The 112505-nt window shown below is 39.7% G+C and overlaps 1 protein-coding gene across 1 annotated transcript; it reads right to left on the bottom strand.

Annotated features, from left to right (window-relative positions):
* Nucleotides 1-3506: 3506 nt before the first annotated feature.
* On the bottom strand, nt 3507-67821 carry HOMER1 (homer scaffold protein 1; the record flags this gene model as incomplete). Its single annotated transcript, XM_080638280.1, is given in 9 exon segments — nt 3507-3695; nt 8940-9020; nt 10569-10679; nt 24558-24714; nt 48927-49069; nt 56679-56771; nt 61687-61818; nt 67572-67734; nt 67736-67821. Coding segments are annotated over 9 exon segments (1155 nt in total).
* Nucleotides 67822-112505: the final 44684 nt, after the last annotated feature.

The following is a 112505-nucleotide window of genomic DNA, read 5'->3' as shown; positions in this document are numbered from 1 at the left end:
TACATCTGGTTTAGCCCTTTATTTATTTTTATTTTACCTGAAAATGTATTTTCTCAGAGACCTTATAACAGCATTTCTGTATTATCAGTTCATTTTGTCCTCCTCTTTCCTGGATATATTAGCCAGGAAAAGGAATTCCCAGTCTGTAACAGACACATTAATTCACACGTTTTACTTTGTCCACATAGAAAAATGCAATTTCTGGATCATTGAGGCATATGGATCATGAACAAGACACTCCAAAAACTAACTATCCAGATGGGGATATACTTACAAAAATCTGTTATGTCAAAGTCAGGATTTCACAACATAACACACTAATAATGCAAAATCCAGTAGCACCTGAAAGATTAAGGTAGCTGCTGCTATCACTTGCACACACTTGCAGAAGAGTTAAGAAAAAAATAAACAGTAAAAGTACATTCTCCAGAGAACAGCAAGTGTATTTCAAAATAAAAAACTGCATTTTTGAGTTTTCTTTTTTTTATTTTCTTTGTTTGGTTTGTTTTTTTGTTGGGTACGTGTTAGGCTTTTGGTAATTCCGCTTTTTTTTTTTTTTACAACACTGTAGTTGCCATATAAGAAGTTATACACAATGTGACTGCTCTCCCCTACAGTGCAAGTTCATGGTCATGTTTTCAGGCTATAGTACTCAAACGCTGTTTCCTCCTATATATATTCCCACAGATGTATAGTACCTGTCTCTGGGAAAGTAATGTTCCAAGTGGGCAAACTTCCATTGTAAAACAGAAGTGGAGAGTCTACAGTAGGTATAGCCACCTAAGTATGAACTTTAGATTGCAATTTCTAAACACTCACCTACTGTACATGAACATTAAAAATAGTCTTAGTAATAGGACTTTATTTATATGTGCACGTGCGTCCACCTTATCCCACATTTATGTTTGGCAACTATCTGGGAATTCAAAGGTGCAGTCCTCCATAACTGTATTATTAAAATAAAATAAAAAAAAAATTAAGCGTTATCTACTCTATGAGTAAAGAAATTCTCAAATATCAATTTCCAATTTTAAATTTAATTTCAATAGGAAAATATTAAAAATGTGCACATCTAAATTTTTCCATGTTCTGTATATACATATGTGTGTGTACGTATACATAGAAATACTCATGTACCACACATAGTCACAAAATTTAAGTGGAAATATTTCTGTCCACTATTTTCCCACATGTAAATGACATAATATCCTTAAAAAGTCAATAATAATATCATTAAAAATAATATTACATTTATTCCATCATTAACGTTTTGTGGTTTTATTCTTTCTTCATCCTTATTATGTCCACTGAGCATCAACAGGCCAGATTCTCCTTGTACTTCCACAGATGTTAGGACAACTGAATATTACTGACATTCAGTTGTCATAACACAAGGACACATCAAGGACACATCCGGTTTACAGCAGCTAAAGTGACAGGAGAATCAGGCCAAAACATCCCCAATAAAATTAAAAAAATGGTAGTATCTGCTCATCTGGACATGATGAAGATAAACACACCACTGTGTAAAATCCACCAAATGCAAAACATGTAGCTCACCACAAAGTAAGTTTTCAACCAGCAGCACGCTGAACCAAGCTCCCCCCACCCTTTTAATAAATAAAATACATGAGAAAATACCCCCAAAATATGGAGAAAACTTAAACATTGTCTACATTACATACTGTATAATACACAATGGTTTAGCATTGACCTAAACCATTTTCCTGACTAGTCAGGGGAGACCTGATAAATCACTGGTAAAGAAAATAACCCCAGTATTTTAGAAATAAAGCATGTATTTCTAACAAAAATGAGAACCTGTGTGTATTACATGGTGTATATACACACAGTACACACATGAAAACAAACTTATATTTTCTAGTTTTGAATAGTAGTCTCTAAATGGAGAAAATTGTGTTGTACAAATTTAATAAGCAGCTAGATTTCATGTTTAACATTCAAATTAATCTGGGGAGCAAACAAAGGTCCATGCATCTTTTGACTCTGAAGTCTGACATTCATTCATACATTTGTAAAAAGCCTTCTTCAGCATTACAAGCAGTTTATGGCAAGAATGTACTTTGATGCAAGATGCATGACACTTGGCTTACCTTTCAAAGAGGTTTTTGTTTTTTAAATAAATCTATTATATAAAGACATGTGTGTTTGCCAAAAGTCTGTCAAAATTACATCAAAACAACTTTAAAACCTGCTCACTGAGGATAACTGAATTCAATTTCCTGTTTTTAAACATTTAGTTAACAGTTCAGAATATTGCCTGGTGTGTTTTCAATTAAGATGTGATATGAAGACCATAAAAGAGTAAACATGTCTCCATTTCAATTCGCTATGACAACAAAACTTCTACAAGCAGCCTTCTTGGTTGGACAAGTTCAGTGTACGAGTAATTCCTTGCAATAGCTCTATGCCTTTAAAGCAATCTGTAATAAAACAGTACTCTCCATAAGCCGTTATTCACAAAACCTGAAATCCGTGAGACATTCCGAAAAAGTCTCCTGCAGAACAGGGTAACAGTTAATTTGAACATACATATTCGATATTTGTATCAAGGCCAGAAAACAAATAACTAGCTATTCCTTGTCATCTGCGCATGTCGAATTTTACATTTAAAATTCTCAGGGTTTTTTTGCCTTTTTTCCTTTTTCTTTTCCCTTTCTTCTGGGGACTCACCTTCCATCACTGGTTGGCTTCAAAATACAGTTAAGTGGAAGATAGCATCTCACTGTAATTACATGGAATTCATATGAGAAAGTAAACCTTACATTGGACAATATTGCAGAACACCAGAGTAAGCTCCATAAAGAAATACCATATCTTTCAGTATATATATATATGTGTGTGTGTGTGTACATATATATATATGTAAAAAAAAAAATTCCAGACCGACCAACCAACCAAAAAACCCCCAACGAAGAACTTTATACAAGCAGTTATAGTAACTTTTTTTCAATTAAAGATGCAACTCTCTCTCACTCCTGGCAAGAATAAATTGGTAATGGCACTGCTTCTTCACAGTGCAAAGTATCCTGAGAAATTATTAAGAACAACAAAATAAAGGGCTGTCATCACTAAGTTCTTGCACAAAACACAGCAATTAAATATCTTAAATAAATAAAACAGCAGACAACCTATATTGTTTCTATCACAAAAAGGGGAAGTGACCTGGAACACTGCTAATTCTTCCACAACTTGTAATTAGAAAAGGATTGCATTCAATTACTGTTAGTATCTTTCAAAGTATCTGTGGCCAATAATGTACAAGGAGGTAATCTGTAATTCAAGTTTTTTTGTTGTATTTTTTCTAAATTGAGATACAGCTAAGTAAGTTCTAAATTTTATGTTCAAATATGACTCAAATTTAAAACACGCCCTCTCAGAGGAGCAATTTCTAATTTTGTGCAACTTTGATGCAGAGCCCAACACAGTCTTATGAAGAGAGACAGTGCATCTTTAAACTGATTGGCACTGAAAACCCATTTTCTTTAGCTGCATTCTATTAGCTTGGCCAAGTTATCTCGTAACTCTGATAGTTCAAATATTTTTCCATCAAGAATTTCTAAAAGTGTCTTCAAGTTATTGCGAAATGCTTCTTGCTCATTCTGACTTTTCTCCAGACGTTGCTCTAGATCAGACAGCTGGCCTTCCAGGTCTTTGTTTCGAATTTCTACTTCCTTCAGAGAAAATACATAACATGTTAATTGTGTTGTCTGCAAAGAGAAAGCAGTCTCACCTCCTGCTGGTATTCGTGTGCTGGTTTTGTCAACGGTTTTCTAAAACAATTTGCAACCCTTTACAGTTTCCCTAAGCCAAAACCAGAACCCAAATAGTTATTATGATCTCATACATACTGCCAATTCTTCCATTTTTTCAGTAATTCATCTGAAGGTCAGAAACTTTTGGAGAAGGATAAAATTTAGTCAGTAAACAACAGATGGTAATATACTTACTCTGGTAAGTTATTGCTTCTATCATTCAGAAATGTACCACCTACTGAAAACAGCTTCTCAAAGGTTTACTTAAGTTCAAGTATTCTCTGACTTACATTACGTGAATTACTCAAGGAGACAGTTCCCATTAAACCATCTCATACAGAAACCCATCTAGTATACTGCTTTATGGATGGAGGAGTACTGCTTTATTCCTGTCCCACATTACATGCTTTTCATCCTGAAAATTAAGACAGAAACATCAACTAGCAAGACTGATGTCAAGGTGACATCGATTGTGACAAATTTAAACCAGCAAGTGTAAGCTGAACATCTTGTCTTGCTGCATGGTGCCCCACAGCAACCCCTGCAAGCGCTGTCCCCAAAGCAGGGCACCTGTGGGAGCAGGAAAGCATGAGAGCCAAGCTGCTCCCATACAGTAGGTAGGGAGACAAGGTGGTGCTGTGTTACACACAGGTGAGAAGATCTGACTCTGAATAGGCCCAGCTCTAGCTCAGAGCCTGACTAGGGATGGAGGTCCTGGCCACCCAGCTCTGTGCAAACTAGGTGCTCTCTCTTCTATCAGATGACTAATTTGGCTGTCGTGTGGGTCTAGAACAACATATTGTCATTTGTCCCATACACTGCACATCTCATAAATTCATGCTAAACTTTCTAATTTCTGTTATGAGAAACACTTTCACAGGCAGCAGAGGGAGAGTGTTTTCAGTAACCACACGCCCTGTGGAGCCATTCTTTGGAGAAGTGCAGAGTGAATTCATCCACTTACATACGTTACATGTATTAGCATTTTTTCAATACCACTTCTCTCAACAATGGCTTTGTATCACAAAGCTTTAATGGACCTGCTCTGAGTTTTTACAACAACTAGTTTCACACAGCCATAGGAAGGGTAATTTGGCACCAGCCACTAAGCCAAGTGCAAGGGACTCCTTTTTCTGCCCTCCCATTCTCCCACTGGTTTGTTTTGTTATGATTCTTCTGTCTCCTTTCAAAGCTAACAAATATATTCATGCTTACACTGGAAAGATCTCAGCTAACCATAAGAAACATCTTGACCGATACAGTCAAGAGTAGCAAGTATAAAACAGCAGCTTTGTGTCAATGTCCATGGCCCAAGACGTGTTTCCACCCATGAAGAGTCTGATGGCAGCATTAACTGGCTGCTGCACCCCTAGCCAGTGGAGGGATGGGGTGATGTGGCCAGTGCTCAGTTTTGGCTCCCAGCCTCTGGAGTGGTGGAGAGCTCTGGGACCCCTGCAGATCTTTGAGAACCTGATCTCCCTGTATCTCTGGCTGCTTGTGCAGCCAAGGGTTATGTCCAAGCTGAACTGCAATACCTTCCTTACTTCTTGTTTGTAAATGGGCAAGTCAAAAATTACAGAGTTTTGGGCACTGGTCTTGGACAGCACAGATGGGAGAAGGAATTACCACTTGCTCCCAGGACCAAGAGAAGAATTAAACTGTTTAACACTGGCAATATAGTTACCAAAGCACTAAAGGAAGCTAACTGAAAAGAGTGTTTGTAAGAGCAATTAAAACACATGTATGCTTATATAGTGATTTGCTACCCCACTCCTGCTACAAACAAGCTGATTATAACCCATCCATTCCCTCTGTTTTTTTTTTCACTGAGCCTACTCCTGCCCTCCAGACTGGGTACTGACAAGTACTACCTGGTATAGTGCCTGCACAGGTTCAAGACCCTCTGAGACCAAGTGACTGCAGTACAGGACTAAAAGGGAAATTTAAAGTCCTCTCAGCTCTGCAGGAATAACAGTCCCCTCTTTAGCTCACACAAAAACGACTACTGTTTGTCAATGTTTACTCAGATGTCCTGCATCTCCTGTCACTGCTCCTCTTTTACTCATCAAATGCGTGTGCTCTAGAAACTCTCCTTGTAACTACTCTCACCCCAGACATAATTAATTTCTATAAGCAGACAAGCCAGTGATGAAAGGGAACAAATGGATGGATACATATATGGCTCTGTTTTGTGATATTTGGGCCTGAAGAGTATCCCACTGGCCTGTACCTAATGCTGAAGATCATCTTTCAGGTCCTCCTCAGACACTTTTAAACTGAGGTATTGTTCTGCTGTGACCTGTTAGGGTGGTAGCACTCAGGTAAAACCAAATGCTTTGTGTTAGGCATAGGCGCTTCCATCCATATTCAGCCACAGACTAACTCTCCATTGCTAGTCCTTGCCCTGCATGTCCTCAGAGATCCATTCTTTTGTTCAAACTTCCAGCTTGCATATTTTATTTACATTCCATTCTTGACATCTCTTTCCTAATCCATATACACTTAGCTTCCCAAACATTCCCTCAGACAGACTTTCTCCCACACTTTCTTCTGTTTTATTTTCCTTAACTGATGCTTAACATATTTAATGATGTAGGGGAAACAGAATCAACTGAAATACACCAGGAACTGTTGCTTTTAACTTCTGGAAACTGTTTCTTCCCAAATTTTACATTTGATCCTTACACTTATTTACTCTAGACTAATATTAATGATATTTTTTTTTCAATAGTACTGCATTACAAGTTCATGTCCAGCTCATGTGCAGTTTCCTATTACAAACAAGTCTATGTCTGGAAGAAGTGGAGAGGTGTCCATATAATGTAATCTGTTCCGTAGTTGGGTCATTTCACTTTATTTGCAGTTAATCTCATCTAAAAATAAACTGACTCTTTTGATACATTCAGACCCTTTGCAGAGTGTATTTTGCCCTGTTTTTAAAAGCTCTTCTTACAGTGGATGCAGTAATTTCTTAAACATTGTCTTCTTCTATAAAAGAAATAAGCTATTAACAAGTTATTGTTCTTTGTTTGCACTGTAATCATCTTTTGTGGAATTCAGTGCAAGGATCTGAATAAAATATTCAAACCATACACAACAGCTATATTTGGGAATCAGCCATAGTAATAAAGATATCCTGACTTACTGTTAGAGTCACACTGATCATGATTCATTGAATGCTCTCTCTACATTGCTAATGGAATTACTAAGTAACAAGGGCCCCAATACGTACCTTTCACAGTGTTAACATACTGCTTGTCACTGGAATTTGCCAATTGGATTTTTAATTCATTCCCTGGTATGAGTGTGTTAGAAATGCAATTCACCTTGAAATCATAATTTCTTGGTATAGCATTTTTCATACAGACTATATTCCAAATTATTTTAGTGTTACATAATCCATTTGCAGGCACAAGAGGGAAAAAATACAGCACAATAAAAAAAAAGCACAGACCCTGGAGACAATTACCCTGAAAACAGATGACGAGTCAACTAAGTGAACAGATGTGAGGTGGTTTGTCTGGAGGTACAGAAGAAAACACCATCTCACTGATGTCACAGTGGTAAGGTGGCTCAGAGTAGGCTGGTGTAGTCGAAGCATGACAATTACAGCAAAGCAAACACTCCAGATATCTTAGATAGGTTGCATCAGGTCAGTAATAAACTTTAAGCTTAAGAAAGGCTTTTAACTGAGATCATAAGTGAGCTTTAAATTTACTTGAATTTAACCATGCAGACCTATTTTCAGAAACTCATCACCTACAACATGACATATGGACATATATGGACATATATAGACAATATATTCATACTAAAGATGTACCAAAGGAAGCTACTGACTATATAAAATACAATTTTAATAAAAAATTTTCATTTTCTAATCTTCAATCTTTTACTAGTCTTTCATAAATCTGTTTGCTCAGGATAGCTCATTCCTGGCTCAGTATTATTTTTCATATGATCTTACATTGAAATTATTGCATATGCTGCTGCTAGAACAATTTCCAACTTTCATTAAAATTTCCCTTTTGAGTCTCTCAGGTAAGTACATTTTCAGCTGAAAATTCCCATTTTTAGCCTAAAGCCAGCAACAATTTTTTGAATAGTGAAACAGGCAAGCTCAGGTGTATTCAAAGCAATCCTTAAACATTGTTTAAAGTAATAGCATACTTTTTCCTAGTAATCTGACTTATGAACAGGGAAAAATGAATAAAATAATTTTCTTCTTATGTGGTTTACTCTGTAGGCTAAAATGAGATTGAAGGAAGTTCCTATTCATGTTAACACATTTCAAAGAATAACTACTTAGTAATTTTTCAGCTGTGGCTAGTCTGATGGGGCATGATTTAGCTTGTGCCACAGAACAGCAAGGGTCACATTTCAGCACTCTGGATTTGGAGCTATTTAATACCTGAGTTTGCACTCCTATTAAAATTCTGAAGTCTGACTTCAGAATTTAACCCATCTAAGCTTTGGTTCACCACTATTACAACTGCAGATTTCACAGGGGAGGTGCATATGTGCTGACTGGTCAGCCCAGCAACAGACAGAGGTAGCACAGGAGAATGTACAAAGAGCACATTGATTCTGGTAAAGCTGAGGTATCTAGCTTTACACACAGTAAAGAAACAATCCACAAAACCCAATAAAACCACAGTGATTCTAAGTAATTCCAAGAAAATGTCAAAGTGTGTTTTTAAAGACTATGCTACACATGAAGCCTTCAACCTTTACTTTCTCAGGGCATGTTTAAAAGCTGAATAAACTCATCCCATATATATCATCACTCAAGCTGATGATATACAGCCTGATGGTTTCAGTGGCACACAAGACCTACGGGAAGACACTCCAACGAAAATGAGACCAGAACTGCCCAGGACATGTATTGTTGAAAGACATCTGCTAGCCTGAGAGTACTCTGTGGACTTGTAAATAAAATTTGAGTCTGTTCCTTCAGGTACAAATAACAACTTCATACAGAAGGCAGAAATTTTGATACAAATTCCTACGGATCATCCCAGCCTACCGCTTTGCAATGCAGTCTAACTTACATATTTATCTGGCACCTTCAGTGAATATACCACAAAGTTGCTGATGTGAACTGCTCACTTAATGATCACTTTTTTCCTTCTCTCTAAATTAAGATGATACAGTATAGCTCACCTGTAACTTCTGGGTCAGAGAATCCCTCTGTGCCTGGAGCTCTCTGGCATTGTCGATTTCTTGTTTCAAACCTTCTATTTCCTAAGGGAGAAGAAACAACCTTGCTAGCGATACCTTACCTGTCTTGGCTGCAGGTAAGCTGGCTACTGCTTCTTCTCCTGAGCAAGCCATTGCAATGGTAACAAAACTGGCAGTTGGCTACAGCCCATCACAGCACATGTTTAAGCCCTGCTCTCAATACTCATGAATCAGTGTTCCAAATCAGTGATTCCGTTGTGAATAAACAACATTTTCTTTTGTAAAAGTCGAAGTTTTTTTTTCTAACACGAAAGATCTGAAATATTTTTCTCCTGGAAAATTAAGGGTCCTTGAAATTAAGAGAAACAATATTACACTTAAAATTCTATTAGAATCTATCCTACTTTTTTTTTTTTTCCAAGAGAAAGATCCAATTTTCACCTGTGACCCGCACATTATGTCACTAGCAGCAGCACTGAGCATCAAAAAAAATGACCATTGATGTCGCAAAAAGAGTCTAAAAGAAATGGTGTCTTTAATTTGGCAAGAAGAAAGTAATAAGACATAAAAATAACAAATACAGGTAAAATAATGAGTGGAAGAGAAGCCTTTTCTTAACTTGGAAGACAAGAATAGAAACAGTTAATGAAACTAGAATGTATAACTTAAAACTATTAAGTACTTCTCCCTGGAAGGACATATTCACCTTCCAGAACTCCCTATAGTAAATTCTCTTTGTAGCCAACAGCTCAGCATAATTCAAAAGTGAATGGGCACCATAATGGGAAACATTACCAACTTGAGGCTAATCTCTTTAAGTATCAGGTAGTTTGGAAAAGGTTTTGTTCCATTTTGGGAGGATATTCTGTAGCTACTGTGCCTCAAGGCACCCCCTGAGGGCTCACGGGATCTTGTCTTACTGGGACAAATAATCTTTCATACACAGGTTCTTCCACCTCCTTTTTACCAACCATACAGAAGCAATTCTTTACCACTCTGCCACAAATCTCCTTTCCTCTAGGACTCATGCCAGTGCAGGTACTCCAATCCCTTTTATTTTCTTGCTGCTGGTCCAGCCAAAGGCAGATGCCACAGGAAGTATCATCAAGTTTCAGGCTAGGGGTTTGGCATGCGTTTAAGGGCTCATCTTGGGGAACATAAAAGTCAGCTATATTAACATAGCCTGAAAAAAACAGATTGGCCCGAAAAAGGTATTGATCTGTTACTTGTTCCAAACTTTACTCTCCAGAAAAAAGAAAGCATTCTTATGACAGCTTCCTTTCTTAGTGAATTTGGACTCCATCAGAGTGATGAATGCTCTGTGGAAACCACTTAAGACCTACCCCTCCAAACAAATATGCTTGGTAAAAGTGAACTGGAAAACATCATAGGATTTTTTTGTTGTTGTTCAGATACCTAGCTCTGTACATGAAAAAATATTAACCATTTCAAAATTATTAACAGCTGCAAAAAATTTTACTTGATCAACTGAAAAAAATTCACTTTGTAACATCTAAATAAATATAGTATTTACCAGCCATAACAAGCTTAATATTGAAAGCCTTTAGAAATGACATAACAGAAAAGCCACAAATAAATGTTAGAAAATACCTCTTCTTTTTTCTTCAGTGTAGATTCTAGCTCCTGTATTGTCTGGTTTAATTCTGTTTTATGTGTGTGGACTGCATTGGCTTGACTGCTCACACACTCTAGCTCAGTCACCTGTTGAAATAAGTAGAAGTAACACATACAGAATAATTTCAACAAATTCAAGGTACTATTACTCTTTGCACCAATTGATACAAGGGGGCTTGATATAAGAAACGCTAGCGCCTGGAAGGCTGTGGAATTTAGGGGCCCCACTAAACATAAATTGCCTTCTACATACCATTCTTCTGCCCATCCTCCTTATCAGTCGACCCATCCTCCTTACCATTCTTCTCCTCCTCACCACATCTACATATCAGTTGGCCCATTCTACTATTCCTTCTCATTCTTCTCTACTTATCAGTTAATCCAAAGACAGACAGATATGGCTGGTTTCAGCTACTTGTGTAATCACTGGGGCATCCAGATGTGACAAAGGTGAAAAGTTTAAGAAGAGGAAGACTCGTTTACTTCATCTTGAAGACCCCTGCCCACAAGAGGAAGACTCATTTACTTCATCCTGAGACCCTCACCTATGACCACGGGGAGGCACTGCGCATGTGCAAAGGACTTTTTAGCTCATTATAATACGAAGCGGGGATAGATCATGAATATGTATAGGTGTGTAACTTTGGAGGATAAATGTAGCGGGAAAATGACACTGAGGTGTGCATACTTTGAAGGAGCGATCCCGATGCACCTCAGTGCTGAATAAAAGCATACCTACTTTACAACTTTAACGAGTTGTGGAGTCTCTCCGCGTATCACAATAGCTGCATGTGAAACATACCCTGCATTTTGGGTGACTTATGTTGATTAAAATGGTGAAGGTATTCTAGGAAGTTAGCATAAAATTCCTTAACAAATTCTTTAGTACAAAATGGTTGACATGACTTCTTGGAAACTAAATTTATTATGCTGCAGGCTGAAAATAACATTAATTAAAATTATACTTCCTAATTATTGTAAATTTTATGACAGAAACTGTATTACCGTTTCAGAAATAGTAGTGGCTAGGCAATTAAACACAGATCTGTCTAACTAACCTCTCTGACACTTTTTAATGCCGCACCACCTGAATCAACTAAGCCACAATGCTCACGCGCTTCCTAGCAAGCCAATTAACTTTTCACAGCCTCAATTTCTGACTCAGCATCAACAGCGTAACAGCAAATACTCAACCACCAACGTACAGCAGCCAGCTTCTTACTTTGTCTAGTCTCAGACCTCATCTCTCACTCTCAAAGTCAACAACTAATGGCACAATTTGGATTTCACATTTCCTCTTTATCATCAGACAGCAAACACTCTCCATTTGCCTTTGGATAAGTCAAGATGCTACTTAAACAGGGGACCCCATGGCAGGGGGGTTGGAACTAGATGATCTTAAGGTCCTTTTCAACCCTAACTGTTCCATGATTCTATGATTCTAAGATACCTAACAGTGGTATTGCCCTCTTTATTTTACTTTTAATTGAAGTGATGTTAATATCCTGCCATTCACAGATAAACAGTTGTCAAAAAATAGCTTCTGCACCAAAGAAATAAAAGCCATGCAGCTAGACTCCACAGAGAAAAGTCTGAGTACTTCTCAAATTACAAATCAAAATATGATAGAACTCTCACATTGCACGTCTGCATGGATGTAAGCACTAAAACTTTTTTGTTTAAGAACAAACTGTTAAAATATTAAAAATACTATTTAAAACAATAACCTTTTTCACCCCAGAAGACATGAGCCTGTCATTCTTAGTACAACATTTTTCAACAAAACTGCACCATCTGCCTATGGTAACTTCTTTATACAAAGTGCTAACCAATTCTGCAATGAAAACCTATGGGTCTCCATTTAACTTTCTTGGAGAACTAGCCGTTAGACAGAGGACAGGCATTCTCATGATAATGTTATTTCTTAGATAAAAGAATGTCTTGAGGAATCAAGGTTTGTGCCCTTCAGCACCACTGTACTTTAACTAGTGAAACCACTGTGATGCCAGTAATTTCAGACTCTGAACTATTTGTAGGCTCAAAAGGTAGATTGCTGAGTGAAGTCAAAGGAAGCCAAGATGAAACACAAGAAAATTGAAACAAAATCCCTATCAACTTCTTTCTGAGTCACAGGGCATGAACTTCCCCTCTGTAACAGCCATGACGATGCTAGTTTCTTCTACTGGAAAACTGCAGACATTTTGCACAATTTCTATAAATGGAGAGAACTGAGATTACAGCAAATTCTTGTGAGGGGTTAAGGGGAATGTGGGATGAGAATATAGCTTGATAACATGACACCCAACAACTCACCCCAAAGAATTACGTTCTGGAATTGTCCCGAAAGAAGTATCACTGCAAGCAGCAGCAGTTTGCTCAGCTTTATATCCCACTGAGCATTACAACTGAAGTCATTAGATAATTTTCTCAATTTGCTTCCACACAAGGAAGTATCTATTTGGATTCCTGTGACTGTTACTGATTCTGACTGTTAAAGTATTCACCACTACAATTACACAAACACAAGCAGAATTGGAACACAGGGATAAACTTATGACTACATGGTGGCTGAATCTAGATACAGCAAGAATTAGAGAAGCAGAGAGTAATTTAGGCTTGAAGGGGACCCTGGTGGTCATTTCACTGAGAGCTCCTCTAAATAGGGCCAATTTTGAAGTCAAATTTGGTTGCTTAGGGTCTTGCTCAGTCGAGAACCCTTGACTATCTAGCAGAGCTGCCACAGTTTTACCCAGATTCCTGTATTTCTGACACTGTGGGTTTATGTAGAGCTCTAGCCCATTCCTAAGTTTTGCTGGAACTGTCAAACACACCCTGCCCACATTCACCCCTTCTGATGTTTAACTCCTTAGACATTTCCAAGCTTTTCTGCAGAGTCTTGAATTGGAGGTGGAAGCCCCTGTAAACCCAGACTCTGGAGGGATTAGGAGGTCAGGCCATCTCCCACCCATTATGAAAGACTGCAACATTGTATGGGAACCTCCAAGAAGGTTAATCTCTCTTTTAAAGCTGTTTGATTCAGCAACAGCCACTGGCTTTTACAAAGCACTCACACAGCAAATACTCATTTACAAAGGTTAAGAGCCTCAACTGGAGAGACAGAAGAAAACCTAGTTCCCAAACCACCTCTGTCCTAGCACCTAGTGCCATGGAAGCAAGTGTGAAGAGATGTCTCATCCTGTTACTAAGGAAGTGCTTGGACCCTGCTGTTCTCCACACGGCTTCCTAGCTGAGGAAACACACAGAGAGGATGCATGTGTTGGTCCAAGCTTGGAATCCAAGGAGGCTGGTGGACTGAACTCCAGTGGATGGAATGTTACTGCTCTTGGCTGCATGTACTGTCACTGGCTGAAAATGCCTTCCGCAACAGCCCCACCAACTACATGGCTCATGTCAATGCTTCCCAGTATGCTCTGGTCCATACTAACTCAAGACACCTATTAGAATTGCTCTGACAAACCACCAGTTTTCTTGAGCAGAGCAGGGGGTGTGCTCACCCTTCTGTTGTCTTCTTGCCAAAAGAGCCAGCTAGTGTCAGAAGGGCAATTAATTACCAACACCAAAAGGGTTGTGATGTCTTACTCTGGTCCTGCTTTACTAACATCTACCTCTGACTGCTTCTGCAAGAAAACAATGCATTGCTCAACTGTCTTGCTTCCTGATTGTTGAAGAATCAGTGAGTTGAAAAAAAAGAGGAAATTAAATTAAAAAAATGGGGTTACTTTAACTGAAACTTTATTTAAATGTCCATTCCTACAGAGATCTGAAAAGATGGCAGATTATCTTCATGATCTTCTTGAGTGTACCTATAAAAAAAAATCATACTGTGACCCTTTCAAAAAAATCTGTAGAGCAAGATGGGTTAGAAAATGATGCAATACAAGGAGTACGTGATTGAAAACAGAAGTAACACAAGACAAAGCTCTAGCCAAAAATGTGGGTAGTATTTACTTGCTCTCTTTTCTCTTTTCAAATTGATTTTATTTTTCTTGTGACCAGTGGTCCAAGTAACATTAAAAATAACTCTTTATGCATTATGCACAGAAGGGAGCATAAAAGGAAGCTCCTTGACCCTCCCTCCTGCTGTTTGCCGGGACATCTCTTCATGTTTCATGTTTAAGAGCAAGACTCAATCAGTCATTTAAGCCTTCGCACATTAACACTGAGCAATGTACCTGTGATGAAGCCTTGTTTTCAGTACAAAATTCAGACTGAAAGAACAGTCTTTGAACAATAACTGATTAAAAAAGATTCTTCTATTTTGCTATCCTAAGACTACACTGACTTGTATACATGAAAAAAGGCAATACTGTGGTTTCGTATTTGAGACTAAAAATTAAAAAAACCCCAATGTTCTTAGCCACTGCTTCTTTATTTTGCATTTACCATGCAGGTAAGGATTGCATGTAGGGAAAAAAATTCTGAAAGGGCTTTTCAGTGACTATTTAATGAGCTAACTCTTCTAGTGTATGGCTGGCATTATATTTAACTACACACTTCAATGAGAAATGCATTAGCTGAAATAAGATAGCAAGGCAACTTGTTCTTGCAGAGCTTCCCCAGCAGAGGCCATTCTGGTGTTTTCTGGAAACTTTAATGTTGGGTAAACAACCTATAAATACAGGAGGAAGCCAGGCAGAAGTTTTCATTGGAGCAGACTGTTAGCACACACTGGGCTGCTGTGAAGACTGGAGGAATTAAACTTTGGGCCACTTAACACAAGGAGTGACTGCCTTGATGTGAGCTTAAAACACTGGCTGTCCAAAGCTCCGAAGGACTGAAGAATCTCTCAAAAAAATAAACCAAATCAAATCACAGAGAAACCAAGAGAGATGCATCAAATCCCAATACAGACAACTACTTCACAAGCAAAGACTTCAGTTAGTCAGAGACAAAGAAGTGAGAATGACAGTAATATTTTGAGCGATCACCTTCCCCAAGCAATTACTGAATGAATGAATCTGCAGTTTGCAGCAGGTTGATTTTTTTTCCAAATCACTTTCTTGAGACAAATTTGTACACTTCTGTTCTCAAGCAACAATAGTATTTACTCAGCATCTTAAATTCAGTACCAACAGATCATGAAATTCCTTCTAAACTTCATACAGGAATCACCTCAACTTCTACAGAAATGCAAAGAAAGATCAGAACACAATCACAGAATCATTTAGGCTGGAAAAGACCCTTGAGATCATCAGATCCAACTCATGCTGGTACTGACAAGTCCACCACTAAACCATACCACTGAGGGCTTCATCTACATCTTTTATTTAAACCCCTTCCCTGGGCAGCCTGTTCCACTGCTTGACAACCACTTCAGCAAAGAAACTTTTCCTAAGATCCAGTCAAAACCTTCCCATGCACAACTAGAGGCCATTTCCTCTTCTCCTATTGTTTGTTACTTGGGAAAAGAGACCAGCCACCTCCTCGCTCCATCCTCCTTTCAGGTAGTTGTAGAGAGTGACAAGGTCCCTCTTGAGCCTTCTCTTCTCCAGACTAAACAACCCCAGTTCCCTCAGCCGCTCCTCATCACACTTGTGCTCCAGATCCTTCACCAGCTTTATTGCCCTTCTCTGGACTCGCTCCAGCACCTCAATGTCTCTCTTGTAGTGAGGAGCCCAGAACTGAACACAGGATTCAAGGTGCAGCCCCGCCAGCGCCCAGTATAGAGGGATGATCACTGCCCTGGCCCTGCTGGCGACGCTGTTGCTGATACAGGCCAGGATGCTGTTGACCTTCTTGGCTGCCTGGGCACAAGCTGGATCATGTTCAGCTCCGTCAATCAGCACCCCTAGGTCCTTTTCCATGAGCAGCTTTCCAGTCACTCTTCCCCAAGCCTGGAACATTGCATGGGGTTGTTGTGGCCAAGTGCAGGACCCAGCACTTTGCCTTGTTGAACCTCATACAATTGGCCAGAGTCCATCAATGCAGCCTGTCCAGATCCCTCTGTAGAGTCTTCCTATCGTCAGATCAACACTCCCACCCAGCTTGGTGTCATCTGCAAATTTACTGAGCATGCTCTTGATCCCCTCATCCAGGTCATTGATAAAGACATTAAACAGAACTGGCCCCAATACTGAGGCCTAGGGAACACCACTTGTGACCAGCTGCCAACTGGATTTAACTCCATTCACCACCACTCTTTGGACCCAGCCATCCAGCCACATTTTTAACCACATTACCAACATATTTTCAGTGTAACTGTACACTTTGCACACCTGACACTATTAACTTCCTGTTTCCTAAAGGTATTTTACCCCTTCTATTTAGTGTGGAATTTAATATCCAAGGCCTATGAGCCCAGGCTATGGTGCAGACATGAAGACTGCTCACTTGCAAGACTGAATTGAAGTATTAATTATGTATTTTTAGCTGATTGAATTACATACTGAATGGATCATAACTATGACTGTGATAATATTGTTCCATCAATAATTCAAAATGAACCTCTTACAATGAAAAAAGAGCCCTTTGCTTTCCACATGGAGAAGAGAAGTGATGTTGCACGGCTCAGCAAAACCAGAATAACTGCATAAAGCTTCACATAACATATGCAGAAGAAGAGTCTCAATTCTTCATGGTGGACCGTAAAATACAAGAGAGCATGCAACAAGCCAAGCATAAAAGTAATCCCAGCACTGCTTTCAAGAATAAAAAAACTTTGGAAGGATTTTTGGGGCTAAGAAATGTGAAAACACAGAAAACAAGGAAAATCACTTTTCAAGGTTGCTGCTGAAAGAACAAGAAGTAACACCACCATATTATTCATACACACTACTTCTGACAGCAAATTAATTATTGTAGTTTTCCAAGATTTACCCATAGATAAAATAATAGCCTGGGGGCAGGGAGAGTTTTGTGCATTACCAACAATATATTACTTTTTTCAACAGGAAAACAATTAAAGATTTTGCTGAAAGGGACACATTTTTCTCTGTGGGCACTGATGCCTCAAGCCATGGAAATATCAAAATGTTTTCCACAGTTATTCATTTCTACAGAGATGAAACAGGAATAATCCATCATCTGCTTGCTTACTGTGAAGAAGTAATAAAACTGCAGCACGAATAGTTGAAAATATAGGAAATTTACGAAATTGATGCTTTGAACTTCAACCATTATTCGCAACTGATACTGCTAATACTAACTTCAGGAGACATGCCTTTCTCTGCAATCTAATTAGCAAATACTTTTTCCAGCTATCTGGCCAGATCATGAAATACATGCAATAGCACAGATAAGTCATCCTTTAATCCTGAGGATTTAAATCCAGTAATTTCCTCATTATTCAGTGGAGTTTTGGAATTACAGAACATGCTCCATTCTACAAAGCCGTCACTACATAAAGATTTTGCAGCATGCCTCTACGAAGTTTGTTTTTTATAACTTGCAGTTAAGTGGATCTTAAAATTTTCTTAGATGGGGACAAAAGACCCTTCTGTGAAAACTTTATTTGACTTTCCCAGAGTGACAGTAGTTTGGTTGGTAGCTTGTTTTGGGTTTGGTTTTGGTTTTGGGTTTTTTTTTCAAATTATAATCTTGTGATTTTCAGTGAAAGTGAATTCCCAGAAAAAAACCCCAATGAAATAGTTTTGGGTCCTAAACGCAGATCTGCTCTAAAACCAAATCAAGACAAATGGAAGAAGACAGAAAAGACTTGACTTCAGTTCACCATATATTAAAAAAAGCCGAAATCACATTTTGATTTCAGGAACATGACCTGATTCACCAGCCATGTCTGAAAAAATACCATCTTTCTTAGTAAATTGTAATTATTAATCAAGGGTTGAATGTTGATAAAGGCCAGATGTGGATTAGGAAAGGTAGCTGAGAAATTCCAAAGTCCTGTCCTAGGAAAATGCTCTAATAATCTCACAACTGACAACGTACACCATTACAAAAATAATAACTGAACTTTTGATAGCTGAAATTGATATTGAAGGAGCAAGAATGTACACCTGAGAAAAAACTACATATTCCCTGAAATAACATGCTTGTATTTTTCTTTTGGTATCCCTTAATACAAAGGTGCAAAAAAGGTGGTCAGACTCTGCAATCATTTCTCAAGCATTTTAGAATGTTGCTTTGGATTTCTATCTTTATTATAAACTAGTTCCACTGTGAGAAGCATACCTAACCTTACCCAGATAATTACAGCCTGTTCAGAAACACAAACTCTGTCTTAAGGCAATATCACAATTTGAAAAATAAAACCAGTCACTAATTCCCCCATGTCTTCTAAAAACTTAATTATCAAAGTTAGAACATATTAGCCTTTCCAAATCTTACTGTGTCATATAAAACCCTAATACTCCCTAGACATCTCTTTTGAACATGTGGTCAGTATTCAACATTGTGACCTCCACTTGGGCAGGAGCTGCCCCTTTTTTGCCTTTTCAGGAGTTTCTAGTGCAACAAGAGTTTGCTTGTAATTCCAGATGAAAGGATTGTATATGTAAATATATGTACTTACTTGTCCCTTGGCATACGCATTTCTTTCAAATAAATCCACAGACAAATACTAACAAAATTATAATCCTGCCGGATTGATCATATTGCCAAGCTACCCATTTCTACCCTGCAAAATGCTCCTCTATTTTCATTACAAATGAATGGTACCAAACTTTTACCTAGCCACATACTAATTGCAACATTTTAAGAAGGAAGTTATACTTGGATAGCTTCAATCGAACCAAATTTAAATATAAGTTTGCATTGTTCATTGGGGGTAGGAGGAACACAGTTTTAAAGGGAGGATAACAAGAGAAAAAGCATCACATAAAAAAGCGACACTGCCAATACAGTTTTGGATCAAAACTCCATTCTTAAGTTTCTTCCCACCACACTTTGCATTACCTTCTTTCGTATTTCCACTTTTAGATAATGTCCTTCTTCATGATACCAAACAGTTATTCTTGGGAGTCTTACAGTGGTACTAGTAAGACTTCTCAGCAAGCATGAAGCCCACAACATGGGCTCTGATTTAGCAAGCAACTTCATCACATCTACATGTTCAAAATATAGTTTTGGTTATTCAGTTATTAATGCAGCTTGTCAAAACATGGAGGTGACTGCTAAAAGTTCTGCAAAGATTTTCTACAGATAATCTGAGAAAATATCTTATACAGTATTCCATACTTCCTCTGGACTTTAATAACTGCTTTTATAGATTACTGTTTTCTTCAAGAAGCACAGAAATAGCCCAATAAAATGACCACGGTTTTAACTCCGTATGCTCATGCATTTTCTTTATATCCAGTTTAAAATTTCTTCTAACAGCAGTGAAAGGTGTCAGGTGGTTTTGATAACTACATAATATATCCACATACTTATTTAATTCATTGTATAAAAGAAGCAGATTATAATAGATTATAATAATTTATCTTGTTTCTTAGGAAATCCTGGTAAAATAACAAGCTAGAACTCAAGAGTTTACCTCTCTGTTCTTTCAGGAATACCCAAGAGCTTGATCATTTCCCTTCATCTCTTTTTATCTTAGGTTTCTCTTTCAGCAGATGCATGATCTTCAAGGACTGCTGCTCTTATTATTATGCACTAGTGTTATTAGTCTGTGCTATTACCCAGTGTCATAGGATGATTTACTTTAGCAGTTAGCATGCAAGAAAATAAATCATTTTCATTTTTAACATACCAAAGACTTTAGGTTACTTTCCATAATTCACATCACCATTCAATCCTTTCTTTTTTGTGGCATCAGGATTAACATTATTACCAATGCTATTCTATTTGTCTGAAGGAGACAATATCTGGGTTTCTCCTTCTGATACTGAGCTGTTCTAAACTCATGAATCCCTTTTAACTTCCAAAAGCTATGCAAGGTGTGTAGGAGTGCTCCCCAACCTCATTTACAGGAAATCCTTGTCAAGTTGCTGCTGAGCAGATTAAAGGAGAGAAGGCTGAGAGCTCCAAGTTAAGCTCTTGACTGGGCATCACATCTTCCAAAATCATTATCTCTTTGCATTTGAGAGGGAAAAATCCATAAACTCATTTAGCAAACTTCTGAAAAATATGTCTGACAAAGTATCAAAGTACAGTACTTTGACAAGCTCACAATGTATCAAAAGAGAGCACAAAACTTTAATTTATTGAGAACTTTGCACTCAGCCACACTGAATCTGTGTTCTGTTTTGTCTCAGCTCTAGGGATTACTAATGCAGAGAAAAAATGGAAAAAGGAAGACATAATCCTCAGAGAAAGCAACCAAACATAGGTTGGTATGAAAAAAAAGGACTGATAGATGAGTAAATCTTATACTTACTCAGAAATAACAAATATTAAATGAAATTAATTTCAAAAAATGCAATCAAAATGAAAGAAAGGGGCATTTTAGCTTTGCTTCTGTCTTTTTAAAAGTGTAAATAATGTGATACACAGAAAAACTATTTCAAACAAATTCAAAAACAATTACAGAAAAAAATGTTGGGCTTAAAAGAGTTTAGAACAATTTAAAAAACAAAGTTTACAACAAACACTGCATGAGATGAAGGATCCAGTTTACCACAGTGAATGAAAAAAACGGGAGATTAAAAACCAAGATATAATGTAAAATCAAAGGATGTTTATAAATAAAACATGACAAAGTTCAAACTGTGGAAAACGGTACCATAAAAAGTCAACAAGTAAGACAGTTTTCACAATATTTTTTTTAATGTTAAAAGGAAACTATTTATGTAAATAAGGCTATTTATAAGGCTATTTATATAAAGAATAAACTAAAGATGGAAACAGCAATGCAAAGTTTACTAATCAATATGCATCACTTCCCCATAAACACCATACTTGACAGAGCATATGCACCTGCTATAGCTTGCAAACAGATGACTCAGGCACCAAAACTTGAATCCAAATCTGAAGCATGTAAGGAGCGAATACCACAATTACATTATAACCACTTAATGTATTATTAAATAGAACTAAACTTAGCAGTTAATGTCAGCAGTACCATTCTTGATTCTGGTCTATTTTATACAAGACTCTGATCCTCTAAGTGAGCATATCCCTCCAATGCATACACATCTAAACACATTCTTCTTCTCCAGTGGGTAACATGCTGTCACAGCCAAATTTTCCATATGAAACAACAACTACATTGCCATTGTTTGTATCATATGACTAGAAGTATGGCTACAGGACTATCTATATGCTATTTTATGGAGAAAGACAAGCACTTACCTCTGCAAATTCAACTCAACACCTTAGTTTTCTTAAGACTGAGACACTTATTTCACATGCTTTTGTGTCTCCAAGAATTACAAGAAAAAAAGATGACCATCTTAGACTTATAACTTCTACATAGTCTGATATGAGACGAATCTGGTCTGATGAACATTTTATTTTTTTGGATCAACTGCAGCTACATCTTTGTATTGATCTTAACAGATAAACTGCACAGAAAGATAGCACAACACAGTGATTTAACACTGCGTGTTACCACATGTACCATAACCAACAGCCTCCAGATCTGCCATTTCAACATCCCATTTTCAATCTGTGTCAAAAAGCATCATCTATCTTGCACCTTCTTTTTGAAATGGGGAACTATTTCAATTCGGAAGATCAGTTTCGAGCATGGAGGTTACAAAAGCTCTTGTATTGCACCATATGATAACAGATTGAAATTGATGACATTTTTTACAAGACCTCCATACTTTTGCCTAAAGAGTTCTATTTATTGGGTTAGCCATGTCTTAATTTTTCTAAAAGCAATTCCAACAAAGGGCAGTACTCTTGATGCACCAACTTGTAATCTACAGGTATGTCTAGATAGACAAAGGCACTGAGTGTTCCTGTATTCTATGTGAGATGTCAACAACTCCATAGGTCACAGATTACAGAGACACTTAATAAAGGCATGCAAATGGCAATCAAAAGAGCATAGGATAGATGACCCCATATTAAAAGATTTTGCATACCCTCAGAAATACAAAATAATTGCAGGAAATTTGCTGCGTAAAGGTTATGAAAAAATCATCAGCTATTAATGAATGTAGCTACAAAAACTGGGTTACCACTTCTGCTAACTGTAGTATCATAGAAAAGCAAAGTGACATGCTAAAAATTTTTGTATTCATTAACTGTTTTCCAATAACAAATTCTAAACGAGAGTTGACTAAGAGTGAGAGTAGCATCAAGAAAAAGGGATCTTTGCTCGTCTTGGCCAGTTGGGACTCCTCATGGTAAATGCAGCTGCTGTTGCTGCTTGTTGCTTTTCTTTCTTAGGTAAGGACTGTATTGTCTCAGCTTTTTTCTTTTTTTTGTTCACTTTGCAACAAAAGCTGTTAATAAGTTATATTAGGAATAATTCTACCTTATCATGTCTGCTTTTTAGCAATGAGTTCTTCACTGTAAAGCCTATCTGGTGGCCAAATCTACCTGAACACCTGTGTGCTAGTAATTTTAATACCAGGATGTAATTTCAATAGTTTTATCATTAATGACTTACCATCTATTCACAGATTAGAACTCCCACTCTTCCAAAGGAGAAGCTTAAATGACATGACAAAGTGAAAAGTCTCCCTCTGTACAAACACACATGACAAGCTTGAGCCTGACTGGAAAATTTCTGAAGCAAAGCAGTTTTGTCAGCAACTGCCAATTTCTTGAACTAAAAGCGCTTTGCAAAAAAGCACCAGATTTAATTCTACTTCATGCATTTCATCTAGCCAGCTATGGCACACACAGTTACAGTCCTTCGGAAATTGTTGTTCTTCCCTATCAGATCATTTGGCTGGGACTTCAGGATCTGAAGCCTGCAAGTCAGTCTATGCATAGGACAGCCTCAACAACCTGCCATTATCCCAGGTTTCTCAAAGCTCAAGAGAATTCTTGTTACTCTTCCACATCTCAAGTTAGATGAAGTCTGCTGAATTTTTCCCCTCTCAGATGTTCTTGGGACTACTAACTGCCCAAGATATGATTTGGCTAACTGTAATTGCCATACCTCATTTCATATAGCTGAGTACAGCATAAAAAAACAAAATTACAAGGTCTGCCATGTTTGCTACTTGACCTTTCCCTTCCTCTCAGCATATTCATGAAACCTGTTTTCATGCAAAAAAGCAATGGGTTTTCTTGGTTTTGGTTTTATTTTCTTAATGGAGTACATCTCCTTGATATTTTCCTAAGTCAATTAATATTAACAAAAGTAATCCAGCTTCATCAAAGACATCTTCATTCCATACATGTGCTAATCTTGCCATCACTTTGCACAAAAATATATCCTATGTTATGGTTACAAATTCATATGAATAAAAGTGAATAGATTATACAACATATAAAGAGTTACATGTGAAAAAAGAAATTAAAATATTGTATACTTGCTTTCATAATGCAGCCTTCAACCCTGTATACTTTATTCCTCCTTCAAACACTGTCTTTCCTGCCCACACGGTGCACTAATATCTGGTTTGCTAAAACACAGAACAGGACAGTCCCTCCTGTATGAAAGCGAGAGCAGAACTCTAACTGTGTTTAATGATCCTGAACCTTCGGTTTCTTTAGGTGTAAGGATGAGAGAAGACTGCCTTTCTTGCATATGGAAACTACAGATCGGTATTTTTAACTTACAGATTTGACGTCAAATTTATGTGGCTTAAATGCAAGAGGGACTGAAGTGTAATTCTATGGAGAAGGTCCTGAAACAGATGTGATGGCATCAAATGCAGAGTGAAAACTGGCAAACATGGGGTAAGATTAGACAACTCTTCCTGCCTGCAACAATACCCTTTGCAGAAAAATAACTGCTACAAAGGAAAGAATTTCCCAGTGAAAGAACCCTGTGTGCTTTAAAGTAACCATTAATTTCTGTCTCAAAGATTAACCTGAAACCACAACAATAAAATTTATTTGTTTTAGTTGAAAATGAGTGAATACAGTCACCAGCACTTCCACCTCAAGGATCCTGGCCATTTGCCTTGAGTTACTTACCCGCTTATGGAGACGTTCTGCTTCCTCCTGATATGCAGCAAGTTGTTGTTTCCATTGTTTTACATTGGCAGTGGACTCCAGCAGGGCTGCTGTGAGCTTAGCGTTATTACCCTTGAGTGTGGCCAGTTCTGCCTCCCAATGCTTGCTGATTGTCGAACTGCACAGACAGAATGAGAATGGTCAGAGCCCCCAAATCTCTTTCATTTTTTTTTTTATTAAAAATGTCTTATTTTTTTTCAAAGTATCTAGAAAAATAGAATTACGCAAAAATCCTACGACTGAATGTGCAAATGAGAATCCAAATGCTCAAATCATCAAAACTGTTTAATTCCTGAAATATAGGTTCATCCTTATTGGAAAACAACCTCTACCCTCCCAGCCCAACTGGATAATTTTTTTAGCAAAATGTTAAGGATGATAGAATTCACATCAGCTTCCCAAAAGCAACAGTGTGCAATTCGAGAATATGTATATGATTAATCACTGTTTTAATATATACATATTGAGTGAAAGTGCTCTTTTAATGCACTACTTTATGAAATGTATTGTAGAAAAAGATTTGTCGCCAACTTGATTAAAGAGAGCTAATGTAGTTCTTTGGAACTACAGCTTAGTTGTCTTAATGCAAGCCTTCTACTTCTTTATTAAATACCATATTTAATTTGTACTTGCAAACTCAAAGATCTTGAATTTCAATACCAAAATACTATTAATATGCCTCTCCTCAGTTATATCAGCAAAGAGACTAAAGATCAAGGAGCATAAAGATATTACTGCTTTATTGTAAAGAAGATGATGTTGGGGTTTACTGAAATAGCCTATGGAGGAACAATCCTTGCCTACAATTTAGTTATTCTCTGAATAAACACAGAGCTTTAATTTTCACAGGTAATTAGTTTGCCATTATCCACAGACACCATCCTTGCACTCAGTATTCAAGAGAAAAACATCTAAGACACATCAGATCAATGTATTAGTATGCAAATGTCTCATTAATGCTTACTTGTCTAAGCTAACAGCATGTGAGGTGCACACCTATATGGAAAATACACACAGGAAATAATTTTGTCTCATTAGATTGCTGTTAAAGGCACAATTGAAAACCAAAAATCTGTAACTCTGGTCAAAATCCTTTTGTATATAGCTTTGTGATGAATTATAACAAATTATTATAATTGTTATAATAAATACAATTTAATAGGCTTAATCAGAAATACTAGCATTTATAGGCTTATTTTAACTTCGTACATATGAACAAAGAAACATTTTGCACCATTTTGTCCACTGAGTTTCTTTTTTCCACTTCACACATATGCACAGCCCATCCCACCGCAGCATATTCAAAAACATTATGACTCCTATAAATGTTCCTTAAGTATTCAAAATCAATCAGCTACCAAGAAACATTCATTATCAATTCAGATCACATCTACTGCTTCACTAATACACGATGTCTGATTCTTCCAGCATGTTCTGGGGATGCTGCTTCATCCCCTTCAACAAGAATACAAGTTCTTTTGGAAAAAGAATATGGGTACCTTTCAAATTGCTATAGCATTTAATGATCTATTCAACTAACTAGAAGTTCACCAACAGAAATTTTAAGTTACTAAACTAAAATAATAATAATCCTTCTTCATTTGGAATACTCATGCACAAATTAAAGAAGATAAGAAGAAAATTCTGTAACGATGTCTGCTCTTACATTTCTATAATCAGATTTATATTTCACTTCGTAGTAGTGCAGCAGATCAGCAAACTCTGTAAAAACCATGCCAAGTAAAACCTAGTTCATTATCATATATAACTACTCCTTGATGTTCTGATCTGCCAAGCATCCATTCCAGCCATTTTGGCAAGTAAGTAGCTCCACTTAGTAGTTCTGCTATGGCAGGAGGACTAGTCGCAAATTTTGTTTGTGTGACACCTTACACATGTTTACAAAATGTGGGTTCCCACTCATCTTTCTCCACAGAAGAAATATACACACAAGATTTTATACTGATGTAACACAGCAGATTTAAATCTTCATATCTGTTTGATCACTTAATATCCTAATTTAATATGCAAACAGGGAAGCAAATGAATTTTTTTTTCAACGTAATAATGTGCATACCCTCAATGATACAAGTAAACTTTTAAAACACTAAGATCCCAGGGGGCAGACTCTCAAGTAGTGTTGAGTAATAATGAAAAGGGTATTCATGGCATGTTTCATATTCATCTTTGGCCAGCCCCCTTACTACCCTCCCAAGAAAACAGTCAGGAACTCTTAAGTTACCGCTTGTATACTGCAATGTCAGCATTAAATATGAAGCACGCACTTTCTATTACTGCTATGGCTATCTTGGTTCAAATGCTAGAAGGTTTCTTTGGAGATGGTTATTTTTCAATTGGTTATTTTCAGTAGGAATGCACCAGTATTATTTCTCAATTGTACTTTTTACCCTTAAGAGATCTACATAGTGGGCATGAACATGTCCATTGTAATGCCAATGTTATTTGTTTGTAGTATATAGTTTTTTTCTACAAATGGAAAGAGATTCTATTATGGCTCCATGTTACTTATGTTAGTCCAGTTTTTTATCTGATAATACACAATGACTTACCAACTATTTAGACTTACCCCCTTTCTTCTTACAAAACTCCACATTCTCTGAAATAAACGTAACCATGTGATGTATATCATACCACAAAACACAACTAGAACCAAAGATGTAAATATTTTGTTTCATAAATTGTAATTTGATTAAAATAGCCCATAACCAATCCTGGTAGTTCTGACCTACTTTTCTTGAGTACTTTAGTGAAAAACTAAAAATAAAATAAATATAACCAAAATTACACTTTGTGGATTATTCTGGTTAAAACTGGATTTATTTGGATTTAGAGTAATTATTTTAGGAGCAGACAAAAACACACCTATAGCAGGCTGTTTTTAAGCCAGACTAAAAGTATCTGCATTGAAGTCTGCATTGGTTCAAATTTATCAGTGCTTCAAGAAGAAATGCTGAGAAACACATGGTTCAGGCACAGTGAGAATACTCTCTCAGAAAAAAAGATGCTGAGGCTAATACCTGGGAGAGGGAACACACATGGAAGCTGAAGGACACATATGGAAAATTCAAAAGGCTCACAACAACTGCAAGAGCCAATGGCCAGAATTTTGATGGTGCAACAGCTGCACTACAGTCCCTCAGGATAGGTATGGGAGGGCTGCACACACTCTTTCTCTCCAAAATCTTTTACTTAATTCCTGTCTGAAAGGCTTTTTGCCAAAAGGAATTGATTTTGCCCTTGATGCATTAGTTTCTGTCATAGGAAATTACACACACAGCTCTGTCAGGTTGTCTTAACAGCTGTAAACATATAAACAAAACTCAAATCATTCCTCAAGTGTTCTGAAATTATTTGCTCTAGGAAGCACATGACATACAAACACTTGGTGATCACAGTGATCCAAACTACAATGTTAACTTCTAGCAGAACACCTTTCAGTTTTGTCCTGCAGTGCAAAGAGCAATCTATGTATGCACTGGGGGACACAGGCAGTTCTGTGGTGCAATATATGCTTTGTTTTCTTCTGAAAGCCATTCATTCCTTTGCTGGCAGTGCCGCAATTCTAACACTTACTTCTTGAGACCTCTAAAAATTAACATCACTTGACTCAAAGTTTCAAGATGGCCTTTCAGAAAAAGTCATCCTTAACACTCCTGCTTGTTGCCCATTTCTCAGTGTGAAAAGCTGCACCAAACCTTTAAAAATTCTCTAACAGAGAACAAAGCCTGGCCATTTCCCTTGTGACACTTGTGAACATCTGAGAATAAGAGAACAAGCTGTTTTGCATACATCACTACATTAGTGCCAAGTACAAGAGGGAGAATGGGCCTTTAATGGATAATAGCAAAATACGGGTTTTTTTGGCTCAGCTGATCGTGCTATACAAAGAAATGCTGTTGTAACAAAGGTTTAGGTCTGATTGCACAGAAAATTATCTTTACAACGGCAGCTGCTGACAGGATCATAAGCACTTGCTACTGAGCAAAAGGTCAAAACTCTCTTGAACATCTGATTATTAGTGCCAGCCACAGTATCTGGTGCGTGTGTTAACTTCAGACATGTCCACAGTCAGAACACACATGGTGATCCACCATCAAATGCAAAGGATTCAGAGTCACATATTTAACATCTACAGCATCCAGTAATTCAGTCACTACCACTGAACACTCCTAGAACAACTACTGGCTGGTATCATACAGCCTAACTTTGACACCTCCTGAAAACTAAAGTAGGAGTCAATGATAACCCATACTTCAAGGTGTGTTGACCAGTCAACATCAGGCCAATCTCCTTTCTCACTGGGGATTAACTACAACCCCAGTAAGTCACTGAGGAATAGCTTTGCTATCTGTCCATCTGTGACCTGAATAGAGTGCCAGAGGCTATAAATGCATGATTATCTTTCTCTGCAAAGTAGGTCACTTCAGGAAAATTAATCCGAAAAGCTCCAGTCACCATGTGTAGCCAGTTAGAGAAAGCTTGCAAAGGCAGGGGGCGGGGAGGACACATTAATGAGCTGCATTCAGAATGAAGTTATTTTGAGAGATGCCTTCATGAAACAAAGAAACAAAAGCTGTTCAAATCAAAAGATGTTTTCTGCTTTTTGAAACAGTATTGCTTATACATTGTTTGCCGGGTTGTATGCAGCACCAACACTGTAAAACATGGTTTAAGCTTTATTTCAGATTTATAGAAATACATGCAGAATTCTGCTTTATTAATATTTTACGGGGTTTAATATTGGATTCATTGCGTAAAGTGAATTAATTCTAGGGGTTTTTTTCTTACTACAGCATAGTCATGGTCTCAGAGAAATACAGTTACTCAAGAGCACATACTTTTTCTTCTTCAGGTGTCACTGTGATCTGCATTCCAGATGTATGGTGAGCAGTGCTGTCTTGTGATAGAAAAAATGAGGAGGAATTCAGCTGAGTAGAGAATGGAGTACTTTCACTACAAAATTTGGCATCTGGTATAGTAGATCCATAAGACTTGACAAACATGAGCACAGTCCTTGTAGCTGCTGCCTAATTTATAAATAGTGGCATGTGCTGGAAGCAGCCCAAGAGTCTGGTGGAGTGAGCATTACCAATCAGCGGGAGAAGCAAGTCAACCAGGTGGTAACCACACATTAGCTGTGCTGGCAGCAAGGGGTGATCCTTTCTGACAACCTTGCAAGAGAGCCTTATGGAGCAGCTCTTCACGCTTAAGGAAGCAAAGAAGGATTGTGCACGATCTGGTTTTGTTACAGTAGTATCCCAGAGCTCTAGTGGACTCAAGTATTGTAGCTTCTTCTCTTTGTTTGGGTTTATGTATTTGGGACAGAATTCTGCGCAAGGTCCTTAAGAAATCCTCCATATGAAATACGCTTCGGATAATGCTGAAGTCCCAGCCTGGAAGGGATAGATCTCTGCAATGGGCTGGCTACACTTGCTAATGCCTACATTAGAATGATGTGACTGTCCTTATTAGATGAAAAGGCTGACTCTGCTGACACAGAGAATGAGAGCAGTATCCCTCTAGGTATTCCTAAAAAGTCACAAGATTCCTGCTATCATTTATACTGAGAATGAGAGTTAAGCTCCTCACTTCATGTCCTGGTTTAGAAGACATTTTAAACCAGAATTTGGGGAGTTTCACCCCTTTTCAGAGACTTCAAAAGACATCTTCTGTGGCCATCTATTAAATGTGTAAAATTACTTCACGACAGAAAGGATTTAAACATGATGGGTTTAGAGTTTGTCCTGCTGCTAGTCTGAAGTATGTCCTTAGTAATGTTTCTCCCTCTTTTTTGAACATTCAAAGCAAAATTGAAATCAGAAACATTTAATTATACTAATTAAATAAATTTAATTATACTAATGATATACTAGAATGAGTGGGAACTGAAGAAAAAGCAGTGGAGTGGATCAAGTCCTATCTCACCATTCCAGAAAGAGGCAAAAAAAGACGTTTTGAGTCGTTCTGCCATTTTAGTATTCATACAAAGCTGTTTGTCTGTACAGGCGCAGTAGATTCAGCCATTCAGAAGACTTTGAACTTATGGGACACAGTCATCTACAGCATAGTTACATAATTAAAGACCAGCAAAAGAGGGGGAACTACAGCAAGAATGACAGCTTTTGCTAGAAGAAAACTTTGGAAACTACAACAAAAAATGCCTCCTTACAGCTATCTGATTGTCTGATCTGTAGTTGTGAATAACTGGACACATACAAAGGGAAGTCTTACCTGATAAACTGGAATTTATTAAAAAAGAGTAAATCCTCTCAAAATTAGAATCAAGAGATAATTACCAGGAAATTGCTTTGAGTTAAATATTTTGAGGGAGGCCAACGAAAAACTAATTAATATTCAAAGAGATCCTTATCTTTAATTAGAGTATTCAAAAGAATTTTTAGTAAAGGAGGATAGGTCCCCTGGGGAGAGAAGTAGGCACATTAACAGAGCATGAAAGATCTGTTCTTTCCTTTGGGATAAGGAATATCTACATGATCTCACTGGAGTTACATCAGCACAAAACCAGGGAAACATAGCTGTGAATCAGCTCTTTAGACTTGATTAAATGACAAATTTGATCATAGCAAAAAAGGCGAAGGAGGCCCATGAAGTATATCATACTTTAAGAAAGGTGACTAATGACAAAGCCACACAGACCTACTGGGAAGTGAGAAAGGCTGAAATCGGCAGGTGAGAGCATGACTCTTCTGAGAGCCTATCATTCTCTACAAATGTTGAAGGTTTCTCCCACTCCAGGATATTTTATTGTATTTTGCACACCACTTTCCTCAACCCAGAGCTACAATTTCCTTGAACTCCCAATTTCTATGTCAGTGTAGCAGACAGAAATGAAGAAACTTTTTCTGCAAATTTGGGCTTAGAGGTGCTTGCTATGGAGCTATTGCAGATTGCTCTTCCAAGGTGTTTCATATATGGTATTTCACTTGTGTTCAGCCTTTCAGTTTGACCATGCTCTTAGATTCTGAATCACCTGAAGTACCCAAAAGTACAAAAGTTGTCTTTCCAGTTCTGTTACAGGCAGTCCTGTTCCTAGGCATCTCTTGAGCTATGCTTTATCTCAGCTCACTGAGGAAGGGTCAGTATCTTTGCAGATTAGAAAGATGAAGATGACCAAAGAGGTAGACTAATGGTACAGACTCTTTCCACTACATAGCAGACAACTATACAACACAAATTGGTGGCTATATCCTATTTACACACACAGCCTTCATTCATCACAGGGCCACTATAAACCACAACACAGACCACCTTTCAAGCTTATCACTGAGGGATAGACTGGATAGTAAATCCTTCCTAAGGAAGGCAAATTTCACATACTTATTTTCTATGGTAACCCAGCATGGTATTCCTGCAGGAAATAAAGCCAGGGAAAAAAATGCCCAAGTATGGTGGTATTCACTGCTTAGGGAAACACTAAGCCAACAGCAACAGCAGAGCTCCTGAAAGGCACTCCATGGATGCAGAAGACTGTGTATGAACACAAAATCAATGCTTCAGCTATGATCCTTATCAACTGGGGCTTAGATCTCAGTCCTGAACCAAGTTGAAGTGGGGAACAAAGAGGAAAGCCACTCTTCTCCACAAGAAACAATGAAGTTTCCAAGCTTCTTGTATTGTCTGCTAGCTTATGCTTTATGTATTTACATAGGTGTCATTTAGACTCTGTTTCTTACTAAACTTACACTGTTAAGAACAGTTTTATGCATGTCTTTTTACATTGTAACACAATGCAAAAGACTTGCATTTAACTTGAATCATCACAGTAGCACCAAGAAAAACCTTATTTTCATTGAAGAGGCTCAATTTCTATTTTAATTTTATTCTTCTAAAAAGATCACAATTTTTGATCTTACTCATTTAATTTTCTATCGTAAAGAGACACTAGGTTATCTCTTCATGAAGGCCATAGATCATAAACCAAAATCAGTAACTCTGCCTTGTAACTTTCAGCCCTTTGCAAGAGCAAGTATAGCAAACCTTGCAGACCTAACATTAATCAGATCCTCTGAAAAATTAAAAAAAAATTGCCCTTGCTCCCTTATTGAAATTGCTTATTGGTATCACTGGAAGTAGTTAATTCTTGCACCTATAATGTATCTCATATTTTTCACAACTGATACCTGGTAAGTTTTTTCAGTGCATTAAACACTAGACATAATTCCTTGCTGTGCTGTGGTGCTGAAAACTTCAGATGTTCCACAAACTACATTTTCAAAACTAACCTAAAGTTATTTAGGCACTTAGGTCCCATTTTCTAAAATTACTAGGCATTTGGTTCCAAAAAAAGTCAAACTGACTTGAGCTCCTTACAGCACTTAGTCACTTTATGAAAGCAGTTCGATGATGTGGTTATTGGCAAGTCATACCAGGACACAGTGACCCTGACACTAAAATTATCTAAATCAGGACCACTTTCATTCTGAAACTCATTTGTTCACCAAAGAATTTAAAACAGTTTAACTGTAAACTCACACTTCGTATTTGTAAGGATTAATTTTGCTGAGGCCCCTGGCGAGATGAAACCCTCTCTTTCTTTCAAAAATTCTACCTATAATTGTTGTGTGCATTGAACCAACCTACAATCTGTCAGCAATGTAACAGAAAAGAGTATTCAGTCACCATACACTTCTCTCAGCTGGTCTCTCCTTTATTGATTGCTATTCTGATTTTAAGTGTTTCATTGAACTGTGCTCTCAACCACTTCTCAGAGATTTTGAGGAACTTCCCTAGCTTCACCATAGATCACTGTAGTAGTAAGGACAGGGAAAAACTCTTTTACCAGTGACCACAACTCCGCCAGTAAGCCCCGAGCTTCTGAAGGCCATAGGGGCTTGGGGGTTCACACTCTTTGAAAACTGCCCTGGTCCATTTCAGCTGGCCAGATCCCCAGCACAGTTTGCACACAGTCAAATTTAGCACCCTTCCATCTCTACAGCCTTCCAAGGCTCAATGTGATCTGCAACCCTCCCATGCCCATCTACAACACTTCTGGGCATACAATGCCCGTCTATGCTTCTGTCGAAGGAGAACAATTCTGCAGGGTGGCAATGCAGCCCTCAATCATTGTAGGTATGTGAAACTCGAAAAGGACTCCATACACAACAGTAACCATATCTTACAGCTGCAAGGACACTGTACGGACACAGGAGAGATCCAATGTCATTGCTGTAACAAGTGGAAATGGTTCAGCCCACAGCTCGCATCGGCAAGACCTATTTTGTTAGCTGTATAGATTTGCCCCATGAGGCTGCTGCTGTTACAGGTTGATTATATGGAGCTCAACTGAGATTCTCAGCTTTGCAACAACAAAGTGAGGACAGTAAGAGTTATGCTCTGAGCAACTGCAGACACATATAAGCAGTGAGGTGGCTGAAGGGACCTCTCCCAACCCTGTAAATCTGACATACACCACATGCACGGGGTGGAGGTCCTCAGCACAAGCCCCTGTCTGCATTTGTAAGTACTGTCAGCTTTACCTAGAGTGTACTGTGCCTCTGCTGAAGACAGAGCAGCTGTTACGAGCGGCTGAATGTGCAATATTTGCAAGTCCCTATTTTAGGTCTGATTTGAACCTTCTCTTACTGATATCACACGATAGCTCTGCTTCTAAGACACCTTAATGCTGGTTTCTGTGCTACTTTTCCATAGCAAAAAGTGAACTCAGCAGAGCAATCATTAAGGCTGCAGGGCCTCACAACTCTACTGCCAGCAGCAGAAACACATTCTATAGAATGACCTACAGAAATACTTATATGTGATTAGGCAGCTGCATAAAGATGCTGAATTATGATTATTTAGCCTCTACCCAGCTAGTGCATTAGGTTATCTTATAAAATCCACTACTAGTGTAATTAATTTTTGCGTTACCATTGCCAGTTTGCTTATCCCAGATGAATGCAATGACATGCATTAATCACACAGCACAGGAGATGAACTGTCAGTTTACATGCTGACAACAAAATAATTTTAATCCATTAAGAAGCTATGTGAGAGCATGGCAAATTTAATTAAGTTTAATTTATCTCCTGTGATAACCATACAATTATATGAGTCAATAGTCTGTATATAAAGCCCAAACTAAACCATCCATGGAGCTGTCAGAAGTACTCTGAAAAACAAGCAGTAAGTCACATGAACTATATGATCACATTAAAACATTTATTGACTGTGTAGGTGTGAAGAAAACAAGTTCTAAGTGAGCTGCAACACTTACAAGTGGATACTGCAGCTCATGTTTCTTTTCCATCCCAACTTTTTAAGTGAATGGAAGCACTAAATTTGCCTTGTTTAAACCAAATTTGAACCCAAGAAAAGATTAATTTTCTTGCACTATGTTGATCTTAGAATCAAATTTACTAAAAAGAGATTAAATGAATGGAAAAAAGATTAAATTTAATATGTGAGAAGTCTCTGATACTGGCATTTTTGCTATGAACTACAGGTTACCGCTCAGAGGAAGCAGTCCCTATATACGTTTCTCGGTCTCCCTTATTATAAAAAAATACTAGTTTTTAAGGAAAAAAAAACTAACATGATACCTTCCTTTATTCATTGATAGTTGCTAGTTCTTATTTGTTCAGTCTAGACTAAGTGATCTTAGTTTTCCCTCAGCTTCTCTTCATCATACATCAGATGATTTGGCTCAAAAACTCAGCTGGAAGTTAAAAATATAATTTATAATTTATAGACCCATTATTCCCAATTCAACACTTAAATGATGCAACAGTTTCAGAGAAGCACACAAAGCTTGGCTTCTCACTATTCTCCCCACCCCATCTTACTTAACTTGTCCAAACCCTAAAGGGATGCCAGAGTATGAAAAGGCACATGAATTTTGCTAGCTGTGCATTTACAGACAGCAGAACAGGTGTTGAGCTCCAATCCTGTCACAAGGCTATGCCTAGCTGCTACAACGCTGTTTCAGTGTATTTGCTTTCTAATATTGTGAGCTCTATTTCACTTTCCCTGATGAGACACCTAGACGAGAAAAAGAGTAGACAAACAGCATGACGTGAAGATGTTTGTAAGTCAGCTCTCCTGAGCCTCCCGCTACGCTGAACATAAGCCCAGCACCAATTTCTGGGGTGCTAAAGCAGAATTAAACAATCAGTGTTGTCCTGTAATTACATTAGTTTAAAATTTCAGAGTATTTCCTAGATAAAGTGAACAGTTATGTCACAGTCAAACACAGTCATCAGTTAGATCACACTTTTGGCATGTAGGAAACTATTTTAGCTATCCTCTTAAAATTCAAGGCAACCGAAGATATTGCCTACATGAAAAAGCATTTGGCTTCAGACAACAAACCTGTATCTTATTTCTATCCTATTTTCACTGTAGTGAGGGGAAAAAAAACCTTTAATTCTTTATCCTTTGGCAAACTACAGATTTGAGTAACTCACTCTAATTCAGTCAATTTAGGTTTTGGTTTAGGTTGCGGTTTTTTTTGTTTGAGCCATGTTGCTTAAATAAAATTACTTCTTAATTTCCTATATGGTTGCAGTCTCCCAGAAAAATGGTTTTCATATTCTAACTTTAATTTGGAAATCAAATACTTTGCGTTTCATGATAGGACAACAGAACATCATTACACCATACTGCCACAGAATAAAATCTGCAATGGCAACAATCCCTACAGTGGAAATCCATCATGACAGATGGAACATACGCAATGTTTTATTATTGTGTACTTGAGACAACTGAGTCCTAGACAACCTGGATATTTTACTTCAGCACCTTCATCCAGCTTCAGCTTCCTTCATTTGCCAAATGGCTTAAGAGCTGATTAAAAAAAACCCTCTTACAATCTAGTTCATTGCTGATTTGTGCCAACCTAATTCATTACAGACAAAACTTGATGGCTGTTTGGTGTCACTGTGAAATACTTTTATGATGCTTATGAATTGCCATTTTTTCACATCTCACCAAAGTGCTATTCAGCAACAAATGTTTTGTTTGTTCAAAACTCTGATCGAAACAAACCACTTTCTGCCTGTACGACAACCCTTCAAGCTCTTACCTCAAGAACAGCATATACCAACAAGATATTCTACTTCTATGTTTACATGTGCCTGCCCCTAACGTCTACCCATATAGGAAGTAGATTGATGCTATCAAAGTTCCACTGCAAGGGTTTCGCCTGCTACAATGCAACGGAAAATAATCAACAGCCCATAGTTATGTTCGGTGACACAACTTGTTCAGGTGGAGCCTGAATACTGTTTGCGCATTCAGACACATTCTGAAATGGCTTACAATAGAGCAACTTTGGACTTCTACTTGATCAATGAGCTTTCACTCTGGTCTTCCAGGGGCTTACACTATCTGGACAAGGAACCATGACCTGGAGACTAGGGATTGCTAATGAAACAGCTCACCACGCAAAATTTAAGGCTGGACCTGGTGAAGAGGGCTTAATGGATGAAACCCATCTTCCCCAAGTTTAGATGTTTAAAAGCTCAGAGAGGTTAAATATCCTGGTTCATCTGACCAGTGTTAGGTGCCTGTCTAGGAGGAAATGCATCAGACACTTTGGAACCTCTTCAGGCAGAATTTTTCCGACCTCAGTGTCACATGGATGTGGCAGAACTTTCTGGTTCTCTCCATGAGGACGCAGGCCACAGCTGTCTCCAAAGGAATTCCTACCTTAACTAGGTTTACTTGTAAAGTCTGCTTTTAAACAAGGGAGTAATCTTAGGAATGTTAATTCATCTGGAAAAAACGACACACTATGAAGAGTACCCTACTAGTAAAACAGCATGGATCTTTTGGATCAGACTTAAAACCAAGCTTTTCACTTCACGTGAGAATTAAAGAGGTCCTTGTCCTTGGCCCTGCATCTGTTACAGGGATACAGAATGATCCCTCATAGAATACACAGCTACATAGCTTATGAATTTCAGTCAGCTCTATAACAGACAAATTCTAGAAAAAGTAACTTTGATGAAAGCTATTTTTTGTCTAAGAAACTCATTTACAAATGAAATAATTCTCTAAAAAATATACTAAGTCAGTAATCATGCTATTTATTTTTAATATAGATTTCTAAACTGCTTTGCCAAACTTTAGGTTTTAAATACGCATGCTTTCAAAGAGTAGGCAGAGATAATCCATTTGGCTGAATCCTATCAATAAATACATAATACCAGCAAGTGGCTTAATCAAGTTCCCCATGGTTTCTCTGCAACATGCAAACAACTGCATGTTGGTTCTGAACTGGAGAATTAACAGAGCACAGTTAATTCCTAAGCTACATGTGCCTTAGAGTGAGCGTACTATCCTCCATTCTGTGTGACCACTGGAGAAGCCTGTACCAGTTGCTCAAGGTACAGTTGTTAATTGCAGTTAATAATTCTGAAGTGTCAGAGGGGTAAGAAAAAAATAAGATCTGCAGTCACCTCCTGAACTGTGCTTCTTTTCAATCAAAACAGTATTTGGGATAGCAGAACATCTATCTCATATCTTCAACAGGAAAAGAATCCATAACTTCAGAATTTGTTGTCAGCTATCATTGACTTTAATGGACAATTGCCCAGGAGAAAGTTATCTAATTGATTAAAAACCAGATAACTTTTAAGTCCATATGGGCTTCCTTAATGCTATCTACTTACTTAATAAATGGCAAAACTCATGGATCCAAGGATCCATGTAGCCCATTTTAGGTCCATCCACGACTAATAATTCAGCCAGTCTTAAAATGGAAACACTCCATGACTTAAAATGCTTGGCATCTTGTAACTCAGGTCAGATGTAACATAAATTCCCCTACCCTGTATCTAAGAGTATCCTAGTAAATGTCGGTAGGAACAGAATGAGTAAAAGGCACTTCAGCTTAAACACCTGCAGAAGGTGGTTCTAGACAGACTGATAGTGGTTTTATCCCCATTGTGAGTTGTTAAAGGATGAAGGTATGGTCATTTATATCCTGATTGGAAGTCTGGGAAAAATGAGTTCTACCTTGCTTTAGAAAATAGTAATCATTCAGTCATTAATGTTGTCATCATAGATGCATGTGTATCATCAGGCCTTCCAGACAGTAGTGAAACCATAAACATACAGCATATGTAGGATTTCATAGAATCATAGAATAGTTAGGGTTGGAAAGGACCTTAAGATCATCTAGTTCCAACCCCCCTGCCATGGGCAGGGACACCCCACACTAAACCATGTCACCCAAGGCCTCATCCAACCTGGCCTTTGAACACCGCCAAGGATGGAGCATTCACAGCCTCCCTGGGCAACCCATTCCAGTGCCTCACCACCCTCTCAGTAAAGAATTTCTTCCTTATATCTAATCTAAACTTCCCCTGTTTAAGTTTGAAAGATTTCAGAAGTGAATATCCCTATACATATATGTGCAGCTTCTCACATGAGCAGTACACGTATCTCATGATCCACTACTACAACCAAGAGAACACAGAAGGCACAGTAACTTGTTAGTATGAGGAAGAGAAGGACTAAATTGGTATCAATCAGATGTATTCAGAGGATTCACCTTCATTAAAATGTACTCAATTACAGTCTTCTCCCCCCTCCTTTCTTTTAAAAAATACTTCCTTCAATTATTCCACTGGGTTTGGACCTGCTGCTTAAAAACTTCTCATATGTCCTTTCTTTTAGAATAAAGCAGACAGATGAGATGCAGCAACACATAGATCTTTCAAAAGAGCGAGGAGCAGGCCAAACAGACACTATACCAGGCACAGATCGCCTAGTGCAACCTCCCTGCCACGGATGTCCTTCACTAGAAGAGGCTGCACAAAGCCCCATCCAACTTGGTCTTAAACACTTCCAGGGAGGGGGCATCCACAACTTCTCTGGGCAACAAGTTCTGGTGTCTCATCACCCTCACTGTAAAAAATCTAGGTGAAGACATTCAAGTACTTGAGCAATTTAACAACTGGAGGTATTTCTTCATTATAAACAGACTTTACAAATGTAAAGTGAAGGCGGCAGGTTTATGTGGACTTTAAAAAAGAGTAAGGCTGTATTTTGAAAATACGTTGCTATGAGTTAAAACATTCTGGTACATTAAAATGTTTTAATTAAATGTCACAATTTAATCAAATAAAAAAATAAAATAAAAAAATAAAAAAAATAATAAAAAATAAAAAAAATTTAATTAAATGTCACAAGTTTTCTCTTGCTGAGTTTTCTAAAGCTGGTTTTTAGCTTGTGGACTTTCAACTCAGAACTCTTTAGCAATACTTCAATTTCCTTTCTTTCTAACGAATGTAACAGAGGCTTTCTTCCATTACTGGAATGTCTGGAAGTTACAGAAGTTCATCCATGTTTTGTATATTGATTTTAGAAACTAATCTGAAGTTGACAACAAGTAAATCTTGAAACGAGTAAAATACACAAGAATCAAAATAAAGATAGTGATGCAGATTCTTCTGCAGAACACTTAAAAGTCACCTGAAGGCCACAAATCTTCAGTTCTCTTTAACATACTTTCTCTAAAACTGTGTAACCTTTTCAATAATTTCTGTGTGGATGGGAACATGTACCCTGAAACCCAAGTGTGGACTATTCTCCATTTTCATAGAACCAGATTATAACTACGAAGTCTATTTAGAGGAAGAAAGCAGTAAATGAACAAATCTGGGAAAGTTTTTTATCATTTGTCTCCCCATATAGATGGTTGCATAAGCATTGTATTTCGCATTGGTAAAGATAAGTGGATTAAGTCTTGCACTTTAAATGAAGCAGCTACACACAAGGTACTGTATGATACTCTTACCTGGAGAACACACTGCCATGGCCAAGTCTTGATACAAATAGTTAAAATTTCAGGCTCTGAAAAAGCCCCCAACCTCCTCATCAAGAACTAATCTCAGGCTGAATCACAGAATAAACTAGGTTGGAAAAGACTTTTAACATCATCAAATCCAACTATTACTCCAGGACTGCCAAAACCACCACTAAACCATGTCACTAAGGGCCTTATCTACATGTTTTCTGAACACTTCCAGGGATGGTGATTCAACCACTTCCCTGGGAAGCCTGCTCTAATGCCTGACTACCCTTTTGGCAAAGTAAGTTTTCCTAATATCCAGTCTAAGCCTCCCTTGGCACAGCTAGAGGCCATCTCTTCTTGTCCTATCGTTTGTTACTTGGGAAAAGAGACCAGCCACCTCCTCACTCCATCCTCTTTTCAGGTAGCTGTAGAGAGCGACAAGGTCCCTCTTGAGCCTTCTCTTCTCCAGACTAAACAACCCCAGTTCCCTCAGCCGCTCCTCATCACACTTGTGCTCCAGATCCTTCACCAGCTTTATTGCCCTTCTCTGGACTTGCTCCAGCACCTCAATGTCTCTCTTGTAGTGAGGAGCCCAGAGCTGAACACAGGATTTGAGGTGCAGCCTCACCAGTGCCCAGTATAGAGGAATGATCACTGCCCTGGCCCTGCTGGCTACACTATTGCTGATACAGGCCAGGATGCTGTTGACCTTCTTGGCTGCCTGGGCACAAGCTGGATCATGTTCAGCTCCGTCAATCAGTGCCCCCAGGTCCTCTTCAATGAGCAGCTTTCCAGCCACTCTTCCCCAAGCCTGGAACATTGCATGGGGTTGTTGTGGCCAAGTGCAGGACCTGTCACTTTGCCTTGTTGAACCTCATACAATTGGCCAGAGTCCATTGACCCAGCCTGTCCAGATCCCTCTATAAAGTCTTCCTATCCTCCAGCAGATCAACACTCCCACCCAGCTTGGTGTCATCTGCAAATTTACTGAGCATGCACTTGATCCCCTCATCCAGATCATCAATGAAGATAATAAACAACACTGGCACTAACACTGAGCCCTGAAGGACACCACTAGTGACTGGTCACCAACGAGATGTGACACTATTTACCACCACTCTTTGGGCTCTGCCATCTTTTTGACTCAGGGAAGAATACACCTGTCCAGGCCATAAGCAGACAGATTGCCCAGGAGAATGCTATGGGAAATGGTGTCAAAAACTTTACTGAAGTCCAAATAGACAATGTCCACGGCCTTTCCCTCATCAACCAGGTGGGTCACCTTGTTAAAGGAGGTTGGGTTCTTCAAGCAGAACCGGAAGGTATGGGCATGAATGGGTCACACTACCTTGGTTGTGAAATACTTCCATGTGTCAAATTTCTTAACCAATGGGAAAGAGACAGTAAAGTCTGAGTGATCAGACTTTGTGAAAAATACATTTGTCCTACAAACATCCCCTCTGCCTTCCCCCCCTCTCCCTAAAGGCTTTAGTTGTCAAAGGTCATGACTGTGAGAAAACTCTTTTGAGTCTCAGGGGATCAATAGCTACGTGGGTTTATTTTTTCCCTGGTAACTTCAGGTGTTACTGGCTTTCTGCTTCTTGTTTCTTTAGTAGGTGGCTGAAAAATGGTAAATATGCACTGAGGCTTCCAATCCCAACAATGCATGACATTTGCAGTTTTATCTAGCCGCAGATGATTTTAGAACAAAAAGTAGTGATACAAAGGGGCTATTTCCTCTCAAAATTTTTCATTGTTTTTTTCTGAAGAGTAGTGCATTGTAACCTGCAGCATCTTTTTCGTGTCTGTTTGATACTAATAGCACCTTTCAGTTTTGGGGGGGGGAAGTTTGAAAATATGAAAAGACACTGTAGCTGGAAATGCCGACCTAACTTCAGCAAAATTTACCCAGAGAGATCTCTGGTATATTAAAGGCAACACTATGGAGACCTTCTCGGTGGCTGGCGTTCAGTTTCCAGCTTATCCCTACTTACTGTTTGAAAGGTTTGCTATGATGACACTCACTGACGGAAGCAGGAGTAAAGAAAACATGAGGCATCAACTGCCTACATAAGATAGTCTATAACTATAATTCTTCTTCTTGAAAGGATTATTGCATGTTTGATCTTACAACTCACAAACCAGCAGATTCTAAATCATATATGTACCAATCATACCATAAAACAAACCTCACAGACACCGCCCACAATTTTAAACAAGCATACACACTGGTATCAGAATGCACCATAGAATAAAGAGAATAGCTCCTCCATGGATGACTAAAAATGACCAAAGCCACTGCATGCTAACAGTAGACTCCTAAAATGAGTAACATGTTTCAGAGAACTGTATTCTTGAAAATGCCTAAAAAAATTAATGATTGTGAATTAATGGATGCAACCAAAAAACCTCGAAAACATTCATCCTGACAAATCTGATTCAGTATTAAGTATCATATATCCTGGTTCACAGACCCAATGCTTACAATTGCTTAAGTATTAACAATCTTTAAATTTTATCCGTATTTTGGACAGCCTGAACATTACAAACGTATTTTACAACACAGAAGTTCATTCCTTAAGCAAGATAGTTCCTTCCCTTCCCCCCATTTTTACTGGGCTTTTTTTTTAATTATGTATGTGATTAAAGGGGGGAAAATTACATAGGACAAATAGTACGATTTTTGTTTGGTTTTAATAAAGTTGCATTTAATAATGATTGCATTCCTTTTCTAAGAAGATACTTAAGAGTTATGTTTCAAGAACGCTCACTTTTTCTGAGGATGGTATTTATATAATATAATTTGAAACAGCCAGGTCACATTGCCTGAATTGCCCCTTGGAGCTCTGACTAAATAAATGGCAGGAAGAAGATAATTGACATGCTCCAAACTAAAATGTGCTGAGATGCACAAGGGAGATGGTGAAATTACTCTCTTAAGTGTTTTGGCTCTCATCCATTCCCACAGCCATTAAAATTATCTCAATTAGTTTGAGAGTTTCTTCATTTTGAAGACCTAAGCAACACAAACACCAAGACCATTCTTTCAATAGCAGACACAATTAATCTCCACCTCTCCTCCCATTACTAGAGATGTCTTATGAAAATATTACAGGGTGAGCTGTACTGTGCTGTGTTTGACATGCTACTGGTTTAAAACTATGTAATGATTCACCATGTATTCCAAACATACTTTAAAGAATTTTCAGAAATTGTGAGTCCAGAAAGTCATGAACACAAGGTAAGATTTTCCTTTCAAATTAATAATTTCCTACCAAGAACTTTTATTTTGAAGGACAGCCTATTTGAACTAGATCCTGGCAGCTTAGGCAGAAGTACAGGAGTGTGGAGAAGCAGCAGTAACTTCGTGAGGGAGGGGTGAGCAATCCCTGCCTGTGTGTTAGTTCCAGAGACTACCAGACTCTAGCTGGTGGAGCACAACAGGCTGAGGAACAGCATAGCTACGCCTTTCACAACATCAAAGAGATGTTGGTTAAAGTGAAGTCAAGACCTACACCTAAGCTGCTGTTTCAACCAGTCCTTTGCTTACACTGACAGCAGGAACATATTACCTTTGAGTTTCTTTTCTGAGTGCTCCTCAAGAAATAACAATCTTTTCACAACAGAGTAATTGAATTTACCAGAGCTTCTTCAGTGTGCCTAAAATTGTCACAGGTCATTACAGTACTGTGCAACGTGAGGACAGTTACTGCCTTTGATGTTATAGAGAAACCTTTTTAAAAGCCTGGCTTTATCAGTCCCCATTCTAGAAGGTTTTCAAAATCCAACTGGATAAAGCTTAGCGCAGCCTGGTGTGATCTCATAGCTGATCTCTGAGCAGGAACTTGGTTTGAAGGGCTTCTGAGCTTCCTCAGAAGAAGAAATTATCCTATAATCAGGTTAGAAAACATTCCAAAACAAAGCCAAACAAAGTAATACACACCCCTAGGACTATTTGGTGAGGAAGCTAAGCATAACCCTACCAAAAAACCCCACCCAAATACAAGGATTTGAGTATAAATTCAAATTACAAAGCACCACAAAAACAACTCAAAACTTTTCCTTAAAGCCAACTGAACAGTTCAGCATGATCCCCAATGTACCTTTACTGTAATATAACTAACGTATTTAAGGTTGTAGAAGTAAGTAGTTTTAATACACAAAGTGAAAAATCTACTAAACAGATTTCTGCATACAACTTTTAATAGAAACTCGATGAAGGAACATGAGCTAGCAGCAAGATTTTTGTTTTTTCTTTGTTGTACAGTATTGGATTTACATGCAGCATCATTAAATGGTAAGATATTTAGACAATAACATACTAAGATATTAACATCATTTGAAGTAAATCCATTTTCACTAATGCAATGAGACAAAATTCCCTATTAAAAATTTGCTTGAATACAAAAATAGGAATTTTAACGAATGAGCAACAAACACACATATACATATTGTCTGATCAAAACATTATGTAATTGAAAATCCAAGTTTATGTATTACAAGGAAAAAATGAGGTAACAGGATTAAGTAATGGTTGACAGAAAATTGAAGACTTCCAAGATTTGTCCCAGAAGAATCCTCTTACATTTTTTTTCTGAAAGTGTATTTTATCAACTTCGTTAACGTGCCAAATACGGAATGAAGCTTGTTATAAACAAATACATTCTCTCTTCAACGGTGAAAGAGCAGGTTCACCAAACAGTTACCAAAAGCTCCAAGCAGCAGCTGCAGAGTTCGCCAAATACATTATTCCGTTTTAACATTGGAATTATATTCTAAGGCTGAATAAGTTTAGTATATTGTTTCTCTGGGTTCATTCAGATGGCCAGAAATCGTATATTATGCACCATCAGGATTAAAAATTTTATTTGAAAACCAGTCACATCAGAAGTAGTAAAAAAAATTTTCACAGCTTCTCTCCAGACCCCATTTTATGATCAACAGTTTTCAGTTTGGAAAAAGAAATAATAATCACAACTTGAAGAATGTGGAAAATGTTTTTTTAAGAAAGGAAGATGTCTTAAGAATAAAAAGACGTACTTCTTTTAGTCACAGTTATTTTAAATATTAGATTTGATTAACTAGCTTCTATCAGAGCAACAAGCCTTCCTGGACTTGCTGTCATTCAGAAAAGGATTGATCAGCATGTCAGGTAAGATTTTTTAAAATTCTAATGCCAGGCTTAGGCTACATTTTTCTTCCATTTGTTCTGGCAGCATTATTCATGAGAGCAGTGCTCAGGCTATATTATATTTTAGGATGTGGGAGTTCCCAAGTAATATTACTTCATAATTCAAGATTAACCATCATAGATGGTTAAAAAAAAAAAAAAAAAAGAAAAAAAGAAGGCAAGATGTTTAATTACAGGAGTTTATCTTCTGTGCAAGGTTTGTAACTGTGAAATATCCTTATCTCTCAAGTAGCTGACCAGAGTAACACTGCTTGTAAACAGACTTCTGCTCTATTATGCTAATGGGATATGAATAGTATTTTGGACATATACTGGAGAATATGCATTTCAATACTTACAATTATTTACTGGAATAATGAGAAATTTGTGTTCTAACAACAAAACTCTGGTGACTTAAGTAATACTGGCTTTCAGCTTCCAAGTATAAGTGGTCAGAAAATAACTATAAATACCAACGTAGTCTACACTTAACTCTGCGGAAGTAACAAGCCACATCAACTTACACTGAGACATAAACAGCACAGAGAACACTTGCAGAAGAGCACATATCTGGCCAGTGAGGATGTATTAGAACAAAAATCAAACTGAACATTTTTCAGGCGTGCAGATTAAAAATGACAACTAGCAAGATGCAGTCTTAAGTATGACCTCCACATCAGTGATGTCTGGCCTTGTAACCCTTCCAGTTCATACAAAGACATGAAAACCCTGTACCTGTATCACTGTTCTGACAGACGCTCCTTCAAACCTTTAACTCTGTCCTCTGCCACAGACACTTGCACTCAGTTGAGCCTGGCAATCCCCTCGGCAGCAACTCACTTCCCAGCTCAACAACCACCCTCACCATGCAGTGCCATGGCACCTCATCCTATCCATGGAGCTCCAACACTTGCCCCATAGCTGCCTGGGCCCCTGCCATGCAGTCCCTCACGTCTTCACTAAGGACCACTCTTTTTGGTTCTTTACAGGGTAAGTATGTACTGACAGTGCCAGAGCATAATATAACTCTCCTATTCATGGAAGAAATTAACTCCTTTGGTAGTGCTATTTCAGTGAAGCATAGGCAGCTTCAGTGACTCTGAGAGTATAAATGTATAACGCATTGCCACAAACAAGACAACACTCGAATGCCCTTCCAGCGTTGCCCTCCTTACCCAGAAGCATCAGCTGAAGTTCACCTTTGCTGAAAAGCAGGGTGCAGGAGGAAGAGGCTCAGCGATGGGCAGGAGTTATCAGGGTGCACAAGGAAAGGGCTCAGTTCAGCAACTCCTCTCCATCATACATGGAGTGCCACCAACACACAGCATCATCAGAAGGGCAGGGAAGGAGAAGCACAGTCCCTTTCTGTTCCCAACACATGAAAAGCCCAGGGATTCTCCATATATAGGGGTGTAAGGTTTTAAATTTAATTCTTTTTTTTTTTTTCCCTTTAAATAAGGCAAGCCTGCACAGAGCATGCTTTCAGCCAGCACAAGCAGCTATGTGCATCTACAAAGTTGCCAATTCAGTATCATGAAATACCTCTACAAAATGTGCCCATTAAACCCGGACTAACACAATCCTGAAAGCTTCACTTTCCATCTCTTTCATGCATGTGTTTCATGCATCCTTATTTCTTTATAATAAATAAATAATCTTTATTTATTTATAATAAAAAAACATATCTAGTCAAAAATCTAATTTATTTCAAAGCTTTTTAAAAATTTGCATTTTCTTCAGCAATAGCTCACTAACAAACCTGAAGCTACCATTAGCAACACAAAACTCTGGTCTTTTCAGAATCATGAGAAATGACCCTCAAAACGCAGAATTATTGTAGGAAAACCAATTCTAGCTAGTGGTATTTAACAGGATAAGAAACTAAAACCAGGCACTCACAGTGCATACAAGAAGTAGACAGAAAAATGCAAAACACATGAAGGTTTCATAACCTCTATTCTACACCACCAAACATTACAACTGGGTTGTTTCAAAGCAAATCTTCAGTCATGCTCAATGCAGAGCAAAGCTTAGTTATTACACTGACATATGAGAAGACATTTACAGATGCAGAATGACAGGGGAGATCTTGCAGCTATTATTTAAAAAAAGGAAAAAAAAAAACAAAACAAAACAAACAACACTATTCATGTGGACTTTATCACAACTCCTTTCCTCAAAAACACTGATAAAGAATTTCAACACACAAATAGTTCAAATGAACTCACTACAGAACACTGACAGAAGTGCAACACTTGCAATACTCCTTCAACATGCACACAGCACTCATACAAAGTACCATTTCTTCTAGGACATTGAATAGATGTACTAGTGACAGTTGAAGTATAAAAATAAACAAAATCACTCTGTTAAAAAAATTAGTGCAAAATTGTAACTTTTTCTCATTTGAAAATGTATATTATTTCCAGATACATTTACTATTATCCTCTTACAAAAACCAAGAAGTCCTGCACAACTGCATCTCTGCTCATTCTGAATTGCATGACATACCTGAAGTCCTAGTAATCCCCAGTCTTTGATCAAGAGCTCTTAAAACTCTATTTAAAGTGAATTAGACAATGTTTAAAAAAATATATCTAGCATTTCTAGCTCTGTTCTAAGTTTATCAAATATTTCAGTTACTTTCCACAGTCTCAATACATTGTGTTTCACTGAGAATGACTCATTTACGACAATTTCTGATAGGTGAGATGCACCTTAACTCATTATTTGTATAGTTAAATAGAAAGTCCTACATAATTAAATAGAGAGTCTTTGCTTTCTTAAAGAACAGACCACAGCACTCCTAATGCAACAAAATGTAATTCAGTCTGAAGCAGAACTACACTTCTCTTGTATTTCAAAAGAAGTTGAAATGTGTTTTCAACTGTCAAGAGAACTGTTCAGTTAGAGGCTGCTTTAAACTTCATAATTCAGAAGTGCTGTAAGAGACTCTTTTCTTCCAACAGCTCATCAATGAAAGGCTAACATCCAGTCCTATCAGTCATTTAAGGAGTGTGTGTAAAAATGATTTAATTGGAATATTCTATAAAGCAGTTAATTTTACTAAGATCTGAGACACAGAAATAACGCTTCCTGTTAAAGGGACACCTACACTACCCAGTGTTCAAGGGCTCACATTAAGATGATTAAACTCTGAATTAATATTCCCCCAAATCTTATTCCAAGATACTTTCTCATACCTGCTTTTTTCTTAAAACAAAAAAAAATATTGTGCAAATGTAAAAGCTAGTCCATTTTTTGGGGGGAGGTTTGGTTTGGTGGTTTGGGAGTTTTTTCATGCAAAATGGGAGAAGGTCCCTTTAACAAGGAAGGAGACAGGTATCACTTAATCAGGATGTGGGAATGGATTCTGTACCTATGGGTAAATGGCAATGCGTTCTGGGTTGGTTCAGCCCTTGGTTCTGAGTTCTGTGTCACTTCTGGCATCACTCGCTCATCATCTGTCCCGTTAATACTTTCCGGCGTTAAAGGAGACTGAATATCCCCTCCAGCTGATTCCTTAAGTAAAACAAAAAACACATTAAAATTACAAACAGCCCTGCTCAGGAGAGCTATGTGCATATAAGTGTTAACATGAATTCTCAAATGATACACAAATTTAGGTAGCATTGCTGAAAGGTTCAGCCTTCCAGCATCTCTCATGGCAGTATTTCATCACGTGAATTTAATTTTAGAAGTAGTTTATTAACATACCATTCACATTATCTTGTACAAAACACAACTGACTTATGAGTTATTTGCAAGTATTCTTGTATTGCTTATTACAGCTCTCTCTTTCTTACCAGGTATTACATTCTGCCTTCATCCTGCTACACAGTGCATGGCTACTGACACCCAGGATACTTGTCTCTTATTTCATATTCTAACATGGTGAAACAAAACAATTCTAATATTTGTTTCAAAATCTTTCGTATTGTTTATTAACCAAAGTGAACATGAGAAGGGCTGTTGGCGATGCATCCACTGTTTCACAAATGAGCCATTTGTGAAGAACACTTGTTCAGCGAAGCCCGCGAGAAAGTTTCGAAGGCACATTAGCCTGGCGTAGCTCTTGCCAGCTGTGGTATTATCTGTGAAGGAGAACACCACAGCTACACCCAGACAGCTTCCACTATTGCTATGTAACTGCACACCTGGAAAACTTAATGGTTGCCTCCCAGCAAAACGCACTCCTGGGGATTTAATCACGCTTCACCACTCCTAATATGTACATTTGTGTTTTGGCCAACAAACACCATTTGCTAATTTCAGTCACTGAAAAGTACTTATTTTTTATTCAAACAAAGTACAGGCTTTTAGCCCACATCCTAGGTTAGAACATTATAAGCCTTTCAGTCCCTGCATGTGGTTTAATTTTAGTGTTTTATTTCCTATTCTATTCTTTTTTAAGTAATGGGTTTTGCAGGAGATCAGAGAGTCACATAAGCTAAGCAGCTCATCTCAATTTTCAAATGTCTTAGCAGGCTTTTAGTAACCAAGTGACAACATTCAACTCTGAAATAGAAGAACTTCATGAATAGAGTTCAATGAATGTCACAGAGGGGTGTCTATACAGCAGAAGACTTGTTGAATTACAGAATTCCTGTAAGTTAAACATCTTCACACAGCCTTCTACCACCTGCATGGGGACTAGATAAACTGCTATTTAATGTTATTAAGCTTAAGCACAAGCAGTCCCTGAAGTCGAGAGCTCCTCTCCCCAGCTCTTTGACACTCTGCATAGGAAACTGAAGAAGAGCCATCTCAGATGGAATTGCAAAGTATCTGAAGGTTGTCATGATCATACAAGATCAGGGTTTAATTTTGAACCTCCACTTGTAGCCTTTAGTTAGTTTAAAAGGATAAAGCTTTCTGAAAGCCAATACTGAAGCTAATCCTCCATCTGTAGGATATGTTGTCCTTGACTTTTGAGACTTAATTAGGTGGAAAAACTCAGTTCTTTTAGAGAAAATACGATCATCACTTTCCACACCTTTCTGGAGTCCCTGAACCAAAAAACGTTGTTGTTCAATGTTTTCATTGCACTTTAAATTACATTAAGCCTCTGCAACACAACAATTGTCAAAATTTTGCATTTATTCTGCCATATGTTTCACACAGTGAGAGATACGTATCTGACTCTACAATCAATATATATATAATAATATAACAATCAAGTTATATTATATTTAGCATTCGTGCACATGCATCAGTGTCTCCATTCTACACCTTATTAAATTCTTACTGATTAAAAAGCAGAAATAATTAGCTTACAGATTTAATTCCACAGATAAAAACCATTATTTTAATATAAATGTAGGGGTTTTATGACATGAATGAAAATTGTTACCTACTTTCAGAAAGCTTGTTATTTTACACTCAAAACTATTATCTTAAGTGTTAATACTTTAAAAGTCAACATATTTAGAGAACAATTTTACTGAACTGAAACTGAATTGAAATTAAATGTGAAAAGAGAGCAGTAAGCAAGATAACCCAGCAAATAAATTATTCTACACAAATTATATGGTTTTGCCTATTATTATCCTTCACAGGATAGACATTTGACAAACAATTTCCACTGACATTAAATGAAAGGCATTATGGACCCAGGAGTTTCTCTTATTTCCTCCTCTCAAACTACACTAACTATTCTAAAAAATACATACCTCTCTACAAAAAAAACACACTACACAAAATCTAGATGGCTTGTATCTTTAAGTTAAAATTCCTGCACCACCATTATTAGATCCATAAAGCCAGAGCCTACTTATTAAAATGTTTTGAGTATGAATACATAAAAATTATTTCAGTAGGAGAAAAACAAACATGCAAGTTCCAACTAGGCTTATTTTTCTGTATAGCACTCTCATAGACTTCTAACTTGAATGCAATTGAAGTGAAAAACGTTAATGCAGACAATCATAGTCTATGTAATACCTAAGGGTTCACTGCCTGCAAATTCATGAGGGGCTGATTTTGTATGTACAAGAGAAGTATCAGATTCTAGGATGTGTTTCTTCCACCAGTAATACAGGTTAATTAGTGCTCTCACACACTCACAACTATCCTTGCCTGATAAATAATTTATGTGCAATGGAATATAATGAAGCTGACTATGAATAAAGCACCAAAGACAACAGAAAGCCACTCACACTGGACAATTTTTTTACAAATGTTTAAAAATAATGTGTTCCTGTTTTATATTAATTAGAGGAAAAGTATTTTAGAAACAGTTTTGTGAGATGTTCATATGTAATTAAGTTTTTATTCCATACCATTGTAGTTTTACACATCCACTCCAGACTTCACAGAGCTGGGGAAGAAACTCCGGTCAGCTTAAGAAGAGATTTTCATCCTTCCCTTCTAGCTGGGATAGCAGGCTAATTTAGTTCTAACATTCAACTGTATAGACATGATACTGAAAAACATAGCTCTTAAATTGAAAATGACAAGTCTTCCTATAAATCAGTGATGCATTTTAATGCCTGATAATTCCCAGTCATGACAGTTACAAATAGGTTTTTCATACATTCGAGAAGAAAGGATTAACAGTTCTCCTGTGGTACCACTATTGCATCATATATAGGTTTTCTGAAGGATATCGAAGTTTAAGTCACTCACCAGTCCTGGACTTACACATGCTCTTGAGGATTAGTATTTTCCCACATGATGAGTAGGCAAGACATGAGAGTCTGGCTCAGGTATATTTTGCTATTTAAGAGTTTGTCACAGATCTGCACTGTCTAATGGAGCTCTGACCCTACTAATGGGTATGCAGGACTTCAGTGATGCCAAGCAGTATAAAAATGACAGCGTACACAGTATATAAACTAAACATAACATAGGGGAATTCATCAAAAGATGCCTCAATTTTAAAATCTTACAAACAAAATGCATACACTCACAGAAGTGTCTCTACAGTAAAACAAAGGGCTTCACAGCACAGACCAAGCCACCTTTTAATGGTCACTAAATAGAGAACAGAATAAAAGGAGTAGGTCATTCTAAAATCATGAGCACACCAATTCCAGGTTGCTTTCCTACTACGTATTATAATGCTCTCTCATTAAGTATTCCACACACTTCCCTGGCATTGCTGTTCTTCATGGTGCTTCTCTGTTCAGTACTGACTGGCAATAGTGTAAGTCAGCCAGCTACTGATTCAGATATAATAACAGTTATGAGAATGTTTGTTCCAGCATAGAAATTCACGTAACATCCCAGAAAGTTACTTTTTCGACAAGTTTTCTAGGCAAACTTTGTACTTACGAAGAAAAAGCCAACAGGTTTCTTTGCCATGACCATTTTGCCAAAACCAACCCAATTCTTGCACTAAAAAATTATGTGATTCTACAACTTTTCAGGCAATAGCTATTCCTTATAGTCTGCATAAAAAGGGATCAGAAGTGCAGACAAGACTATTTTGAGTAAATTAGTCACCGCACAATTTCAAGTATTAACAGAAGTCTTAATCTGAAAAGACCAGGGTTAAAAGCAGTATCTGAAGACAGATTCTTGCTTACAGAAAAAGAACTGAGGTTCAAAACTTCATTTTACTGCAAGACTGATAGGGTGAGACTGCAGACCACACAAACTTTCTATTTGGTTCTACACTTTCACCAAGTTAAAGTTAGCTTAAAAAAGAAAAAAAAAAACAAAACAAAACAACAAGGTGGGGGAACGCACACACAGTTTTCAGGCTATTGCTTCCTGTGAGATCAGTGAACTCCAGATCAAAGTGTTGCTTTTAGTGCATAGGCAAGTTTGGAACTGAAAACAGACTATGGGTGGCTTGTCACTGTAACATCCATGAGTTCCTGATCTGAGCAAATTAATTCCTTGTATTATAAGATGGGTCTGGGAAATAGAAGGTGGCACAGCAGGAAAACCAGTATTTTAGTTTTATATAAATAAGGTAAGAGCATTGCAAAGCTTTATTACCTAAGGCTGAGTTGAAGGGACACCAGATGGGGGTACCTATGTGCATAGGTGGTCTCAGAAGTGAAATAGACAGCCTCCAAACATATCAGATAAAGTGTGTACTATTATACAAATTCATCTTAATACAGACAGGCTCAAAGTACAAGTTCTGACACAGAAACAATGCATTTCTCATTTCAAGAAAGCACCATGCACTTGATGGGACTTTACACAGCAATATCTCTCTTTTAATTTGTTGGTCCAGGCCACCGTCTTTCTGTGGACAAGTGAAGTTCTTTTTACATTTAAGGTAAATGGTTATTTTTATACATTATCTAATATTCTGGGAAAATAAAGCAAAGCCTGTTGGTAAATAGGAGGAGAACAGGCAATATTAAAGAAACAGTAAGAATGCAGAGTTTAGAATTAGCAGCAATATAGCTTAGCGGAAAAGGAACTCCTATTACTGAGTAACCACATGCTATGAATTGTTTTCTTTCTACTATGTGTTACACACACACAAAAGCCAAAGAAAACATGTCATCAGATGAAACAGAATATCCAAGAAATACTCAACCCAGAACTACTACTTCTGGGCCACTGAGGCATCTTTCTGGTGGAAATACCTAGAAAAACAGTACCAATATTTTGCTAAAGCTCCTAACACCTTAGAGAAGCAGCCTAACTTCAGTGGACCTCAGGTAAGGTTGTTCTTAAGTTTTAGGATGGCTAACTTGAGCAAGCATTTTAACTACAAATACATATTCTATTTCTGAGATACTTCTATTGTTATGTCTAGTTTTATATTTCTTCTCAATTTCACAACTTTTTGCAGAACATTTAGAATTGAAACTCACACACACCAGTAGTATTTGCAATGAACAGCAAATGCCCTATGCAGGGTTTTGTTATGCTATTATTCGTTGTAGAGATATCTTAATAAAGATCAATCTGCAGGGACATACTGAATGCAGAAAAAAGCACATGTACTTTTTCTCTTTTAAAATTGTGTAGCAGAGAGGGTGGGCAATGTACCATATCTGGTACTTTAATTAACTGATAAATAATAAGAGCATTTATTTTAGAGCAGTACCAACAGAAATAAAACATTTTGTTTGACATGTACATTCTGCCAGTCTCCAGATTAGGAGAGGGACTGACACTTGTAGCTAACTGGGTTACCATTATATAGCTCACTACTCGCACGCTACCTCCCAGTGCCTTTCCTGTCAAAACTTCCTAAAAAAGCCAGGCTCCTGTGAAGTCTTAACTAGCCCCGAAAATGTCTCTCTCCTTCCTCTTCTACTCTCCCGCTCTGTAAAGGATCATTAGGCAAAAGATAAAGAAGAGCTGTAAATGACTGAGAAAGGCAACACCTGAATTATTTGCCTTGCAGCCACTCTTTGGCAGCTGGTCAAAATGACAGCAAGTGGTACTCTGCATGGCTCAAGGATCCTGCTTTCCTTCCTGCTACCAAGCACCCATCTTCCCTCAGTCGTAAACCTCTCTGAATGAGCCCCAGTGCCATGGAAATGCTACAGTTTGCTATGAAGCCATTGTCTTTCATCTGCTCCAAAGTTCCTGATTCAAGTTCCTTCTCTCTGAGGAAGTAATGAGAAGCTTTGAGTATGTGAAGAATACTATGCTGATGTGCCAGCACTTGCACTAACTGTATCTTTCTGAATAATATGCTAGCCTACCAACACAGTGAAAAGTCAAGAGAAGTCCTGAATGTAAAATTATTCCTAAGCGTGCAGTAATTAAATTGCAGCTCTCAATATGCATTACAGAATCACTCAAAGTAACATTTCTGTAACTGTCTACAGTATAAAATGTTAGGTTCCATGTATAAAAGGAAATCTGTCCAGAATACTAATAATACTAATAGCTCATATACTTTAAGAGAAAGCTTTAGCCATGGGCAGCTGCCAGATGAAAGCATCTTGTCTCTGAGTAAGTAGTTCAAGTTTAAGTCCAAACCAAACACTAAGTCACTCCATTCTATAATGTTGGATTTACCTTCTGAGTCTAGAATATTAATAAACATGTCAGAAGAGAAGCAGAGTAATGGTTTTGCCTACAATATTGAGTAACTAGAGGCCTAGCTGAAGCACTTCACTGTTTCTAAAGCCAAGTATACATTAGGTTGTAACACTGAAATACCTGCTTCCATTATCTTTGTGTTTATTTATGGAATTTATCAGAAAGTGAGATACAGCCAATGAAACCAATAAAAAAGGCCTTACTTTTCTCCTATTACAGCAGTGCAAGCAGTTTGTCATTAACAGCAAAGCCAACCTAGTACTTGGGCAAAATGCCTACTGGAAAACAACAGGAGGTTGGTTCATTGGGTGTATTCTTGGTTTCCATTGACTTCTCTTGGAAGGACACCAAATGTAGCTTTCTGGTGGCAATAAAACTATTTGTACAGTATGTTACAAATCGCCTGCCATCTTTGTTCCATCAAAGATCAGGAGCATATTACTGTGTAAAGCACCCAAGAGATGCACTGATTCAATGAATTAAAGACTCCCCAGAAAAAAGACCCAGCTGCTTTAATCCTACTCAACTCAGTAACCCCTGCTGTAGTTTTAAAGCTGCTTCATCCTCCAAAAGAAGGAATTACCTTTGTCATTGCTATTGCTTAAAACAAAGCAAATAGCTACACACAGAGACAGAAACACTGGAGAGGAGGAGAGAGCAGGGGTGGAGGGGCATAAAAGCCCCATGCAATTGCTTTTTTCAAAGCAAATTCAACACACTGCACAATACTACACAGTAGGAAATAAAAATAGTTTGTTGTTTTAACTTTGATTTTTGTTGTAATAATTCTTCTGTAAAAGTCCTTTACAGTGCACTGTTTGAAGTTTTATAGATACCGTACAGAACAAACACAAAAGGTGTTCACTATGGATTTACTTACGTAACTGCTCACCATGCTTACTCATTTTCTGGGTGAAGCTCAAAGAAAGGAATGGGAGTAAACAAAAGGCAAATTTTATTTTAAAACGAGTCCCCCTGACACTTCTGTAGCGTATGTTAAATGTATTCTTAGACTTCTTGACACTTCAGCTGACTGTTGAGAGTATTCACGGTAACTGAGAAGTATCCCATCCAATTTTAATACAACATCCGTGTGTAAGATACAATACAGTAAGTAGCACAGATATGAAGTACAAGGCTTCAATCAGGCAACAAGACTCACTTGAGAGGGTGTACTTGTTAGCTCCATCTTTTCTTGGGATTTTTCCTTTGCTAGTCGTGCAGCTTCTTTGAATTCCTGAAATTTTTCAGCAAACTGAAGGTACATATGTTAAAAAAAAAAAAAAAAAGGAAAAAGAGAAAGAGTAGGCGTGAAGTAGTACTTTGTATGCAGAACAGAATGCTGCACTTAACATTTTACAAAGTCAAATTCTGTCAGTAGAACTTTTTAGTTTTCTCCTTATTATATACTCATTTAAGTGAGTTGCACACTGATGTAACTTTCAGACATAATGCACACTGTTTGTATGTCATGAAAATTATGATGTAATGAAGTTTGATCTGTTGCTCATAATGTTAAAAAAACCTCACCTCAGACATGGCTAATAAGTGATAAGCTGCCTTACACACATGCTTTCAGACTTAGGTTTTACTCCCTTCCTGACAATAAATGATGTGGTTTGAAGCCTACTGTGGTCATTATTAGCCTAGAGTTTTCAAAGGCTTCATTCTTTCATGACTAAAATACTGATTTTTTTCCCAGATTTTAACACATTTATAATTTCAATAGCTGTTTACAGAAGCAGCAACAGGAATATTGAGTCAAATTCATTTCTTGATTGCTTATTCGTATTAATCAAGTTAAAAAACAGATTCACTGAACTAAACACTTGTATATACTGAATACTAAGTTCAAGAATTGCATATTGAACTGCCATATGAAGCTTGATTTCTATGGTGCTGGTACTTCTTCCAATAAATAGCTAAATCAGCCATTTGGAAAAATATTCACCCTTAAACTTGAGAGATTAAATCACTTTATTAAGAATGGGGGTTAATGTCTCTGGCTAGACGAAAGTTTTGCTTCATAGATCTCAGCTTGATACTACACTAATTGCTATAATAGCCAAGCATTAGTTATTGTTTCTTACTGCTTTTATACAGAACATTATAGAATCATAGAATAGTTAGGGTTGGAAAGGACCTTGAGATCATCTAGTTCCAACCCCCCTGCCATGGGCAGTATGATTCTGCAAAAACACTGGAAGCTTCACCAACAGCTTCTAAAACTCCCTAGCAGCAGTACACAAAGAAATTCATTTGCACTCAATATATTTAGAAGGCACAAAGGCTACCCTTTGTGCAACTCAATCTTCCCAGTTTTCTTCAATCAGAACTTCACTTGCCATGCAAGACCTAAAGAACCTTGTTGTCTTTAAAATTCTGGTAGGCTATTAGTATTTGAGGAAATATAATGTCTCTCCATTTGTATGCTACATTTCACCTGTGTCCTGGGTTATTTAAAAAGCATGCATTTTCTCAAAGTCTAATCCAGCATCAAAAAATGTCTCAGAACAGATGATAAAACTGGCCAAGAGATCACCAAAACCAGATGATACTTATGTAGAGACCTGTACACAGACCTCAAAATCTGATGGGTAACCTACTCATTAAATCAGCTTTAAGACCAGAGGATTGATGAATGGAAAACATGATGCTGAGGTTTAGAATAAATGGCTGAACACAGACAAGGCAGTAAATATGATCTTCCGTATCACAATGGTAGAAACCATAAAAAAATATTTAAGACAGACAAATGGATACTGTTCTAAGAGGAGCCAACATGACTAACGTAGTGAAAATTTTCACAAATTTACTGGAACTCCTTGAGACAGCCAGGCAATGTATAATAGCAATCTCTTGATAAAATTCCTGAATAATGAAGATAAGATCTCACAGTATGAAAGGAAAAATTTTCTGGAGAATCAGTATTTTAAGGAAAAGATAACAAATTGTACAGGGAGATTACAGGAGGCCATTACAACTATTTATAATGGCATTTTTCCCTTTAGCATATTCTTAAATTATAAAGAATAAATCAGATCAACTAATTCAAAGGAGACAGACAGCAAACCTGAAAAGAGTATTTCTTATTACACATCAATATACTATCAAAACCAGAGACTTATATTCTCAATGACAAAGTCAGCTCATTTTTTCTCTGAAAATCATGGGATATTCTGTTCCTCCTACTGCACAGCAAGAAGTACTCTGTTACAAATCCTGTGAAAGGAATATTCTTCAACACAGAAAACATATTTCATCATAGACTGCTGATGGGACAATCTGTACATGAATTTTTGGTCTAACTTGTTGAGAAAAGGTCTAACAAAGATAAGCCAATTTCATATAAACCCAGTATACAATAAAATTAAATATTTGAGTGCCATCATTTTTCTATCAGATAATCTCACTCCACTAATTATCAATCACAATAATTGCACAAAAAGAGGTTACCACTGTTGCACCCTATCCTAGTAATTAGTGTAGGAGGACAAAAGCACATGAACCAGAAGTGAATATCCAGTTTATTCTATCTGCTCTGGTTATCTGCTTCATTAAAATGTTGGAATCAGTCACAGACTAGACTAGTTTGTTTTTTTGTTTTTGTTTCTTTTTTTATTGCAGGCTGTCTTTTGCTCCCTGGAACTTGAAATATTGTATTGGGGCCCAGAGACACTGCTGCAAAACAAATTGCATACAACAGGGTTGTTCACTTAAGGGTTTTTGTAAATCAAATACAGAAAAGAAGTTAAGGCAACTTTCAGAAGCAAGTTGTTTCTGAGCAAATCCATTAATACAGTTTATTTGTTAACCCTGTTATTAATATTCAGTAGTGCCTTCAGCCCTAAATTAGATTTCATGTTCTACAGTGCTATGTATACCAAAGAGTGCTCTGGTAAACCTGACTATGATGCCAGTGCACAGAAGTGAGTTTATAATATGAGCAGAGAGACAAGATAAGAAAAAGAATACATGTAAGAATACAGGTAAGATTTTTCTAAGGCTACACAGCAGATCCAGGGTTTCCAATTCAGCTTTTCTCATTCCAAGACCAACATATCTACCAACTCCAGTGACTGTAATCTAAAGAAAAGTTTCCTTTCTCCATCAAATATGGTTTTTAATTTTAAAACAACATAAAAAGTTTTACCTTCATGAACTTTAGAAGTAACAATCAGCAATTTCAATTCACATGAGTACTGAGATATCATATTGAGATATCATAATATACGAAGGCATCATATTAAGATATAATAGAACAGGAACAGTGTGCTGAAAAGGTCTTGAAGATTCATTACCAAAAGCTCCAGAAAAGGTCTGTGACTTGGCATTTTTCTCAACAGATTTGCATATTCTTTGTAAAACACAGCAATCTGAGTAACTACTAATCAAAAGTGCACTTAGGCTAAAATATTTACTGTAGCTTTTCAGGTATTTTTTTCAAAAGCAATATAGTTTTAAGCCAAAGCCATTCTTAAAACTCTTAGATATCCATTTGAAGGCAGTATAGAATAGGACTGTAATTAAGAAGGCAGGCAGAACCATATGGGGAGAGCAAGACAAGAGTCAAGAAAAGGACAGATAAAAAACCAAAAATATTTTCACTGGCAAGGATAACCTAGTGTTTAAAGTCAGTCAAACACAGTGTGCATGACTACCTTATGATACTTTGCCTCCAAAGAAGTATTCTGTGATAAAGGATAACAAGCTAGTCAATGGCATAAGGTAAACTAAATAAGACTTTATGCTACATCCATTGAAATATTGAGAAATGTTATTACTATATTGGCAAGAAAGTGCCCCTAGGACATACAAACCAATATAAGTGACAAAGTTTCCAAGTTCACTGATGCAATGACAGGCACACAAAAGCAGACATGGTATTAGTATCATCCAAAATTTCCTGTATTTGTGTTACTTTGTGGAAATTACAGCTGATTATGAAAGGAAAAAATCTTACAAGTGTAATACTTGTCAAAAAAAAACATATGTATTGGTTCTTATTTTAAGGTTTTTCTAACAAGTTTATGTTTCTCCTTGGATAGTGGCAATTTCTCAAAAGGGCAGGTATGAATTTTCATTTGGGTGGGGTTTGGTTTGGGTGGTTTTTTGTTGTTTCGTTGGGGTTTTTTTGTTTTGCTTCACAATGGGTTTTTTGGTTGGATTTTTTTGTTTTGGTTTCTTTTTATATAACAAGCCAATCACTATTTCTTACTTAAATCTGTACTACACATTCCTTTTAATACACTTGGGTTTCCACATCTTTTGTATACTTCAAAGATGAAAATTCTCTGCTAAAAAACCAGAAATGTTCTTAAACTGAACTGAAATTCCCCATTAAGGTCCTTTCCAACCCTAACTATTCTATGATTCTATGATTCTGGAGAAAAATGACACCGGCTTGTACAGGTTTCTATACTCACCTACTGAAGTAGTATTAATAGCAATAGGTATTATGGAAAGGGTGCTCTGGGGAACTATACCATCGATTTGAGAAACAGGGGTTACTCCTTTCCTTGGAATAAGTACCTCCCTCCGCACAAGCAGAGCAGAAAAAAACCCTCACAGATGGCACAGAGTTTCTTTGGTAAACATTCCAACTTTTGCATTCCAATAAGAAAATGTAGTTTTCTTTTACACTGAATATATTTCACATTAACTTTATTTTAAGCCTGCAGATGTTGAAATATCTGTAATTTAATGCACTACATAGTAGGAAAGTGAATGTGGCTTAAAAGACAAAAATGCATCTGAAGACTACCAGCATTTTATTTCCCTAGGAGTTCTAAATACAGAAGAAAAGCTGAACTGTTTAGTCCTTCAAATTCTGTCATGAAAAACTGTAATGGAAAAACAACTTCAGAAAAAAGAGAAACCTAACAAATCAGTAATTAGGAAGAGTTAACAACATATTTGTGTTGGCTTACATCTCTCACCTTCCCTCAATCAATTAAAAGAAATTTTGAAGGTATCACACTTTGTCTTGTCTTTTTACACTATAGGAATCAATACAGAACAATTTTTGTAAATTATTTTTCAATAACAACAACAGTAAAATTATTTTTAAATAACAACAGTAGTGAGCACTGACTCAAGCTAGACGGAGCAGGAATCAAGCATTCTTAAGCTGCCTGACTAGCTGAACAGTTGCCACTGGTCATACTTACTTTTGAAAGATGATGTTCAGATGAAAATCCCAAGCCATAGACCGTATTTGCTCTGCTGTCTGCCCACTGACCAAACTTCTGGGATGTTTTAGTAAATGTCATGTTGGGGGTGATGGTGCTATTTATTATTGCCTGAAAAAATAGTAACGGTTGTAAGAAAAAGGTTTTTTGGTTTTTTTATTCAAAGACTACTTAAAATTGAAAAAGCCAACACTGTAGTCAAGTATCTGTGTATACTGAATGAGACACACACTGTGAACTAAGGGAGCAGTTTTCTAATTCAATGACAGCTAAAATTACAAAAGCATATTTTCACATACATTCTGTAAAAGCAGCAAAAGCTGGGGGGGGGGGGCACCTGTCTGTAACTGCAAGCAGTCATATAACAGCAGGTCTAAAAGAAGAGCTTTAAAGCATCTGCATAAGTTAACAATATCAGAATAGAACCGGCAAAGTTCATTTTTGTCTCACAAATGTATTTCTTTGTCTGCTAAGGAAACGCCTCTCAAGCTGCAGTGTTAGCATCACTTCTGCATTCCCCACCCCTGCTGCATATGCAGTTCTCACTGGAAAATACACAATAAACCAATGAGGACAATTTAAGTTTCTGTACTAAAAGAATCTGGCTTTCCTTTATAAACATACAGGCATGCCTAACAGTGACAGGGTCATACAACAACTACAGAAGAAGAGCTGCTCTTAGAATCATTTTTCTTCTCTAGTTCTTGTTTTACACAGGATGGCAGAAGCACATCCTCCAGCATGCAACTTCTGCTAACATAAACAAAATAGGCAACTACTAGATGATATGCTGGTTCCACTAAAAGCAGCTAAAGTTTTACCACAGATTTTAACAGTATTTCCATTACATTAAAGTTCGTAGAAGTGCTCAAGGCCAGGCTGGATGGGGCTTGGAGCATCCTGGTCTAGTGGAAGGTGTCCGTGCCCATGGCAGGGGGTTGGAACTACATCATCTTCAAGGTTCCTTCCAACCCAAATCATTCTAGGATTCTGTGGTATATTATTCTAAATCTACAACGTAGAACTGTCCAGCTGACTTAAATTATGTCAGTATAAACTCTGGTGGAAGCCCAGAACAGAGCTGTGCAAATTCACTTAACGCTCCACCTGTCTTGCTGTGGCAGCTGTCAGCAGTAAAGTGCTGGAAATCAAATATCCTGTGGACAGTGTATAAAATAGTATTCCTCCCAACTCGAGCTCCAGCTATGTTGTCTAGCTTGCTTAGGCCCTAGATTCCATCTATTGCTAATTAATTTGAATATGCATTACAGATTTCACTGTGTGCATTATGTCATGGATGTAACTTCTTTAATGCAGAAGATGACTTAAGACCTCCAAGCAACAGGCACGTTGCAAGCTTGCAGGACTAGCATTTGCTGCAGTGACAATGGCATATCTGGTTGCAAATTAAAAACCATGGAGTGAGAAACCTTGGTGAACCAACCAGCTTTTAGCTGAGACTGGTCACTGCTTCAGGCTGAACACATGGCTGGCTGCACAAAAGAGAACCCAAAACAAGCTGCCTTGACCAGAATGGGCTATATGTTTTGACAGCAGTCTACATTTAGGCTGGGCTACAATGACAGTCAACTTGCTTCCTTGCAAAGGAGAAAGGCTGGGAAAAAAAAGCTTTTTAAAAATAGTTGTAGTAGTTAATGAGAAAGAGTTGCTGTGATTCTTTCCTTTATTTTCCAGAAGAGAAAAACCAGGAGGCTCCACTCCAGCAGACAATATTAGTCCAAAGACAGCAACTTTCTCACTGGGAAAACTACATTCAGATCCCAGTGATATAAAAAAAGTATTTTTTCATTAGACTTACTAATTCCACAAAGAAATAAGGCTTTCAATCCTCTCTGAATTAAAAGCATTAGTATGCTGGATCTCTTATGTGCTAAACTAATTATGCTTTTAAAAAGTGCAATGCTACAGCATAGTACAGATATAGTCAGTTTCAGCTACTTCTAGAAAATTCTAGGTATGAACCCTTCATATCTGCATCTTAAATATTAAATATTTATTTTTAAAATTAAAATTTATAATTAAGCCTGTCTTGCCTACTCAAATAGGTACTACTTTAACTGTTCTCCTCTATGCCAGATTTCACTGTACAGTTACCAGTATAACAAGTGTCAAATATTTCATCAACTTTGAAGAATGTTATTAGTATAAATGCACAAGAACATCTTTAAACCAGAACAGTGGCAATCTGACAGGCAGACATTTAGCTTTTGAAGAAAACTGATTTTGTTATCTTTAGATTTTGCTGGAATTATTAAACAGTTTTCATGTTTTCCTTTCATATTAGTTTAGCTATGAGAAAATAGGGCATGTGTCTCAGCTGTTCATTTTACTGACTGCAAACTGAACAGCTGCAAGATATACAGCAGCGGTCAAATATGATTTTTATCTTGTGCTAAAAATTGATAGTGTTGATAATTAAGACACAGTATTTTTTTTTTAACTTCTTTAAAGGAAGACCACTGAAGACCTGCGCATACAGGCCTTACTTAAAGCCCGTATTTAGCATTAAACAGGTTATTACTTTAACGAGTGACTGGTTTATTTTACAACAGTCATTAAAATGCAAAGATCATCAACTGCAGTAACACTGATGGGAGATTCGACTCAGAAATCATATAGACAAAGCTCATGGAACCTACAGACTGGAAAACTTCTCTTTTACAGAATTTTCTCTTGCTTTAGATGGGCACACATTATTAGGTTTCTTTTCTTACCTTGCATCTGTGAAAAACTTACCAGAGCATTAACTAATACTGCATGAATCACATTACTTGATCTTCTTTCTTTTCTGAGTGACTGCCTGAGACTGAATGGAAAAGATAGAGGGATTCTGGGAATAATGCTACTGTCTGTCTGCAGCATTACTGGGGAAATAATGGAAGCTTCCTTCCATCACCTAGTAGGAGTACTAAACCACATTTTTCCAAGGAGCTATGAAATGACTATGTAATTAAGGAGAACTGAAAGCCTTAGCAACTGCTTAAAGCTGTCATGTCATATTGTATAAGAAATTTTACTTTTCAGGCTTTCTCTTGATTCCTGGAGTAGTGGGAGAAGGAGGCTGCATGGCCCTGAATTCTATTAGATTTTTTTCTATCAGGAGCTCCCTGCTATGGGCAAAAGGGAATCAAATATTCTGTGTGACTATAAAATTTGGCATGTACATTGAACACATTATGGTTATGGAACATTTTCTGGAGTCAAGTTAGAGGGAGCTGCATGTTTTCTTGTGAAAGGTATTTTAAGAGAAGACTGTAGCATCAAAAAACGTTACAAAGAATGCATTAAAAATAAGTAGAACTTATTTCTATTGGACTTATCTTGTCTGAATCTTGTTCACGAACCCACTGATACGGAGTAAGGAAAAAAAACCCTCTCTCAAAATACACCGAAGACCCCCACAAACAAATTCAAATGGAAATCTGCAATGTACAATAGCATCCCTCAGAGGTAACTGAAGATCATGTCTTAAAAATGTCCTGTTTTCAACAAGAGAGATTTAATAACTTTCAGACAACTAGTAGGGAACTTAAATTTAATCCAGGAATCCTACTGAAACCCACTCACCTAAAGAGAGAGAAGGTTGTGAGAAAGAAATAGGATTATCACTCAAATCTGAAGTATCTCTCTCTCAAACTTTCCTTACTGCAGCGTAACTGAACACTCGTGTGAGTTGCCATCACTTCCTAACTTAATGTGCAGCACCTGCACCGCTGTAACATTGATGCCATTCTCTCCACCACACAGACCAACGGGGTACTGTAAATGCCACTAGCACCAAGGTATACAATAAAACTTGGTTGGACCTATTCCCTCCAAAGGAGGGGCATGACAGCTTCAAAACCCAGTATGGCTTGACAGGAGTTTTTGGCCACTGGTAATGTTTATTTGAGGTATTTTCGATGTCAAATTTGTCTCTCAAAAAGCCCACAAAAGCATCTTTATTAAGTTTCATTTCAAAACTTACAATGGAGAATTAAATTGTATAGCTTATGTCTGCCCAATTAACAATATAAGGCATTGCAAGCTCAGATGCCAACATTGTTACTGGCACCCAGCTGTATGCCTTGTAAAAGAGACACTTGTCTAGATGTACTCCTATCTTAGAAGTGCTTTATCTTTACATTTATAGCCCTTTGTACATACTATATTGTATATGTGTAGACATATTAAAAAAAGATGGGGTTTCAATTAAAAAAAAAAAAAAAAAATTTCACAATTATGCTTAAAACCGCCTTAAAATTCTTCCATGGGTCCCCCTGCTATAAATCCGTGTGTTTCGGAGCAGTGTTGTGTTGTCTAAAACAATGGGTCTTTCTTAATCTTGACTGGGATCGTAGATCTTAGTCAGACATCTAACACTTGGATGAAAACATTATTAGGACTGCAGCAACCACAGAGAGAGTAAATAAAACTGATAGATTGCATTACCAATATACCTCGCCAACAGTACTGTAATTGTAAAGGAAATGCTGCAGTAGACAGAAGAACAAACAAGTAGATGAACAATTGCTTGTCAATTTAACTCAGCAGCAACTTTGCAGGAGTTGCAGCATTGGTCAAAGGTAGAGGAACTGCAGTGGGTACCAGAATCAGAATTTTGTAAACTGCATATCAGTTAAGGTACTACAGATTACCACCGGTAGCTTGATTTGGAGCATTTAGCTCCAATCCCAAAGTCTTTATTTGCAAAAAGTCACACAAAGATATTTTAATTATTTGACAGAACTAAAAGACTCATTTGAAGGAAGACTGGGAAGGGAAGAAACAAACTAAGATTTAAATTTGGAAGAATGATGGCAGGCTGTGATACTAGAGTCTCAGTCATTTAAAGTAGTATCATATAGAGATCTTTGACTATGCAATCTACTTCTATATACTCCTTTACGATAGAAATAATCCTTCCTCGTTTAAAATAGGAATACTCTGGATATTTTTAAAAACAACTTTCAATAAACAGCCAAAAAATCTCTGTGAATATTGCTACACTCTAATGTTTCACTCCAAACATCATGAACTGATGCATCTCCAGATGTTGCAAATGAAAGTCTCCTGAAAGGATTACAACTTTTGATTATATTCTGTATATCTTCAATGCCCTTATTGCAGAGCTTTTCTGATATGCTGTTTCTGAAGTTACTGGTTTTATACCTAGTTGGGATAGAAACCAAGGGATAATCACATATTTTCTCCATGTCAAATTAATTTCCTAGACAAGGTTTCTTAGGTCGACAGCTCAACATATTATCCTTCCTAATAAAAAATAAATAAATAAATAAATACATTAAAAAAAAAAAAAAAAAAAAAAGAAAAACTTTCCCCCCAAAACACAAGCTGAAACCAACTGAGTTTTAGTAAAAGCTTACCATGGGGAGCTTTATTAGCAAGGAATCCTCACATTCTCTACAGCACAAATGGGAAGATTACATAACAAAGGATTTACTAAGTGATTATGGGCACTGAACAGATGTCCTTCATAATGCTGAAGCCAATGATATTGATAGAACATTGAATGTGGGGATGAAAGGAGATGAAAACAGGTTTTTGTAACCCTACTTGTACTTCCATTGCATCTCACAGGGAATGTCTTTTTAGACTGCTCATAATGTTAATTAACTGGTCATCCCTTAAATTCAGCAGATACAAAGTAAATATGAACGCATGGAAAACAGCATTTTCAAATGAACACTCAGAACATGCAATGAAGCAATGTTACGATTTTAACATGTCAGTATCTGTTACTCAGATAATGACAGCGCATTTGAAAAGATACATGAAGAACATCAGTCTAGAAAATAAATTAAAATTGATGAAGCAAACAAGTTTTCAGAAATAAAACTTACCTTTGCGCCATCCAAACTGATTATCCTGTAGACATTCCTTGTGCTGTCATAAAAGTAGGACACAGTAACAGCATGCTTGCTGGTGGGAACCCAGTTCTTCTTAGTGTTTGGGTCAATCTGGAAGACATGAGCTCGGGTGCTGAAGATAGGTTGTTCCCTGAAGGATAAAGTAAAAGTAATGAATATAATTTGTACATAATATCACTGCACACGAGTTATCTGACAGTTGTGCCCACTGGGATGTCCACATTTCATTTTCCACGCTAACTTCTTTCCTAAGAGCATCTGATGTTTATGTACATATGTAAATATGTACATATTTACATTACATATGTAAATATGTAAACTACATTTACATATACAAGCAAACTGAAAGCCTTCTAACACAAAAATCAGCACTCAGCTCTACAGTCAGATAAAGACAGACATCTCTAATACAGATTCAGCCCTTTCCCATCATCTTTCCCAAGCCTTCATCCTCCATATCTACACCTTTAAACTAACTGGCACTAAAGTTACATCATTACAGTGCAAAAGTTGGACGACTTTAAACCTCAATCTTTTCTAAAATCTTGTAATACTCTATTATTCTAATCAATTATAGGGCATAATCTGAAACTAAACTGTCCAATTTAATGCAATTACTCTAAAACTAACATTAATTATGGCCAGGAACGTGTGTTGTGAAACCCTCACTCTTTGGATCTTCACAACCTGAACATTTTCATATCAACACTAAGTATGTGTAACATACATAGTACAAAGTTAACTGCTTAGCAAATTAAAGTACCTACCGTACTTTAGAATTTACAACTTTACAGAAATCTACAAAAACTTTAGTTTAACTGAAATGGTTTTCAGTTTAAATTTTGCTACATTTTAGAGACAAAGGGATTGCTGTAATCTTCAAAGAATGCTGCTATCAAACCCAAAGATATTAAGTACCAGAACTTTGATTTAACTTTTTAGTTTTTTGGCCTCTCTTTATTTTCTCCATTTCCAGGATGCAAAGAAACTGTCCTTGACCTTATTTTCAGTTCTGGTGTCCTCAACATAGAAAGGAAAGAATAGAAAGAAGCCTGGAACAGGCTGCCCAGGGAGGTTGTGGAGTCTCCTTCTCTGGAGACATTCAAAACCCGCCTGGACACATTCCTGTGTGACCTTATCTAGGTGTTCCTGCTCTGGCAGGGGGATTCGACTAGATGATCTTTTGAGGTCCCTTCCAGTCTCTAACATACTGTGATACTGTGATCCTGTGACATGGAACTGTTAAAGCAAGTCCAGAGGAGGGCCATGAGGATGATGGGGGGAGTGGAGCACCTCTCGTATGAAGACAGGCTGAGGAAGTTGAGGCTGTTCAACCTAGAGAAGACAAGGCTGCGTGAAGACCTCATAGCAGCCTTCCAGTATCTGAAGGGGGCCTATAACGATGTTGGAGAGGGACTCTTTTTTAGGCACTGCTGTGACTGGACAAAGGCTAATTGGTTCACACCTAAACAGGGGAAGTTTAGGTTAGATATAAGGAAGTAGTTATTTACTGTGGGGTGGTGAGGCACTGGAACAGGTTGCCCAAAGAAGTGGTAAATGCTCCATCCCTGGCAGAGCTCAAGGCTAGGTTGGACAGAGTCTTGGGTGATATGGTTTAGCATGAGGTGTCCCTGCCCATGGCAGGGGAGTTGGAACTTGATGATCGTAGGTCCTTTCCAACTCTAACTAGCCTATGATTCTACGATACAATTATTTTTTCAGTTAAACTTTAGTTGTTGTCTTCAATATAAATACATTTTTGCATTTACCTCCCAATTAACCATACCCAAATGTGACACTCAATTCTGGCACAGTGCAGTGCATCACACTACTGGGTATAACATACCATAGGTTAGGATTTCGATATGTAAAAGGTAGGCGGAAACTATGCAACTAAAACGAGCGTCAGCAAAAGCTTATTTTTCAGCCCCGAGTTCCTGCTTTCCTGCACTGTCAGGACAAAATTCTCCCATAGCCCCAGCTAAACATCCTCAATGTATTTGATGAGATGGCGTCATATCCCTGTTCATTCTTCAGCAGTGTTGCTCGAAGATAAGCCAGAGCACTCTGCAGAGCATATTTTGGGATCAAGCACAGGCAGTATAGTAAGGTATACTTATATAATAAGGAACAGCAAAAATGAAGCTTACTTACACTTTTTCAATTGTTTCTGATAAGACTAGATTTAGTCTTTTCTTTACATATTTTGACTGAAACTATCGTTTTCATGAATGGCAAGCTGTCTACAATTGGAAAAAGCCACAGTTCTCTTTGTTACACTAGTTGCATAAATTGTGATTTTGCCAGATTACTGGAGTAATTAAGGTTTTTTCCTGTCAAAGATGCTGAACTTCATGCCTGTAGAATTAGACCAATGCTTTGACACTTGATAATGAACATTTGATTATTTCTGTGAACAAATGGAAGTTATGCACCTTATGCCTACAGGACTAAATGTTTTACAGAATCACTCACTGATGTGCCACTCAAGTGCTTGAAGCTACTGTGCAATCAGGCCATCTGTAATTTTCTGTGGCAACATTACTATAGAGCTACTTACATTTTAGATTCGCTGAAACAGTCAGAAACAAACAAAAGGTAATATATAAAACATATACAAGATTTGTAACTTCAGCTAATCAATCTCTACTCAAACATTTTGTTCTTCCATTATCCACACAGGAGATGATGCTCTCCTATTCTGAAAGTTTCAACTAATTCAGTTGAAGTAGTATTAGTCATAGGAGGAGTATTAGTATTAGTTAAATAAGAAAACAGTTCCCTTTTGCCTTGCAAAGTACTCAGACAATATATATATAAATTATATTGTATTTTATAAAATATATACATTAAAAAAAAAAATCTACTTTTGCCTACAGAGTTCAGAGAGAAGCAAGAGAACAGCTTTAAATAAGAAAAAAAAATCCTGTTAAAAAAAAAACCAAACTTTATCAGTTTTGTACCCTTCCCTCTTTACTCCTCCTTTTTCAGCTTTCTTTTGTCATTCTTTCATTACCAGAAACTATTTAGTATTCATTAAAGACACGAATAGGTACTAAGACAAGAACTCTTTGCTAATTACATAGAGAGTAATTAATTTTTTTCAGAAATGTCCTGATGCTGAACAAAACGAACAGAAACTAACAGGAATGCCATAGTAACTTAGTTTGACTATTAGAAATGTCTGCTCAGGCATGGCAGAAACATTAAGGCTAATATACTGCTGCTCGTCATTGGCCTAAACTTCAACATTACAGTGGTCAAACGCAAACTAAAGAGAAGTAAATGCTATGTCCTCCTGGACTTGAGTGGCAATGTGAGGACTAAAGAAGAGTGGTAAGCATCACTTAGGCAGGTAGGGTCACAACAGTTTTTTTCATCACTGATACAGAAATCCATTCATTGATATATGATCAGTCCAAGGATAGGCTTAGGAGAAAAACCTATCCTTTTCATGTCTGGTACTTCTACTTCAACGTTACTGCTGAAGACCTCTTTCCTCTTATTTCTTTCCCCACGCTATTGTTTACCATTACTCCAAGTTATATTCATTGCCATATCTACAACTTCTCAAGGCTTGGATTCTGTTGCTTCAGTTACTGTAAAAACTGTCAGGACACTGCAAAGAAGGTAAGAACTTCAACATCAGTTGATGTTCCTACTTGCCTCCCCTAATGGTGTGTTAATGATGCTAAAAAAGCTTTTAAAAAATTACACACATATCCTGCCATTCCTCTGCATTCTGGGCTAAACTGACATGGTTTTGGTAGGAAGGACGCTGCACTGTGTGGGACCAGGTCAGCTATTTTCCCTAGCCAGCAAGACAAAAGCGGAAAAGCACGTCCAGTGTGATGGGGTCCTCCTACTCAGTTCAGCTTTGATAGCTTAAAGTATCTACTGAGTACAAACACTGAGTCCATGAAAATGAGCATTTATGTCAATCATTTCAGCAATTTCTATTTCCCTGATATGTATCTTAAAAGTTCCAAGGTGCATTATCCAGACTTACTGGTTTTGATGCTCCTGGAGTACAAATACAAGACTCTTTTCAAGTCAAGTTCAACAAAATGTGCCTTGGAGGTGCTTTTTATTGCTTTTGCAAATTGAAAATGGAGCAAGACCCCACCCTTCAGATTTCAGATTCCATTTCAGAGGAAGATGATGTCCTGTGCATTCGAAAACAGGACAATATCCCTGTTCTCAGAAATGGAGCACAACTACACTCCACTCTCCCAATCCACAGTGCAGGCTAGACTTAAGAGTGTGCTGCCCTCAGCCCATTACAAGCCATGAGCACAGTAAACCCTGCCACATGGCAGCCTGCATGCTCAGCACACACACTCTGCCAGTCCTAAGGACTCCAAACATTCTCAGCAGGCATCACATACATGTTTTTAAAGGTGGTAATTCTGCACAGCAAGTTCTGAGCTTCTGTAGTATTTTCCCTTCAATGTAATTTTTCCCCATATCAGCCAGCATGAATCCCCTTCATGATCTCTCGGGCATTTGCTGATTATCCTCAGATTTAGGATAGGACGAAGACCCTCCTGCTTTTTCACAATGACAGCATACTAAGACTAGAGCTTTCTCCCAATGCTCTGCTATACTTTTAAAAAATACTCTCTCTAGGATGTTTCTAGAGCTGTAACAAGCTTTGGTTACTTTAAGCAGCTTGAGGAGGAGAGATGTTTCTGAAAAGAAATACAGTGATTAACAGTGCAGCTGTAGTCAGAACTAATTTGTCAATATGGCATCGAAACACAGCCAATCATTTCTCAGAAGTCTGAACCAAAAAGACCTGCAAATGCAGTTCAAAGCAACAGAAAGCGACAGAATTTTCCTTATTCCTGAAAGTGTTATGAAGTCTGACAAATACTGTATACAGTACCTTGTGGGACAGTATTGCATAACATTGGTTTTATGTTGTATGTGAACTGTTCTGAAGTAAAATCTTTTTCTGGAGAGAAAGTGACTGGTAACTGCCATCTTAAATAAAAATTAAACTTATTAAGTACCTGAACAAAACACACTCAGTACACTTACAAAATGAGTACCTCATGCGATTTTGCTTTCCACATTACACACATTTAATATCTCAAAACAAGCTTTCAGACAGGGGAAAAAAAAAAAAAAAAAAAGGAAGTTACAATCAAACAACCAGATCAAAATCTTTCCCATACCACCAGCAGTTTATCTGTTTTTACACTTATACCCTTAGACCTACTCTTGCTACTGCATTTTGGGTTTAAGTCAGATTTACTCATGGTCCGCAAAAGCTTAGGAAGTCATTCCCAAAAATCTTGCTAAGCTTTCTGTATTCAGTTAGAAGTTAATATATATATTTGCCTACTTGCTTATTAAGTTCAGTGGCTTACTTCTCCGAAGATGTTCTATGGCTATGTAACACTGCACGGAGCACTGCCTTCAAGCTTTCTGCTAAGCTGTTTTGTTCCCATTGAACAATGAGCTTTTAGTATTCAATCTTTAGCCACTTCTAACTCGGCATACCATCACAAATTATGCCATCAATTTTTCAGTATTTGAAGGGAGAAAAGGTTCCTCTGTGACTATTAGGAGCTGAACACTCACTCTTTCAACAAGCACTTATTTCTACCTGACTTTTTATTTTCATAAAACTCTCAGAAATCTATTATCTTTGAAATGTCAGTGTTCCTATAAAGACTAGCTGAAATTTCCGAGCTATGCAGACAGGAGGGGAGACAGTTGCACTGTATCTGCATACCTTAAAGCTCTTGGCTCCAAGAAAAAAAAAATATCTTAACATTTCCCTAGGGGCTAAGAAATATATGCAAAACATGTATACAGCTGGGTGCAAAGAATATAGTTTAATACAAGCTAGGCTAAATTTGATGCTATGAGGAGACAGAACTCTAATGAAGTCAGCAATTATAGACTTCCACTGGTAGAAAAATCATCTACTTATGCTTATTTGTACCAATAAATGGAAGTGCCTGTATGACACAGGAGACAAGTCAGGAAAGTGGGTAACTTCAAAATGTAGGGCAGAAAACATTTCTGAAATCAATTTCTTCTGATAACATTTTGGCATATCCACTGATGTGGATGGCATCTTTATGAGCATGTAATTCTATAAAATAGTCTATTCAGGAAAAAAATGAACCACTCTGTAGGTGCCAATCTCAGCTAAATGCTCAGGAACCCCATACATAAGACCTTCCAGAGGAAGAAGAGAGAGAAGAAAGGCAGGGGAGTATCCCGCAAGCAGGCACTGTAAGACAACAGTAGACCGCACTTAAAATTTATTGTCATCAATATAAAATGACAAAAGCTAGGATTACCATACCTTGGGAAATAAGGTTGTTGCTATTAAAAAAAAAAAAAAAAAAACAAACAAAAAACAAAACCCAAAAATCGTAATCATGAACAGCAATGAGAAAGTTCATTTAAACTCACTGCTCTTCTGCCAGAGTTTCCCATTCGTAAGAGACCAGTGAAAGATATTGTTACCAGTAAACTTCATCACAGTAAAAAGCTTCTTCCACAGCACAGATTTAAAATTAATTGTAGCATTGCACAGAGACTACAGTCTCACAAATTCAGCAGCATCTAGACCATGGAAGCTGGCAGAGTTACAAGCACAGGACCCAGTGACGTGTGGTGTCCCTCAGGGATCGGCGTTGGGACCGGTCTTGTTCAACATCTTTGTCAGTGACATGGACAGTGGGATTGAGTGTGCCCTCAGCAAGTTTGCCGATGACACCAAGCTGTGTGATTCGGTTGATAGCTGGAGGGAAGGAATGCTATCCAGAGGGACCTTGACACGCTTGTGAGGTGGGCTGATGCCAACCTTATGAAGTTCAACAAAGCAAAGTGCAAGGTCCTACACGTGGGTCGGAGCAATCCCAGGCACAGCTACAGGTTGGGCAGAGAAGAGATTCAGAGCAGCCCTGAGGAGGAGGACTCGGGGGTGTTGGTAGACAAGAAACTGAACAGTTGTACAGACGAGGACCACAGAAATTATCAGAGGGACAGAACACCTCTCCTGTGCGGAAATGCTGGGAGAGCTGGGCTTGTTCAGAGAGGAGAAGAGAAAGCTCCACTAGCAGCCTGCTAGTACCTAAAGGGAGCTGGTAGAAAGACTGAGGCAGACTTTTTAATTGGGTGTGTTGTGGCAGGGCAAGGTGGTTTTAAACTAAAAGAGGGTAGATTTACATTTTTACTACAAGGGTGGTGAAATACTAGAACAGAGAGGTGCTAGATGCCCCATTCCTGGAAACACACAAGGACAGGTTGGACAGACCTCTAAGCAACCTGATCTAGTTGAATCTATAATCAGCTAGGCTGGAAAAGATCTGTTCCTGCTCATTGCAAGGGGGCTGGACGAGATTATCTTTAAAGATCCATTCCAAACCAAACTATTTTATGATTCTATGTCCCAGGCAGCAGAGCTGGCAGTGTGCGCTCACAGCCCAGAAAGCCAACCATATCCTGGGCTGCATCAAAAGGAGCGTGACCAGCAGATTGAAGGAGGTGATCCTGCCCTTCTGCTCTTGTTGAGACCTCACCTGGAGTATTGTGTGCAGTTCTGGTGTCCTCAACATAAAAGGACATGGAACTGTTGGAACAAGTCCAGACGAGGGCCACGAGTATGATCAGGGGACTGGAGCACCTCCCGTATGAAGACAGGCTGAGAAAGTTGGGGCTGTTCAGCCTGGAGAAGAGAAGGCTGCATGGAGACCTCATAGCAGCCTACCAATATCTGAAAGGGGCCCACAAGGATGCCAGAGAGGGACTCTTCATCATGGACTGTAGCGACAAGACAAGGGGTAATGGATTAAAACTTAAACAGGGGAAGTTTAGATTGGATATAAGGAGGAAGTTCTTTACTGTGAGGGTGCTGAGGCACTGGAATGGATTGCCCAAAGAAGCTGTAAATGCTCCATCCCTGCTGTGTTCATGGCCAGGCTGGACAGAGCCTAGGGCAATACGGTCTAGTGGAAGGCATCCCCGCCCATTGCAGCGGGGTTGAGAAACTAGATCATAAGGTCCTTTCCAACCAAAACCATTCTATGATTCTATGATTTTGACACGCCTCTGATCAGTGTCCTTACATACACACACATATATATCCACCTCAAAAATATTACAAAGTCTATTAATAATAAAGTTGGTCACCAATACAGTTAGCTTACTTTGAGTACATCAAGAAAACGGATTCTGCTCTCAGTGTCTTTCATTAGGAACAACCCACTGGCAGTCTTCCTTGGCCCTCACCATATCGCAAGGAAAATACAAATGCACTAAGAAGCCAAGAATTGCCCTTTGTCTCATTCCATCTTTAGATGCCTAACATCAAGTGGGTAAGGTTTTAATGCATTAACTTCAAATTAATGAGACTGATGGAATAAATTATTTTGGTAGGTCAGTGTTAACTTCACTGCAGATGTTTTAAATTTTTCTTTTCTTAATTTCCAGAGCAAATTTGAGATACCAGCAGAGAAGACTTAAGTGCATTCTTCAGTTGCATTACTATTTCTCAGAATACAGTGAAAAAATGACAGTGTCCTCTTGTTTTCCTTCAAGCAAGCAACGATCATATTCATCCATGATAGAGTGAAACCAGATGGGTCTTACTAGGTATGGTCAATGTGCAGATCAACAGCAAAACCTCGTGTTTTGCTTTATCACAAACTGAAGGAAGCAAAAACTGAAACATGAAAACTTGTAACATTCTTCAGAGAAAGAGCAGGACACTGCACAGGGTTCTGCACTACAATATGGCTTACTTAGATGTGTCAAAATTACACCTGTAGATCAGGTATTTCATCCTGCTATTTAGGTAGTATCTCATTAGCTGCTTGTCCCTCCCATGCTTGGATGTCTGTTAGAAGTCTGCCGCCTAACTGCACAGAACAGCTTGCAGCTTAGCACTGCTCTTTTCTGGGGCTCCCAAGCATGGTAAAGGCACTCCCACTGAGCTCTAACAAGCAAAGTCAACACCTTCAAAGTTCTGATTAAGAAAGAACACAATGCATCACATTTGCCAGTTAATATGAAAACTCCTGTATTTGGAATAAAATAGATACTACTTAAAATTAAGGCTTATATTCTAGAGCAAGGGACAAAAAGCAACAAAACTCTTCAATTTTTCATGTAATGGCAATGAACATGAAGCTGCTTGCACTAAGGGGTAATGCTAATCTGATTAAAAACTAAAGGAAGAAAAATAGACAAACAATGGATTTGCTTTCACTTCTGTAACTCCGTAGATTTTTAAGAAAAGCCTGTTCCCCAATGCCTTCAGCTATCATATGCTGCTCAAGTTCTGCAGGAAGGCAACCAGCCCAAGTGTTACAGGAAACACCTACGCCAAGAATTTATCACTGACTATAAAAGTTCCTCCAATAGCTGCACGAAGGTCTCTCTAAGGCTTTCCTTTTTTGTCCTTCCACCTAACCTTCAAAAGCTCATTTTCAAACCATGACTCAAGTGAAAGCTTTGGGAGTCAGAGGAGATAACAAAAAGTGTATTACAAGCACTCAGCTTTATCTTTACACTTTTCACTTCGGTTTATTATGTCATTCCAGGGATATAAGCACCTTCAGAATTTTTCTAGGAAAAGAAGCGATAATTCCTCTAAATCATGCAAGTAAGTGGACAAAGGTATCTCTGAACTTTTACCTTAAATTTGTTCTTAAATTAGAAGATTAGAGAAAACTAATATCAGCTTGTAATGACATAAGCACAGACAAACTATGTTAGGCTGAATTTTCAGTTAGATATTTACTTATAGTGAAAATACTGCATAATAATAATAGTAAAAATTAATACAAAGTTATATTAGATTCCTGGATTTTGCTCTGTCCAAAAATTCTTGTCAAGCAAGTCCACAGAGGAGTTCTTCTATCTTTACGTTAAGTTCAAGATCCATGGCTATGCTCCACATCTAGCCACTGAAAGTGTTAACCAGAAGCAAAGAGAAAAACAACTTAATGTCAGGTTCTGTTTTGTGAACAAAGAACCCTGGAATGACAGGCTAACAAGACACTTCTGAAAGTAGTCTACATGTTAACATTTCTGCAACAATCCTCACATACGGTAAACTAAGCTAAGCTGCAGCTGGAATAAGAAAAAGGCAAGCAATGGTCTAAAAATACTAATTTCCCTTCATTCTACAGCACGGAAAAGCAACTTTGCCACACTTGCAACACAAAGAGAAATGAGAGGAATGAAGCCTACACAGCACAATGTAGTAAAGGAAGAAATAATGTCATTCATACCTGTCAGGAAAAAAGTTTAGAAAGGACCAAAAGGTACTGATAACCAGATTTTCTTTTTTCATTTCCCTACTTTCTTGATATTCTCTGTAGAGAGGTAAACTTTTCTTTACAATCTACATCTACAATCAATGGAGTTGATGTGCCAGTCATTTTAAGGGAGAACATAAAGCAGCTTAACTGTTCAGCTTGAACTTCTACTGTTATTTAGCACAGCAATTTAACAGTGCTAAATAACAGTCGTAACAATACGCATCATCAGTTTTCTTGAGTTTAAATAAATAGACATTTTCTAACATGGTCCTCAGGGACACTATCTATAGCTTCAGTATCATCACAAGGTCTACAGTTTTAAAGGAAAAAAAAAAACCAACCAACCAAAACCAAAACCCACCCAACAGAAAAGAAACAAAGAAGACCCTTATAGCAGCAGAACTGTCCAAACTGCATAGCTGTCCAAAGACAGAAGCAGAGAGGGTGAGAGAACAAAGTTGCTCTGGAGTCTAGAGATGCTGCTGGTAAGCAAGAGTCTATTCTCTGCTTTACAAGGAGGTCCAGCAGTACTCTCCTTTCCAGAAGCATGGAAGAGGAGGATGAGGAGGAAGGATCCCAGTGGGACATGACTTGAAATCTATTGCAAACTCCAAAACTGAAGCCTGTTCCCATCCCATCTGTTTTCCTGGCCATGTATCACAGACACCCTCAAATTAGTTCATGGACTCTTTGAGACCTGAACTTCAGTAGTTTCCCTCGCAAAACAATTTTCACTTTGTGAGAAGGGCTGTTAATGCCATTCACAAATAACTAATTAGACTAATTGATGCTGAGTAAACAAGGTGAGAATTAAGCCAAATCGGACGAGGCCACTAAGGTGCTGTTGCTGAGGCACAGATGAATTAAAACAGAAAACTGCAAGAACATGAAGACTCTTTGATGTTAATCATACTGTTTGGTGGGATACAAGGGTCGTAAGACAGCAGTGGTAGAAGTGCCACACAGAGTAACACATTCAAACAATTGACAGACAAACTCCTTGCTTTGTTCCAAAATGAAAGCATGAGACTGTCCAAAAATTAACACCCTCTGTTGTAAATTTTGGTTAGATCAATTTAGTTGCTGTAATGAAATACTTCAGCAGTGTTGATAAGTGTCACTGCACAGCTAGCACAGAAAGAAGGAACCAAGAACAGAGGGTTGGCATGAAGACAAGCAGTCATGAAGAGCACTGAAATAAGTAGTAATCCTACATTAGCTTAAGTTCCCTAAAACACGGCAGAGTTCAATAAACATGTAAATGCAGTATTTTCTATTTTGACATTCAGCGTGATTTTGTGCACTCCATCAAGTCTCATCATTGCCTGTGACAAGAATGTCTGTTTTGATGGCTGTATTTCACAGGTATGAGCCAACAGAGACAAAGCTGGGGCATTTGACAAGAGAGAGAGATGAGAATTCTGGAACCCAAAAAAAAGCAATAGAATGAAGACAAAAATCACAGAATTAATTCATCATGTGTTTCCACTGAGATAATCATCGATTATAGAGTAAACAGTGATGGTATTTAAAAATTAGGTTTTTTATATTATTAAGTTCTATTTTTCCAATTATCTTTGAGAGGCAACACTCAGCTAAACACTAGTCATAATTTTGCGATTTTAAAGACAAGATCTCTCAGCAACTTGCTCACAACAAACAAGGAATATCTATCTTCTTTGTTTATTATGAGACACTTGGAATTCATTTTAAATGATTTTCTGTAGCAAAATAAGGTTTCCTCACTTGGCACCACAGTCTTTAGCAACTCCTCTTTCTAATGCTTCTTACCAGTGTTTCATCACCGTCTTTATTGGCTTCCAAATTCCATTTGCTTCCTTGTAGGTCTTCATACAGAAGTGATCACACCTCCTTAATGCTTCTCACCCCATCAACCAAGTCTACCCCACTTTTTTCTAGATTTCCAAATTAGTAATTTCAACATGCCTTTTATATGCAAAAATGCTTTTAATTTTTGTGGGCCTGGCACTAGTCACTCCTTTCATTAAAGCCCACAAGCCCCTTACTTAACATTAAGAATTTGTCAGATAACAGCCAGTTTTGAGAGCTTTTACACGTAATTCTCAGAAATAAACGCCCTGAAATAAATTATTAGCACAACCTGCATGTTGACTGCAGATATCTCAAAGCTGAAATCACGTTTACACCAGCACCAGTGGAAGTTATCAGAACTTATAAATGGAGCAAGCAGAATGAACCAAGCTGAATAAACATGTATTCCTTCACTATCCCCATCAACTGATCTTCAAACAATTTGTAATCCCATCCAGACTGCTACAGCATGCAAAGTTTCAAAGGAATCATTTGTCCACATCACAAGACGAGAAATGCATTATTTCATTTGTATCAAGGAACTGAATTAGACTCCTAGAAAGGTAAACAAATTAATTTTATCTTAGTAAGTAACAAATCAATTTGAATCATCCCACTAAGCACTGCAGGAACTGTAAAGCCTCTTTAATTCACTCTGAGCATGCCACTACCACGCCAGCAAGACCCTCCTTCTGATAAGTTGCAGCCTAGTAAACACTATTAAACTCTGGAAGCAGTGGCTGCATCTGTATTGAGCTGTAACTGCAAGTGACAGATCTCAGTTTTCCTGTTTACATCACACACGCCAAAAACATTGAGACTCCTCCTAAGGTGGGACACCCAGCTACCATTCCACACAGACCTCTGCTCATCAGATCACCTACAGGCATTCCTAGGCCACCTCCAAATCCTGTTTCCCCCAGTGATGTGCCTTGCACTGTTAGGCAACTTCCCACCTTAATGGTGAGATTCAGAACAGGAATGCAAAGCACAGTCCATTTTCAAACAATCTCAGTATGACCACACACTGTGCATGCAGCAAACAGTGGTGCCCTGTACAGCCTGCTACAGAGGCTGAGGTGTAAATAGGTACACGGGTCTGCACAACAAATGTCAACAAAGGTAATGTGCCAAGTGCTGTGCCTTGGGGATGGGTTCCCATAGCTGGAGAGTAACGGCCATACCTGGTCTAAGATGTCTCACTGATAAGCATCTCATAGGGAAGATGACTGTGCTGGAAACAACGGCTGCATCAGTACTACCCTTGTTTATTTACATTATTTGGATAGCAATGCACATCTCTTCACTGACAGCTCATGCACTTGCTTTGATTGTGATGGTGGAGGCTGGTAAAGACAAATTATGTGTTAGTGTACAGTAATTAGATTATCAACCACTTTGCAAAGCATATTTCAAAATATGGCTTATACTGTAGAAAGGCACCCACAATGACTGGAGTTCTAACCCCAAGATAGCAGGTACCTATCAGGGATTTACCTAGATGGAAGTTACTTTACTTGTTGGAAGTTAATTACAGGGAAAAAAATCAGATCTCAGGAAACCAGTTAGCATTTTGACAAATTGAGCAGCAAAATGAATGCCATTCAGTTTGTGCAGAGGTGCTGGCTCAAATGCCTGTGTGACAGAAAACTGCTATTTTCTTGCCTATTTCAATGGAATTGCCTATATCAGAGGCCTATATTTAATAGTTCAATAAAATATTCAAGCAATAAACGCATGCTACTACTGTTAAGAAGCATCTAATCAAAGACTTGGAACGAGTGCTTGTTAAAAGCTATTTAGTTTTTTCAGTATGACTTTTTTTTATCAAAAGTAACAATTTTCCTTACATGGTACTGGAATGAACTGGCAGGGTTCAATGCATTCAAAACCTATGCATGAACCAAGAACTAAAAAAAACCTCGCTCACCCACTCCTTTGCATAAGTATCAGAATAGGTATTAAATGTAAGAAGTCAAGCCCTAATGTTTCTGTTTCCATGAAACAAACAGTGGCCAGAAACAAGCAGGTTAATTTGCAATGCAAGAATTCTGTAAGTAGCTAAGCCAGTTTTAAAGAAAGCTGTACTTAAAAACATTTCACTGATGCACACTAAACATAGGCATCGTACAGTCTTCCCAGACTGAGGTGCATTTAGGTGCTCACCAGTTTACTTCCAAAAGAGATTAACTGAAGCATCAAATACAAGTCCATGTAGCAGAACCTACCATTTCCCAATGTAACAGGTTTTGTGTTTAGAAACAGAATACATACCAGGATACACAGCTGCTTAACTTAGTAAACAGAATGCCTCAAGGAGGAAGTACTAATACCATACTTAACTGCACAAAAATCTCAGTGTTCACAAGCAAATGAAGAGGAACAGTTCTTCAGGAAGATGAACAGCATACATACAAGACAAAATTATTTAGAACAAAACTCTGTATCTGCCAATTGAACTTTGAAGTATCAGGTTTAATTGTTACTTAACTGGCTCCACGTGAAGTTCGATCATGACCACTAATTTTCCAAACATTTAGTATGTAAGTGTATTAGTTTGTAAGCATAATGGCATCTGAAACCAGAATTCTTGTCATTTTTCTAATGGCCTTCATTAAGGCATCAGGTGACATAAGCAGATCACCATGACTGTCAGGTGTCAACGAAGAAGATTAACTGCTCTTGCGCTACTACGGTTAGTGATATTTCTCATTCAATATAAGCTTCTCATGGAAGTATACTAGGTGCATTTTTCAGATGTGAAAGATGAAATTCCACTTTGTGACCACAACCAGTGATACTAATCATAAACTGTGTGTTGTCATCAAGTTCTTAACAGCAGCACACAGTCATGCACTCTGCTGCAAAACTGGTATTCATACCAGGCAGCATTCAGTGACCTGGTGTCAAAAAATCAGTTCACCTACCCACAATCTGAACTCATTATATCGCTCTTTCCCACTCTTTCTCCTCTACAACGAGGAAGTTAGGAGGACTCATACAGGGTGAAGACAAAAGTCTGTATCTTAGTAACTGGGTAAATTCCACTTATATTCTGAGGGAAAAGTACTTCAGTACTTCAGAAAAGTACTCTTACATGCAAGTTGCAGATCATCAAGCCAGCATTTTTCAGGGTCTAAATATACTAACGAGGATTTGTTCAAAGCCATATAGAACATCAAATCAAATGTTTGTTCCAGGTTCCCACTACAGAAATAGTTCCCAAAGTCGCACAACTGTCTATATGGCTGGATTTTGTAAAACCACTTCGAACTTGAACATGGTGTCGACAGTTACTATTCTTCCTTGACAAAATCCTTCCGCCAGAGTGTTCAACTACTCTTTTCCAAATGGTTTCAGAAACATATGCAACATCCTACACATGTTGCTTTAAGTGACAATAAAGTTCTCTGAATCAGCCAGCAATGTTTTGAGTTTTACAAAAAACAATAGCCAGCTGCAGAAGTAGTAGCATAAGTCAAGCAAGACAGAAGGTAATCTTTACAAGATCTAGACTCGAGTCCTATATGTAAAGGGTGAGTTAGTGCAGGTGATTTGAGGATTGCTATGTCAATCTCTGACTCCTTGACAGCAGTAAAATTCTTCAAATCTAAGATCTGATAAGCAAGATTCTTCAAATCTAAGATTTATGGTTCTTATTAAGGAGGAGAAGAGAAGGATTGTTCAAAAGTATTTTCATGCCAAGTAAAACTCCTTTTTGTAAATACTCTTGGGGAAAGAGCAAATTGTCTTCCTTTGTCCAAGAACTTCACTCCAGAATAATATTCTCAAATCCTGCTAATGATAAAAGTTACAGATGTTATAGAAAAGGCCCTACAATGCCCTTCAATCCATCCCAGTAATAGAACTATCCTAGCTTTTGTTCCAACTCGATTTTAAAAACTCGTAACTCAGGTGGATAAAAAAGGAGGATTTTTTTTTTTTTTTTTTTACATATCTCACATTTAAGGACACCAAATGTATAATGATCATTAAAAATTATGTCAGATCTTGAGTGGCTTGTCAAGATTTGTTGTGACAGAACAGGTAGCATTCACATTCAGATGTGAGCTAAATTAGGGAATCCAGAGTTTAGTGGCCATGTTTCACAGAAATCCCATCAAAATGGATCATTACTTAACCATGTGTTTCAGCACCTGTCTTCTTCCACAAAACTTCCCAAAGATCCTGGGAGTCTTACCACTGTGCATAGCCAGACATATTGCCACTAGCTTTACAGTGCTTCTGAAGAACCAAGCCTACCTAGGACTCAACTCAGCAGGTCACCTCCTATTCCCAAGCACTGCCAGTCATCTCCTGGTAGGAGCCCATTTCCTACAGATGTCCACATGCAGAGAGCTCAGGATGCCTGGGTTGTAGCCTTGCTAAAGGGCACAGGAAATCCTACATTATGTAAAAGAACAAGAACAAACACTGGCATGGGACGGACATATATATATGTATATATATATGTATATATGTGTATCTGTATATACACATATGTATATGTGGACGTTGAAAAGGCACTAGGAGATCAACATTCAGAAGCTGAAAGTAAGTTAATCTATGTTAAATGGTTCATGTCTAATTGCAGGCTAACTTTTAGTCACACACAAGTCAGTGAAGAATATTCCCACTGCAAAAGCGCAAGTTTTCAGTTTCAAAGTCAACTGGCCAAATAGCTGTTTAGGACCTCAGTTACTGCATGCAATGATTTGAGACACGAGAGCTACACAGCATATATTATTCCATATACTTATTTTTGTTGGCATGGAAAACAATTCATACCCTAAGAAGCCCTGACACTGTTGCACACTCCACAGTAAGGCTTATGTTGGAGAAAACTCCGGTTTCTCCAGTATCACACAGTAACATTCTTTTACATTTCTTCCAAGCCAGGGCTAGCAGGCTGTTGGAAATAAGCAGGCACAAGAATTAGGCATTATGAGAATATACATCAAGGATCATTTATTTCACCAACACTTCACTGTAAAGGGTTGACCATTTAAAGCTCATTCTTCAGTTTCCAGAATTCAAGGAAGATCTCATATGCCCTGTTACAAGAATAGCTTCAAGATTAACTACGGATTCAAGGTTATAACATACTATTTACAAAATAAGGCATTTAAAAGCATTTGAACAAAAGCCAAATTCTAACCCCAGACATTACCTGTTATGTTTTTTACTATGAAAGACACTACAGAAAGAGGAATAAAATGACATTTCTTCAACAAGCTAAGACTTAACCTAGTGGATAGTCTCAAAAAAGCCTTTTCTGACTTGAGCTTCAAAACTGAGAAGCAAACTCGCACAGGGATAACTCTCAGTCTGGATCTTTTTCAACACTTCCCTCCAGAACATCAGACACTGCTGTAGCAAAAGGTATGTTTATCCTACTTGTAATGATACTTCCCTACTGCCAACCCTGTATTTGTACAACCATGCAGTCAGCCATGTTACAGTACTGATGTGGCTCACTGCAGAAATGCTTTTGCTGCAGCAGACAGGAAAAAACAGCCCCCATCTTCTGTTGTTCCCACTTTTTGGTGGCAAGCTCAGTTAAAACATGATGAAAATGTTGACAAAGGTTGACAATCACAGAGACTGACTAACCAGTGCCTCTGAATCAGTTGTATGTGCATGGAGGAAGCAGAGGAAGAAGAAAACCCTGAGAGGAACTATGTATTTCAAGTTCTTCCCTCTTGATTCAGGTAAAAGCCATTAGTCAAAATGGAAAAAAAAAAAAAAAAGAAAAAAAAAGGCAAAAAAATCATGATTAGATACTGGAAATGTCAATATATGCTCGTATCTGGCAATCCAGCATCATCCATTACATGTTTAAACAGTGCCTCCCTAGACAAACTTTTTTAACGATGATTGGCATTCACACTACTTGCCACCAGAGAAGTGTGTCAGAATGCAGTGTGTTGCCAGAAGCATATTTGTGATGCAGTTCCAGAAAATCAATACACTATTCAAACGCAGTTCCATTACTTTGCAGAACAGAGCAGATGACATTAATACCACTACCAGGGCTCTCTGCAGATAGAGCAGAGCCCAGCCCTGCATCATGCAAGGCCCAGATGGAGTAACACCACAGCTCCCTCTAGCCTCCTCTCCTCTCTAGCCTCCTCTCCTCTCTAGCCTCCTCTCCTCTCTAGCCTCCTCTCCTCTCTAGCCTCCTCTCCTCTCTAGCCTCCTCTCCTCTCTAGCCTCCTCTCCTCTCTAGCCTCCTCTCCTCTCTAGCCTCCTCTCCTCTCTAGCCTCCTCTCCTCTCTAGCCTCCTCTCCTCTCTAGCCTCCTCTCCTCTCTAGCCTCCTCTCCTCTCTAGCCTCCTCTCCTCTCTAGCCTCCTCTCCTCTCTAGCCTCCTCTCCTCTCTAGCCTCCTCTCCTCTCTAGCCTCCTCTCCTCTCTAGCCTCCTCTCCTCTCTAGCCTCCTCTCCTCTCTAGCCTCCTCTCCTCTCTAGCCTCCTCTCCTCTCTAGCCTCCTCTCCTCTCTAGCCTCCTCTCCTCTCTAGCCTCCTCTCCTCTCTAGCCTCCTCTCCTCTCTAGCCTCCTCTCCTCTCTAGCCTCCTCTCCTCTCTAGCCTCCTCTCCTCTCTAGCCTCCTCTCCTCTCTAGCCTCCTCTCCTCTCTAGCCTCCTCTCCTCTCTAGCCTCCTCTCCTCTCTAGCCTCCTCTCCTCTCTAGCCTCCTCTCCTCTCTAGCCTCCTCTCCTCTCTAGCCTCCTCTCCTCTCTAGCCTCCTCTCCTCTCTAGCCTCCTCTCCTCTCTAGCCTCCTCTCCTCTCTAGCCTCCTCTCCTCTCTAGCCTCCTCTCCTCTCTAGCCTCCTCTCCTCTCTAGCCTCCTCTCCTCTCTAGCCTCCTTGTCCCACCCACAGTACTAATACTGGGGGCTCTCACACAGCCCAGCCTTGGAAAAAACAAAAATACTTGCAACAGAATGGGGAAAAGAAACCTGTTACCAAAATTAGATCTAAAAGTGGATCTTTCATAGCACAATGCTTCCATACCCACTGCACGTTACTTTTAAGATTGAATACATCTGGAAAGCCTCACAGGGAGAACAGCACGAAACCCTGAACCAGAAAGCATGCTCTTGCACATTTTTTTTTTTTTACAGAAGGCTTTCACCTAAGTAGGGTTTTTAAATACGGATTTTGAAATACCATACTACCTTGGGGAAAAAAAAAAAAAAAAAAAGGACTAAGTACTCCAACTTTGGGGTTTTAAAACAATACAGAATACTCTGTCCATTTGTCCATTGTTACAGTTCACTGTTACTAAGACTATGACCACAAACATGGTGAAGACTGAGATTTTCTTTAGTGCAGGACTGTCTCAGATATAAATGGCACACTGTTAAGACACAAGCACACTTATCTTCTCTGTGCATATATACACATTTACTAATGTGAGTTCCATTCCAAATCCTGTCTCAGCCTCATTGGGTATCTCTATATGACACTAACTCCCTTGCTAAGTGCCTCTTAAACTGTAACTTCAGGACTAGAAAAGCCATCAGCTCTTGATAACTACTTAAGGCCTCAACAGCTTAAAAATTAAAGATATCTAGAAAAGTAGAACTAACTTGCTAATCTCTATGAAGTGTCTGTATTGTTTAGATACAATACACTGGAATACACTGGAAAAGCATAGGCTTAGCTAAAACGATGTCCTGGGCACCTATACTAATGAGACACTACTAGTAAATTAGTCTTACATCATGAGATAATGCTCTTCTTTTTGTAATAGACTAACAAATGGACATAGATTTGGAAAGCTGTGATGCAAAGAATGTTCAGCTAAGAGCTTTAAATAAAATTGCAGTCTTAAGAGACAACCATGAATTGAATAATGAATCAAGAATAGATGTTTTCCAACAAAATTCTCATTAAAATGATATTTGATTTCTACTTAGTACACTTACTGACTAGCAGGCAGAAACACTCTAATGCTGGTTAGATGTCATTGCCTCCCCTGATTAAAAGTGTTGGCTTGTTACAGTATTTTGTCCTACTGCAATCTCTATGGCTTCGAGACTGTGTATTTCTTCAAGTATTGGCTTGACATCTGGTTATGAGTCCTGCAAAATAACAGGAATTGTTGTAGAGCAAGCACTGTTTGGGAGAGAGAAATCACAAGAACACACACACAAAGCATTCATCTGATGTTTGTCTTGAGACACTGAGAATAAAAGTAATCTCAACATGATGAGTGTGAAGGACTTAAATGTTTCTTTTCAGCAGAACTATGATTTCACCTGAAGAGCTGATCTATATAGTCTATAAAATGCATGGAAATACTGAAAGAGATCAATCGCAACCTTAAGCCATTACAAATACCTCCACTAGATCTCCATAGAAATCATCCCCTGTGGGTCTGGGACACCCATTTATGTGCTGCCAGGCCAGAAGAGCTGGTTTTGATTTTTCATGCTTATTTCACAGTCATAAAACTACTGTGACAGAAGATAATTTAAGCATGGTAGAGGTCTCCACACACTGCTGCTTAACAAGGTAGTTCACTAACTGTTTCAAACTGATTTACATACAGTCCATCTGTCTAGGTATTTATACCTTACTATTTTTTTCCATATAATCAAGTTTTATAGTGTTATCTATAGTAACTGATGTTGATCTGATTTCGTTACACTCTCCACGCTGTACAGAAGACAGCATAAACTACTGTGCTGCCACTGCTTTCACACAATAAGCATCTCATTTTACCCCTGAGATAGCAAGATGGCCAGGAATTGCAGTAACACTGAACTACTGCCAAGAAGCTACACCTTCCGCTCTATTATCTGCGATATTTCTGTGTCAAAGGAGCTGAGGGACTGTTACTAAGACAAAGAGAAAGCTATCATTAAGCCTTGTGGGAAGGAGAAAGACAGGTTAAAGAACCTAAGTCAGGTCGAATTCAGTGATCAACAATGCCTCTGGCTCCTAACAACTTTATAGCGTTCATCTCTGGCTATCCAGCTAGAGAAAGGAAACTGAAAAGTTTGAGGACAAGACCAGGGTTTGGAAACACCTAAAAAAGCAAGTCAACAGGCAGCAAACCAAAACCAATTTCCACAGCAACATCTGTCTATCCCATATGATCAAAAAGTATAAATTTCCACATACTTTTTAATTTTAAAGCTTGAAACAAGCTTTGTAAAAAGATATACATCCTACAGTTTAGAATTAACACGATTTGTCAATTCCCCTATAACTGTAACACCCTCTCTTCAAAATGGGACCCTGTACACTGAATGCTTTAACTAAATGCATTTAACTCCCCATCCTTCAAAAAGGGTAAGGGCTAGGAATCGTTCAATTAGGAAAAGACATTTTTCCAATTGCCAAAAATTAAAATTAAATACTTATTTCTAGGCAATTAGAATGCTAATAAGAACATCCTAAAATAGTCATCTTCCACAATATTCTCCAGCCAGCTTAAGAACCCTAGTATTCTAATTCCACCATCTCAAACTGACACATATCATAACCACCTTTATGAAGATAACATACTAAATATAGTCCAACAAAACTGAAGGGAAGCTGAAGTCTTTATAGAGACACCTTGATTAACATGACATGACAGAGACAAGCACATCTTACAGCAGCTTTCATCCTGTAATTCATTATCATTCAGGAAGAGCGAAGGGAAAATCTAGTAAGACAAATCTGGATACTTGTCCACAGCCCAGAAGGTCATAAAGGAAAGTACTTACAGAGAGACAACCCATTAATAAACCAGGAATTAATCCAACAGATTAAGTTTTAACAGGACACCAGCTTCTCACCCCTGCCAGGATTCATGGCTGTGCAGGTAGTATGAAGTGTATTCATTTCAGCCTAAGCAGTCTGCACCACAGTCCACAAATGCAAACCTCTAACTCCCTTGCCCCAGCTAAAAGTAAAAGCAGTACCAATGACAAGTAAAAATACAGAGACGGTTTGCAGCTTTAGCATGGGATTTACCTGGTCAATGAACACAACAATCTAGGTTACCAATATACATCTTGATTACATTTACTTAAGATGCATTTCTTGAGGATTTTTAAAGTAATCAAACCTCTGCTTAAAGAAGACTGTGCACTTTTGACAAATTCTGTATTTCTCAATACTGGGAATACAAGAGAGATGTTATAAAGTAGGACAGAACATACTGAGGTCATCTCTAACAGGCACATAAAAATCCGTATGTTCCTGTTAAAGTATACTATATTTCATGTGATCAACCAAATAGATGGGTCTGCACAAATAAATGGTTGTATCACTCAACAGTGACTACTGATAACAACTTGTCTCTATGCAACAGGGATGACAAACTACAAGAGAAAAGACTGGCAGCTAGAGAAAAAAGAGTGGACATCCTATGTGTCTGGTGTATGCAGTCCTCAAGGATTGATTCATTTACCTCCTCCTATGAGGTAGGAGACACCCACAGACATACAGAACACAGCACCAAGAGGAGTGCCTCCTGAGCTGCTGTTCCCTGTAATACCACCTTCTAGTTTTAAGTTTCTCAAAACAAGTATTTAATAGCAGCACTGGCCCTGAGACCAGTCACCACATCTTGGTATGCAGCACATCCACACTGCATAATTACCTGGCCTGCCTGCTGGTATCTGATGTGCCGAGTAGGCTGAACTACACTGGCAGAACTCTGAATTCTTCACTATAACAAATGACACTAAGAAAGCCACCACTGGTTTGGCCAGCCAGTTCCTCACCCCCATGTCAAGTTTTCTGACCATTAGAATAGGTAAACTCTCCATCAAGCAGGTACTACAAGCTGGCTGTACAAGCTTACGCAGGCCGGCAGTACCGAATACTGAATACAGTACACAGACCATTGTGTTGCCAGGTACACAGACTATCAACCATTTTGTAACTCGCTTTTAGAGCACTCAATTCTAAGAATTTAGTAGAGTATCTGCAGACTATTTTCACAGTAACAGTGGTAAAGTCCTGTAAACCTTGGTCTACAAATACTCCAAAATCCATGGGCAACTACATTTAGATGTTTATACAAAATACCCATTGAGTCAGGACCTGTGCTCTGAACATGAGCAAACATCTGATGTTTAATGGCAGATCCACAGAGCTGGTGCTGGCCTGGCTTGTATGTGCTCACTCACATACTTACATTTCTAAGGTTTTGTTCACCTTGTCAGAAGACAGTCTGCAAAGGAACTCTACACTGCAATACCCCAATGTGCACTAAGAGCCTTCAAAAGTCTTCAGTAGTGAGTTTTGTCCTCCTGACCTCAATGTCAGCCCATTTTTGTCTTTTTTTTTCCTTCCCCCACCCCCATCAGGTTTTTGCTTTACTCCTCTTAAACAGTTCTCTCTGTAATATGACATATTTGTAATATGACACTTAACTGACATATCTACACAGTAGTGATTTTATATAAATAAGAGATTTTATATTATTTGAATTTTAAAAGGTGCAAAATTCCATGTCTACTTACCAGTTTTAAGAATATATCCCCAAAACATTTTAATACCATTAAGCCTTTTGGCAGGTTTTTGAAACACATTATCACTTTCTTGCATATGTAGATAGCTGCAAGTTTAGGTTTATTTAGCTTGTCTGGTTTTGGGTTTTTTGTTGTTTTCTTGGGGTTTTTTTAAAACGGAAGGGAAGGCAACAGGAAAACACAAGCTAGCCTAAGAAGTCGTTCCTTCCTACATCTTGTATGCTGAATACCAGTGACTAGGACAGAGCCAAGGATGCAGCTGTTATCACCTCACACACAGGTAAGTTAATAAATTTGATAATTCCATGTGTCCTTAACAGGCTGAGGAAAGAGACAATTTTCACTTCCTTATAAATATATTAATTTCACATTCGAATTTCAAAATGACCAAAATACAAATTTCTTTAACTTTTATACTCTGGACTATGCCATAAAGCCCCAGAAAAAGAGCATTTTGTTAGCTCATTAAAAGTCTGCATCCACCTTGCAGTTCGCCAAATCACACCAGGTTTCTGTTGCTTTTGAACATGGACGAGTTTCAATCCCACTATCAGACAAGCCCAGTAGTAGTGAGTGTTTTTTTTCATCTCACTATACAAATTAATAAGGATGTAAGTTTTTAAAGTTTTCACGGATATTTTTTTTTTTTATCTAGTAACTTAGATGGGACTGGATTCCTTTTAAAGATTTTATTCCTTCTCATCTCCTTAAAACCTCAAGAGGACGTCCCAGTTTACTAGCGGACCTGCTGTAGAATGCATTCCCTCACAGCCTTCTTCACTGCGAAATTCACACGTTGCTTTACAGCCTCTGAAAACTCTGGGGGAGTTAAAGCGAGCCTTCGCTGGCTCTGAAGTTTCACCTTGTCAAGCCGAGCTTAAAGCAATCGTTTTCACCTCTGACAGCCCAGTACCTACCCCCGAGAAAGCTTCTCACGACGGGGAGCTGGAAGCCAGTATCTTCCCACGATCCGGTGTGCCACGGCAGAGGTAACCCGCTGCAGACCGCGCTGCGCCCTCACGGAGCGCACCGCACCCCTGACATCGGGATGATGCACAGCATCGGCCGCGGCAGGATTCCTGCTCCCTGCGCTCCCCGCCGCTAACACCTCTCGCCTCCGTGCGCCCTCAGCAGTGCCCGCCTCAACAGCAGCCCCTTCCCTCCCCCGCCCCAGTACCAGCCCGGCAGCCCCCCGCAAGATCCTTACCCCATGGCGGCCGGCGGCGCCAAGCGCCGGCGGTGCCGCGTCCCCGGGGCGCTCCTGGCCGCGCCGGCAGCTCCGCAGCCCCGTGGCGGCGGGCCGCTGCGCTAGGCGGTCCGCGCCGTGCAGGCCCGGGGGGGCCGCGCCGCCGGCTGGCAGCTGCCGGGCCGAGCGGGGCCGCCCGCGCCCTAAGGAGCGCCCCCCGCGGGCCGGGCTCCCATGGCTGTCGGCCCCGCCGGGCGCCCGCAGGCAGCGGCTCCGGCCCCCGGGCGAGTGATGGCGGTGGCTCCGGTGACAGACGGGTCTCCTCCTGCGGCCGGACGCGGAGGAGCTCGCCTTCTCCGCGAGGGGCTGGCGGCGGCTGCGGCGCTTCTGGCCGGGACGAGAGCGGCCGCCGAGGGCTCTGTACGGCTCAGAGGCAGAGCGGGGTAGGGCAAGCGGTGCGCGCAGGACTCCAAGCCGCCGCTCCCCCTAGCCGCCCTACCGGCAGCGCGGCGGGCACCGCTGCATTTTCCCGAGAAAGCACAGCGAGCCGCGGCACCGGCATAGGACTCCTGGTGTTAAGGCGGCTGGTGGCGGGCTGCAGCCGCCGCGCTCCCCCAATTCGCTTGCCCGCCCACCCCCGGCTGCGGAGGTGCTGGGCGCCGCTCCTCCTTCCCGCGGCGGCGGCTCCGCGCCTCGCCGTCACGCCTTCTTCTGCAGCGAGCGGGCGGGCATCGTCCTGGGGCGCGGCGGATCGGGGGCTACCAGCGGGAGGAGCTGTCGCTGCCGAGCCCGCGCTGCTCTGCGGCGAGGCCGCGGACTCGGCCCCGCCGTGGGGACGAAGTAAGGGAAGAAGCGATCGCCGTGGTAGGCGGTGCGTGGTTGCTCCGGCTCCTCTGAGCCGCGGCCGCTGCGTGCTCACCTTCCCCGCCCTGCCTCACACCTCCGCCACCGCCCGCCTGTCCCCTCGCGGTAGGCAGACGCAACCCGCGCCTCCGTCCCGCTCCTCCCGGGGGAAGGGAAGGGAAGAGCAGGGCTCGGCCGGGCCGGGCCGCACCTCCGCGCCCTGCCCTACAAGGCGCTGCGGCCCCACACAGCTGGCGAGCCAGCTAACCCTACAGCACCTGCCCGTTCTGCCTCCATCCTCCTCCCGGGGAGCTTTAAATAGCACACGTCACCGCGCCTCCCTACGCACTCACGTCACGCACCGCTCCCGGCGCTGACGTCACCGGGGTGCGGAGGATGATGTCAGAGTGTTCCACGCTACCGGAAGCTCTTCTATAATAGGGAATGGCGGCGGAGGGGGTGCTCGAGCCGGGCGCGGAGCGGCCGCCTCCGTGCACCGCCTCCTCCCGCCCCCGCCCCCTGCGGCGCCGTCTCCACGGCAACGCTGCGCGCTCCCGCCGCCGCGCCCCGCGCCCGCCCGCGCCGCGTGTTGCGGCCTGCGGTGGGGGCGCGCCGCGGGCGGGGGCGCGCTCCGGAATGCGGCAGCAATCAGGCCCTCAGCCGGCGGCGGAACGGGCAGAGCTCCCTACCCGAACACACGGGGCATCGCCCTGCCTCACACACACCTCAGACCCGACAGCATTACAGGCCAAACGGGAGGAAACCCAGCCGCCATTCCAGAATTGCCCCACCACAGGCAGACTCCAGCACGCCTGTGCTAGCAGGATTGCAGAGAAACAGCACCGTACGCTCTCCAGACCACGTTTTGTCTCAGTGCGTCAATGGTGCCGTGCCGGCAGAGAGCATGTGCTGCTGCTTTCTAGCCGAGTAGTCCCAGCTCCAGCACCACCTTGCTGGGCACCTGCCTCATCTGGAGTTCATCAAATGCTTCACTAACTCACCACGATTTCCTGAGTTTATAAACCTCAGGTATAACTGCTCCTAGGCAATGCCAACAGCAGTGGAATATCCCAGGGTGAAACACACGTCACAACTCCTCGTGACTTCTGGGACCACTTTCAGTATTTTCATGGTATTTTCCTGCTTAAGTGATCTAGTTGCCACCAGTGGTGCATTGAAACCATAATGAGCGCATGAAGGGGGTAGCAGTAAGACTGGCTAGATGTCAAACATAACATAAAAATGGAAGAGGACCCAAGTTTCATCAGTGGATGTTAAGGCATTACAAAACACAGCAAAACCTACAATGGAACATTAACAGGTGTTGCTTTAACAGAAGGTAGTTTGTCCTTTCATAAGATCTCTACTACCAGGAAGAGGCTGGAAACAGCAACAGGATTTACCTAACTGTCTGATCTCCTCAAAGTACAGGCAGACATTTTCAAAAGTTATTTGAATTCACACCTTCATATGCTTTTACAGACCCATGCTGTCTGAACATTTTAACTTATAAAAGTAATCAGCTATAGGAAGAGTGAAGATGACAGATTAAATGTCAAAGGAAACCTCCAAACAAAACCAAGCCTAAATCATTCCAAGCAGCAGCAGCAGGGCAGATGGCCTCACAAGGGAGAAAACAGAAGCTTCCTCAGTTTCCCATTTCTCACAACCTAAAGTAAAGGCTACAAAATGTCAGACTGAGTGGCAACAGTTTAAGGTTTTTGTGGGCAATGCTCAGAACATGCCTGGTTATGATGACACTGCATTTCTGTTCTTGACTGCACTGTCATTTCTTGGTTTGGCTTCACGTGCAAACTCTGAAGTATATGAAGCTCTATGTATTCTCCACAAAAAATCAAATTAAATGTACAGGCTTCTATCAGTAAAACTGAGGCAGTCCCCAGTGTTGGTGGGAGAAAGATGAAGATCCAAAACAGTTCTTTCTTCCATATGATGAGTGATAAGAGTGATGGAGACTACGACCACAAATTCTGCAGACAAGGCAAGCATAAACAACATACAGCTTATAAATGCATGCCTTGATGTCAAGTAGCTAGGATCCTAGATTCATTAGCTTCTAAAAGGCTCTCATGACATTTTGCATGCAGTAATGGCAGCGCAAGGGCAAAGAAACTAAGGCTCTAAATCCACATACGAGTAACTCTGTTGCATCAGTTTTGTTCTGTCAGCTCAAACTCACACACTAATGCAAATGCTTTAGTATTTTGCTCCATCCGCAGTATTTTGTTGAGATATCACAGAGATGCCTCCATCTGTCTGCCTTTCAACTTGTTCTCATATTTGTCTTGCATGAAGTATGTCTTCCCACCATACGGGTGCAAAACCAGAAATCCCAGAGATTGAAGATAAAAGAAAATATATAAAAGAAACCAAACACACACTTAGCCCTTGGGGAAAGATTGCGGGTGCACTTGATAATCAGAGGTGTGAACAGATTCACAGAAAGAAACACTGCTGTCTTCAGAACAACCCTGTATGGGACACCAGGAGTGTCTTTACTGACTTGTGAAATGCCCTATATATTTTATGCTCCTCTATAAGTAATAAAATATGAGTACTGGCATAGATAAGATCCCCAGGTAGGAGAACAGAGCTGCAAGGACAAAGAAAGCATCACTCCAAGTAAATCTAATGGATTTATCTCTTTTCTTCTTAAATCTTCATTTAAACAGTGTTGCTTATTACAGTTAAGTGTAGAAGCTCCACATAATTGATTACTTCCTTCCATATTTACTGTCACTGTGCCTCTAGGTCTGTCAGCCTTCCCTAAGCCTCAAGCTTTGTCTCAATTATGCCTTTTTACATTTTTGATCAGTTTCCAGGTTGATTCGGTTGAGTTAACATTATTTGTCCTGTGAAAAAAGCCTTTGTTTATGATTGCCAGGCTTACTGAAATCTGTCTTGCCATTCCCAAATTAATACATGATCCAAACCCAAGGTGACATATGTCAGCTAAGGCTGAACTGAACACTCAGATACAAAGAAAGCAAGCTAGGCGATTAAATCATAGACATTAACAGAACAAACAATACACAATCACCTTACTTAGAAGACTCAAGTAATATAACATGGAGAAATTTAGTAGTGATGACAAGAAGTTCAGCTCTAAATTGGTTGGTTTGTTTGGGGTTTTTTTTTCTCTATTTTAGAACACTTCTTTGTCTGGAGCACTCTGACAGAGGCAGTCTTGAGCTGTAGCGCAAGCCTAGTGGAAACTACTAGCAGGCTGTTACTGCGCAAAGATACCAAGCTGTGCCACAATCAGAATAGACAGGTGGCTTCAGGTAGGGCAAAGCACAGGGTGATGCACGAGAAAGACTGCTGTTTGCTGCTCTGAAGTAGCATATTCCTGGCATTATTATTCATAGTAAATGAATGAGCTGCCAAACCCTGTTCTGACACCAGTGGCCTGAATGGCCAACCAGCTGGGGCAACATCTGTAAACTTGGCAGCAGTATCAATACTGCTGGAAGGAATGTTGGGTCGAACTTCCTAGTGGGATAACTGTACACTGGAAAAAAAAACAGATGGCTGTGCTGTCTGCATCTGAAGGCTAATGAATGTCGACATAGTGACTGGCCTGCCCAAATTTCTGGAAAAGCTGCAGAATAGAGGTGGAAAAGCAAGAAGCACAGCAGTTTGGTGTATTTTGCCAAAGCTTCCATGGTACCTCTGTTCTCCCCATGCAAAACCAGTCTGTACAGTTGAGAGCAGAGTGATTTGTATCCAGCATTAATTGTGGATGTTTTTGAGGATACCTAAAAGTTGGGGTGACATCCTGAAGCTTGTAAAAACTTGCAGGCCTCATTCTGGGGTTTCTGGGGGAAGGCTAAGAAGCATAGAGAAAGGAGTAGAGAAAAGAGGGGAAGAGAGTGACTGTGGACATGCACAAAAGCAGAGCTCCAAGAGCAGGTCCAACAGTCCTGGTGGAGCTTACACGCTGTGCGTGTGCACTCCAGGAGCCCTGGACCAAAGGTGCAGGAGCACAGCCTGTGGCTGCAGGGGAGCGCTGAGGCTGGGGACGTCACAGGAGCCTCCCTGTGACATCACCGCATTCTCTGGGGCTGTCCTCCAACTTGGCAAATGGCAGTAATGCAGGAGAGAAACCTCGCTGACATCCTCGATGACAAGGGAGTGCCCTGATGCAGCTCCTCCAAGGGCAGTTGGGGAAGGACTCGCTCCTTGTCTGCCACGCAAAAGCCCACAGCTTGGTCCAGAAGGGACTCCTGGAGATCATCCTGTCCATCCCCCCCCTGCTCAAGCAGGGCCATCTTGAGCCAGCTGCCCAGGACCATGTCCAGGTGGCTTTTGCAGATCTCCAAGGATGGAGACTTGAGCAGCTCCCTGGCCACCCTGTACCATTGCTCCATCAGCCTCACAGTAAACAAGTGTTTCCGCATATTCAGGAGAAACCTCCTGCCTTCCTATTTGTGCTCACTGCCTCCTATCACTGGGCGCTAGTGGCAAGAGCCCAGGTCGGCCTTCTTTACACTCCCCCTCCAGGCAGTTGTACACCTTGATGCTTTACCCGCTGAACTTTCCATTTAGGCAATCCCCAGTCTATACTGGTGCATTGGTTTGCTCCTCCACAGGTGCAGGACTTTTCATTTCTACTTGTTGATAATGTTTCTTTCATCCCATTTCTCCAGCCTATCAAGGCCCTTCTGGATGACAGCATAGCCTCTTGTGCATCAGCCTCTCCTCCCTTCTTTGTGTCATTAGCAAGAAGCACCTCTGGGTTCTGCATTTTGCCTAACCTTCCATGGTACCTCTGTTTTCTCCATGCAAAAACAGGTCTGTACTGGGTGATTGTAGATTGGTTAGGAGCTAACGTGCATGTAAGAGAGAGGGAAATTTTGTTGGCCCAGTCAAAGCACTGGAAAGATTTGACCATCCGTTCCTTGTTCGGTTTTAGTCAGCACATTCAAAAGAAAGGAATTCTAGCTGTACCCAAACTAGAAAGAAGCTCTAAGTATGTTTAGGGAACCTCACAGCTGTTATTTGAGAGTACTAAAGCAAAAGTTGGCTTGTTTGATTTATCAAACTAAAATCCAGTATTATTATGCTCTCCAAATATTTTGGGTGAGGTAAACACAAGCAATGGAGCAAAAAGCTATTAAAGGGCAAAAGGATAAATGAGTAAAGCTTGATTTTTTTTCTGGCACCCTAGAGGTTGTTGATCTTCAAGGAGGCAGTATCTTCAAGAGTAGCTTTCCAAAACAAGTGCCTGGTGCAAAAGAAACTGAAAAGTAATCATGGATGGCATCTATCACTGCCTCCATGTGGGAGGAGTTGAAGATAGGTGAAAGGATAGAGAGACATCCTTCCTCTGGCACCTCAGAGCCTGCAGACACCACTTTCTGGACGGCTCTGGGCTGAGCTACTGCTGCTGCTCCCTTACATCACGTGCATGGTTTAATACCAAATGAGTGTAAATTCCAAAATCCCTGAGTTAACTGAGGATGTTTATTGCCTTTGGACATGAGGGAGCCAGTACCTCACACTTCCTTCACTTCTCATCCACTGCTGCTATTTAGTGTCTCTTCCTTCCTCCTACTCCTTTGTGCATTTTTCTTGTCCTCCTTTCTCCTGTCTAATCACCAACCTTCCTCCCCACACACATGCTTCTTTCAGTGAGTGGGATCACTTCTCCATCATTTCCCTTGCAGTATCTGCATTTAATTTATAAATGAACTGGAGAAAAGAGCGGAAGAGAGTAAGTGGCATCCTTTTCCATGAGTCCAAGGTTTCAGGGTGCATTTTCATCAGTCCAGAAGAATCTTCACTGTCATATCAGGTGGACCTGGAGGAATTCCAGAGGAATTTAAAATCACTATTTTTTCTCCTGGAATAGATGAAGAAACATAAGTGTTGCCTTATATTCAAGTAAATGCGGTACTCTCAGACTAAGACTAAATTTGATTTTGAAAGCAACTGTATGACATAATTGCCTGAAATGCCTTATGGTCCAATATTTCCAACTCTGTCCTGTTGCCAGTGAATGATAGTTTTCCGGCACCCACTTCCAACATTTCATTGTCCTACCCCCAGAAATAGATCGCACATCTCCCACATAGCTCTCTGGCACTAAACCCCTACAGGAATTTTTTGAAGATGCTGAGTCCTGAGTAACACTTTAATTTCTTAGCCAGGTTTATCGGTGGCTCTAGTTTGCTCCAGTGTTTCTTCTGACCATACAGAAAGTGCACTTTATGCCAGGAGACAGATTCTGTCAGCTTGTCATTTCTGATTACTCCATGTTTGTCTAAATACTCAGTTTTGCTTCCCAAAAGCCATACTGCAAATTTTGCAGTTTCAGATGAAGATGCCTGACAGGAGGATGGAGCCAGGAGGTGGCTGGTCTCTGCTCCCAAGGAACAAGGGATGGGACAAGAGGAAATGGCCTCAAGCTGAACCAGGGGAGATTTATGTGGAGATGAGGAACAATTCCTTCTCCAGAGGGTGCTCAGGCATTAGAACAGCCTGCCCAGGGCAGTGCTGGAGTTACTGTCCCGGGAAGTGTTCACACCCCATGTAGACGAGGCCCTCAGTGCCATGGGTTAGTGGTTGCCTTGGCAGTGCTGCAGTAAGGGTTGGACTGGAAGAGCTTAAAGGTCTTTTCCAACTTAGTTGATTCTATGATTCTTTCTGCTGAGGCATTGGTGAACCAGGTATTTTCTGTTAGTGCTCCCTCAGTGAAGGGAGGTGCTCCTAAACCTGGTGAGGGTTTGAAAGGTTGTTGTAGCGCTGATGGGTCTGCATTTGCAAGCATCTGCAGTAGTGTGGAAACTTCAGTCTGTCTTTCAGGTAATTTCAGTTCTTCTGCAACCCCTGGTAGGTAGGCAGGCATGCCATTTTCTGCCAGCGGGTTTGTGCACCTCCATCCTGAGGAGCAGTTCCCTTTGGGATACTGTCAAGTCAATTGAATGGATTGATTACTGCAAGGGTGGTGAGCCACTGAATGAGTTGCCCAGGGAAGTTGTGAATCCCTGGCGGTGTTCAAGGCCAGGTTGGACAGAGCCTTGAGTGACACGGTTAGTGGGAAGTGTCCCTGCCCGTGGGAGGTGTCCCTGCCCATGGCAGAGGGGTTGGAACTAGATGATCTTAAGGTCCTTTCCAACCCTAACTATTCTATGATTCTATGATTCTAAGATGATAAAAATATTGTTAAAAAGCTGTGTATTTTTTTAATTTTGAGTTTTGAAACATAGCAGTAATGGCGTTGTGTGTTTGGAACCTCCACAACAGCATTCCTTTCTTGGCAAAACTGTACTAGTACAGAGTGAGTCTTCCTTTTCTAGTGTGTGCTCTGTGAATCACATATGAAAAAACACACACTGATAAAAAATCTTTTTCAGTCATATTTACATTATAGACAATATGGTCTGTGTTTTCAGAAAGAGTAGGTCACAGCAATCATATGGCATTTTTCTTTTTGATCATTGCTGCCAACCAGACCAATTTGATTTCTAGTTGAAACAGCAAATTCCAAACATCACCCATGCTTTCTGTATCCATTATTTCTATGTTTGAAATAAGAGGTTAATTTTTTTATTTCTCAGGGTCTGAAAGTTTGTAGTGTACAAAGCACTCCTTCACTAGTCAATATGAGATTGCCTTAGAAAAACTAGCTTCTTTATTTTGAAGTTCTTCCTTCCTACTTATCTTCTAAAAGTTCCTGTAGATGTTCTAACAGTAGAATCAATAGAATCTGTGAATATTAGAAGAAAACAGTCTTCTGTCTGAGTTTTCCTTCTTAGAGATGAGTTTTTCTGAGACTCTGAAAGCCTCATATTTGGAGAAAATTATGCTTTATTTCTGTAAATCTTTCTATGGAGAACACACAGATTTTCTAACTCTTTCCACAGAGTTTCCATGTCCCTGGACCTCAGCTGCTGCTAAGAATGAAGTCCTAGTATATACGAAAGTTTTTTTCTGTATGAGAAAATTTTAACCAAGGTTTGAGAAGCATTAACATCTTCATGCTATGAAGTACAAAACTGAAATGTGGTCATAAACAGTCTCAATATCCCTTTGTTTTCCCCATCCCTCCTCTCCCCTCCCCTCCCCCCCCCCCCCCAGCAATTTTAATTTTCTTCTATTCCTCTGGCAGGTTTTTTCCAATTTACAACGCGGTAAACTTCAGGGAAAAGAGAAAAATCACACACATTTTGGAATTCACTTACAAATCTCTAAAGATTGCTCCAGTGCCATTCTGCAGCTCATGCTGAATAGAGAAGGAAGCTTTCAGACTGGAACAAGCTTGATAAAAAGTCACAGCAGGTTTTCACATTATGGGAAAACAGGAAGAAGTCCAAGGAGAAACCATGACTATGGACCAGAGAGAGAAATGGCAGGCAAAAAAGTAGGAAGCAGTGTATTGAAAATGAGGTTAGATAAAAGATCAGAGAGAGACCAGATAAAGACCTGGGGCTAAAACCCAGTGAGAGAAGTTTGAGAAAGGTAGCAGGCAGGGAAATTGATTGAAAAAAAACACTAGGATGGGTAAAACCTAAGCTGGAGGGTAGACGGGAAGCTTCAGACTAGTAAGGCAGTGAGTAGAGATGTCTGATGTTATAAGCAGGAACTGGCAGTCAAAGATAATATAGACTTGAAGAGTTAAAAGAGGAGAGCATGAAGTGGGGTGTGAATCAGCGGACAGAACTGCTCCAGACTGGTAGATGAAACTGGATAGGAGTGTGCTCAGCTGGGCAAGTGTTTGCTCCAGATGCAGGTAAAAGACCCAGCATGTCATTCCTCTGCTGTCAGAGCACAGCTGGGAAAACCACAGGCTCCAACTGCATTTCCCCTCTGCCCAATGCTGTCTGTGTAGTGGTGGCAAACTATAAATCATACTAGTTATTCTGAGTAGTCGAGTGACTCCTTCCTGCTTGTGGCCATGTGGGACAATATGATGCCATAGGGTGGGATTTGACTTTTATGGTGGAGATTCTTTAAGGACATTCAGAGATTGCACTGAAAGGTTCTATCATTACGCTCTCAAAGGTTAGAAATTCCACAGATGAGGATGCACAGGAAAACTTTGGAACTTCCTTGCACACACACACACACACAGACACACACATATCTATGTTGTGATAAAGTAATGACTGTAGCTATTTTTTGCACAAAATTAACACCTCATCCAATGGATAAGATGGATATGCTTGGAAGACCATCTGCAATGAAGGAAAACCTCTCTCAAGGAAGCCTTGTGTATTGCATTACCTGGAACGTATGCATTTTCTAGTGGAAACTTAGGTCTCTACCTGCCTGGAACAAAAGACTTGTATTATCATAGAATCATAGAATGGTTAGGGTTGGAAAGGACCTAAAGATCATCTAGTTCCAACCCCCCTGTCATGGGTAAGGATGCCTCACACTGGACCATGTCGCTCCAGTGTCCATTCAACCTGGCCTTGAACTCTGCCAGTGATGGAGCATTCACAGCTTCCTTGAGAAACCAGTTTCAGTGCATTTGCACTCTCACAGTAAAGAATTTCTTCCTTATATGTAGCCTAAATCTCCGCTGTTTAAGTTTAAACCCATTGCCCCTTGTACTGTCACTACATTCCCTGATGAAGGGTGCCTCTCCGGCATCCTTGTAGGCCCCCTTCAGATACTGGAAGGCTGCTATGAGGTCTCCATGCAGCCTTCTCTTCTCCAGGCTGAACAGACCCAGCTTTCTGAGCCTGTCCTCATACGGGAGGTGCTCCAGATCATCTTCATGGCCCTCCTCTGGACTTGTTCCAACAGTTTCGTGTCCTTTTTATGTTGAGGACATGAGAACTGCACACAGTACTCCAAGTGGGATCTCACAAGAGCAGAGCAGAGGGGCAGGATCACCTCCTTTGACCTCCTGGTCACACTTCTTTTTTAAAGGCTGGAAGAAGTGCCACGGAAGTAGATTTTAAGTGGAAGAGGAAGAAGCATAAAATGAAAAAGAGGGTGACTTTATAGTTAAGTAGTTGGATTCTGTTCAGAGGAATCTAACCCCCTTGCTACATTACCTGTGTAATTCTTGCAACTTTAAAGTTGGCATGCATGCACTCCATTGTCTGGGAGATGTGAGATGTGAGGAAGGCTAACCAATGGGACTGGCAATAGGACTGACCCTGAGAAGCACCATGGGGGACCAGTTGCCAGCCAGATGTAGCCCCAGAGGCAGCAGCACGCCTCTCCCTGGGCCTGTGTACAGACAGACATTTAGCCTTGTCTGCCCACTGTATTCTTAGTCAAAAGTGCTCAAACCAGTGCAGACTGCCAGGACAGAGCAGGCGGAACTCCCTTTACTAAGTATTCACCTTACAGCCTGCTTGGTATTAATGTTAGCCATGTAAATGGAGGCACTCTGCTACAGGTCAGCTGACCAGGGTGTGTCATCTGAAAGTCACAACGGGCCGCAGTTCCTGAGAGGTGCCATAGGGAAGAAGCCGTCCTGCTCTGGGCACTCTGCTTTCTACTGCAGGTAGCCCTTTAACTTTAGACAACAGAGTCACTGACTTCATAAACTGGATGAGCCTCGGGAAGCTCCCTAGTGTAAATCAATGTCTTGGCCTTATGGGGAGTGCCATGAAGGGCACAACTCACACTCTGAGAAATGAGCAGCCCCGGCCTATCCTCACAGAGGCCACCTGTGCTTCTGCCCCAGCCACTCTCTAGTGAAAATGATGGTGATGGACCAAGCCAGAGGATGCAGTGTGTGGAAAGAGGGGTGGGAGCAAGGCTAGGCACCAAATAGCTGCTGTCAGCAGGTGCCTCATGTGACAGTGACATGCACAAGTCACAAGTACATGGCCTGCCTCAGCGTGGCTGCCAGGTCCTCCTGGTGAGCCCGTTGGCAGAGCGCTCAGAGGGGCAGCCACCTGGCCCTCAGGAGGCAGCAAGGTGCTCCTGTCTGCAGCTGTACATACACTCTGAGCACCCACTGCTGCTTCAGCACTGGGAAAGGCGGTGGTTTGACAAGACTTCATTAGTGAGCTGTGTCCATCCTCTTACAAGGAGAGCACTGCACCCTCTCCTCAGCCACAAGCTCTGAGAATGGATAGCCTTTGGAAATTACACAGAACGCATATCATTGCAGCTTACATGCCTTAACTGCTTTTCTAGTACATGTATATTTTCATTACTTTTTGGTGTGCCAAACCTCTTACTGTAGTTTTGATTTCCCTTTGTGTAAAAAAACCACACAGACTTAGGTCACACCCCCACCACACCAAATATGAGAGAATTTCTCATCAATGTAGCATTTGCAGATGTATAATAACATTAGAAAGGAAGAATAGCAGCATTAGCCTTGGCCTCTTTGTGGAAACTGACATCTATTGGCGGTAGTAAACTTGGTTAGTAAATTTTGGCCAAAACACTCTGGGTAGTTGAACAGCTTTCAGCAAACCACTGCCTCCGACTTCCCCGAACCTTGTGATAGCAGGAGTAAGAGAGTACCAGGCTCTGCAGCCCTCTTTCATCATCCATGCCTGTATGGTGGAGGATCTGAGACTTCCATGGGCAGTAAGCAAGTGGATAGCAAGGAAGCGTATGTAAACTTTGTTCAGTGAGAGAAAAAGCAATAATAACCCAAAGTTGTACTGGAAAGCTTCTAAACAGATTTGGGCTTTCTGGGCTGTGACTGGGCACTGATGGCTCATATCCAATTGTTTAGCTACCAGTCTCCTCCAAATCGTCCTCTGCAGGGCTCCTCTCAACCCGTTCACCCACCACCCAGTACGGATTGATGTGAGGGGCTGCCCTGACCCACGTGCGGGACCTTGCACTTGGCTTTGTTAGACTTCACAAGGTTTGCATGGCCCCACTCCCCAAGGCTGTCCAGGTGCCTCTGGGTGGCATCCCTTCCCTCCAGCCTAATCAGCTGCAGCCCTCAGCTGGGTGCCATCTGCAAACTTGCTGAGGATGCACTTTGTAATGTGCAGAGCTTGTTCATCAAAAGGTTTAAAGGAGGATATTGTTTGTTACATCTTGGGAAGCTCTCTGTGACTGTCACTTTGTGTGGAATCATGGTTTTTTTTTTGTTTTTTTTTTTTTTTTGTAGCTGTTGTACTTCTGCATTACGACTTCTATATTGGGAGGGAGAAGTCAGTTGTGTTGTTGCAGGGGATTGTGAGAGGGAAGAGGGGGGGTTGGGTGGTTTGAGGTAGTGTCTTGTTACAGCATATGGGGGATGGAGGTTGCTATGACGACTGAGCTGGGGGCGGGAGCTCCTTGAAACTTCCGGGAGACTTCTCCAAACTTCTGGGAGCTTCGCGAGGCTTCGGGAAACATCTCGAAGTTTCTCGACGATGAGACCCCAGCGGCAGGGAGAACCAATGGAAAAGAGCCACGTCAAAATATCCAAGCAAAGGAGACCACAGGATTGGCTGAAGTCCCAAACCGAAAAGGTATAAGGGACAGCCTCCAAAAAGACCCGGTGTGCGTCTTGGGCGGGGCAGAGCGGAGTCGAGTGTCCCCTCGCACCCAGCGCTGTTTTTTTCATCTGCTATCGCTTGCTCAATTTAATAAATTTATATTTTAAAACAAGATTGGCTCACTCGTTGATAACACATTTGATTCCACTGTCTTTGTCACTGATGAAGACATTAAGCAGCAGTGGTCCATGCAGGGACCCCTGAAGGCCACCTGAAGGCCACCGATTCATAGTTTCCGCTTAGAAACTGAGCCGTTGTTCAGGGGCATCTGGAAATGTGCAAGGTTCGTGGTGGTGCTTCTGGGGGAAGGCTGAAAGGCAGGAGACTATGAGGGGTCCTGCCAGATGCTACTGCAATCCTGAGATGCTCAGGGTTTGGAGCTTTGCTTTGCTTTATTGACTGGGACAAAGCCCAGGCATGCTTGGCTCAGACAGACAGGCCTCATTTTCCTGTAATGTCTTCTGGGAAGCAGGCAGCCTGTGTCCTGAAAAGAAGAGCAACAGTGTCCTGTCTCCCAGCCACAGCCACAGTGTTTGGGGCAGGAGGAGCTGGGCTGCTGTTGTAGGGAAGTGTCAGAGAAAAGCTCTGAGGGCTGTGACTGCAGGATGACAGGACCCCGTTCCTCAGGTGTGGAGGTGCCTGCAGGTGGATGCAGCATGGACAGGGCTGTCAACATGGCCTCTGTCCCTGGCACCCCACTTTGAGCGTAGTTAGGACAGGAGTCCTGGCTGGTGGTTAAAGGACATCTCTGCCCCCGGGTTGGAAGGGGGAGGCTGGAGGGAGAGCATGCCGTGCGGCGCCTTGGTGCTCTGATCTTCACTGCCTGTCCATGAAGGCGAGCAGCCGCACCCTCAGGGCGTCCAGGTCGGAGCGCTGGACGGGTGCCTCTGCCAGGCCTGCCGGGCGCTCCCCTGCATCCTGCCGGGCGGGGGCGCCGTGGGGCTGCGTCAGCCGGCGGCCGTCGGAGCCTCCCTGCAAAGCCCCTTCTCCTCACGGGCCCGGGAGTGCTGGGCCTTGGGCGCAGGTGGTTGCGCCACGCGGGGACCTGCTGCGCAGCTGCGCCCTGGCCGCAGGCCTCGGCGGGCGGGCGGGCGGATGAGCTCACCACGTACTCCTGGTAGTCGTCGTCCGCCCGGACCGTGTGCAGGACGCGGTCGAAAGACCTCCTGCAGAGGGGCCACACTGCCCTCCTGGCGGCCCACTGCTGGATGCAGCCGAAGCAGAAGCTGTGCAGGCACCCGTCCACGTATGCTGCATGGCTGATGTTACTCATGCAGATGGTGCACGGGACGCCTAGCTCAGATTCTTGCTTCCCTGCTCGCTCCAGCCAGCTGCTGCCCCAGCCATCATGGCAGAGCTGCTCTGCTGCAGGCGCTCCTCAGGCCTCGGCACCATCTCCTGCAGGGAGAGAAGTTCAGGGCTTTCCTGGTGCTAGCAATGGTAACGGGACAGGAAGACCCAGCAAGCGGTGGGACAAGGGGAAGAAAGGGCCTCCCAGAGGGTCTGCTGGTGGGCTGAGAAGTGGCAGCAGAAGCAGCCCTGTGGGACTGTTGCAGATTATTTTAAGTTTTACTGGATCCTTTTCTATTTTGCGTTTGATTATGAAGCAGTCATGTACAGGAACACCTTGAAGAAGTTAGACTCTACTTCAGCATGGGATGCTGTGTTAGCTTAGAAATCAGCAGTTTTTGAATAGCTTGAAGTGTAGCTTGAAGTCCCTGTTCTCTGTGACATGCTAGCTTTAGGCCTTACTTGCTAGAGCACAACCAAAGCACCTAGGGTCTACTGTATACAGGATGAGTCATGTAACAGCCGGGCAAGGCAGAAATGTGGCCAGCCAACGTGGAAACAGAAGTTACTTTTAAGGTGAATTGAAGTAAACTGCCTTCATTATAATACTAAAAACCACATCCACAGATGGAGAAGACCCTTCCCCCGCGCAAGCGTAGTAGCAGAAGAGAATGACATTGCAGATATTGTGCGTAAATCACTAACCAATAATTGTACCTGGGACTGTACTACCTTGTAATTTTTGTGTAAAAATGAAAGGATGAAATTGGCATTGGGTCTGCTTGATTTGTGGAAATTCCAGCTAGCACCCAGCACTGCAGTAAAGACATGCCTGCTTCTTAGTGTGCTGCATTGGTGTTGAGTTTTGTTCTCCCGACTTTCGGTGACAGGACAGCCAGCCCCAAGGGCTGCCCTCCTGCCCTGCCTGGCCCCCTCAGCTCCCCTCAGAGACGCTGCCCAGAATCCCAGACCCCCACTCCTCTGCCTCTCCCAGACAACCCACACGACTGGAGCTGGCACTGGGTACCTGAAGGAGGTGGTCAGGAAATGCAGAGGAACTGGCCAGGAGTCCTCAGTACTCCACCTCCTTCCTTTGCATGGCAGAAACTCTAAGGTGATGGTCTCTCAGACCTCATGTTGGCTCTACAGCCAGAGCTTTTGTGGAGAATCATTTGCAGAAGTTTGCCTCCATAGTGCCTACGCAACCAAAGTAGCCTGGATGGAAAGGAAATAGTAAGTTATTTAAGTCATAATCTTCAGCATGATGCAACAGAGATGTGGAATATTCATTCTGATACAAAAGAAAAGAGATGAAGCACCAGTGAGCTTCATCAAGTAGTGGCTTGGTGTTGTGAGCAGAGTCAGACCTTGACAGTAGAGAGAACAAGGTCTGAGAGCATTTTGTTATAGAGAGCATTTTAGTGTGTCAAGAAACTCTGTTACTAGGAGTACAAGAAGCTGATAAATCAGCTGGAAACTGGGGGGTGCCGTATAGGTTTCGAATGGAATAGATTTTGGATAGTTTTCTATAGAAACTGGTTGCTGTTTCGAGGATGTTGGGGTGGAAAGAGGTAATAGAGAAAGTTAAGAGGAGAGCATGAAGAGCATGCTGCCATGGTAGAAAGCAGACCAGGGAATAGTTACCTACATGGCAAGAGAAAAATCCCTGGGCAAGGGCAGAACATGGAGCACCCGTATGAATGCCAGAGGGGTGGGCAAACATTTTTACAGGAAAGGACACCTTTGAAGGTGGAGTACTGCTGCATTGGATCCTACATATATGAGTAGGTAGTAGGTCAATGAGTGTGCAAACTTCAGGTAGTCCTTTTCCAAATGACTTGTCCTAGGAGAAAGAAAAGGGTTTGAATTCGGCAAAGGGTTAGAGGCATCTTGTTTTCCAGCTTACGGTATGGTTTGGTAGCCACCCCATCCCTCAGGAGGCAGTGATGTGCTCTCTGCCCACATTTAAAGCCTGTTTTTTTGCTTTCTAGGAAGTAGTTCCCTATGAAAACTATAGAGATTTAACTTTACCTGAACATCATACTCATCTGTTTTAACATTTATATATTCTAGAAATATATTTATTATTACCCAAGCAGTGCTACCAAAAGTGCTACCAGCAGTTTGAGAAACAAAAATTAATGATGCTCATTTAAATATCTTCTCACTTTTGCATTTTAAATATCAGTGCATCTTTTTTTTTAATACTCTCTTTATTATAAAATTCCAAACTTTAATGAACATATTGGAAATTTGAGTTGCAAGTATGGTCTCTCCTGAAACAGATTCTCCCAGACATTATTAAACTTGCTGTCAGGAACAGAGGACTTCTTTTGAGTAATGTATCATACAATTTGCTATAACTTTCAAGACAGTATGCTACAGATGTTAGCTTTCTGCCAGGTCTTTTGACTTGAGGCTCCAAATGTCCAGCATCTAGGCATTCCTTGCATACCAATTGAACCATTGGCTAATTAAAAGAAGACAAACCTTCATATATATCTGCCCCTCTAGCAGGCAGATACAGGAATTCTGAATTGGGCCAGAAAATTTTCAGGTTTGTAGCCCAACGTAAAGCTTGCAGATGCTTCATACCGCTCACCATACTGTTGGGAAGGAAACTGGGGTAGAAGGAGCAAGAGCTATGTCCTGTAAAGTACAAGATTAAGTACTGGAGGGAACAATGCACATTTGTAAAGCACTGATTCTTTATTTTCACTCTTTGCTGAAGAAGTGTACCATAATCCTTGTTTAAAGTGCTTGTGTTTTCTAAGATTTCTAAGATTTTGCTCTTCTTGTGATGATACTCCGTAATGTGATGATCACACTGTGCTCAGAAAAGGTACCTTTTAATACCATAGTCGGTGAGTTATCCATAATATTCTTTTCTAGATACATGATACAGTCACCTTAATATTAGAGTGCAAGATACAGCCAGCTGCATTCAATATAATTAGAATTTACGTAATAAAAGGACATCAGTACAGAGTTGTATAAAGAGGAAGTAATTAAAACCATAGCATACTACTACTACTACCGAAAGGTGTAGAGTTACAGCTTCCATGGCAACTTTAACATTGCATTTCTTCATTTTGTGATTGCAAAAGCTCAACTTCAGTGTTGCAGTATTTTACGCTAAATACTTTTCCCAATAGAAGGATTATTTTGAAACTTGTAATTTCTAGGGCTCCTAAAGCTAACCCAGTTTGTGCAGCAACATTATAAATTATTCAGAAGAAACATTACTAACATATAGCTCATCACAAAACCTCAACTTGCCTCAAGCTGATGTGATGTATTACAGATACATGGTAGCCTCTTCAAGATAAGGTCGTAGCAAGTTCTCTTTGGAGCCCTCTTTCATTTCTTCTGCTACAGTGGCTGAAAAACTATATGGCTTGAAAAATGCCACATTAAAACTCAAGGCAAGAAGGAATATGTCTGCAAATGTAAAACAGGAAAAAAAATATTTAATTACAACTCATTTAAGAACCAAGTGTACTTGGAAAAATGCTCGTTGTGAGGAAAAGCAATGCTGTGGAATACTGCTGCATTAGACAGAATTGTTCCAGTCTCGAATCTGCAACTTTTGATTAGACTTCGGTAACTAAAAATGCATTTTAAAATTAAAGTCACTTTTGTAGCTTACTTGTAACATAAATGCTAGCACCTTGAAAGAGCAGGACCTGGGTTTTCAAAGCCAAAGTACAGTTTCCATTCTTTTTAGGCTGCTTTACTTAAACGCTGAGTAAAAACTGTCTTCAGTTATTCCTATTGTGAGGATTTGTAGAAAACCCTGAAGAAAACACTTCTACACCTATTTTAAAGTTCAAGGTCATCTTTAAACATGTTAACAAAAATTTTCTGATTTCTTGAGTAAAAACTCCTAAACACTAGTACATTTTATTTCAAAGTTTTTATGGTACATGAAAATGATCCTTGTTCTGCTAAATGTCTTTGAAATCTGGCAAACTTTACAATAGCTTTTGTGTAAGGAGACTTGTAATACCCAGAATGGTAGTATCTTGAATAATCTGCTCCAGGGAGATAAGATTAAGGAATTTCTTAGTTGACAGGCACACATCTTTGCCAGCAAAGCCACTACTTAAATACTTAATGCTCAGGAACTGAGATATCAGGCAAACCCTTAAAAAACTTTGCTGACTAAGTTAGGACTCAGGGAAATTGAATATCCTCACAATGGATTAAAACAAAATCAGTTTTGTAAACTTGTGCAGAATTAACTGACATCATCTGCTGTTTTCAAACAAAATTCATGGCCCTTATATTTATTTTAGAACTTTATTCACACAAAAGAGAAAGTAGTAAAATTTAGTAAGACCCAGAACTCAGACCTTCTTTTAAAAAAAGTTGTCTTTAAAGGAGTTTAATTATGAAATTTACAAAACCAAAAGCACTGAAGTAATGAAATTACTAACAAATATACTCATTAACCTAGCAAATCAGCACAATAGATTTACAAAATCTGTATTTTATAATTTTAAGCCAGAAGTTCACAGATACAACATACATATTTGAATAGTTACTTAACATTTTCATATCAATGCCTATGAAGCACTAATTACATTTCATAAATTATGTAGTTTCTCATATGTGTACATATATAAAATTAACATATTGTACTTAATATACCAACTGATCTCTCTCTTGAAAAGCTCTAAAGCAAGCTTGTAAAGGCGTACATGAACATCACTGAACCTGGCTGAACATGGAACATCAGAATTAGGATGCTGCAAAAATACTGCATTTGTTTAATTAAGAAAATTATTAATTTTTCCATCAGTATTTACTTGCTGAACTTTTGAATCTTGCTTTTAATGCAGTGGATATTTACAGGGACACCTGCCAACCTTCAGCCATTTATCTGTGCCTTTTTAATATTGTTTCTTAATGTACATCTTCAAGTTCTTTGTATTATTACTAAAATATTGTATTGTTTTCCTGAGAAAAGCTGCTTTTTGCCTGGTACATAGAATTTATTTTAGACCTAAGTCTCTGGTTTGGCTTCAATCCCAGAATATCCTGATTTCTAAACAAGCTGCAAAGCATGTCAAATAGGCATCATGATTAAAAAGCTGCAGTCTTCACTGTGGATTCTGCACCATATTAATCCCTGTTATAACTCCATTTATTTCACTAGAGTTAACATTTCTTATTTTAATATACTTGCCATGTTTGGTCTCAGTACAAAATAAGCAAATGACATACTTAAAATGAAGCACTGTACTGATAGAATTTCATTATTTCAGACCTGGTCCTGGAGACTAATAACAGCATAAATGATCATATATTTCAGCTGGTTGTGAAACTTTCACGTGAGCTCAGTAATTTCCCAGTAGAGAAAGGATGAATCTGTGACTCCATGTGTTTAATCACTCTTAATTGGGTAACACTGTTAAAATCAGCAGTATCAAATGCTCTTTCGTAAGTCTGTTTGCTATGGCAAAGCACATTCTAAACATACACCCATCACTGTTCCCAGAGGCCTTCAATGGTGCCAAGAGACACAGAAAAACTTACAGG

The sequence above is a fragment of the Psittacula echo genome, assembly GCF_963264785.1.
Source record: "Psittacula echo genome assembly, chromosome: Z".
NCBI lineage: Eukaryota > Metazoa > Chordata > Aves > Psittaciformes > Psittacidae > Psittacula > Psittacula echo.
Note: the sequence above shows the minus strand (reverse complement) of the source record. Positions and strands in the feature narration are given on the sequence as shown.